The 112705-nt window shown below is 42.3% G+C and overlaps 1 protein-coding gene across 1 annotated transcript; it reads left to right on the top strand.

The window, feature by feature from the left end:
• Positions 1–17262: 17262 nt before the first annotated feature.
• On the top strand, positions 17263–111725 carry usp13 (ubiquitin specific peptidase 13). Its single transcript, XM_078207944.1, has 21 exons — positions 17263–17474; positions 24417–24542; positions 38893–38953; positions 50533–50654; positions 53986–54128; positions 59343–59527; positions 62735–62829; positions 63674–63861; positions 67083–67154; positions 70623–70716; positions 75469–75594; positions 77692–77845; positions 79092–79266; positions 83616–83704; positions 84487–84609; positions 87828–87854; positions 88397–88540; positions 98191–98360; positions 100779–100932; positions 105060–105144; positions 106292–111725. The coding sequence occupies exons 1-21, from the start codon at positions 17364–17366 to the stop codon at positions 106383–106385; spliced, it is 2538 nt and encodes an 845-aa protein (XP_078064070.1). The 5' UTR covers positions 17263–17363; the 3' UTR covers positions 106386–111725.
• Positions 111726–112705: the final 980 nt, after the last annotated feature.

Below are 112705 nucleotides of genomic sequence, written 5' to 3'. Positions count from 1 at the left end.
GATTTGCTAAAATGATACCAGAACTGAGCAGTTAACCTAATAGGAAAGATTGAACAGGTTTAAGCATTTTGGAAAAAAGATTAAAAGGGTGACCTAATAGAGTCAACATGAAAGTTTTTCATAAGGTGAATGTGGAGAAGATGTTTCTATTTATTACAAGACTAAAATTTGAGTCTGTAAATATTAGATAATCACTAATGCATCCAATTGAAAATATAGTAGAAACCACGTATATGGAATTCGATATCAGATGGAGTAGTTGAGGCCAATGGTATAGATGCAAACCAGATAGTATGAGACTACAGCAGATTTTGAAGGGAAAAATTGATTGTGATTTCGACTCAATTATCATTCACTGGTCCCTATTTTCTGTGGACATGATCAAACAAGGCAATGTCAAAAGTTTGCCAACTCACTTAATGTCTTCCATCTTCTGCCCTATCATAAACCTTCCCTTTTGTTTTTCTTTTCCCACCCTCCACCACTTGACCCCAAAATGTATTACATTTCTATCATTTCCTGGTTCTGACAAAGGGTCATGACCTGAAACACTAATCCTGTTCCTTTCACAAAAGATGATTCCTGAACTGCTGAGTATTCCCACCATTCCCTATTTTTAATTTCAGATTTTCAGAATCTGCAGTATTTTGCTTTTACAAGTCAAATTTGATTCTTTTGTTGGTAATGGGATTTTATGAACCAGTTCTATTTTGTAAAGAAATGATCAAGATAAAATATAAAGTAATGCAGTTTTTAAAAAAGTTGGAATAGTCGCAGAGTTCATTATTCCTAGTTTAAAAAAAAATGTTTTCACAAATTATTTCACACATTGTCAAAGTTGTATTTTCAGTTGATCAGTTCATATTGTGAGCCCTCCAACATGCATTCTAATAAATTCACAAGTAAGTGGAACTTCATTTTTAAGTTTCTTTGAATGTTTATTTCAAAAGATTAAAGATGTGCAAGTTAGGAGGATTGGCCAAGCTGGATTGCCCCTTCATGTCCCAGGATGTGGGTTAGTGGGATTGGCCATGGTAAATGTGCAAGGTTAGAGGGTGTAAGGGGGGGGGGGGGGGTTGCTCTTTCAGGAGGGTTGTTGGGGGTGTGGGGGGGGGGGGGCAGTAGATGCACACCTGATTGGCTGAATGGCTCCCTTCAGCACTGTAGGGATTCAGTGATTCGATCATGAGTATTTGCTACTTTTCCTATAGATGCCTGTGTTTTATTGCCCTCTACTGTAAAAGTCACTGCACTGCAAATACATTCGATATTTTTTCTTGGTAAGTTTCCAACAGGACAGAAATACAAACATAACGTAACCAGATAATTCTGTAATCATTGAGACAAAATTCTAATAGGGTTGTACCCAGAAATAATACATTGAAATAGATATTCTACTTGCCACAATTTCAGAATTCAGCCTTGTATAACCTCTGTTTCCGATTATGTTTAGCATCATAAATTAAGGAAAAATGCCCAAGGCCCAGCTATAAAAATGCTGACACTTCCATGATAGAAAGCCTCTGTAGCCAATTTGACTGGTGCAGTCATTATTTTTGGAGGGGCCATGTCAGTTGGGAATTTCAGACCAATAACAAACTGTTGCATTAAGATCTTTAGTATGATTTCCAGGACAGATAACAGGTTTTTTTCACCATATCCTAAATAGCAGAACTGTGCTGTGCTTTAATTCATATTGTCCCCAACATCTTTGAAGCATGCATTTTTTTTTTTACAGGCTACCTGTGGATCATATTGATTCTATTTCACATTTCAGTCAGACAATGCACATCATGTACTTTGTCAGAAATAGAAGGGTTTTTCTTGGCCTGTTTATTTGGCATTATGATTTTCATTGAATTCACTATCATTGCTGTCACCCCTGTTAAATTCAACGTGATCATCATCATTTTCAAAATGGGGCCTTTTGGGCAACTTAGGAGATGAGCATGGCCAATGTTTCTCTCATTGTACTTTATACCCAGCACTGCACCTTAGAAAGTGTGCTGTGCGCACGTCATCCTATTTTGATTTTAATTTTCAGTTTTTACCATCAGACTAAGTGTAATGGCGTCAGTTGTGATGTACACAATTTAATTCAACCCAAGACACCCCAAATTATCTGACCAAGGGGATGGTAGCTTGGCAGTAATTTTTTTTAGACTAGTAAACAAGATGCCTGGTGGAAGGGAGAGCGAAACTTGGTGAAATTACAATTACTCGGGAACTGGTACTGAGTAAACTGATGGAGCTATGAGCTGACAAGTATTTGGGTTCCTGATGGACTTCATCCTAGAGTCTTAAAAAAGATGGTTAATGAGGTGGTAGGTGCATTAGTGTTAATTTTACAAAATTCATTAGATTCTGGGAAGGTTCCATCTGACTGGAAAGTGGGAAATATAACCTCTCTATTCGAGAAGGGAGGGAGGTAGAAAACAGGAAACTATAGACTAGTTAGATTGATGTTTGTCGTGGGGAAGGTGTTAGAATCGATCATTAAGGAGGTTATAACTGGGCACCTAGAAAAACCCAAAGTAATCAAGAAGAGTCAGCATGGTTTTGTGAAAGGGAAATCATGTTTATTGATTTATTGGAGCTCCTTGAAGGAATAATATGCACAGTGGATAGAAGAGAGTCTGTAGAGAAAACATCCTCTCCACATCCACTTTGTCAAGTACCCTTCAGGATCTTTTATCTTTCAGTCAAATTGCCATTTACTCCTTTAAACTCCAGTGGATACAGGCCTAGCCTGCCCAACCTTTCTTTGGAAGACAACACCCCCATTCCGGGTATCAGTCTGGTAAACCTTCTCTGAACTGCTTCCAATGCATTTACATTCTTAAGTAAACTGACCAATACTGTGCACAGTACTCCAAATGTGGCCTCACTAGTGTCCTGTACAACTGAAGCATAACCTTCCTACTTTTGTATTCAATTTCCTTCACAATAAACGATAACATTCTATTAACCTTCCTAATTACTTGCTATCCCTGCATACAAGCCTTTTGTGATCTGTGCACTCGGACTCCCAAATCCCGCTGAACTTCAGAGCTCTGCAACCTCTCACCATTTAGATACTATGCTTATTTTTTATTCTTCCTGTCAAAATTGACAATTTCACATTTTCCACATTATACTCCATTTGCCCAATCTTTGCCCACTCATTTAACCTATCTATATCTTTTTGTAGTCCTCTGGGGTGGAATTCTCCTGCCTTTCCCGCTGGTGGGATATTCCGATCCCGCTGGTGGGATAGAAACATAGAAACATAGAAAAATTACAGCACAATACAGGCCCTTCAACCCACAAAGTTGTGCCAAACATGTCCCTACCTTAGAGATTACTAGGCTTACCTATAACCCTCTATCTTACTAAGTTCCATGTACTTATCTAAAAATCTCTTAAAAGAACCTATCGAATCCACCTCTACCACCACCGTTGCTGGCAGCCCATTCCACGCACCCACCACCCTCTGAGTGAAAAACTTACCCCTGACGTCTCCTCTGTACCTACTCCCCAGCACTTTAAACGTGTCCTCTTGTGGCAACCATTTCAGCCCTGGGAAAAGCCTCTGACCATCCACTCGATCAATACCTCTCAACATCTTATACACCTATCAGGTCACCCCTCATCCTTCGCCTCTCCAAGGAGAAAAGGCCGAGCTCACTCAAACTATCCTCATAAGGCATGCTCCCCAATCCAGGCAACATCCTTGTAAATCTCCTCTGCACCCTTTCTATGGCTTCCACATCCTTCCTGTAATGAGGCGACCAGAATTGAGCACAGTACTCCAAGTGGGGTCTGACCAGGGTCCTATATAACTGCAACATTATCTCTCGACTCCTAAACGCAATTCCTCGATTGATGAAGGCCAGTACACCATACGTCTTCTTAACCACAGCTTCAACCTGCGTAGCTGCTTTGAGCGTCCTATGAACTCATATCCCAAGATCCTTCTGATCTTCCACACTGCCAAGAGTCCTACCATTAATATTATATTCCGCCACCCTAGTTGACCTGCCAAAATGAACCACCTCACACTTACCTGGATTGAACTCCATCTGCCACTTCTCCGCCCAGTCTTGCATCCTATCAATGTCTCGCTGCAACTTCTGACATCCCTCCACACTATCCACAACACCTCCAACCTTTGTGTCATCAGCAAACTTGCCAACCCATCCCTCCACTTCCTCATCCAGGTCATTTATAAAAATCACAAAGAGTAAGGGCCCCAGAACAGATCCCTGGGGCACTCCACTGGTGACCGACCTCCATGCAGAATATGACCCATCTATAACCACTCTTTGCCTTCTGTAGGCAAGCCAGTTCTGGATCCACAAAGCAATGTCCCCTTGGATCCCATGCCCCCTCACTTTCTCAATAAGCCTTGCATGGGGCACCTTATCAAATGCCTTGCTGAAGTCCATATATACTACATCTACTGCTCGTCCTTCTTCATTGTGTTTAGTCACATCCTCAAAAAATTCCAATATTCCGATCCCGCTGATGTCAATCCCTGTTGTGAGTTCTCCCACGGTGGCATAAGCAAGGACTGTAAATCACCATCGACTTTGGCTGGACCGTAAGATCCTACTGGCGGCTGATGGTGAGCTGCTTCTGCCATGAGAAAACCTGCAGCAAGGAGGCTGGCGGCCGCCTCCTATGTCATCTCCACAACTTACTTTCCCATCTTTCTTTGTGTCATCAGCAATTTTGGAAACCATCCCTTCAATCTCTTCATCCAAGTCATTTATACAAGTTGTGAACAATGAGGTCCCAGCACTGATCCCTGTGGCCCACCACTCGTTACATTTTGCCAACCTGACAAAGACCCATTTATGTCAACTCTCTGCTTCCTGTTAGTCAGCCAATCTTCATGCCAATATGTTACCGCCTATAACAAGAGCTTTTCTTTTCCACAATAACCTTTGATATGGCACTTTATTAAATGCCTCCTTAAAATCTAAGTACAGTACATCCACTAGTTTCCCATTATCCACAGCACGTTACTTCCTCAAAGAATTCCAAAAAAATGATTTCCCTTTCACAAAACCATGTCGACTCTGGCTGATTACCTTGAGTTTATCTAAGTGTACAACTATAACTTATTTAATAATAGCTTCTAACATTTCCCCAATGATCTGTCATTCCCATTTTATGTCTCCCTCCCTTTTTGAACAATGGAGTTACACTTGCTATCTTCCAATCTAATGGGACCTTCCCTGAATCTGGGGAGTTTTGGAAAATTAAAACCAATCCATAAACTATCTCACTGGATACTTATTTTAACAGCCTAGGGATGAAGTCCATCAGGACCCTGGCTCTTATCAGCCCACAGCTCCAGCAATTTACTCAGCACCACTTCTCTGGGGACTGCAATTTTCCAGAGTTCCTCCCTCCTTCCCATTTCCATTTCCTCCCTCCTTTCCATTTCCCGCCTTTATGGTTGTTTCTGGGATGTTACTTGTATCCTCTATAATGAGACTAAGGCAAAATGTCTGTTCAATTTATCTGCCTTCTCTTTGTTTTCCATTATCAGTTCTTCAGACATACTGAGTATAGGGTCAACATTCTCTTTGTTAATTCTTTTCATTTTAAAATATTAATAAAGACTCTTACTATCTGTTTTTACATTTCTGGCCATATTTTTCTTGTACTCTAATTTTTCCCTCCTTGTTAACCTTATAGTCATCCTTTGCTCTTCCTTATATTCTGCCCAATCTTCTCACCTGCCAATTGTTTTTGCACAATTATATGTTTTTTCTTTAAGTTTAATATTATCTTTAACCTTTCTAGTTAACCATGGATGATGGGTCTGTCTCTTGGACTTTTTGTTACAAAAGCAGAACCAATGCCAAACCATAACAAACCACTGGTTAGGCTGCAATTAAAATGTTCTTACTGTAGAAAAATGTCAAGCTTGAGGAGAGAGAGAGTAAAAAAGATTCACGCAAGTATGAATGAGGATGGGAGACTTTAATTTTGAGTGGAGACTAGAAAAACTGGATTCCTTTTAGAGCAAAGAAAATTATGATTGGGCCAATTGTTTCTGTGTCGTATATCCAAATAGTCCATGCCAGCATTTGCATTCTACTCAAGACTCCTATCTTTCCTCATCCAAGTCTATCATTGTAACTATTCCATTTCCCTCATATGCTTGCCCAGATTCCCTTTCAATGCATCTATACTATTGGCTTCAACCACTCGCTGTGGTAGCAAGTTGCACATTCTCACCATCCATTGGGTAAATAATTTTCTTTGAATTCCCTATTGGGTTTTTTGGTGACCACTTTATATTGATGGCCTTAGGTTACGTTCTTTTCCACAAGGGAAAATATGTTCTCTGTAGCCAGTCTATTTAAATATTTCATTTTTTTTAAAAGGTCTCTATGAGGTCCTATTTTTGCCAAGTGACCCAGCCTGTTAATTCCTTCCTGAAATTATAGCCACACATTTCTGGTATCATCCTTGTTAATCTTCTCAGCACCCTCTCAAGTGCCTCTATATCCTTTTTATAATACGGCAGCCAGAAATGCATGCAGCACTCTAAGTGTCATCCAAATAAGATTCTATAAAGGTCAGCACATGTTCCCTATTTTTCAATTTCATCCCTCTAGAAGTAAAGCCTAGTGCTTGATTTACTTTATTAAAAGCCTTGCTAACCTGTGGAGCAACTTTTAATGATTGGCGTATTTGTACACCCTTTGTTTCTCTACATTACTTAGACTCACACTTTCTAAGTAATAAGTGACCTACCTATTTTTCCTCCCAAAATGTACCACCTCAAATTTACGTGTCGAACTTTATTTGCCAATTATTTTGCCCATTGTGCAAATTTAATTATGTCCTCCTGTAATTTTAGTACGCAGTCTCAAAACCAGGTTAAAGTCCAACAGGTTTATTTGGTAGCACAAGCTTTTGGAGCGCTGCTCCTTCATCAGCACTCACCTGATGAAGGAGCAGCACTCCGAAAGCTCGTGCTACCAAATAAACCTGTTGGGCTTTAACCTGGTGTTGTAAGACTACTTACTGTGCCTACCCCAGTTCAACGCCGGCAACTCCACTTCATGGCTCCTCCTTAATTTGACAACCTCCTTAATTTGGTGTCACCCCCAAATAGTGTTTTTAATTCCAAAGTCCAGATTATTCATGTAAACTGTGGTGCCAAAACGGATTCTTGTGAAACAGCACTTCCCACCTTCTGCCACTCTGAATATTTACCTTTTACTCCCACTCTGCTTCTGTCTTGAAGTCATCTAGCAAAACCTTTGGCCAGTTGTTCCCTGACTCCACGTTCTCTGACCTTATTCATTAGTCTATAAGGGGGTGTCTTTTGATAAATGATATTTACTGCGTTACTATTGTCTATTCTCTGTGGTATCTTCTCAGAAAAAAATAAATAGGGTTGATCAAGAAAGATTTTCCCTTTTGAAATCTATGCTGCTTACTCATTATTCTTTTTTGATGTACTTCTATTTCTCCCCTTTAATAGGGATTCCATTATTTTTCCTGCCACCAATGTTAAGCTGAATTGTCTATAATTACATGGACATTTTCTGCTCCCTTCATAAATTTAGGAATTACATTAGCTACCTCCAGCCTTTTTATAATAAATTATTAAACATGTGTGGCAATGCCTCGGATATTTCTTCCCTTGGTTCCTTTAGAACACATGGATGCAATCCATTCAAAAGAGCTTTATCCACTTTTGAGTTTGATCAGTTTATTCAGTGAATCCCCTTAATTTTATTTTAGCTGCACTTCTCATTGCTCATCTCAACATTTAATGTCATGTCCACCTGTTCTATCTCCACGTTAAGTACCCCAAAAGAATTATTTAACATTTCTGCCTTTTCTCTATCATTATCTGTGGCACCATCCTGTCTCTTTCTTAAAGGTCCTATTGCCAGTCTTTCATTTTGTTAATGTGCCTGTAAAATAGTTTTTAAAAATATATTTAGTTTTATGTTCTTTGATAATTTAATTTCATAGCTCCTCTTGGTTTCCTAGTCTCTTTGTATTCTCTCTCATGTACCGCTCTGCTGCCTATATACATAATGTTTGCTCTTTCCTAACCCTCTGCCTTTATTCATCTATAGAGTCTCAGTTTAGTTTGTTCTTCCCATTTAATGGAATATATTTTTCTTCACACTGCTGAATATTTCTTTAAATGTTTCCCATTGTTGTTCACCAAATATTGTTTGAGATCTGATAGTGTTATCATCTTGCTAGAGACCAGTAATATTTTTAGTTCTAGAATCCAAATAAAAACAGTATTTACTAAAAAAATGACACAAGATTCACGGTTTAAAACAAAGTCATTTATGACACAAAAATCAAAGAACATGGATACAAATAACTACAGTCTATCCTATGGTGATATTAAGATATTAAAAGTAAAAGGAACACAGTTATTTATTCCCTAGACAAAACTTAACTCAAAATTTATTTTTGCACCCATTTGATTTATGCCCCCCCAAAAAAACTCAAGTCAGATACTTAACAGAAATTGGAAGATCAGCCAGTTATTCTGAATCCTGTTTCAAAGATTTGTACATGGGCTGAGATTTCTTGGGTCTTCCACTTACTTCCAGCAAGGTTCTCCCTTCAAATCTTCGCCAACTGACCAGTAGACCCCCAGTTCATCACTAGCATCATAAGGGTAACCACCTTGGGTCAGAACTCTTCTGGTTTTAATGTTCTTTAACTTTGAAGTCTTGTATCTATGAATTCTCTCACTCTCTACTCAGCTTGACCATCTGAAAAGTCCAGCCCACTATTAGGAATCCTTCAATTAACAATGTGTTTAAACTATTTTAGCCAACACACGAAGTTTCAACTGAATTCTGCTGGCTCTGCAGCCAGATTGCTCTAAACTAAAACCTGAGCCGTTTGAACACAGAATCATTTCCCCAGAATTTGATGTGGCCATACAATTAACTATTTGTTGGCCTTTATCTCCTGCTGTTTATCACACAGACAGCTTGCTCACATGATCAGTTACTGGAGGCAGGCTGCTTTCTACAAGACACCTTTCAGAGAAACCTAGCTCTTACAGGGACTATCACCCCGACATGAAACATAGGTTTCTCCCCCCCCCCCTAAAAAAAACGCATGGGTCATCAGGAGGTCTTGTGATGCAGTAAGGAGCATCCCTGTCTTTAAGCCAGAAACTTTGGGTTTGAGTCCCACTCTTGGACTTGATGGCCAAGAAAAGTGCATTCTAAATATGGCCAACAGGATGAGTATCAACCTGCAAAATACTCCCAACAGCCCAATGGCAGGTGATAAGAGCGCGAGAGATTCTGGTCAGCCATGCTTGATACAGAGTGGTGTCCCTCAAGCGATATGCCTCTGATGGCCTAATGACCTGTTCCAGGAAAAATCTTGCTATGGGAACAGATGAAAGCCTGCCTTAGGCTCCACTTGATGTGGGAAGAACAACAACAACATGGCTTATCATATTGTGTTCAAAATTATTAATTAGGAAAAGTATAGAATGTTTTGGAATTGCTAACTGTTAGAGAAATTTCAAACAATCAGGGTTTTAAGACACTAATAAATTACTAGCATGAAATGAAATGACTCCAGGTCAGACTTACAGACTAACGGGGTATTGTCTGCATTAAGACACATATACCCACAGTCAGAGATTTAAACAAGAAAGAGATTTGAACAAGTATTTCTGATTTGAACAAGTATTTCTGATTTAAACATGTATTTTGGGTTTTAAAATGTATTTTAGATGTATTTTCAAAACGGTCTGTGCACTTTTAGCCAAACACATTGTCTGTACCTTTAAGACTTGATTACCTGTAAAGACTCGCATTCCAACCATTATTTTGTAAATTGAGTTTGTGTCTTTATATGCCCTGTTTGTGAACTGAAATCCCACTCACCTGATGAAGGAGCAGCACTCCAAAAGCTAGTGGCTTGTGCTACCAAATAAACCTGTTGGACTTTAACCTGGTGTTGGGAGACTTCTTACTGTGTTTACCCCACTTTAGCCAAAAGCAGGCAGCTCCAAATGCAAGATGGAATGAAAACTTAGATGAATCACATTCTTTGGAATAATAAAACCACAGAATGTGTATATTCTTATAAGCATAAGTTACGGACAGTATGGGTTCCCAAAGCCATGGTATGAATAGAGCTGCTCAATTTGTACTGATAAGACAGTGCTTCTCAGACAAAATATCAACTGTCTGGCTCGACCATTGATATAATTGAGAGTTGGTGAGAACAGCACCTTTGAACCCTGTGGCAAATCATCAGGGGTTGCTAAGCAACAGGGGGAAGAAGCATCAGGATTCTACAGGCCAATTAAATCCCATGATGTCAGAGGCTAGAATGAAATTGGCTAAGGTATATGACAACTGTTAACAATGATTGATTTGTACTAATGATGACTGGTTCATAACTAACGGGAAGGCAGGAAAAGCAAACTTGAGAAATGTATCATTGTTCTGACGGATGTATTGTAAGTTCAGAGTGGTATTGGAATGCTCAGGGCCTTCTCATCAGAGAGGTGTAGGACTGCCCAATGCTAATCTCTCCCAGTGATCATTGGTCAAACAAAGATATGTCTTTAACCAGGATATTGACTTCACGAGTCTTTGTATTAGCTGAAGTTTTGACATTACTAAGTCTCTGACAAAAAAAACCCCAAAAACTTTGGCGCTGCAAGCAGGATTGAGTCACAGGAATCTGGTGGCAGGATGCGTCATCGAAGAGGGGATGAATATATTTTATTTTTACTACCCGAGTAGTTAGTGGAGTCACATGTCAGGCCGTCAGAACCGTAAGTTGCTGTGCTACCAGGTTGACTTAAAGAGAAAGGCTCTTTTCAAATTTTCACTGCAAAATAGATCTTAGTTCAGATTTTATTTATGCCAGGTTAGATTACAAAAAGTAGAGACAAATCTGGAATCATTCTAGAGTTTGAGGTGAAATAACTAAGTTTCCATGGAAAGATGAACTATATGAACAAATTAGCCTCCTTCCTAAATCATTTTTTTTTGGTTGGTGCAGAATTGATTAATTCCTAGTCATTTGAAAGATTTCATTTGCAGTCAATGGACTTTTCAGTGTCCCTGATGGTCATTTTGTGATGTTTATACCATTAGTCATATCGGCAAACCCATTGGATAGTTTTTCCCAGTATTATTTTAATGCAAATGTATAGCCTTGTTGGTTTTATTGTCAAACAAGTTCCATATTTTTCCTTTTTGTTGCTGTTACTCCAAGAATGAGGATACAGTGAAATCAACCTACCCTTAAGGAAACTTGATTCTGCAGTGCACAGCACTCAAGCTCAGTGAGTCACACTGGCCTTCACCATATAGTACCAAATTATCCTTTCAATGCAGTGGTTCAAAAAAACAACTGATAATGACTTTCACAGGTGCTGCTCATGATGAGGTAAACAGATTTGTTTTTACACAGCCATATTTTATCTTGTTTATGAGTCGAAGGTTCAGTATTCTTGTAATAGATTGAATGTGCAATTGTGCACTACTTATTGATTTGAATGACAGCTGAGGGGTTTTAACCTCCATTATGTTAGACAAAATCTGATGTCCACATCATCATCAGTGTTAATTAGTGTAGGACGATAACACTGCCACGCGATGAAATTGGAAATGTTTTAGAGCTTTGCTACCACAATAGGAATAATCATAATAATGTCAATTTACTACAGTATCATTTTATCCTATTAATACCCATTGCTCTCTTGTTCTGACTCAGAATGAATGGTCTACACTTTTGATTCAAATGATTAGACAATTCAATTGTCATAGCGCAAAAAAATTACTTTGATCATCAGTAGATTCTATCTAAATGATAATGAATCAGTCAATACATTTCTTGCCTACCTCTTCAGAGACATCATCCAAAATCATGTCAGATTCCACATGTATGCTGACAACCTCCAGTTCTAACATGTATCTCCACTCTCAACTTGTCCACTGTCTCTAAGTTGACTCACTGCTTGTCTGACATCCAATACTGGATGAGCAGGAATTTCTTTCAACTATCAGCAATGTCGAAGCCGTTGCCTTTCTTGTGGCTGCCACAAGCCTTGTTCCTTAGCCACCAAGTCCATCCATCTCACTATGTATGGCTGAACCAGACTGCTCCTTATAACCTCAGTGTCATATACAATCCCACTTCTAACCACATAGCCACTGCATCATCTAGACCACCTACTTCCACCTCTAGAACATCACATAGTTGCTCTGCTACCTCAGCTCATTTGCTGCTGAAACTCTCATGCATTGTTACCTCTAGACTTGACTTTCCAGTGATTTTCTGGCTAGCCTTATCTCCCATTTTCCATAAATTTAAGGTAATCTAAAACTCTTGCTGCCCACATCCTAACTCACACCAAGTCCCATTCAACCAACACACCTGTGCTTATTGACCAATGTCATGATCTGTCAATGCCTCAATTTTAAAATTCTCATCCTCGTTTCCAAATCCCTTTATTGCCTTGCAACTCATTACCTCTATACTTTGCTCCAGCTTTACAACCCTCAGATCTCTTATGCTCTTTCCCGAATTAAATCATTCTACCAATGATGGCTGTGCCTTCAGTTCATAGAATCCCTACAGTGTAGAAGGAGGCCATTCAACCCATCGATTCTGCACTGATAACAATCCCACCCAGGCTAGTCCCCCTGACTCTCAGGGGCAATTTAGCATGGCCAATTAACTTAACTTGCACATCTTTGGACTGTGGGAGGAAACCGGAGCACCTGGCGGAAACTCATACAGACACAGGGATTAAGATGCAAGATCTGAAGTTCCTCCCTAAACCACTTCACTTTCTCCTTTCACATGAACCTAAAAGCTATCTCTTTGACCAAGGTTTTGGTTGTCTATCCTAATATTTTCTTTTGCGGCTCTGTGTCAAATTCTGTTTGATAATCGGTCCTGTAATGCACTTGAGACATTTTACTGAGACAGTAAAATAATTATATTATTTTAAGTTGTTTCTATTGTATATTCAGTGGTTGAACCAGAACTGATTCTGTAGAATTCAATGTTGTATCCTTTGAAAGTATTAAATATATTTAATTATTGATAACATTAAATGTTATTTAATATTTGATAACATTAAATGTATTTAATACTTGATAACACCTTTATAAGAACAATCTGAAAAAATGAGTTACATTTGGCAGTAAAATTACTATTGAATCCCTTTGGAAATCCAGATCTTGTGACAATTGATACACTTTGTAAGATTAAATAATATTCTAAACACATGAATCAATAGAGATATTTGAATAGATTTGACGTGGAAATTACTTGCAGCAAAGATACATTTAGAAGTCCATGAAAACAATTAGATAATTAAATTGGAGGAGGAGGCCCCACATTCTGTACTGAATCTGTGGAGCCTAGCATGCTAGTGGAAAAAAAAACAAGGCTGAAGTGTTTATAATCATCATCTTTCAGAAATGCTGAGTGGTGGTCCATCTCAGCTTCCCCTTGAAGTCCCCAGCAGCCCAGATGTCATTTTGCAGCCAATTCTATTCACTCCATTTGATATCAAGAAATGGTTGCATGCACTGGACACAGCAAAGGTTATGAGCACTAACACCGTCCCAGCTGTAATGCTGAAGACTTGTGCTCCAGAACTAATCACACACCTCGCCAAAGAGCTACAATACTGGTTTCTAACCAACAAAGAGGAAAACCATCCAGACATTTCCTGTCCACAAGAAGCAGGACAAATCCAATCTAATCAATTATTATCCCATCTGTTTACTCTCAATCATCAGCAAAGTCCAATTAAGCATTTGGACAATTAAATAACTACCAGGGGCTGGAGACTGGAACTTCCCAGAAGTTAAACAAACAGGATTTCATACTTACTATTTCTGTATGCACTGGGAATCAACTTGAATTGCTTTGATGTTCAGACCTCTGCGGTGAGATAGGTCGTTTCTCAATGCCTTGGAACCATTGACAAAATAAAAATCAAAGGCTGTACAGCTTAAAATCAGGAGCTAAAAAGGTAAAGATCATTGAAGAATTAGTTCAATACTTGAGGCTCAAGGAAGAAAAGAATGTTTCTGCTGGTACTTAAGCATTGACTACAATTTACCTGCTAATTTATGTTTAATTTATGTTAATTTTGGTTAGATTGTTAAAGTAAAAGTTATTTTAAAAACTGAAAAAAAGAACATCCCCACTCCCAGCACATTATTGATAATGCTATCAAATGGCACTTGCTCAGCAACAGCCTGTTCATCAATATAATAGCAAAATACTGCAGATGCTAGAATCTGAAACAAAAACAGAAAATGCTGGACAATCTCAGCAGGTCTGACAGCATCTGAGGAGAAGGATTAGAGTCAATGATTTGAGTCTGGATGACCTTTCGTCAGAGCTGGACTCTATTGGCTCTATTCTCTCTCCACAGATGCTGCTAGAGCTACTGAGATTTTCCAGCATTTTCTGTTTCTGTGCCTGCTCATCAACATACAGTTTGGGTTCTGTCAGGCCCACTTGGCTCCAGACATCATTACAGTGTTGGCCCAAACATAGACAAAATAACTGAATTCTAGAGATGATATAGAGGGTGACTATTTTTGACATCAAAGCATCATTTGACTAAGTGTGGCATCATCCAGCCCTATCAAAGTTGAAGTCAATGGGAAGGAGGGGGAAATCTCTTCATTTGATGGAGTCACACCAACAAAAGGAAATGGTTGTGGTTATTGAAAGCCAATCATTTCAGCCTCAGGACGTTGCTTTTAGAGCCCAACTATCTGCAGATAGAAGCTTTGAATCCTTACAGTGCAGAAAGAGGCCATTCAGTTGATCAAGCCTGCACCGACCACAGTCCCACCTAGGCTCTATCCCCTGAACCCCACATATTTACCCTGCTAATCCCCCTGACACTAAGAGGCAATTTAACATGGCCAATTAACCTTACCCACACTTTTGGACTGTGGGAGGAAACCGGAGCACCCGGAGGAAACTCATGCAGACACGGGGATAATATGCAAACTCCACACAGTCACCTGAGGCCAGAATTGAACGTGGGTCCTGGCACTGTGAGGCAGCAGTGCTAACCACTGTGCCGCTTCATCAATGGTCTTCTTTCCATTAAATGTAAGAAGTGGGAATATTTGCTGATGATTGCACAATGCTCAGTATCATTCACAACTCTACAGATAATAATAGTGTGTCTGTAGATGCAGGTGAACATTCAGGCTTGGGCTGATAAGTGGGGAGTAACATTCATACCATGCAAGTGGCAGGCAATGACCATCTTCAACATGAGTGAATCCAACCATTTTTTCCTTGGTATTCGGTAACATAACCATTGCTGAATCCCCCACCATCAACATCCTGGAGATTATCATTGATCAGAAACAACTTAACTAATTATGTAAATGCTGCAGCTACAACAGCAGGTCAGAGGCTGAGAATCCTGCAGTAAGTAATTGACCTGACTGCCCGAAACCTGTCCACCATCTACAAGGTGTGATTGAATACTCTCCACTTGCTTGTGTGCAGCTCCACCAACACTCAAGGAGCTTGATACCTGGCCAAAGTGGTCTGTTTGCTTGACGCCCTACCAAACATTCACTCCCTCCACGACTGGCACACAGTGACAGCAATATGTACCATCTACAAATACACTGCATCAACTTGCCAAAACTCCTTTAAGCACCCTCCAAATCTGCAATCTTTCCTAACTAGGAGAGCAAGGGCACCAGGCTCATAGGAAAAGCTCATCCTGCTAATGCCCATGCAAGTCACACTATCTGACTTGGAAATATATCACTGTTCCTTCACCGTCGCTTTGACAAAATCCTGAACACCCTCCCTAACCACTGAGTGTACCTACACGACATGGATTGCAGCAGTTCAAGAAGGGGTCACTTCTCAAGAGCAATTAGGACTGGGCAATAAATGCTGGCCTTGTCAGCAATGTTCACATCCCATGAATGAATTAAAAATGCAATATTTTGGAATAACCACATTTAGTAATACTTAGAATCATCATTTTCATTTCAATTGATGCTAACACCATGCCTTTTCATCAAAAGATCTATAAGTATGTAATACTTAGCAATCTTTTCTGTATGATCCATCAAACAGGTGTTTGACTTTCAGCCCTCCTGATGCCATGGACTACTTCCTTGACAGGACAGCAAACTTCTTCTCAGGCTGCTGTCCATGGAATTCTGAAATTGGATATTAGAAAGTGTGCCAGAATGATCTAGGGTGACTTTCCTTCCACTTTTTATGCCTTATTCATGGGAAATGCAAAACATTTTTGCAAAAAAGTATCCCTTGAACAATACAAAGCAATAGTTCAAGGTATCTCCCATTTCCTAGTTGCCTGATGTCATATTCACGATGGTACATTTTAAAGATATTAAAAGTATTTACTTGGTTTATTGCGGTGCACTTAGAGAAAGTTTTTAATGTTCTCTGGAAGCATAAACTAATTCTCTATTTTCCCTATCTAACCAGTTTTGAAATCTTCATGTCATCTGTATATTTTCCTTCTGTTTACCACTGACACAAAAGATTTAGATTTGAGAACTCCAAATCCCCTTTGTATTACTTTTTCCTGTTTGGGCTCAGATTTCTATTCTGCTTCTTATCCAGAGTATAGATTCACTTTATATTTCTGAGTTGTGCCACTTGTCTATGCTTCGCCCTTCTCAATGTATTCCAGTTTAGAGCCTTCGACTGCTCCCTTATTGTCCCCAAATCCACCTGCCTAAAAATAGTGCCTTCATTGTATTCTCCTGATCCCTGCTGAGTCTGAAAGGGTGGGTCTTGGAGCCAGGAGTTTCTCAGACCTTAATGTCGAAGGGTCACCGACTGTTTCTCTCCACAGATGCTGCCAGACCTGAATATTTCCAGCATTTTCTCTTGTTTATTTCAGGATCTCCAGCATCTGCAGTGTTTTGCTTTTGGTGCTGGTTCAGCGGTGCTACCTTCGAGCAACGGTCTCTCGGATCCCATTTCTTAAGGAAGTTAAATCTCAGCATGAACACTTCCAATATTGGCGTCTTAGTTTAGCCCATAGCCCCTGGATGATGGGATGTCACACTGGGGACACAGACAGATTTGTTGAAACACTGACATTGTTGGTATTTAGGCTTTCACACTCTGATCTGCCTAATCTCTTTCTGCCAACCACCAGCCCCCCACCCCTCCCCTCCAGTGTCTTTCAAGCCAAAGCGTCAGCAGGTCCGATAGCTGGAGGGAGGGCTGCGAGTTTAAAAATAGTCTGCTGTCCCGCAGTCTCTGCTCGTCCACTTTCCAGCTCACTTCACAATCAATGTCTGCCCTGAACAGCATTCTGGGTTAGGAATGTCAACATGGCTGCAGACATCGGAGAACTGCTGGTCCCGTACATGCCAACCATCCGAGTCCCTAGATCAGGGGACAGGGTGTACAAGAGCGAGTGCGCCTTCTCCTTTGACTCCCCAGTAAGTAGGCAGCTCTCCCTTTGGTGGGGAGGGGGCGGCGGGTGTGGAGGCTTTCTCCTTTCGAGAGGGGGAAGTTTTCCATTTGATATGTGAATGACTGCACCAACTTGCGATGCTCATCTGGATTTGGGAACTTGCTGATAGCGACAGGCTCTGCCCTGGACCGTGTTGCTGCTCTCAAACGCTGGCGGAACGAGAGAGAGCGCGGGGCCACCCAACTCAGCAAGCTAAAGGGAGCAGTATATAACAGAAAGGAAACCTGGGGCATGACATTTATACCAGGGCTGGACCTTGATCATTTAAACCGAAATAAGGAGGAAGGCAGTGTGTGTGCCGGCAGGCAACTAGTATTCTAACCCTCAGTTATATTTAGATGAGTAATCTTCAAGTTGAATAGGATCTGAAGGGCAAATATAAAAGCAAGGGAACGCTTAAAGATATTACTTTTGGGAAGAAAGGGAACAACAGGCAAAGATGAAGGAAAATAAGTTTCAGAACTTGTCAACTCTTGTGTAAATTCAAAATGATGGCATGGAAGTAGATAGTACTTGATTTTATTTGGGTAAAATAGTGCTGTTAAAATGTGATAAAAGGTGACTCAGCTGTTTGGCGTTCATCAACAGTGCCTGAGACAAGTTATTTATATACAGAGAGTTTGGGGCTCGGGTGTCGCATCTCTTTTTTGCCCTGAAGATTTTGTGTACACTGAGTAATTTACAGAAACAGGGAAACGAATTGATTTAATTAAGTTATTTATTCTGAAATAATAATAACTTGGTATGTGGTATTTTTAGTTATATCTCGTGTTTCTTTTATTTGAGGTGTAATGTGATCACAGTGAAAGTCTAGAGCGTGTGTTGTACTCCATCAAGTGGCAATAAAGTATATGGAAAGTATGCACATCTCTGCCTATAATCCAACTCAGAACCAGTAATGATTTGACTTATAATACCGATTCAACATTTTCTTTGCTGTTTTTAGTGGGATGGGCACATTTTTCAAAACGCACAGTAAGTCTTTCACTGTTTGCCTGCAAAGAAAGGATGTTTCCACTTGTGGGGAAGACCAAAACTAGGACCTAAAAATAAGATAGTGACTAATAAATTCGACAAGTATTCAGGAGACACTTCTTTATTAGAGAGTGATAAGCCCAGGAGACACTTCTTTATTAGAGAGTGGTTAGCATGTGAAACTTGCTGTTACAAGGAATAGTTTAGACGAATAGTGAAGAAAATTTAGTTAAGGCTCAGGTTGGATGACCAAAAATGGGAGGAGGCTCATTTGGAGCATCAGCAACATTGATATGCATAAATATAGTGCCTTTAACATGGTAAAATGTCTTAACAGAAGTGTTATCAAACAAAATTTGTTATGCTCAGCCACATAAGGAGATGTTGGAATAAATAACTGAAAGCTTAGCCATGGAATTAGGTTTTAAAGAGTCTTTTAACTAAAGTAGAGATAAAGAGGCAGAGAGGTTTGTGGAGGCAATTCTAGATTGGGGTTGAGGCAACTGAGAGCACAGTCAGCAATAGTAGGGCAATGGAAATCAGAGGCTAACATTGAAGGAGCACAGATATCTTGGAGGGTTGTCCATTACAAATCCACTAATTCGCTTTGTGTAAATCACCATACCACTCTCTAGAGAAAAAAAGTTGAACATGTTATTATATTAAAGAACTGAGGGCAAACTGCATGAATTTAATATGTATTCGGGCGGCTTTATGGTGGAAGGTCTTAAAGAATTCAATTGGGTGACTTTTTGTTAAATCTTTGCAGGCACAGATAACATATATTCTCGATAGTTTTATTTTTACAAAATAAATGGAACCTACCTCTTTACAGTTTGACCAGTTTACACAGTTTTGTTATAAATGGAGATGTAGGAACTTATAGTGGAAAAGATTGGCACAAAAAATGTGGCACCAAGGACTAAGGTTTGGAAGATAATATAAAATAAAGCGCTGAAGTCAGCCAAATGCGATTTGGAAACCATTCCTACTTGCCACAGAGGTCATTGCACTGAGCCCAACACACTACAAAAACTCAACAAAGGGACTCGAAAGTAGACATTTTCAGAATCAAACTAAAAGTAAAAAGTGTTATTAAGTAGTACATAAGCCTTAAAATCTTTTTGCTTTGAAGTCCAATAACATTTAGAAAAAAATGTGACGTCTTCATATGCTAAACATATATCTCTGCTGACGTTGCTCACAGCTGAATTATACATTTTATATGGAGAAATAATAATTATTATACTGATGCAAAATGGAAATGAATCTCATGAAGACTGCCTAAATTCAGGAAAAGAGTGATTATGTATGTAGGGTAAACATTGGCTAAGTTGTGGGAACAACAACAACCTTTTATATAGGGGGGCACAGTGGTTAGTACTGTTGCCTCACAGCTCCAGGGACCCGGATTCAATTCCAGCCATGGATAACTGTCTGTTGGACTTTGCACTTTCTGTGTGGGTCTCCTCTGGGTGCTCCAGTTTCCTCCCACAGTCCAAAGGTGTGCAGATTAGGTGGATTGGCCATACTAAATTGTTCCTTAGCATCCCAAGATGTGTAGGTTTGATGGATTGGCCATGGTAAATGTGTGAGCTTACAGGGATAGGGCGGGGAGAGGAACTGGATAAGATGCTGTTTGGAGAGTTGGTGCAGACCGATGGGCTGAATGATCTCTTCTGCACTGTAGGAATTCAATGATTCTATGATATATTTAAATATATATATAGCACTTTGAAGTTAATTAAAAAAAACTCAAGGTGCTTCACAGCAGTGTTAAGCAGGGCTAGAAAAGAAGAGCAGGGATGTACTGCTAAGGCTGTATAAGGCTCTAGTCAGACCCCATTTGGAATATTTTGAACAGTTTTGGGCCCCATTCCTAAGGAAGGATGGGCTGGCCTTGGAGGGAGTCTAAGGGAGGTTCACAGGAATGAAGGGTTTGTCATATGAGGAGCGGTTGAGGAGTCTGGGTCTATATTCGATGGAGTTTAGAAGGATGAGGGGGGATCGAATTGAAACTTACAGAATACTGAGAGGCCTAGATAGAGTGGATGTGGAGAGGATGTTTCCATTAGTGGGAGAGACAAGAACTCAAGGGCACAACCTCAGAGTGAAGGGATGCTCCTTTAAAACTGAGATGAGGAGGAATTTCTTCAGCCAGAGGGTGGTGAATCTGTGGAACTCATTGTCACAGAGGACTGTGGAGGCCAGGTCATTGAGTGTCTTTAAGACAGAGATAGATAGGTTCTTGATCAATAAGGTGATCAAGGGTTCCGTGGAGAAGACAGGAGAATGGGGATGAGAATCAGATCAGCCATGATTGAATGGAGGAGCGGATTTGATGGACCGAATGGCCTAATTCTGTTCCTATATCGTATGGTCTTAATAAAGCCAAATTTGACACCAAGCCACTTAAGGAGATATTGGGGTTGATCACCAAAATTATGACCAGGTGGGTAAGTTTTAAGGAGCATTTTGAAGGAGGAAAGGAGAGGTAGAGAGACAGAGAAATTTGGGGAGGGAATTCTAGAGCTTGGGACCTCAGCAGCTGAAGGTAAAGCCACCAGTGATGGAGCAAATAAAATTGCAGATACTCAAGAGGTCAGAATCAGAGGAAGGCAGATATCTGAAGAGAGTAGTGGGGTTGCAGGTGATGACAGAGATGGGGTGAAAGAGGGAGCAATTTGAAAACCAGGGTGAGAGTTTTAATATCAAGGCATTGGATTCTGGTTAAGCAATGTAGGTCAGGAAGCACAGGATTGATGGGTAAATAGGTGCCACTTAGGCACAGGACACAGAATTTTGAATGAGGGTAGCATGTAGGGGATTGGACAGGAGAATGCTGGAACAGTCTAGATGAGAAGAATAGATGAGTAATAGTAAATGAGCGGAGGCAGGAGAGGACTGTGGTGATATTTTGGAGGTTGAAATAGTGGTCTTGTCATGGAGCAAACATGTGGTCAGAAGCACAACTCCAAGTCAAGTCAAAGTGTGTGAACAGTTTGAACGTGAGAACACAGGAAATAAGAGCAGGAGTAGGCCATATGGCCTCTTGAGCCTGCTCTGTCACTCAATAAGATTGTGGCTGATCTGATCTTGGCCTTATCTCCACTTTCCTTCATGCTCCCTATAACCCTTAACTTCGCCATAGCTTAACAATTTGTTTGTGTCAGCCTTGAGAAATGTAATGACTTAGTCATCGCAACTCTCTAGGGTAGAGAATTTCAAAGATTCTCAACCATTTGAGAGAGTAAATTCCTCCTCATCCCATCTTAAGTTGACAACCCTTCATTCTGAAACTATATTTCCTCATTCTAAAAACCTCCAAAATGGAGGTTCAGCCTTAGACTTTTAACAGGGAGAGAAAAGGACTTGGTGCCTAATGGATGGAATTTGTGGCAAGGATCAAAAACAATGGTTTTGGTCCTCTCAATATCTAATTGGAGAAATTTTGGAGAAAATCTGGTACTGGATATTAGATAAACAATTAAATTCGACAGACTGATTAGGAGCCTGTTGAGTTTGTGACTCGAGTATTATTTGTAATAAGAAGCCTTTTCTCTCCATGCCAAATAGCTGGGTTCTTCTTTTCCATGTTTTAAGAAGCAAAATATCACAAGTAATTTTGAATTATGCAGTTTGTGATTTCTGAAACATGTCAAAAAAGAAACCTGCACTAGATGTATTGTTTTCATATAGCTACATATAGATTCTATATCGGTAACGAGAGAAAGATTTAATTGGAGCCCATAGGTGATTTTCATTATGAGAAACACAGAAAACGTATTGTAGCAATGAACATGCACGTAATTCAGGCAATTCTGGAAGGTGACCCAGTGATATCTAGGAATTCTTTAGCATTCCGGCTACACAAAAGACATACATAGTTACTACTTTTTTGACCTGTAAGCATTTAAATAACCTAACTTGCTGTGTATCAATAGTGAAAGTGTTTTCTGAAGATACAGACTAACTAGGAATATATTTAAAATGAATATTTTATGAAAATTAAATACTGACTGTCAACATTAGCCCCATTATCAGTTTTCTAATAGTGCTATATTTGTTTTTATTATTTTTATTGGAATGTGGCTGTCATTGGCACGGTCAACATTTGTTGCCCATCACTAATTGTCCTTGAAGGTGGTGACATCCCACCTTCTCAAACCACTGCAGCCTATCTAGTGTAAGTAGACCCACTGAGCTGCTAAGAAAGGAATTCTAAGATTTGACCCAGCAACATTGAAGGAACAGTAATACAGTTCCAAGTCAGGATGGTGTGTGGCTTTGAGGTAGTGGTGTTCTCACGCTTCTGCTCCCTTTGTTCTTCTAGGTGGTAGTTTGTGGGTTTAGAATGTGCAGTTGAAGGAGGCTTGGCAAGTTCCTGCAGTGCATCTTGTATCTTGTACACTGTGCTGCCATTGTGCATCAGTGCTGGAGGGAGTGAATGTTTAAGTTGGGGCATGGAGTGTCAATCAAGCAGGCTGTTTAAGTGTTGAATGTTGTTGGGATTGCACTCATTCAGGCCAGTGCACAGTATTCCATCACGCTCCTGATGTGCCTTATAGTTGGTGGGAGATAGAAGGTAAGTTACTCGCTATAGAATTCCCAGCCACAGTATTTATATGGCTAGTCATTCTCAGTTTCTGGTCAATGGTAACCCCCAGGATATTGGTAGTTGGGGATTCAGCAATAGTAACGCCATTGAATGTAAAGGGGCGATGGTTAGGTTCTCTCTTGTTGGACATAGTCATTGCCTTGCACTTATCAGCCCAAGCTTAAATGTTGCCCAGGTCCAACTACAGATGGACATGAACTGCTTCAGTATCTGAGAAGTTGGAAAGGTGCTGAACATTGTACAGTTATCAGCTAACATCCCTACTTCTATGAACGAAAGAGCTGAACTCAAGAGGTAAGATTATAGTCACTGCCTTTGACGTCAAGGTAGCATTTCACCAAATGTGGCATCAAGAAACAGGAGGGAAAGTAATTGGTCATAGATCATAGAATCATAGAGATTTACAGCATGGAAACAGGCCCTTCATCCCAACTTGTCCATGCCGCACTTTTTGTTTAAACCCCTAAGTTAGTCCCAATTGCCCGCATTTGGCCCATATCCCTCTATACCCAACTTACCCATGTAACTGTCTAAACGCTTTTTAAAAGACAAAATTGTCCCTGTCTCTACTACTTTCTCTGGCAGCTTGTTCCAGACACTCACCACCCTCTGTGTGAAGCAGCTGAAGGTGGTTGGGCCCTGCGATGATATTCTGTGACTAGGATGATTGATTTCCAAGTTCCCACAACCCTAATTATTCTCTTTTGCATCAGGTATTTGTGCCAACTGGAGTGGAGTGTTTCCCCCTGATTCCCATTGTTTTATTAGTATTTCTTGATGCCAGACTCGGTGAAATGCTGCCTTGATGTCAAAGGCTAGTTCTTGATCAAGTCTTCAGTACTGCTGCCAGAATGTTGCCAGAGCCCATGACCTTTCTGTATCTAGTACCTTCAGCAGTTTCTAGATACCTCAATGGGTGAGTTAAATTGGTTGAAGACTGGCATTTGTGATGCTGGTGACCTTGGGAGAAGGGTTTTAGAAACATGTGCTGGATTAGCTCAACCTTGCAATACAGACATTGTGCAATAAAACATCTGTCATCAATACACTAAATGACATTGGTTCATATGCTCATAGATAGGTATTACAGGTAGTTATGGAGGGACATATGTTTTTAACCAGCAAGGAAACGGAAAAAGTTTGTGGTTTAATGTAATTTTTACGACAGTTTTGCAAAGTGTTAAATCATTTGAATTGTAACTTCAAGTTTAGCCTGTATGTGATACTGAAGTTGTCTACCTTGCTTTAATTTCCTCATTTATTTTCTGTTGTCTTTTAAGATTAAAGCAATTGTGTCTTTTGTTTAAATTGCAGGAATCTGAAGGTGGCCTTTATGTGTGTATGAGTACTTTTCTTGGGTTTGGAAGGGAACACGTAGAGAGACATTATCGCAAAACTGGACAATGTGTCTACATGCATCTGAAGAGAACCATAAAGGAGGTAAGAATGGTATCAATAACATCCCAGGAAGTTTATTTTTGACATTAATGTACGTTTACAAATCACTGCTCATGGCCATCCTTCACAATCTTTAAACAACCTTGATCCAAAATAAGATGCTTGTATGAAAATGACATTGTAAAGTTAGTGCTGTGACAGAGCTAGTGATGGTCTATATACTTGTGTTTGCATTGCATGTTAGGAATAGGCTGCTTTAGGATCTTTGGTGATCCAAACTTCACAAATTAATGATCTTGTCCCTTAATTTAGGTTGAAAATTTTACTTGAATGTGATACTGTAAACTGTCATTTTAGCTGACGCATAACTTTAAAAATTCTCTGCTTTAAACCAAATAGTTCATCTACATAGAGAGCAAAATGTAATGTTTTCCCTCTTGAATAAAATCTTAATGTGTAAGTAAATGTAATCAGTTTCTTTAACTTAATTCCTAACATATTTTCAAATTCAATACAGGCACCATTTTAACAAGGGAGGGTTTCACTCTATGCATGTTTCAAAAAATTGATCTTTTGATATCTTGTTTAAAGCTCCAAATTAAGGATGTATCATCCAGAAACCAGAAGTTAGGGAATCCCAACAAGATATCTGGGGAGTGAAGTCTTGTCCCATGAACTCAGTTGGATTTTTTTGAAGAGATTATGGCTGGGATTTTCTGGCTGCCTCATGGCAGGTTTTCCTGCATCAGATACGGCGAACCATTGGCTGTCGATGGGATCTTCCAGTCCTGCTGGAGTCTAGGGGCTTTTGTGTGGCTCACCTGCCCTGCTGCTAGGGAACCTGCCGCAAGGGGTCAACTTTGGCGAGACTGGAAGATTCCACCAGAGGGAGGGACTGGAAAACCCTGCCCTATGCAGTTGATGTATGATGGATGTCTGTGGATATTGTGTTTCCTTTTTCTGAAATAGTTTTTTGATAAAATGAAAAAAAAAATAGGCTGCTAAGTAGAAGTGGGTAGTGTGCGATTGGCAGGCAGATCTTTGGCTAAATAATGAATTTATTACATTTATACTGAGAGGGCAATTATTAATGTAGCAGCAGTGTGTGGGGAATGGGGATGAGGTGGATGGGATTGCTCACGGCCCATCGTTTAGCAATCTGTGTTTGGCTTATTGCTTTTCATTCCCTTTGTAAATCATCTCGGTGAAGAGATCAGGCTGTCTGCCAGTTGGCTGATGACATGAAAAACATATGAAAGTTATGATCTTGGATAAAGTGAGCTGACTACTGGAAGATGCTGATGCGCGTCAATTGAACACGAGGCACGAAGCTTCGGTAACAGAAGGCTTTTATTGTCTAACAATGGAACTAATAGAACGTAAACACACTATCCCAGACTGACGAGGTCCCGCCCGAGCAGGGGGTCTTATACCTCTCCCAGGAGGCGGAGCCCGACTGGGATGTGCCACAACAGTAACAACCACAGGTGTATTAATCCCACCCTAGCCCAACAACAACATTAGAACAATCCCACAGTGGGAACACCCTAGCCCAACAACAACATTAGAACAATCCCACAGTGGGAACCAACGATGGTTCACCACATTCACCCCTCCTTTGAGAACAAAGGCCGGCGGGGTACGAAAACAGACTAAAATGTCAACAGATTATAAGTTCAGACGGTCTGGAGGACCGCACCGTCGTTGTGACCTCCTCAATACCGGCGGTGACACCGGAGTAGGTGCTTGCGGTGGCGTTCTCCCCAAAACAGCGTCCAGCTGTTCTCCCACGGACTCACAGGCCGGTTGACCCTGATGAAGCGGTAGTGCAGGGGATCCCGGTACATTCTGCGATGGCGCCGATCTCCGGGGCTCAGGCAAGCTGTGCATTGGAGTAAAACTGTTAAGCACTGGTCCCGGTGCTGTCCGCGCCACGTCCGGGGGAGAAATAAGGGATAAGGGATTTGTCACCGGGGGTATGGGAGCGACAGGAGTTGCTACGTCCCCTGCGGGCGCCAGGTCTCGGATCGAGACTGTGTCCTCTCGCCCGTCAGGATATGCCACATAGGCATACTGAGGGTTGGCGTGGAGGAGGTGGACCTGTTCGACCAAGGGGTCGGACTTGCGGGCCCTTACATGTCGCCACAGAAGGACGGGTCCTGGGTACGTCAACCAGGCTGGTAAAGATATCCCCGAGGACGACTTCCGAGGGAATGAGAACATCCTCTCGTGGGGAGTAGCATTGGTTGCCGTACACAGGAGGGAGCGAATGGAGTGAAGCGCATTAGGGAGGACCTCCTGCCAATGGGAGACTGGAAGGCCTTTGGACTTCAGCGCCAATAGGACAGCCTTCCAGACTGTAGCATTCTCTCTTTCCACCTGTCCATTACCCCTAGGGTTGTAACTCGTGGTCCTACTAGAGGCAATCCCGTATGAGAGCAGGAATTGCCTCAAGTCATTACTCATGAACGACGAGCCCCTGTCGCTATGGATATAGCTGGGGTACCCGAACAGGGTAAAAAGATCACGGAATGCCTTGATCACCGTGGCAGTCGACGTGGCCGCGCAGGGGACAACAAACGGGAACCGGGAGTACTCATCTATTATGTTCAGAAAGTACACGTTCCGATCTGTTGAGGGAAGGGGGCCCTTAAAATTCACACTCAGCCTCTCGAAGGGGCGAGTGGCCTTGACCAAATGTGCCCGGTCAGGTCGGTAAAAGTGCGGTTTGCATTCCGCGCAAATCCGACAGCTCCTTGTCACCGACCTGACGTCCTCCACCGAGTAAGGCAGGTTGCGGGCTTTGATAAAGTGGTAGAGCCGAGTGACCCCAGGATGGCACAGGTCATTATGGAGGGCGTTCAAGCGATCCTCCTGCATAGTAGCGCATGTTCCGTGCGAGAGGGCATCCGAGGGCTCATTGAGTTTCCCTGGACGATACATGATATCGTAGTTATAGGTGGAGAGTTCAATTCTCCACCGCAAGATCTTATCATTCTTGATCTTGCCCCTCTGCGTGTTGTTGAACATGAACGCCACGGACCACTGGTCCGTGATCAGGGTGAACCGCTTCACCGCCAGGTAATGGCGCCAGTGTCTGACGGCCTCCACAATGGCCTGGGCCTCCTTTTCCACCGCTGAATGCCGAATTTTGGGGCCTTGGAGGGTGCGGGAAAAAAACGCGACGGGCCTGCCCGCCTGGTTAAGTGTGGCGGCCAGGGCGAAATCAGATGCATCGCTTTCCACCTGAAAAGGGATGGATTCGTCTACCGCGTGCATTGTGGCTTTCGCGATGTCGTGTTTCAATTCCTTGAAGGCCAATTGGGCCTCTGGCGTGAGTGGAAAGGTCGTGGACTTAATAAGCGGACGGGCTTTGTCCGCGTAGTTGGGGACCCACTGCGCATAATAGGAGAAGAAGCCTAGGCATCTTCTCAGTGCTTTTGCGCTAGCGGGCAAGGGAAGTTCAGCAAGGGGGCGCATACGGTCGGGATCAGGGCCAATGACCCCGTTTTCCACCACGTATCCCAGGATGGCTAACCGGCGCGTACGGAATACACACTTCTCCCTGTTGTAGGTCAAATTCAGGCGAGATGCAGTGCGTAAAAAGTTCTGGAGATTTGTGTCATGGTCCTGCTGATCACGGCCGCAGATGGTGACATTATCCAGGTACGGGAAGGTAGCCCGCAGCCTGTTCTGGTCCACCATTCGGTCCATAGCACGCTGGAAGACCGAGACCCCATTGGTGACACCAAATGGAACCCTAAGAAACTGATACAGACGACCATCCGCCTCAAAGGCCGTGTAGTGTCGGTCCTCTGGGCGAATGGGGAGTTGGTGGTAGGCGGACTTAAGGTCTATGGTGGAGAACACCCGGTACTGCGCAATCTGATTGACCATATCAGATATGCGCGGGAGGGGATACGCATCCAGCTGCGTATATCGATTAATGGTCTGACTGTAATCAATGACCATCCGGGGTTTGTTCCCGCTCTTGACTACCACAACCTGTGCTCTCCACGGACTAACACTGGGCTGTATGATCCCTTCTTTGAGAAGTCGCTGAACCTCAGATCTGATGAAGATCCGATCTTCAGTGCTGTAACGCCTACTTTTAGTAGCGATGGGCTTGCAGCCTGGTACCAGATTCTTGAATAAAGAGGGTGCGGTGATCTTTAATGTAGAAAGATTGCATGCGGGGCGCTTTGGACAATTTGGAGACTGCAGCTGTTCCCCTACTGTCAGCGAAGGGAGTGGCCCACCGTACTGTAGGATCACACTCTTCATGTGGACCATAAAGTTTAGTCCGAGGAGAATTGGTGCGCAAAGATGCGGCAACACAAGGAGCCTGAATCGCTCGTAAATTGTGCCTTGCACTTTCAAGGTTACCACACAACGTCCTAGCACAGGGACAGACCGGGACCTTGATGCCATAGAGATTGTCTGTTTGGCAGGTTGAATCTGGAGTCCACACCTCTTTACAGTGTCAGGGTGAATAAAGCTCTCAGTGCTCCCGCTGTCAAACAGACAATAAATTGCACGACCATTTACCAGTATATCCATCATTGAACAGTCAAGCCTGTGGTGCTTAGCCTGGTTCAGGGTGATCGACGCCACCGTTGGTCCGTGAACGTCACTGCAGGCAGCTGAGGTCGATGCTGAGGACCCCTGCTGGTCGCTCATGGTCATCGTCGACCAAAATGGCCGCCCCCATGAATCGCACATGGTTGAGGGCGCCAAACGTAGCGACTCCTGGTGGTCATCCTCCTCCGACTCCGTCGACCACAATGGCATCGTCCTGGACTCGCACGTGGACGAACCCCGTGAGTACTTCGACGTCGATGGTGATGATCCCCGTTCCGAAGGGTCACAGGCTGCACTGCCGTTCTTGGGCTTCGATCTGCACACCTTCGCATAATGCCCCTTTTTACCGCATAGGTTACAGACCACCGCTTTAGCGGGACACTTTTGTCGTGGATGCTTGGCTCCTCCGCAGAAGTAGCACCGCGGGCCGCATGGGGCTGCAGCCGTCGTCGGGTCTACATGGGAGCACGCCATAACACTGCACTTCGAGCCCGTGGGGCGAGGAGGGTTTTGCGACTGCTCCTGCCACATTGTCTCCACGTGGTCCTCCGGATACAGGACCAAGCTCTTCGAAGCCGCCTCAAGCATTTCAGCCAATTCCATAGCTTGGGTCAGGTTGAGATTCCCCTTTTCTAGCAGCTTGAGACGGATGTATGAAGACCCTACCCCTGCCACAAACGCATCTCGGGCGAGGTCATACATGTACTGCTCAGCCGACACAGCTTTGCAGTCACAGCCCCTGGCAAGCTGCAAGAGCTCATTGGCGTAATCCTCCATGGTTTCGCCCGACTGCCGACGTCGTGTAGCGAGGAGGTAACGAGCGTGGATCTCGTTGGGAGGTTTCGTGTAGCGCTTTTTTAAAAGCTCGAGGGCCCTCGGGTAAGTGGTGGCCGCACGGATCGCGAGGTAGACTGTGTCGCTTACCCTCGCATGGAGGACCCGGAGTCTGTCATCATCTGTGGTGACCGCTGCGGAGGCTGCCAGGTAGTCTTCAAAACACTTCAGCCAGTGGTCGAAGGTGTTAGAAGCGCCCACCGCACGTGGATCTAGCGTCAGACGTTCTGGCTTTAGGATTTGCTCCATACTCTCCTTTCTTTTTCCCTTCCGTCGAGAGCTTAATGTTAGACAATAAAATTGATGCGCGTCAATTGAACACGAGGCACGAAGCTTCGGTAACAGAAGGCTTTTATTGTCTAACAATGGAACTAATAGAACGTAAACACACTATCCCAGACTGACGAGGTTCCGCCCGAGCAGGAGGTCTTATACCTCTCCCAGGAGGCGGAGCCCGACTGGGATGTGCCACAACAGTAACAACCACAGGTGTATTAATCCCACCCTAGCCCAACAACAACATTAGAACAATCCCACAGTGGGAACACCCTAGCCCAACAACAACATTAGAACAATCCCACAGTGGGAACCAACGATGGTTCACCACAGATGCATTTTGGCAATGGTCTTCCAATGTAGATAAGCATAGCATTTGTGTTGGAGTAATTGTAGGCAGAAATACACCATGTAGGGTGCTCAAAGCTATTAGAGAGGGTGAATCTCTTGGGGTGGAGGCAAAAAGGGTGGCACAGTGGCTAGCACTGCAGCCTCACAACGCTAGTGACTTGGGTTCGATTCCTGGCTTGGGTCACTGTCTGTGCGGAATTTGCACGTTCTCCCCTTGTCTGCATGGGTTTTCTCCTGGTGCTCTGGTTTCCTCCCACAGTCCACAAGACGCGCTGGTTAGGTGCATTGACCATCCTAAATTCTCCCTCAGCGTTCCTGAACAGGCGGCGGCGGGTGGAGTGTTGCGACGGGGGGATTTTCACAGTAACGTCATTGCAATGTTAATGTAAGCCTACTTGTGACTAATAAATAAACTTTTAAAAACTTTACTTTAAGATCTAAGAGGTACTTTTGAATTTGACATTACACTGGTTAAATTATTGGGATATAATTGACAGCTTATATAATACAGCTGAAGTACCCTTGTTAAATTGCTTATAATTTTGTTCCAGCAACTTTCTGCGCACTAATTGCAACAGTTGCCCATGACTTGCTGTTTAAACAAAATCTTGAAAGCACTCAACATCATTTAAACAAAATAGTTAGCAATAATTATTTTTCATTGGAAACGTTTTAGAAAGGTTCATCATTGAGTTGGTTCATTTGATTGAAGCTGGTAATATTTCCATTTCTATTCCTTATTACTAATTTCTACACTTGTTAATGTAGAATCATAGAATCCCTACAGTACATAAGGAGGCCTTTCAGCCCATCGAGCCTGCACCGACAAGAATCCCACCCATGCTCTATCCCTGTAACCCCACGTATTTACCTTTCTAATCTCCCTGACACTAAGAGGCAATTAGCTTATCCAATCAACCTAACCTGCACATGTTTGGACTTGTATGATTGTGCTTATTTAAATAGTTTTCCTTTAATCTTTGATCAGTGGCTTCATTCAAACTTAATATTTTGTAGCTCTGACACTTTGATTTTTGCTGTGTAACACAATAGCGTTTCTTTTTAAATGAGCATCTAACATAAGATATAAAAAATATGATGGGGCAGTAAGAAAGGAAACTGATAGAATCATGAATTTTGACTTTCAGAATGCTGGGCATTCTATTAAAAGCTAACATACTGCAGATAATAATCTAACGTCATGAAGTGTTCAGATTACATCATGTTGCGAAACAAATGCACTCAGCTTGGGTGAAAGAAAAGAGTTTATGAGGTGTTTCCAGAACTTGGAGTTGCTTGAAGGGCTATGGTTATTAACAGGATGGTTGAAGGCATGGCAAAGCACAAGGAAGATTGAAGATAAGGACAGAAGCAAAGTGACATGGCAAAATAAGACAAAGTCTGTCAAAGGCTTGATAACTTAATACCGAAGAGAGTGGTAGAAAGGAGAAACCTGGAGAAAAGAACTAGAAAGCATTGGGGAAAATGAAGAGCAATCCCAGGAAGAGGGAAGAATTATAGCCCTTTTGGAACACAATCTGCGAAAGACAGAGATTAACACGGGGAGACTGGGTAAACTAATTAGAAAGACTGAAGTCAACAGTAAGAAAATATTGATTTATTCATGGATAGAAACCAGCAAAAGCTGAGATTGAAAAATGGAGAAACAACTGAAGAAAGTGGCACAGTACTGAGAAGTCAATTGGCAAAATACACATCCAGTGCCAGCTACCAGGGATGTATGTGAGGGCATTATTCGGCAACAGAAATTATGAACAGGAAGTTTATCGGTGTGATGATGAATTGATGTTGTTGCAAACAATGTAGAGAAGAATATTTTTTTAAAAGAGATCTTAATTCCCAATTATTAACTTAAAAGACCACATTTTCAGAGATTTCACATTTTCAGCAAAAACCTTTACTGTAACACAACCAAGAGCAAGAGTGAGCACTATTAATTAAACAAAATGGCTTTTAATCTTAGAGCTGCATAGCTTGAGTCGGGAAATTTCCCAGCTCGACGCACCCATGCCGGGGGAAAAGGTGCATTGAGCAGCATAATTCTGTGGTGGGGGAAGGAGGGGAGGTGCAGGTAGGTGTGGGATAGAGTTGTGACTGCTGCCTCTGGATGCAGATCAGAGGTGGCTACCGAGGTTAGTGAGTGCTGAGGCAGGTTGGTTAAAAGGGCTGTCTTGGTTCGCTAGGACTTTGTCCCAGTTGTGTTAAATATTCGGTTCTCTAGCCCTCACCCCTCCACGCATGACAACTCATGCCAAGTAAGAAGTTTAACAACACCAGGTTAAAGTCCAACAGGTTTATTTGGTAGCAAATGCCACTAGCTTTCGGAGCGCTGTCCCTTCGTCAGGTGGAGTGGAGAAATGCATTTCTCCACTCCACCTGACGAAGGGGCAGCGCTCCGAAAGCTAGTGGCATTTGCTACCAAATAAACCTGTTGGACTTTAACCTGGTGTTGTTAAACTTCTTACTGCGTTTACCCCAGTCCAACGCCGGCATCTCCACATCATAACTCATGCCAACCCATACTCACCACCCACCCCCAATGTCCCCCTCATTCCCCATGGCTCAAAATAGCCCTACGTAAATACCAACTCATTTCCCGCCGCCACTCATCTCCATGGCCCCTCTACTAATAGTTGGAACTCATGCCAACATACACCCCCCAACCATCAAACTTTGCTTTTGCACCCTCAATGCCAACTGACCCAGCATCCTGTATAGGCAGACCTCACAAAATTAAATCACAGGAAATAAAATAAAGTTTGAGGCATCAATCACAAACTTCACTATACAAAAATAAAACTTACTTATTAAAATCCATTCATTAGATTTAAATCTCCTCAAGTACTTAATTCCTTAAAAAACAAACATCTGTGTTCATAACTCCACATCAAAGACAGTTTTTTAAATAACCAACTGTCAAGTTACAGCTCCTCACTTTGATAATGCCAGGTTGTCAAAGCAACCAGCAATAATAAACCCATAATGATAGGACATGGAGTTATGTCAACAAACATTGATTGAAACTGCGAGAACAGACTTCTTTCACTTTCAAATACAGGGTGCCATTTTGTTCAAAATTCAAAGAGCAGGGGATTAAAATAAATTGACATCTTAAAAATTCTACACACCTTATTCAACTTTCATGAGCATTTACATCTTCATCATGAAGTCGTGGAACACACATTGCGGGTTGAAGCTATTCCTGGATCCAGAATGAGATCTGTTTGTTCTGTGCATTGCAATTAAATGGCCCAGCCAATTCATAATTTGCATTTGTGTACTTCATGCCCCAGCCTTTTCCCCTACTGGTGAAAATGTGATCTGCTGGAAATGAAGGCAGGGCTTCTAGATCAGGCTGTTAACTCTTGCGTATAAATTAAAGGGGTGATCTTATCAGAAAGTGTCAGTTCTGGTGAGAAAACTGGTGTGAAGCTCTCCAACTCCACTGACCAATTTTCTCTTCTGATTTTGAGCCTCTTAGTCTGAAACAAAAGAGTGAACGTGGTTTACACCATCACTCTGGTGGGGAGGGGATTCTTAGAGCTGTTATGACCAGCTGCAAAGATGGCACCTGGTTTGGCAAACAAAGTTCACTCTTCCTCCACCCCCACCCCCTCTGCCCCCATTGAAGCCATTGATTCCTTGTGTAATGATCCCAGCTGATGTTGCTACTGGACAAGTCAAATCCCAGGTTGGAACCTGGCTTGATAGATCTTAACTTTCATTTCTTGTTTAGATATGTGGAAGGCAGCTACTGAACAGAGTCACAGGAGTCAGCTGATGAACTTTTAACAAAAGAATAAAGCAGTCATTAAACAATAAAATATGAACTATTTTACACGACTCCTTCACCCCACTATACCTTTACAGTTATATACAGATTCGTAAGGCTAACACCAGTGACAAAATCTATCTTATGCTCACATGTTCTCTGAAAGTGCACAGTCCATGTAAACCAATAGGCAAACTGTGGTTGGACCCCTACATTCTGAAAGCAGGTGACACATCTCACCCAAAACAAGTCTGACAGGTTTCTCACTAATTCCACCCCCCCACCCCCCCTCCCACCCCCCAGGCCAGACACTTGTCACACTATGGGCCAACTGCTCTCACTGAAACTCTGTCTTTCACGTAAGGTTTTTCAATTTCCACTCTTAAAGAACTCGCCTTGGAATCCTCTCTCAAACAAGGAGGTCATCACTAAGGATCCACCTCCAGGGGTTCAACCTCTCCTTCCAGTATTCCTCTGCCCTGGATTACCACATGCCTTCAAATTTCATCTTCTACACACTCTCTCAGACACCAAGCCATGCCAACGGAACACCACTCTTAAGAGGCCCGGAGTAAGGAGTCATCAACCTTTTGGTCACCTTGTATCTCTAGCTTCTCCCAAGTCAATGTTATCCCAGTCTGCATTTTGCAACCTTGTCTTTTAATTTGGAGCCTCTCTGCTCCTCACTCTCAACTTCATTGAACAGGACCTGTTTTTCAGATTCCTGTTTCCTGACTTCACAGTCTTCCTGGAACTTTATTTTGTTCATTCCCTGGTTTCTAGGTCTTTTCTGTTCTATAGTTTGGGATTTGCTTTCTGCCCCTTTTCATTGTCTTGCCTGTACAAGCCGTGTCTGTGGAATCTTGCTTCCAATTGCACTGACCCTCTCTCAACTGTACTAATTGCTTTTGCCATGTCTTTGGGTCCCTGGTTGCTAAGCAACAGCCCAGACTTTTATTACCCTGTGGTTGTTTTAAAGTCGTAATAACCTCATTAAAAATGCAGGGAGCTAAATAAACCCAGACTTACAGGCAACTTTTAAAAATGAAACTACAACTTAAAACTATAGTTAATGCCCAACGCACATAAATACAAATAGAACTTACTTAAAACTATATCTATTTCTGACACTTGTTAGGATACATATCTGTATGTGTTGGCCATACTGTTTTATCTTATGCAAGTAATAATTCTTATTGTAGGAACTGAGACAGAGCTCATTGACAGCTCTTCAAGAGTAGCAATTTTCAGAGCTAATACCCCAAGATAATACTTCTTCCCTTTTGTCCAAAAATGTTTAGCTCAGTTATTGATAGCTAATACAACACAGTCTGGAACTGATAGCTAGGACCTCTTAGCCCATAACATTTAGCTCTAAAGCTGATCTTTCCTTTACCACTAGACCACCGGGGCAGCTTGACTACCAATTGAAATTTGTCATTGTTAGTTCAGTGTGGAGTGAAGCCTATCTTTAGAGTTTGGAGTATCAAATTTATGAAAAGAACATTCATTTTCTAGTGGCGAAAGAAGATTTGTTGACCTAACATAATATGATTAGATAATGTTGTGTTGTTATGGAGAGGATTATTTAACAGACGTGAAGTTAATGGTAATGACATTTATTAACTAGGTTTAGGAGACTCCTCTGGTGGTGGGAGAAACTGCAGTGATGACTCTGAAAATTATGCTTTTATAAATTGTGAAATGAGAGTCTTTATGAAAACATAGAAAATAGGAGCAGGAGGAGGCCTATTCATTATTATCATGGCTGAACATCCAACTCAATAGCCTGATCCTGCCTTCCTCCCATATCCTTTGATCCCCTTCACCCCAAGTGTGATATCGAACTGCTTATTGAAAACTTACAATGTTTTGGCTTCACCTACTTTGTGTGGCAGCAAATTCCACAGACTGACCACTCTCTGGGCGAAGAAAGTGCTCCTCATCTGTGTCCCAAATGATCTACCCTTTATCCTCAGACTGTGACCCCCGATTCTGGACTCCCCCACCATCGGGAACATCCTTCTTGCATCTACCCTGACTAGTCCTGTTAGAATTGTATAGATTTCTATGAGATCCCCTCCTCATTCTTCTGAACTCCAGTGAATACAGGGTTAGGTTACGGCAGATGATGCAAAGATATAGAGAATTGAGAAGCTGAAGGGGAAAAGTGTTGGTGGGGCAGAGTTGTTACAGATCAGAAAGAATAAGAATTACCTTTCTTTTTCCTGTTTGCTCATTAAATTTAGTTCTGGAGATAAAAGGCATATTCTAGGCTCACAGTGATGGTTTGAGGGAGTGCAGATCAAACAATCCAGGTGGAATAAAGCCTTGACACTAACGAAAGTATCTTTTGAGCATGGTTTCGCACTGGAGACATTTCTCCACTAGAATACTGCTGCAGTAAATTCTGTTTCTCAGCAAGAGCTTATTTTTATACTTTTACCTAAAATTTACTGGGTATACTAATCAACCTCTCGTGACATCACAAGAGGAGTTAACATCAGTTAAGTCATGAGGTAAAATGACAATCAATTTTTACGATGATAAGGTCCTACAAACAAAGATAAAATAAATTAATGAATGTGATTTTGGTGGTGTTGGCTAGGACCTTGGGAAAACTGTCCTGAACTTTGTCTCAGTCATCTAATGTTAAAATTGGGCAAATACCAAACTTTCCAGCTGTTCACGCTGGTGAGATTTTCTGGTCCCACTGACAGCGCACCCCCGCCGTGGGTTTAGAACATAAGAACTAGGAGCAGGAGTAGGCCATCTGGCCCTTCGAGCCTGCTCCGTCATTCAATAAGATCATGGCTGATCTTTCCTTGGACACAGCTCCACTTATCTGCCTGCTCACCATAACCTTTAATTCCTTTACTGTTCAAAAATTTATCTATCCTTGCCTTAAAAACATTCAATGAAGTGCCCTCAACTGCTTCACTGGGCAGGGAATTCCACAGATTCGCAACCCTTTGGGTGAAGAAGTTCCTCCTCAACACAGTCCTAAACCTGCTCCCCCTTATTTTGAGGCCATGCCCCCTAGTTCTAGTTTCACCTGCCAGTGGAAACAACTTCCCAGCTTTTATCTTATCTATTCCCTTCATGATCTTATATGTTTCTATAAGATCTCCCCTCATTCTTCTGCATTCCAATGTGTATAGTCCTAGTCTACTCAGTCTCTCTTCATAAACCAACCCTCTCAACTCCGGAATCAACCTCATGAATCTCCTCTGTACCCCCTCCAGTGCCAGTATATCCTTTCTCAAGTAAGGAGAGCAAAACTATACACAGTACTCCAGGTGTGGCCTCACCAGCACCTTATACAGCTGCAACATAACCTCGCTGTTTTTAAACTCCATCCCTCTAGCAATGAGGGATTTCATTGCCTTCCATTCCATTTGCCTTCTTTATTACCTGCTGCACTTGCAAACCAACTTTTTGTGATTCATGCACAAGGACACCCAGGTCCCTCTGCAATTTTTTACCATTTAAATAATAGTCCGTTTTGCTGTTATTCCTACCAAAATGGATGACCTCACATTCACCAACATTGTACTCCATCTGCCAGACCTTTGCCCACTCACTTAAACTATTTATATCCCTTTGCAGACTTTCAGCATCCTCTGCACACTTTGCTCTGCCACTCATCTTCGTGTCATCTGCGAACTTTGACACACTACATTTTTCCCCAACTCCAAATCATCTATGTAAATCGTAAATAATTGTGATCCCAACACTGATCCCTGAGGCACACCACTAGCCACTGATCGCCAACCAGAAAAACACCCATTTACCCCCACTCTTTGCTTTCTGTTCGTTAACCAATCCTCTATCCATGCTAATACATTATCCGTAACACCGTGCACCTTTATGTTATGTAGCAGTCTTTGGTGCGGCACCTTGTCAAATGCCTTCTGGAAATCCAGATAGACCACATCCACAGGTTCCCCATTGTCCGCTGTGCTTGTAATGTTCTCAAAGAATTCCACTAAATTAGTAAAACATGACCTACCCTTCATGAATCCATGCTGCGTCTTCCCAATGGGACAATTGATATCCAGATGTCTCGCTATTTCTTCCTTGATGTTAGTTTCAAGCATTTTCCCTACTACAGAAGTTAAACTAACCATTCTATAGTTGCCCACCTTTTTTTAAACAGTGACATCACATTTGCTGTTTTCCAATCTATGGAAACCACCCCAGAGTCCTGCAAAGTTTTCTGGTAACGTGAGGTAGAGTCAGTGAGATATCCCATTGACAGCGGCAGGACCAGAAGATCCCGCCACCAGCGAATGGTACATCGCCTCCCGCCATGAGAAAGACACCATGGGGAGGCCAGTGAATCCTGGGGCTGTGAGGCATCAGTGCTAACCACTGTGCCCCATGCCAACTACTGTGCCACCGTGTCACCCATAAATACTTAAACTAACCATGTTTGGCTTTAGCTGCCTTTTAGATGTAACTGCAATGTTAAGTACTGAAAAGGGAAAAAAATGCAAAACTTTCTGTGAAAGTTGAGTTAAATCTCTCAAACTTTTTTTTATTTCAAAATTACAGAAGGCCACTGGAGCGTCTGGTGGAGGGCTACCCAAGAAGAAATCTCCCCGGGTTATGTTTGGTAAGCTGCAACTGTAGATAACTCCATTGATTGATACAGAATATTTCAGGTTATTAATCTGAATAACAATTTAACAAAAGCAGGTTTTGCAATTTTTGTAAAATAAAAGGTCAACAGATAGCTAGATCTGATGATGATGTACTGCTGATATATGTGTAATACTCTATCTCTCTCTGAGGTTGGAATCACACCAAAAAGCAACATGCCTACTCTAACAAAAACAGAACATGCTGTAAAATCTCAACAGGTCTGTCAGCATCTGTGGAGAGGGAACAGAGCCAATGTTTTGTGTCTGGATGACTCTTTGTTAAAGCCTACTCACTAACCTGTTTAGATGGAATATTATTAAGCAAATGTTAAGCAGATACCAGAGTCTGTCTACAGACCAAGTCCCATACCTAGAGTCCCAGGTAGAACAATGCATCTCACAACATGGTGGCAGCAATGGGCACATCGGTGTAAAGTAAAATAAAGTTTATTTATTAGTCACAAGTAGGCTTACATTAACACTGCAATGAAGTTACGATGAAAATCCCCTAATCGCTACACTCTGGCGCCTGTTCGGGTACACTAAGGGAGAATTTAGCATGGCCAACGTACCTAAACAGCACATCTTTTGGGCTGTGGGAGGAAACCGGAGCACCCAGAGGAAACCCACACAGATTTGGGGGGAATGTGCAGACTCTGCACAGACGGCGGTCCAAACCGGGATTCGAACTCGGGTCCCCGGCGCTGTGAGGCAGCAGTGCTAACCACTGTGCCACCATGCCGCCCATGCAATGTTATTGAAGGAAACACAAGTGAAGAAACCTTTGAAAGCAGCCTGAATGAAATTGGCAGATGAACAAAGCAAACTGGAGAGAGGTATTGATGTCTGTACCTGGTGAGCAGTCCTTACCCATTTGACTGCCTCAAGAGCCCACAGAGAGGCCAGTTGTGGAAGTTAGGAAACACCATTTTCTCTGGTATCAAGCAGCATCAGGCCTTCGTGAAAAGGAGCAAAAGCCTCATGTTAGTTCTGTTCGATATGCAGTAGGTCCAGTAGCAGATGATGTTTTCCTAAGGCAAGCAGTGCTGGAGTCCACCATGGACTTTGAGTCCATTCTTAAAGCCTTTGACACTTATTTTAGCCTGATTCAAAACTTATTAATTGAATGAGCATGTTTAATCAGTGTTGCCAACCGCCTGAGGAATTGATTGAATTATTTCTAACTGAGCTATTCGCCGAGCTAATTCTTGCAGAAATGAGGCACTGAAGGATGAACTAATCCACGATCCATATAGCCCTGGGTGTCCAGAATGGAAAACTCTTCAACTTTCTGCAGACCAAATCTGATCTTAGTTCGGATCCAGCATTCCAGAATGTGGTGCAGGCGAAATTTAGAGCTTTTAATTGGGCTATAATTCGGTGTGACTCTGAGGCTTCACATGAATCTGTAGATTGAGTAGGCTCACAGGGTGGCCCCACTCAGAAGAAAGCCTACCAAACGGAGCCAAAAGGCTGGAAAATTCACACCAGCAGCCATTTGAGATGCTTGTGGTGTGGGGACTAATGCCAGGACTGTCCAACAGGGATGTGGAATGCTTCCAGAGTGGCAAAACTGGACATTTCAAGTGATTCTGCAAATCCAACAATTTTAATCCAAGTCGAAGACCAGAAATTACTTCTGAAATACATCTCATATAAGAAATGGGAAGTCAACAAAAAAACAAAGTACAAATCCCTCAGGGAAACAGAGAGTCTTAATCCAGACTGTTGGTCACTTACACTCTATAAGTTCAAGGCTTTGATATTGCTTTTCAAATTAATACTGCTGCTGCTGTTAACATGTTGACACATGACCATGGCTGGTTTTGGCCAATGACATTTTATCCATCAGACATCAAAGTCAAATACAAAGTCCAAGCAGCACAGACAGACCTTCCAATCCAAGGCAGGATTATTGTGCTTCTTAGCTTCAATCAATGTGCATTCTTATTGAATGGAGATGTTGGCATACGTCTAGGGATCCGAGAGAAAACAGATGATACTCATCATTTGAAAAACTCACTGTCTTTATGCAACAATCTTCAACCTTTCATTTAGAAGCAGTGGAAGCTGCAGAAGCTGAGGATGTTTATACAGATAGCAGTAAACACCTATCTTTCACAGAGAGACAACCACCAGGCCCCAGGCAAAGACTGGCTGAAGTAACGAACCTCTGATTTCTTCACAAAGTAAGGCCAGTCATGGCGGATGCAGAAGGGATTGCAGCAGAGACCTACATGAAGACTTGTTGGACCTGAGTTGGCTCTCCCTAGAAAGTGATGAAGAAGAACCCCTTGCAATACTGAGTAACCTGGAGGTTGAGGTCCTAACAGGAAGCAGCGAATAGCGATAAGGGGGTCTTTTCAGGTTGGAGGGCAGTAATCAGTGGAGTGCCACAGGGATCAGTGCTGGGATCACAGCTCACCACAATATGTATTAATGATTTGGAGGAAAGGCAGGTTGTAAGGAAGACATAAATAGTTTACAGAGAGAAAATGAAAGGTTTAGTGAATGGGCAGAGAAGAGGCAAATGGAATTCAGTGTGGGAAAATGTGAGATTGGTCTTTTTGGAAGAAATAATGAGAAGGCCGATTGTTATTTAAATGAAGAGACTGCAGAAAGCTGTATCACAAAGGGGGTCCTTGTTCATGAAACTGAGAAAGCGATACAGGTGCAGAAGGTAATAGGGAAGGCAAATGGAATGCTGGCTTTAACTTCAAGGGAGCTGGAGTATAAAAGCAAAGAGGTGTTGCTGCAACTGTTCAAGGTGCTAGTGGGGCCACAATTCTACAGTTTTGGTCCCCTTATTTAAGGAAATATATATTATCATTGGAAGCAGTACAGAGGAGGTTTACTGGGATAATCCCTGGTATGGAGGGACTGCCATATCAGGCAAGATTGGACAGGTTGGGCCTGTTGGAGCTCAGAAGAATGAGGTTGCTGCATCCTTTGGATGCTTTGGAATTGGAAAAGAAGAATGCAGGACACTGAGGAATTTGTTCTGCCCTTGAAGCACCCAAAGAAAGACTTGGAGTTCAGAAGAATGAGAGGCGATATAACTGAAGCATATAAGATTCTTAGGAGGGGGGTTAGACAGGGTAAATGTTAGGAGGATGGTTTCACCCACGGGAGAGTATAGGACCAGAGGGTACAGTCACAGAATAAGAGGATACTCGTTTAAAACAGATTTGAGGAAGAATTTCTTCTCTCCAAGAGTGGTGAATCTTTGGAATTTTTTACCTCAGGAAGCTGTGGAGGCTGAGTCTTTGCACATTTTCAAGGCTGAGATTGATTGGTTTTTAATCAGTAGGGGAATTAAGGGTTACAAAGATAAGGCAAGAAAGCGGACTTCGTGAGTGTTAGATCAACCATGATCTTATTAAATAGTGGAGCAGGCTTGAAGGGCTGAATGGCCTACTCCTGTTCCTATTTCTTATGGTCTTGTTCATCTTTCTAGTTGATGGATGCACCATATGAAGTCTCTATTGTCTTTTCACAGGTATCAGTTGTGTTTTAGTGGCTGAGCAGCATTCCGATATTAGTTCCCCTGAACCTGCCAATGTATTATCAATTTCATATCCTGTTGTCCGTGAAGAATCTTCCACCGAGGATGCCTTGCCTGAGTCCAGGTCAGAGTCCATAGAGGATCACACTGCTAAAGAGCTGGTACCTTCCAAGGGTGAAAGACAATTGGCACCCATACTTCAATCCCAGCTGCAAGTCTTCCAACTAGAGCTACAGGTCTGCACAGAAGCTGTGGCAGATCCTTTTGGACTTTTGAAGCTGCAGAACCTTCCCATTGCCCATAATGGAGCAACCTCATACAGAGAGAAGTGTGGCTATCTCATCACTGCCTAGAGAAAGGCATCCTCCGTGGAAGATTCTTCAGTCAGTCTTCAATACAACACTGGAGGATACAGCTATGACTGCCACTCCAGAAGTTGAAGATCATTCTTCTTCCAAAGCTATTTCCTTGAGTGCTTCAGGGGTGGAACAAATTCCTCAGTGCCCTGTGTTCTTTTCTTCCAATTCCAAAGGGTCCAAAGGTTGATTGTCTTCAGTTTTCTCTCTTGGATTAGTCTTTTGTTGGAAAGTCTTCGTTATCCTTGCAGTTCAGTCATCCTGCAACCTACACTCTGCTTCCCAGCAATGCTGCTAAAGTATTGTCCTATTCTGCAGTTGGTGATGTCCTACCAGATGCAGGAGAGAACCCTCATGTCTTCCCTAAGAGCCAAGAACACTGAGGGAGATTGAATCCCCTAGGACTGTGACTTGGGAAGAGGAAGGGTAGGAGTTGGAGTTGACTAGAATCTGCAGTTGTAAAAGGGAAGTTACAAAAATGCAATGTAGATAGTTAAAGCTATAGGCCGGGATTTACCACGCAACCCACTGTGTGTTTCACCGTGGCAGGAGGTGGCCTGCCATTGGCTGGGGGCAGAATCTTCTGGGTGTCAGTCGTTGCTAATGGGATTTCCTTTTGAATGCACCCCTCGCCACCATGAAACCTACGGCCGGGGTGTGCCATTGGTGGGACTGGAAGATTTTGCCAGTGTGGATGGCCGGAGAATTGCGACCATAGTTTCATGTTGTTTTGAAGTTTTACTTTCACTGAACACTGACCTTTGTTCACCTATTAACACATTTTTGCTATCTTACCTTAATGCCACTATCAGTACCTTCTTTTAGTCCTTAATACTACCATTGACATTTCTGCTATCTTGTGCTCCAAAGATTTTTGTTACAATCTCTCCTAGCTCCCACCTTATCACATAGCTCCACCCCCTCTTTTTATTTATTTGTGGGACATGGGTGTTTCTGGCTGTCCAGCATTTATTGCCCATGCCTAGTTGCCTTTCGAGGGCAGTTGAGATTCACCACATATAAGTGGCTCTGGAGTCATATGTAGGCCAGACCAGGTAAGGACAGCAGATTTCCTTCCCTAAAGGATATTAGTGAATCAGATGGGTTTTTCCGACAATCGACAATGGTCATCAGTAGATTCCTAATTCCAGATTTTTTTTATTGAATTCAAATTCCACTATCTGCCATGGCAGGATTCGAACCCGGGTCCCCAGAACGTTTAACTGAGTTTCTGGGTTCATAGTCTAGTAATAATACCACTAGGCCATCGCCTCCCCAAACATTACACCAGTCACTACACTTCAAAAACAGTATATAATCCAGAACGTTTCTCTCTTTGGCTTTGAAAGAGAGTGATACAGACTCGTAGGGCAGGATTTTCCAGCCATGCTCGCCCCATGACCGGAAAATCCCTGCCCAAGCTCATTGGATCTTTGCATGGTCTTGCCCCTCCCGCTATGATTCCCATGACGGGTGGGACGGGAAAATTCTGCCCAAAATGTTTAACTCTGTTTCTCTCTCTATTAAAGGGAAAAATATTTACTTAGCTTGGGGGCAAAGAGTCATCAATATTGGGTTGCCATAGCCAAGGAGATGATGGGCAGAAATTTCTGGCCGCGCTCGCCCCAGCACTGGAAAATCCCATCTGAGGTCAATAGACCTTTGGAATGGTCTGCCCCCCCACTCGCTATGATTCCCGTGGCAGATGGGACAGGAGAATTCTCCCTGATATGTTGGGGCAAGATTTATGCAATTCTGCCACAAACAAAAAAATCATGTGTAAATCAACTTTGTCCCTCATTAAGGAAATTTCTAAGAAAACAGGCAAAAACATATGAATACATCTATCATTGATCCATCCTTTCCATTACTTTCTCATCCCAGGCAAAGCTTTTTCTTTCACTACTATCTTGACTTCCTCAAGCCCAAGGAGCGCAGACTAAGTATATCTGGTATAAAATTGGACTAGCCATCCAGCACCAGATCTGTCTGGACCACAGCATCAGGTGTTTTCAGGCACTTATCTTCCAAAATTGCCTGCTCCCCAAAATCATCCCAGAGAGCATTACCAACCATCTCCTTAAGCCCCTCTCTACTTTCCCCCACTGCCCTCTTCTCCATCAACAAATGTGAGGAGTTCATAGATTCCTTTGTCATTAAGATTGACATAATCGACTATGTTGCTTCTCCAGTTTTCCTTTCTCAGGAAACCCAACCTGGCCCTGGGCTCCCCCTTGTCCTAGCCCCGAACCATCCTCTTTCCCTCATCTCTTTCAAGGCTCACCTCTCACTTTCTTTACTCCATTCCCAGTAAACTGCTGACCATGCAACTTCTGCCCTTGCAAACTGTCACCCTGTCTTTCCTTGCCAAAGTTTTTGAATGTGTTGTTGCCTCCCCGGTCCATGCTTATCTATCCTGCAATCCTATGTTTGAAGATCTCCAATCAGGTTTCTGTCCCTGTCACAGGACTGTAACAGATCAAATCTTAGTCGCAAATAATATCCCGTGATAGTTAATGCGATGCATTTACTGTCGTCATCCTCCTTGATGGGCGGTAGAATGGCGCAGTGGTTAGCACTGCTGCCTCATAGCGCCAGGGGACTGAGTTCAATTCCGGCCTCAGGTTGCTGTTTGTGCGGAGTTTGCATGTTCTCCTCGTGTCTGCGTGGGTTTCCTCTGGGTGCTTTGGTTTCCTCCCACAGTCCACAGATGTGCAGGGTAGGGTGATTGACCATGCTAAATTTTCCCTTAGTGTCAGGGGGACTAACAGATTAAATGGTGGGGTCTAGGTGGGATTGTTGTTGGTGCAGGCTCGATGGGCCCAATGACCACCTCCTGAACTGTAGGAATTCTATGATTCTATTCTATGAATCTATTGGCAGCACACTTTTCTCATCCCAATGCCTTTCCTCCATTCTTTCCTTCAGTGGGAATGCCGTTCTCTATCCAATTGTAGCCAGAGTATTTTTTTTACATTCTTTTGAGGGAAGTGAATGTTGCTGACAAGGCCAGCATTTATTGCTCATCACTAATTGCCCTTGAGAAGGCGGTAGTGAGCTGCCGCCTTGATCCGCTGCAGCCCATCTGTTGTAGGTACACACACACTGCGATTAGAAAGGGTGCTCCAGGATTTTGACGCAGTTACAGTGAAGAATTAGTGATATTCCAAGTCAGGATAGTGTGACTTGCAGGTGGTGGTGTTCCAATGCATCCTTCTAGAGGGTGGAGATCAGGGGTTTGGAAGGTGCTGTCGAAAGAGCCTTGGGCAAGTTGCTGCAGTGCATTTTATATATTGTACACGCTATTGCCTCTGTGTCGATGGAGAAAGGGTAAATGTTTAAGGAAGTGGATGAAGTGCTGATCAAGTTGGCTGCTTTGTCCTGCATGCTGTCAAGATCCTTGAGTGTTGTTAGAGCTGCACTCATCCAGGCCAATGGAGAATACGCCATCATGTTCCTGGTATGTGCTGTGTAGATGGTGGAAAGACTTGGGGAGTCAAGAGGTGAGTTAGTCACCACAGAATCCCCAGCCTCTGACTTGCTCTTGTAGTCACAGTATTTATATGGCTGGTCTAGTTCAGTTTCTGGTCAATGATGATCCGTAGGATCTTGATGGTGCAGTAAACAAAAAGCAAAATACTGTGGAGGCTTGAAATCTGAACTAAAAATCGAAAGTGCTGGAAAAACTCAGCAGGTCTGGCAGCAGAACGGAGAGAGAGAAACAGACATTTCGAGTCCAATATGACCCTTCTTTGTAAACATCCGCTTGCCTCTAAGTAGGTCGACACTGAATATGCAAGGACATGCTCTGGTGCTTAGCTGCAGTGCTTAGAATCACCTTGTTTGTATACAAATTCAAGTTTTCAAAACCATACACAGGTATGATTTGACATTTTGAAGATTGACCAAAGCAGTGAAGTGAGCTCCTGTCTGTTATACTTAAAGTAGGTTGTGTATGTTTTGCACTCGAAGGCTTTTGTCCTCCCCTATACATAACTCTCTGAAACCTCCCCATAACCTCACGCACCATGGCTAATTCACCCAACCCACACATCCCGAGATACTAAGGTGCAATTTAGCATGATCAATCCACCTAACTTGCACATCTTTGGACTGTGGGAAGAAACCGGAGCACCCGGAGGAAACCCACATGGACACGGGGAGAATGTGCAAACTCCACACAGACAGTCACTCAAGGCTCGAATCGAACCTGGGTTCCTGATGTTGTGAGGCAGCAATGCTAACCACTGTGCCAGTGTGCTGCCCACTAACCACTGTGCCACTGTGCTGCCCACTAACCACTGTGCCACTGTGCTGCCCACTAACCACTGTGCCAGTGTGCTGCCCACTAACCACTGTGCCACTAAGCTGCCCACTAACCACTGTGCCACTAAGCTGCCCACTAACCACTGTGCCAGTGTGCTGCCCACTAACCACTGTGCCACTAAGCTGCCCACTAACCACTGTGCCACTAAGCTGCCCACTAACCACTGTGCCAGTGTGCTGCCCACTAACCACTGTGCCACTAAGCTGCCCACTAACCACTGTGCCAGTGTGCTACCCCATTATGACAGACAGGAGGTGCAAAGCTTTGATAATATAGATTTTGAGGTGTGCGCAATAAACATTCACGGGTATAGAGGAACAAATAGCTTCCCGCTTAAAATAATCTGATCCTCCTAGGCTCCTGTAAGAGTATGGAAGTGCATCTTTTCCAAAAAATTCAACAAATTTGTTTAAAAGACTTTAATTTTTAATGAAGGAATTCTAACCTCAACTTTCACAAAATCTCACTCATGTTGTCTGCATCAGATCTAAATGAACAGTTACCAAACATTTTAAAAAAATCCACTGGGTCATGTTTTTGGCATAGGAGAAGGTTTAAAGTAGACGATTTATTGCAATGGTCCTTCAGACCTTTAGGGGAATTACTATTTTGTAGTAAATTTTTGTCATATCTAGTAGCACATATTTAAAGAAAAACAAGCGTTCAGCCCAGGCTGACTTGTCATCTATAAGCCTTAGAGTTTTCCACAGCTGATTCCGAATTAATATTTGATCCCTTTTATGGGTCCAGCATTCTTATGAACACGTCATTTCCATAAAAATAGGATGTTGTCATTTAGTAACTGTCTGTTGCTTGCCATTTCACATCTAGGGGCTGGGCTGCAAAGGATCTTCCTTTTGAAATGAAGAAGGGATGGCTCATGATTCCAATGTGCCGTCAGCAGGCTAATTTGGCTTAATTACCATCCACTCAAACATATATACGTCATCGTATGACAGCAAAAGTCTATTTGTTGGCTGAGTCAGACAAAAAAGCTGCAGCTGTTTAGTTGAACGAGCATTGTGTTGTAAACAAGTCCACTGCGGGCACACAAAATAAAAAGGCCAAGCCTGGTATAGATTTAGATTTGTTACAAATTGACTGCAGGAATAATTATGACCAAAATAGTCTCAGTCGATGGCTTGAGGCCAGTTTTCAGGCTTCCGATTGGCTGGAATGAGATTCCTGAAGCGCTTTGAGGAGTCCCGAGGTATCTTAGCATATTGCATATGATCTGAAGATGCTTCAGCAAGTGTGGTTGCAAAGGGGATGAATTGTAATGTCAAGCAGAGGAAAGTTCACCTCAGCGTCCATTCGTGATTTGATTTGTGACGCTGGATGTGGAGTGAGAAGGATTGATCATCCTGGGCCCAAAGTATGGTGGTGCAGGGCAATGCAAAGAATAAGTTGTGAAAGAGAGCCTTACCTTGTCAGTCCTGGTGAACTCATTTAGGGTTTTCCTGCAGCTATCTGAAGATGCTTCAGCAAGGAAGCAGCGCAGGAAAAATGCTGATGTTCTGGATGAAGTTGTGCTGTCTGCTGCTTCAGAAAATTGGATTTCACCAAACAGTACTGCTAAATGCACCTCACTTTTCAGTAGTGCCATGTCCACTGTAGTTCCTGCCTTCTCAATGGGCTGCCTATAGGAACGTGATTAGTGCTGGTTGGTTGGCAATAATGTGTAAGTTAATTTGATAGTGAAATCAAATCGGGCGTCAGGCCAGCTGCATTGTCAGGGGTGGGATGGGATGCAAAACAAATGCTTTGTCCATCTGCTGTATACTTATATAAATAACAAATCCAATTAATTTAATACTGAATTGTGAGCGGTTTTCTGCTGTGTGACTCAAGAGTAGAATGGGGTTTCCTGACTCATTCCATTGCCAAACCCATCCTTGATTTGGACTGGTTCTGATCCAAGGGCCTAATGTTGAGGTAGCGTGCTAACCCACTGTCCCATTCAGTCCTTTATTACTTTGCTTTGTATGTTTGAAAGTGACAGAAGGAAAGGAAAATGGGAAGATACTCCAGCTTTCATTATATCTGCAGTAATTCAGGTTGGGGCACTGTTCAATTGAGGTATATCTTAATAATTTGTCAAAACAGTCTAAAAAACATTCCCTGTGTAAATAATGCACATAATTACAGATTAGAAGACGTTGAATATTAATGTTTTTAAGTCATTGCGGACAGAAGTAAATGCCAATTTTCACCCCACCTGTGGATTTGTCACCACCCTGTGAAAAACTAATTGTTGTAATTTGAAAAATAGGGAAGAATTGTGTAGATTGAACTGGTGCAGGTTTTTAATTACAAATTAAAATCAGAATAGTAGGGGCCATGGTTTCTGGTGCTATCTTTTGATATGATTTGCCATCTAGGGCATACCTAAAGGCAAATCTGTAACTAATATTTAATAATCATTTACTTTAAAATGGCATCGTGTAATTGAGTGTATAGACCATAAGATGTGGGAACAGAATTAGGCCATTCGGCCCATCGGGTTTGCTCCGCTATTCTGATAAGTTTCTCAACCCCATTCTCCCACTTTTTCCCTGTAACCTTCGATCTCCTTACCAATTAAGAACATATCTATCTCTGTCTTAATTACACTCAATCATCTGGCCTTCTGTGGCAATGAATTCCATAGATTCACCACCCTCTGGCTGAAAAGATTCCTCATCATCTTGGTTCTAACATTAAGGCTGTGCCCTCGGATCCTAATCTTGCCTACCAGTGGAAACATCTGCCCCATGTCCACTCTATCCAGGCCTTTCAGTATTGTGTAAGTTTCGATGAGATCCCCCTTCATCGTTCTAAACGCCATCGAGTACAGATCCAGAATCCTCAAACACTCCTCATTTGAACCTTCTCCTATGACCATTCATTCAACTTTTATTCCATATATAGAGCAGCTGTGATGCTAGTCAGAGATGGCGGCTGGCCCTGTCAGCGAGAATGGAGAATTTGGCGCTCAACTAAATCTCCATTCACTGTAGTGGGACCAGAGAATCCCAGCTGTGTGCGAGGCCGGAGAATCCAGCTGAAATATCTTTGGTAACAGAAGCTGATGAGATAAATTACCTTATTTCCTTCCTATGCTGTTATTTCCTGAAGTGACATCCACTTTTAATTTAAATTAAAACCATAATTGAATATTGCAGCAGCTTCTGACCGACATCTAAATTGCATGTCTACATTGCACATTTTAGTTCCTAATGTAGCTTGTATATATTGGTTGAAGTGTGGAGAGAGGGGGAAACCTCCTCTCAAAAATTTGGGTTTGAACAAGTTAATCCTCAGGTAAACATCTGCAGCAGTGATCTATTTTTTAATTTCATTCCTCTTTTTTTTCTCTCTTAGAACTGGAAAAGAATGAAAACTTCAACAGTGAAGATTATGAGTATGAAGACGAAGCTAAACTCGTTATTTTTCCTGACCATTATGAAATTCCTTTGCCAAACATAGAAGAATTGCCAGCACTGGTCAGTGAGTGTGTTCAGCAGCATATATTGTTATCTCAGCTATGTTCAAGATCCTTTGTATTTGGGGTGGAGAGAGAAGGTTGAGGGAAGAAGTACACTCCTTTTAAGCTGAGCATGCTCACCCTATTCTAAATGAGATAGGAAAAATGTTTCTTTTTATTTATTGGTATCACAAACTAGGCTTACATGAACACTGCAATCAAGTTACTGTGAAAATCCCCTAGTCACCACCTGTTCGGGTACAGTGAGGAAGAATTTAGCATGGCCAATACACGTAACCATCACATCTTCCAGATTGTGGGAGGAAACTGGAGCACCCGGAGGAAACCCACGCAGACACAGGGAGAATGTGCAAACTCCACACAGACAGTGACCCAAGCCGGGATTGAACCCAGGTCCCTGCTGCTGTGAGGCAGCAGTGCTAACCACCATGATGTATGATTTAAGAAAACAGTTTTTAAGACACAAATCAAAGTTATCCTTGTTTCTATTTCTGTTCTGAATATAGTTTTAATCAAGTACCTAAAGAAGTCTTGATTGTGAAGTAGTTTTAAATTATGTCAGTCGGTGTGAGATCTCTTTATTCTGGGAAGTTTGTAACGGATTCAGAACAAGTAGTTAAATCAGAAATTACATATGGCTTAGATTTGAAATGAAAATGAGATCACCCATTAGAAAAATGGGGACATGGGGCATCTGTAACCTTTAAATAAATGTTATAAGTCTATGATGCCCAACTGCATATCCTGCATGTTAATGCAAAGCACTGGGGAAGTGCTCAGAATGCTGTCATTTTCTATCATTCCAACATTGATGGCTTTTGATTCGATTTGATTATTATTGTCACATGTATTGGGATACAGTGAAAAGTATTGTTTCTTATGCACTGTACAGACAAAACTTACTGTTCATAGAGTAGAGGGGGAGAATCATAGAATCCCTACAGTGCAGAAGGAGGCCATTCAGCTCATTGAGTCTGCACCGACCACCATCCCACCCAGGCCCTATTCCCGTAACCCCTCATATTTACCCTGCTAATCCCCTGACACTGGTTAATTTAGCACGGCCAATCAACCTAACCCACACATCTTTGAGGGTGCAGAATATAGTGTAACAGTTATAGCTAGGGTGTAGAGAAAGATCAGCTTACCCAGTACAAAAGAACAAGGAGGTTGATGGATTGTAGGGGACAAAACTTTCGCATTGCTGATGACACCCTTCCGCATCACTGCTTCCCACATCGCAGCCAGCAGGAAAGGTTGAACCGTGTACATATGTGTATACGGCAAGTCATGGGGAGAACACTTGTGCTCAAATAATGCTTCTGGTGCCTGGGTAGATTATGGGAAGAGGTGGTGAGGGGTATTTTACTGTATTTGTCGACCAAAGCGGTGAAGGTTGTGGAGGCCTGCTGTGGACTGCACAGTTTTTCCCTGCAGGAAGAGTTGTCTTTAGCCTGGCAGATGAGATGGAGGATCCAGATGTGGATGTTAACAGGTCACCCTGAAAAGGGTAGCTGGAAAGCTGGTAACAGCTCATGTATTTGGATGCTGAAAACTGCCAGAACCCCTAAAAAGATCATTAATAAACTTTTAAAGTTAATTTAAGGCTTTTCAGGGGTTATAGGGCTATTGTTTCTCAGTGTTACACAGCGATCTGAGGTGCTTATTATCATGCCATTTTGTTTGTGGGGACATAAAGCATTGGGCATGATCTTCACAAGACCCTTACTGCATCATTGTTATCACTGTGTAGTTATAGGATCAAGGTTCCGGCAATTAGCAGCCCACCATTGTGCAATGTCAGTTGTGAGTATAAAAAGCCAATTAACATCATTCTTCATCAAACCTGCCTTTGCCATAATTTCTGACACATTGGCATTTGAAAAGTCACCAGAGTACAGAAAAAATAATAATCGTACCACTCCTAGATAATAATACTAAGTGAAACACATTGCTCTTTAAAGTGTACTGCACTAATGTACTACTGATACTGTCCAGTCATGTTTAGAAATTCAGATTATGCTGAGTTCCAGAGACAGGGTGTTTCTCTGATTCTGTAGTTCTAACATGGATGATCTTGCTGGCTCAGAAAATCTCTGACATTGTCACATAGCTCATGGGTCATTTGATACCATTTGCTGCTATTTATAACAATCAGCTCCTCACAAAAAAAACCAGGAACAGTAAAGGAATGTATGTAAGACTTAAATGCTCAATGAAATAAAGCCTTGTGCTAATTCCTCCAATATGTTAGGAACTGAGGCTGGGGTTTTCCGCCCCTGCCTGCCGCCAGGATCTTCTGGTCCTGCCAAACGTTAACGGACTTTTGACTGATCCACGGTAGGTCCCACTATGGCAGGGCTGGAAAATCTCGGCCTGAGAATCGGCAGGCTTTTTGACTATACAGAGCATAAAAGCTGAGTGCAATTTTGTCCAAATGTACATCCTTTCGGCATGTTGGCACTGGTGGTTAGCACTGCTGCTTCACAATGCCAGGGAGCCAGGTTCAATTCCGGCCTCTGTCACTGTCCGTGTGGAGTTTGCACATTCTCCCCATGTCTGCGTGAGTGTCCTCCAGGTGCTCCGGTTTCCTCCCACAGTCCAACGATGTGTGGGTTAAGTGGATTAGCTATGTTAAATCGACCCTAGTGTCAGGGGTATTAGCAGGGTAAATGTGTGGGGTAATGGGAATAGGCCTGGGTGGGATTGTGGTTGGTACAGATCCACTGGGCTGCATGGCCTCCTGTGTGTACTGTATGGGTGCTATGATTCTAAGAAATGTTGCTGTATAATGATGAAAAGTAGGAGACCAAAGCTACGATGGTCTGAGGTCTGTTTCTAAGCACCATTTGGCAGTTCGAGCAACCAGTAACTAATTCCCCCATAACAGTTTCCCAAAATGATATCAAGGCTCCTGTAAAGTGGGAGCGTTGATTTAAAAAAAAAAAAATCTGTTCCTAAGGAAGGCTAAAGCTTATTGCGGCAAGCCACTTAGTTCAGCAAACGCAGCACAGACCTGAGACCATCCTGTATATATGGCATCATTTTAACTAGTATCAGTATTTGTATACCAGAAGATGCTGAACACCGCGGTATGTTGTCTCAGTGGACATGAAGGCTCAGCATTGTTAAGGTGGTGATTGTGTATGGGTACGCTCTGTTTAAAAAGAAACTGTCCTTTGTGAAGTTACCTTGCAGAGCAGTCTCTCGTAGAATTCCAAACAACTCTTGATTTAAGTTGCCCATGAAAGGCCACTGATATTATTTTGAGAAACTCCTATTGAGCCATTATTTTAACTTTATTCTCTTTCTCACCCTCATCCCAAAAGGTGACAATAGCATGTGATGCTGTCCTTGCTGCGAGGTCTCCGTACAGAAGACAGGATTCTGATTCTTGGGAAGAGGAACTCAAGGACTCAAAGCATGAAAACAATCTGCAGCAACTGGACAATGGAGTCCGAATTCCACCCAGGTCAACAACCTTCCCTACACTGAGTGTGTTGCTGTGATTCACTCAGTCTTCATTTTGATTTGTTTTGAATATTGGTAACTTACCTTCTCCCTGGCTTGTCAAAATCCTTTAGAATTGGTTGGACGTTCAAACTTAACCTGATTTATGGCAGCTATTGCTGTAAAATTAGGGGTGTGGCTTACTTACCTGCAACTGAACTGCCTGTGATGGTAGCCTCATTTATAAGGACCCTTCAATGAAATGATGGGGTAAAATAAGATGCCATTTAAAATGGTAATACTTTCCTGCTGTTTCAGTAGAGTTTTCCTTGCACTGTTTTATAACTGAATTGCCTGAAATAGGAACTTGTGTTAATATAGTGGCTTTATGGGGTGGCGGGGTGGCACAGTGGCACAGTGGTTAGCACTGCTGCCTCAGAGCTTAAGGGACCCGAGTTCAATTCCCGGTTTGGGTCACTGTCTGTGTGGAGTTTGCACGTTCCTCCCATGTCTGTGTGGGTTTCCTCCGGGTGCTCCAATTTCCTCCCACCGTCCAAAGATGTGCGGGTTAGGTGCATTGGTCATGCTAAATTCCCTCTTAGTGTCCCAGGATGTGTAGGTTAGAGGAATTGGCGGGGTAAATACGAGGGGTTATGGCCTAAGGGCCAAGTGGCTTCCTTCTGCACTGTAGGGTTTCTAAGTCAAAACCCTTGACACCCTTTTTATGACCAAAAAGTATCCCAAAGTGCTTCACCAATCAAATCAAGTACTTTTGAAATATAGTCACTATTGTAATACAAAATGCAAAAGCCAATTTGAGCACAGCAAGGTTCACTAAATGGCAGTAAGATAAGGCCTGTTAATCTATTTAAATGAAGTTGGTTGAGGAATAAAGATTGACCCTTCTCTTATCCAAAAAATATCAAAGGTTCTTTTTCGTCCACCTGAGAGGGTACAGGGGGCCTTTGTTTAATGTCTCATCCAGACGAAGGCATCGCTGACAGTGCTGTGCATCCTAAGTTTTGTGCTCAAGTCTCTGGAGTGCAGCTTGAGCCTTGAATTTTTGATGCCAGACTATTTATTGTCTGCCAAATAATGTTATTATATTCCGTCACTGTCTAACTATAACTTTGCACAACCTTGATGAGTTGTGGTACTACCAATCTACCATTTCATCAGTCGCTTTTCCTTGAGACTTGACAGTGCTGCACTTTCGCTGCTGAACTGTGTGAGGTAGGGATTGATATATGTGAAGTAATTGATTTTTTTTATGATTGTGAAAGAGGATAATGGGCCATAACTTCCGATGGAGGGGCAATTGAGTCAGGCTACCACTCTGCTTAAAATGAGTTACCTAAAAATCCAGGTGATCCTATCTCGCCCTACCTTCCAACTCAGGCTAGGCAAGATCAGTGCAGTGCAGCATGTTCAGGCGGATTACCATCACGGGCAGCTCAGTTGCAGATAAGTAAGCCATGCCCCCATCTTTACAGCAATAGCTGCCATAAACCTGGTAAGTTTGAACGTCCAACCAAGCCTAAAGGACTTTGACAAACCAGGGTGAGGTTAAATGGATAGGATTTGCAGAGGGGGGAGGTGGGATTGGTTGGATCGGGCAAGAGGGGCTGGTGGTTGAGAGTCAAATTGGGCAAGGGGGCATGGTGGTTGAGAGTTGGGCTTGGGGGAGTGTAGGGCAGTCGGGAGTCAGACATGGGGGGTTGAGTTGGGCCTGGTGGCGGGGAGGCAGGAGCTGGGACTGGTGGCAGGGGGTGGGGGGTTTGGGAGTCTGAGCCTGAAGGGGGGTAGGGGGTAGTGGGGGAGGTATTGGGAGGGGGTATGGGAGACCTGTGTGGGGTCATAGAACATAGAACATAGAACATTACAGCGTAGTACAGGCCCTTCAGCCCTCGATGTTGCGCCGACCTGTGAAACCAATCTAAAGCCCATCTAACCTACACTATTCCAATATCATCCATATGTTTATCCAATGACGATTTAAATGCCCTTAATGTTGTTGAGTCCACTACTGTTGCAGGCAGGGCATTCCACGCCCTTACTACTCTCTGAGTAAAGAACCTACCTCTAACATCTGTCCTATATCTATCACCCCTCAATTTAAAGCTATGTCCCCTCGTGCTAGCCATCACCATCCAAGGAAAAAGGCTCTCACTATCCACCCTATCTAATCCTCTGATCATCTTGTATGCCTCTATTAAGTCACCTCTTAACCTTCTTCTCTCTAGTGAAAACAGCCTCAAGCCCCTCAGCCTTTCCTCATAAAACCTTTCCACCATACCAGGCAACATCCTGGTAAATCTCCTCTGCACCCTTTCCAATGCTTCCACATCCTTCCTATAATGCGGTGACCAGAACTGTACGCAATACTCCAAGTGCGGCCGCACCAGAGTTTTGTACAGTTGAAACATGACCTCACGGCACCGAAACCCAATCCCTCTACCAATAAAAGCTAACACACCGTACGCCTTCTTAACAACCCTATCAACCTGGGTGCCAACTTTCAGGGATCTATGCACATGGAGACCTCTCTGCTCATCCACACTACCAAGTATCTTACCATTAGCCCAATACTCTGTATTCCTGTTACTCCTTCCAAAGTGAATCACCTCGCACTTTTACGCATTAAACTCCATTTACCACCTCTCAGCCCAGCTCTGCAGCTTATCTATGCCCCTCTGTAACCTGCAACATCCTTCCGCACTGTCCACAACTCCACCGACTTTAGTGTCATCCGTAAATTTACTAACCCATCCTTCTACGCCCTCATCCAGGTCATTTATAAAAATGACAAACAGCAGTGGCCCCAAAACAGATCCTTGCGCTACACTACTAGTAACTGAACTCCAGGATGAACATTTCCCATCAACCACCACCCTCTGTCTTCTTACAGCTAGCCAATTTCTGATCTAAAGCGTTAAATCACCCTCAATATTTTCTGCAATAGCTTACCATGGGGAACCTTAACAAACGCTTTACTGAAATCCATATACACCACATCAATTGCTTTACCCTCATCCACCTCTTTGGTCACCTTCTCAAAGAACTCAATAAGGTTTGTGAGGCACGACCTACCCTTCACAAAACCGTGCTGACTATCCCTAATCAAATTATTCCTTTCCAGATGATTATAAATCCTATCTCTTATAATCCTTTCCAAAACTTTGCCCACAACAGAAGTAAGGCTCACTGGTCTATAATTACCAGGGTTGTCTCTACTCCCCTTCTTGAACAAGGGGACAACATTTGCTATCCTCCAGTCTTTTAGCACTATTCCTGTAGACAATGACGACATAAAGATCAAAGCCAAAGGCTCTGCAATCTCCTCCCTAGCCTCCCAGAGAATCCTAGGATAAATCCCATCCGGCCCAGGAGACATCTATTTTCACACTTTCCAGAATTGCTAACACCTCCTCCTTATGAACCTCAATCTCGTCTAGTCTAATAGTCTGTATCTCAGTGTTCTCCTCGACAACATTGTCTTTTTCCTGTGTGAATACTGACGAAAAATATTCATTTAATGCCTCTCCTATCTCTTCGGACTCCACGCACAACTTCCCACTGCTGTCCTTGACTTACCCAAGTCATTCTTTTATTCCTGACATACCTATAGAAAGCTTTAGGGTTTTCCTTGATCCTACCTGCCAAAGACTTCTCATGTCCCCTCCTGGCTCTTCTTAGCTCTCTCTTTAGGTCCTTCCTGGCTAACTTGTAATTCTCAAGCGCCTTAACTGAGCCTTCACGTCTCATCTTTACACAAGTCTCCTTCCTCTTCACAAGAGATTCAACTTCTTTAGTAAACCACGGTTCCCTCGCTCGACCACTTCCTCCCTGTCTGACAGGTACATACTTATCAAGGACACACAGTAGCTGTTCCTTGAACAAGCTCCACATTTCAATTGTGCCCATCCCCTGCAGTTTCCTTCCCCAACCTATGCATCCTAAATCTCGCCTAATCGCGTCTTAATTTCCTTTCCCCCAGCTATAACTCTTGCCCTGCGGTATATACCTATCCTTTTCCATCGCCAAAGTAAATGTAACCGAATTGTGGTCACTATCACCAAAGTGCTCACCTACCTCCAAATCTAACACCTGGCCTGGTTCATTACCCAGTACCAAATCCAATGTGGCGTCACCTCTTGTTGGCCTATCTACATACTGTGTCAGGAAACCCTCCTGCACACATTGGACAAAAACTGACCCCTCTAAATTACTCGAACTATAACGTTTCCAGTCAATATTTGTAAAGTTAAAGTCCCCCATAACAACTACCCTGTTACTTTCGCTCCTATCCAGAATCATCTTTGCAATCCTTTCCTCTACATCCCTGGAACTTTTCGGAGGCCTATAGAAAACTCCCAACAGGGTGACTTCTCCTTTCCTGTTTCTAACCTCAGCCCATACTACCTCAGTAGACGAGTCCTCATCAAACGTCCTTTCTGCCACCGTAATACTGTCCTTGACTAACAATGCCACACCTCCCCCTCTTTTATCACCTTCCCTGATCTTACTGAAACATCTAAACCCTGGAACCTGCAACAACCATTCGTGTCCCTGCTCTATCCATGTCTCCGAAATGGCCACAACATCGAAGTCCCAGGTACCAACCCATGCTGCAAGTTCACCCATCTTATTCCGGATGCTCCTGGCGTTGAAGTAGACACTTCAAACCACCTTCCTGCCTGCCGGTACACTCCTGCGACCTTGATTCATTGCTACAGTTACTTAGTAGCTAATTCTTCTAACTGTTTCTGGGTAAGTATTGCTGTAACACTGTCAGTGAAGTTTGAGATTTAAATTGCATTTTTCGATGGTTCCTGGTGCAGGGCAGTTGCCCATTGGAAGTCTGAATTGCCCGGGCATTTGCCATGCAGTCCTTCCCTGGGTATGTCCAGTGGTAGGGGAGGGGGGTCCCCAGCGTCTTTGGGTACTCCCAGATACACTACCCTGGAACTCAGAAGTTAGGGTATCACTTTTATAATTTTCTTATTCATGGGTGATATCGTTACGGCATTTATCAACTTTGTATGTTTTACATTTTCATTAAGTGATTCCAGAAGTGATTGATAGACTTAGATTTTGCATAGATACTGCACTGACAGATTGTTGAACATACTTCAATGATTTTTTTTGTAAATATTGAGTCAATTTATGAAGCATGAAAACTCTGTGTTACGACAGTGTTTTGTCATCTCTTGTCCTTCCACACAATTTCTCACAGTGGCTGGAAGTGTGCCTGGTGTGACCTGAGAGAGAATCTTTGGCTGAACCTGACTGATGGCTCCATATTGTGTGGGAAATGGTTCTTTGATGGAAGTGGTGGAAATGGGCATGCTCTGGAACATTACCGCGAGACTCGTTACCCTTTGGCAGTGAAATTGGGAACCATTACTCCAGATGGCGCAGGTTAGTTAGTTCATCCTCTTAAATAATAAGATGTGATTTGATAACCTGGTTTATTGCAGGATTGCCTCGTACCTCCTGGCACTGATTCTAAAACGGGCATTTCTGAGCTCTCTGAAATGAAGATCTTGAAAATGCAAATTGTGATTTTCATTCTTTTTTTTTACTGAATGGAAAATTGAAATTGCACAAACTGACCATTCAAGAATGCAGCACAATGGAGGAGCAGTGGGTACGGATGTTTGTGGGTGTGGGGTGGCGGGGGGTATGGGGGGGGGGGGCTCCTGACGCCCATGGGGGGGGGGGGTCCCGATGTCACCTCACATGAAGAGGTTTTCAATGGGATTGTACTCTCAGTTAGACGTACAGCACTGAATTCTCTCTCTTTCATGCTGCTACTCATAAAGGAGCACTCTGCACTCATCTCCAGCACACAACATACAGACCAGCAGCAGGCCATTTGGCCCCTTGAGCCTGCTGTACCATTTGATAAGATCATGGCTGATCTGCTTCTGGCCTTTCCAGTCTATGCCCTTTAACCTTTGACCCCCTTGTCAATCGAGAATCTATCTACTGCGACCATAAAGGTGTTCAATGACCCAACCTCCATTGCTCTCTGGGGAATAGAATTCCACAGATTAACTACTCTCTGAAAGAAAAACCTTCTCCTCATCTCCATCTTAAATGGGAGAGCCCCTTTTTAAAAAAATGTGTCCCATCTCTCTCAGCATTCACCCTGTTCCCTCAGGATCTTATTTGTTTCAATAAGGTCATCTCTCTAAACTCCAATGGCTACAGGTGCAACCTGTCTAACCTTTCCTCATGAGACGCGCATGTTGATATACTGATGATGATTTAGCAACTTATCTGAATAAAAGTCTCTGTCATTTAGGTGATTGCAGGTGATGTAAATGCTTGTGGAGATGCCGGCGTTGGACTGGGGTAAATACAGTAAGAGTTTTAACAACACCAGGTTAAAGTCCAACAGGTTTATTTGGTAGCAAATGCCATTAGCTTTCGGAGCCCTGCTCCTTCGTCAGATGTGTGGGAGCAGATATCCACTCTATCTGACGAAGGAGCAGGGCTCCGAAAGCTAATGGCATTTGCTACCAAATAAAACTGTTGGACTTTAACCTGGTGTTGTTAAAACTCTTAGGATGTAAATGCTTTATAGCCCTGGCAAGTCTTCATTTAAGCACCTTGAATTAAAATTGTGAACTTCTTGAGTGTGCACACTTCTGGTGCGAGGCAGGTGAGTGTTTGTTTGTGATAAAACATCTCAGAGTCAGCCTTGATTGAACAAACTCAATCAACTCTGGTCTCGTTGTTGGTGAAAATGTCCTCCTAGTCAGATGAAAGACTTTAATCAGATGCACATTAGGACCCTGCTTTGACCCATTCGATTGAGAAGACAGTTCCAGACACACTTTGACAGTGGCAAAAATTAATAGAAAATTTCTATTTTCCCCTCCTTTTCTGGGGTTGTAGTCTTCAGGCATAATCATAGAATCCAACAGTGCAGAAGGAGGCCATTTGGCCCATTGAGTCTGCTCCAACCACAATCCCACCCAGGCCCAATCCCCACAATCCCATGCATTTACCCTAGCTAGTCCCCCTGACACTATGGGGTAATTTAGCATGGCCAATCCACCTATCCTGCACATTTTTGGACTGTGTGAGGAAACCGGAGAACCCGGAGGAAACCCACACAGACACGGGGAGAATATGCAAACTCCACACAGACAGGCTGGGAATCAAACCTGGGTCATGACGCTGTGAATCAGCGGTGCTAACCACTGTGCCACCGTGCTGCCCCAGAATGCTGGATCATCGCTGGCCAGTACGGGGATTGAACCCACGACCATGGCGTTATCAGCACCATGCTGTAACCATCTGAGCTGACCTTGTACTGCCTGATTTTTGGTGAGGCGAGATGGTGCGATTGGGTGAGAAGCAAAAAATGAGAAATGTGCCTGGTTTCTCGCCGCTCCTAATCGTACCAGCAATGTTTGGGGCATGAGGCCAATTTCAATATTAATGACATGATTTACATATCATCAATGCCAGGTGGGCACTGCCCGGCCCTGCTCTTGACCACCTGGGGGCTACAATGAGATGCAGATGGGGGTGATTGGTGTGGGGAAGGGGGGAACTCTGCAGACGGGGTCAAGAGGTGGGGTGGGGGGGAAACTCTGCTGATGGGGTGATCGACGGCTGGGTGGGGTCCAAGGCATCCCCCCCACCCCCGCCGGCAAGAATTGCATCCTGGCACTTTTTTTGCACTAAGCGCTGTAAGATTGTGCCTTGCAGCTCCACCCTAAAAACAGTGCGATTTCCCTTGTTTTCTCACTCGTTGGGCACTTGGAAATTTTTTTGTAAGATCACGCCCCTTGTCCTGGATTCCAGTTCCAAGAGATTAGTGATAGGGACCGAGTCTAGTCTTCTCCAAACAGCCTTGTGGGAGCATGACCGTGTGATGCACCACCGAATCTGGCTGAAATCTCCGCCATCCCAGCAGGCAGGTCACTGAGAGCTGGTGGACTCTATCTACCGTGGTCCCAGCTGCTGATATTTGTGGACTTTCCATACCATTGACAAAATTTATTATGTATTGAGTAGCATGGACAAAGAAGATAGACACTAAAAATGGCGAGTGCACTTGTTGTTATGACGCCATTGCACACTGTGCAAGTTCATAATCAGGAATATGTTGCAATAATCACCAGAGAAGCAAGAGGGAGAATGTCCTTTTTAGGTGCTATTTTCCACCCTTTAGTGCATTTTTATTTTCGTAATCTGCACAAGTGTAATTTAAAAGAAAATCTAGAAATCATAGAAACCCTACAGTGCTGAAGGAGGCCATTCGGCCCATCGAGTCTGCACCGACCACAATCCCACCCAGGCTCTACCCCCACATATTTTATCCGCTAATCCCTCTAACCTACGCATCTCAGGACTCTAAGGGGCAATTTTTAACCTGGCCAATCAACCTAACCTGCACATCTTTGGACTGTGGGAGGAAACTGGAGCACCCGGAGGAAACCCACGCAGACACGAGGAGAATGTGCAAACTCCACACAGACAGTGACCCGAGCCGGGAATCGAACCCAGGACCCTGGAGCTGTGAAGCAGCAGTGCTAACCACTGTGCTACCGTGCCGCCCCAGAATGCTTGTCTTGTATCATATTTTTATTTTTGTTTACAATGCAGATGTTTACTCATTTGATGAGGAGGAAGCGGTACTCGACGCAAATATTGCAGAACACTTGATGCACTTTGGTATCAACATGTTGAAAATGCAAAAGGTGTGTAAAAAATATTACCACTCTCTTGATAAGGAGATAAAATGAGATGCTTCTTATCAGGCTCAAAATAATGGACCTGTCATCATCTTATTTACGACAATGAATAGAAGCTGAGTCAGTGAAATCAAATCTGATAAATCAGTTCTTATAAACTGGAATAAACATACTGTCACAAAGAAAATCGCACAGAATGAAAGTCACTTGTTGGTGAACGTTGAAAGGATTGAGGCGCAACAGAGCCTTATTCCCACCACCTTTAATGGAGTCAAAATGAAGGTTGAGATGACAAAAATGTGTGATAGTCACCAAACCAGCTGTGCCCTTTCACCTTTCAACCTGATTACAGTAAAAGTGACCTTCTTGGCACTGGTGTCTGCTTGCTAAGCAGAACCACAGGCTAGATTTGTTGCTTTTTGATTAACATCTTTTTAAAAACTGCATTTGAACAGATTTGCAGATGAGCACAACATGTCGGCACAGAAGTATTTTAAACTTGTATATTGTAAATGTTTATTTACATGGATTATAAAGCTGCTTTGTTGAATTAGAAAAAGGGTGTAAGGTTGGTGGCACTTATATTGTTCTTGTAGGCACAGACCATTTTCTTCCTTTATGCATGTTAGTGAAAGCACTGATCATTATAGGTACAGTGGATTCATTGGAAATTTAAAGCAGATATAATTGCTTCTTAAGACAGCTGCGTAGGACAGACAAGTTGTAATCATTCATTGTAAAAAAATGCATCTGTATAATATCAGCTGAGTAATGGTTAATGTTAAGTGGATTGGATAAGGATTTGTCAAAGTGTATTATCAGGTGACTCTTTATTACATCTGTTTGATAGTCAGAAAATGTTAATCCTGTCGATGATATCAAGCCACGGATTAGTGAGTGGGAGATGGTCCAAGAATCTGGTATGAAATTGAAGCCAATATATGGTTCTGGATACACCGGCATCAAGAATCTTGGAAACAGCTGCTACCTCAGCTCTGTCATGCAAATAATCTTCAGCATCCCAGACTTTCAGAGAAGGTGGGTTTTATGTCGAAGTTTGTGTTCTCTGTAAGATAATGCTGTTTCGAGAAACATGTTTTTGAGTTTTCATTTTCTGTAGTTTATTCATTGTAAGATATTCACTGTTTTTCTGACCCCAACCTCCCTTTTCTCTGCCAATATTCTTGAACATGCTGTAGTCTTCCAGATCCATGCCGATCTTTTCCAGAACTCCATATTTGAATCCCTCCAATCAAGGTTCTGCCCTACACAGTCCTGAAAAACCTCTTATCAAAAGGGCGGCACGGTAGCACAATGGTTAGCACTGCTGTTTCACAGCTCCAGGGTCCCGGGTTCGATTCCCGGCTCGGGTCACTGTCTGTGTGGAGTTTGCACATTCTCCTCGTGTTTGCGTGGGTTTCCTCCGGGTGCTCCGGTTTCCTCCCACAGTCCAAAGATGTGCGGGTTAGGTTGATTGGCCAGGTTAAAATTGCCCCTGAGATGCGTAGGTTAGAGGGATTAGCGGGTAAATATGTCGGGGTAGGGCCTGGGTGGGATTGTGGTCGGTGCAGACTCGATGGGCCGAATGGCCTCCTTCTGCACTGTAGGGTTTCTATGATTGATTTCTATGATCTATGAAAATTGCAAATGGCAACGGATGTGACTGATAAACTCTCTGTTTTCGACCCTTTGATACAGTTGGCCACATCATCCTCCGCCATTGCCCTTCCTTTCTCATCTGCCTGGACGGGACTGTATTCAGTGGGTTATCTATCCAGTTGTAGCCAGGCAATCACCTACAATGGCTTCTATTCCTGTTCCCGTACCATTATCTCTTGAGTCTCCCAAGGATCTATTGTCGGCCCCCTCCTAGTTCTCATCTACCTACTGCCCCTCAACCACCGCATCCAAAAACAGTGTCAGGTTCTACATGTAGGCTGACAACACCAGCTCTACCTCAGTCCCTCCTTTCTTAACCCACCAGTTTTTCTGATTTGTCACACTGCTTGTCTCACGTGTTGTGAAGTTAAGTTTGTAAAGATGTAAAGAATGTAAAATACGAGAAGGAAAACAACAGTGTGTGGTCCCTTTAAAAGCTGGTTTTGTATTCATGGCTTGAATGTTTAAAATACAGGGTACATAGGTTGCGACAATTATAACTAGGACCAAGCATCAGGGTTGCCTTGGTAACAGGCTCTGCAGGTTTTTGCATTTTGTTAGCCTATGAGTTTAAAGAAAACACTCAGCTAAAGGGAACCTATCAGATTTGAATTTGCTGTTGTTGTCAACAACAACCACCAATCCTGACGTTGAAAATGCATAGGTCATCAGGAATATAAATGTAGGAATTCAACTGCCTGTCTTCAGTGACTCCAGTTCTGTTAGTGAGTTCAGTCGAGTTCAACTGAGAAGGCCATCTCTGGAGCGGTTCTCCATCCTGCCAGCTAAAAGAACTATCTTTGAAGAGAATTCTCCATCTAACACCAGGATATCAAATCAGAAAGACCTTACAGACAGAGAAATCACCAGAATAAAACTCCAAATCTTTTCCAAGCCATCAGACCTGGTTGTATATAGCTATTTTGAGAGTGACCAAGATTCTGTTATTACTGTTTTAGTACTGAACCATCCTTGTCTTTATTTGAACAGCATTTCAGTCGAACCTTCCTTTAACTAAACCAGTAACATTTTTAATTAAAGTTCCTGGTTGGTTGAATAAAATAACTTGTTAATTATTCCCTTAAAGCAAATGTCAGGTCTTTATATTATTGAACCTCTAAATGTTAATGTAAAACAGTTAACACCTTCCCAAATACTTTTACCAGATTACGAAGTGAGGTAAAGGGGATTAACCTCTGCGTCGTAACAGATGGGCCAAAATGAGAAGATTGAAGCCATTGTCCTCAGTCCCCATTACAAATCCTGATCCCTATTTATTAACTTTCATTATGCCTTCTAAACGTCATCATTCAAGCACTTTCCTGGTCAGCCTCCCAGCTTCTACCATTCATAAGCTTGAACTCATCCATAATTCTGCTGGCTGTATATTTGAATTCATACCAAGTCCTATTCACCCATCATCCCTGAGCTCACAGACTTACTGGTATCCTGATATGACAATGCCTCCATTTTAAAGTTCTTATCTTTGTTTTCAAATCTTTCCATGACCTTACCGCTCCTTAATTCTGTAAACTCCTCCAGACCTATAAGCCCCATGAGATCTCTGCATTCCTTCATTTCCGGCCTCTTGTGGAACCTTTATTTTAATTGCAATTCACCTCGCTAACAGCTGCCCGCAAGAGTTTTCTCTGACTTTTTGTGTGGAAACTTGCTCTGATCCAGTGCAGTGACCTCTACAGGACATCTGTGCTTTGAGTAAGAAGGTTATGAAAAAACAAGGCTTTTCAACCAATCGCAGTGAAGAATCCTCACCAAGTCTAAAGCAGAAATTGTAAATCAGATTTAAATCATGTGTCGAACACAAAATAAAAATTGAGAAAAAGAATAGGATGAAGAAAAAGGAAAAAACAGACAAAGAAGAAATAAAAATTTTACATTTTTAAATCTCCAACACAAATGAACCTCTGAAGGAATGCAACTCCATATTTATAAAATTACATTTTCAAGGCCGGAGAGGTTGTTTAGAAGTCACAGTCACTTATCATGCAGTTAAAACTTCACCCACTCCTGAATGCACCAATCCTAACTTTCTGATGCCTTTAGTGGAGATCTAGTGAATAAGTACCCCAAAGGGGGAGGGTGAAGAAGAAAATAGAATGCCTGGAACAGGGTAGAGGACAGGAGAAATTAAGTGATGAAGATGTTATGTTAATGCGTGTTAAGATTTCCACCTTTTACAAAGATTTTGCTGATTGATAGCCAGTTCAGTTTGCACTCTGAACTTCCGAGATTTTATTTTTTTCTTTAAATGGCAACTGCTACCACGTTAATGTTCTTGCCATGACCTGACATTGGACATTGCTTTTGAGATAACGGGTGACTCAAATTGCCCTGTTAGAATATCACAGTTTAATAGCATCCTTGGCTAGAAATGTTACTCTATCGATGAGGACAGTTACAGCACAGCCTATGGGGAAGTGATGTATTTCTGACACCAAACTCTGGATTTCCCCATTTGCAGTTGCCCAAGTTGCTGCCAGATTGCCTCTATTATAATGGTGAGTGCAGTTAGTCTCACCCCTATCATCTCAACAAAATCCAAGCGATTAGAATGTAAATACTGTGTACCTGTTTTACAGATATGTTGGAAACCTCCAAAGAATATTCGATTATTCCCCTCTAGATCCAACTCAAGATTTTGATACACAGATGTAAGTATTAGATTTTGTAACAACACTGTACTTGTCTAGCTGTGCCTAAGTATATTTGTTAATTATCAGTAATGAATTTAAAACCAGACTTTGCATCTTTGTTTTCTGAGAACAACATTGCTCACATAAAATAGGCAAAAAAACAAGAATTTTTATGCACATAAATCAGCAGAAATGTTTTTAAATTATTTGTGTTAAGATTTCCACCTTTTACAAAGATTTTGCTGATTGACAGCCAGTTCAGTTTGCACTCTGAACTTCTGAGATTTTATCTTTTTCTGTACAGCACGGTAGCACAGTGGTTAGCACTGCTGCTTCACGGCTCCAGGGACCTGGGTTCGATTCCCGGCTCCACACTGTCTGTGTGGAGTTTGCACATTTTCCTCGTGTCTGCGTGGGTTTCCTCTGGGTGCTCTGGTTTCCTCCCACAGTCCAAAGATGTGCGGGTTAGGTTGATTGGCCATGCTAAAAATTGCCCCTTAGTGTCCTGAGATGCATCAGTTAGAGGAATTAGTGGGTAAATATGTAGGGATATGGGAGTAGGGCCTGGGTGGGATTGTGGTCGGTGCAGACTCGATGGGCCGAATGGCCTCTTTCTGTACTGTAGGGTTTCTATGATTTCTATGTAAATGGCAACTGCTACCACATTAATGTTCTTGCCATGACCTGATGTTGGACATTGCTTTTGAGATGATGGGTGAATCAAATTGCTCTATTAGAATATCACGGTTTTATAGCATTCTTGGCTACATATGTTACTGAATGAATAACTGTGAAGTTATAACTGAAACAAACTACCTCAAATGCTAGTAATTTGAAATAAAAACAGGAAGTGTTGGGAATACTCAGCCGGTTTGTTATTTTCTGTGGAGATGAATATGACTCTTCTTCAGAACTGAAGGAAGATAGAAATGAGATTTTCTTTGCTATTGAAAGGAGAGGGTGAAGAAGAAAATAAAATGTCTGGGACAGGGTAGAGGACAGGAGAAATTAAGTGATTAAGATGTTAGGCAAAGGAAATGGTTATAGTTGTAGTAAGAGCCCTCTCTGAAAGTAGAAACATGAGAACAAGATAGAGGAAGGTGATGGCCTAGTGGTATTATCGCTAGACTATTCATCCAGAAACTCAGCTAATGCTCTGTGGACCCGGGTTTGAATCCCACCAAGGCAGATGGTCAAATTTGCATGCAATAAAAAAAATCTGGAATTAAGAATCCACTGATGAAACCATTGTCAATTGTCAGAAAAATCCATCTGGTTCACTAATGTCCTTTAGGGAAGGAAATCTGCCATCTTTACCTGGTCTGGCCTGCATGTGACTCTAGAGCCACAACAATGTGGTTGACTCTCAACTGCCCTCCAAGGGCAACTAGGGATTGGCAATAAATGCTGGCCAACTGGCGACACCCATGTCCCATGAATGGATGAAAAGAAAAACCATCACAGGGCATCAGAAAAACAGAATCAAAATTGGGGGCAGAATTCATGGCCTGAAATTGTTGAACTCAATGTTGACCCCAGAAGCATGTAATGTGCCTAGTCAGAAGATGAGGTGATGTTCCTGAAACTTGCATTGAACTTCATCGGAAAGCTGCAGCATGCCAAACACAGAAATATGAGCATACAAGAGCAAAGTGGTGAATTTAAGTGACAAGCAACCATGAGAAGCTTATGTAACAGACTGAGTGTTCTGCAAAACAAACACCCAATCTGTGTATTGTCTCCCGAGTGGAGACAACTCCGCATTGTGAGCAGGGAATACAGTAACTTGAAAGAAATGCAAGTAAATTACTTCTTCAACTGGAAGGAGTACTTGGGCCCTTGGATGGAGAGGAGAGCGGAGGTTAAAGGGCAGATGTTACACTTCCTGGGATGACAGGGGAAGGTATTGTGGGAAGGGGATGAGTTGTTGGGGTGATTGAGTAGGGGGCCTGGGTGTCATGGAGGGAATGGTCCCTTCAGAATGCTAATTGGGAGGGGCAGATGTGTTTGGTGATGGCATCATGTTGGCATTGGCAGAAATGGTGGAGGATAATCCTTTGAATGTGGAGGTTTCTGGGGGCAAATTGACGACAAGGGGGAACCTAACCTAGTTCCGGGAGGGCAATTACAATATTGAAGTTATAATATTGAACAAGCATGAGGTGAAGTGGTGATTTATTGTGTTATTGAAAGAGAAGAGCCTGGAGATTAATTAATCGACTTACTAAGAGCGTTAAGTCACAGTCTGAGAATTGAGCATTAGGTGAGAGGGCAAAAGAATTATCACTAGGGATGGAAATCAGTGACTGTAAATGGTTACATTAGGATCATACCCGTCAGGGTCCTCCAGTGCTAGAATTTGTGTAGCCAGAGGGAAGGTTCCTCGTTATTGTAGGACAGACGGGGGGTGGGGGGGGGGGGGGGGGGGGGGGCGGGTTGGTGACGGAAAATCCCAGCCTGTGTTTCCGGATCTACATGATTGTGTAATGTACTCATTTGTTTGTTTCTTATTTTGTCTATTCACAATCACTCCACTAGATGGAGCACCTCTCAGAGCAGATATAGACCATGATTTAATGGCATCTCCTTCAGTCACAGAAGGTCATTGATATTGTCATCTTGTTCCACACTTTCATTCTCTTGTTACCCTGTTGTACTGTGACCTATTTGTTCCACGAGCACCTGACCTACTCCTTCCCTGCACCAGAATTTGTTCCACACTTTTTCTTCCACTCTCACAGCCTGAAGTCGGCACAGAACTTGTTTTGCTCTTTAGGAATCTGAAATGTGACCTACCAACGGTTGATGCATTCTGGTGATGCGCTACATTAGTTGTTGTCTCACAATATTGGAACAAGAATGCATTCACCTGGAATAAAAATTGTGTAAAATAATTTTGCATTCAAAGCAGTATTTGAAAACAGCACTAGGGCGGCATGGTGATACAGTGGTTAGCACTGTAGCCTTACAGCACCAGGGAATCTAGTTTGATTCCCGGCTTGGGTCAGTGTCTCTGCGGCGTCTGCACGTTCTCCTCATGTCTGCGTGGGTTTCCTCCGGGTGCTCCGGTTTTCCTCCCAGAGTCCGAAAGATGTGCTGATTAGGGGCATTGGGCATGCTAAATTTTCACAGTAACCTCATTGCAGCGTTAATGTAAGCCTACTTGTGACACTAATAAATAAACTTAAAAACTTTAAACTTAACTGTGCATAACCCAGCAAGCTATGAAAACGTGCCGGCCAGAATTTTCCAGCATTTCCCACCGGCGGAATCTTCTGGTCCTGCCAACGGCAAACCCACGCCCCCGGAGCGGTGGGGGGGTACATAAAACAGGAAACCCCATTGACAGCGGCAGGACCAGAAGATCTTGTCACTGGCCTGTGGCGGGCTGCCTTGCTGCTGTGAAACATGCGGCAGGCAGCGTGAAAAATCCCACTGGTTGTGTTTCTTGTAGATAATTGAAGTGAGCGTTTTGATTTTGCACAGGACCAAGCTGGGACATGGACTTCTCTCAGGCCAGTACTCCAAACCTCCAATGAAATCCGAGGTTATTGAACAGGTGATGAAAGAAGAATACAAGGTATTTGATTGTCTGTGTGCTAACCTGATACCTAGGTATGTCACAGAGGGTGTGCAAAGAACAATAACTAATTTCACACCATGTAGTATTATCATGTAGTATCTTAAGAGGGGAGCATTGTGTGGCATTGATGCCGTTCTGGGCATATCAAGGCATGCTAAACTTGATGCAAGCAATTCTACTTTTAGTACTCCAAATAGTCCTGGCATCCTATCCCAAAGAGTCTCTGAAATTTATTTCAAAATTACTGTAAGTACCTTGTGAGCAACCTCGTAGCCAATAATGTTCCATCCTTCCACCACATATTTGCCAGAGCTCCAGTAGAAGGACTGGAAAATAGGCCAACGCTCACGTGCACTGAGTCTCAGACTGACATTGGGGATTCTGCTAGGTTTTCTAAGGAGAAAAGGCTACATTTGCCCTTACCAAGCCAGTCAGACCGAAACAGCATTGGCAGCTTGAATGCCGAGAGAGAATATAAATACCATATTGTGAAGAATGCATATAAGATTCATCTGAGGGTTCAGGCCAGTATCGTTGGATCCTGGAACGGAATCCCAATTTTTTTTAAAGTTAACGCATTTCACTGAATCATAAATCATCGAATCCCTACAGTTCAGAAGGAGGCCATTCAGCCACAATCTCACCCAGACCCTATCCCTGTAACCCCACATGTTTATCTACTAGATATCTATCTTTGACAGTAAGGGATAATTCAGCAAGGCCAATCCACCTAACCCACACATCTTTGGACTGTGGGAGGAAACCGGAGCACCTGGAGGAAACCCACGCAGATGTGGGGAGAACGTGCACACTCCACACAGACAGTCACAAGAGGCCAGAATAGAACCCGGGTCCATGATGCTGTGAGACAGCAGTGCTAACCACTGTGCCATTATGCCGTCCATTTGTGCAAATGGTTCCCTAGTTAAGGGGGTTAATGGGGGAGACGATGGCCTAGTGGCATTATTGCTAGACTATTAATCCAGAAACTCAGCTAATGTTCTGGGGACCCAGGTTCGAATCCCGCCGCAGCAGTTGGTGAAATTTGAATTCAATAAAAAATATCTGGAATTAAGAATCGACTGATGACCATGAAACTATTGTTGATTATCGGGAAAATCCATCTGGTTCACTAATGTCTTTTAGAGAAGGAAATCTGCCATCCTTACCTGGTCTGGCCTACATGTGACTCCAGAGCCACAGCAATGTGGTTGACTCTCAACTGCCCTCTGAACAAGCAACTAGGGATGGGCAATAAATGCTGGCCAGCTAGCGACACCCATGTCTCTCGAGTGAATAAAAAAAACTCTCCTTCACGAGTGTTGAGGATGTAGGGCGTGATTACTGCTCTTAAAATCACGTTGCACACTTTATATTATAGTTCTGGGGGCAGGTGTGTACCCAAGATGCACCCTGAATGTGCAGGCATATGTCTTTGGTATGTGAATTCCGCTGAATCCAAAAAGCCCACTGGGATGAGTGACGCAGACTATCTGAGAGGGATACCGGCATAATTACTGGGATCACTTTCTGACAGATTTTTAAGGGCCTTTAGCCCTTATGGAGGTTAAAAATAGTTTGATATCTGGCAGAATTCTCACTCTAATGCTTCTCTTAATTACAAACAGATCACTTCCACAAATATTTTAATTGGAAAGCTTTAAGTCACGATGCCATTTGAGTTCTTATTGTTCTGTATATATTTCCACACTGAACACGCTGAGATATCATGTTTGCCGTGAACCAGACTATTTGTTTGGAGGTTTTGGATTGATTGAAATGACACTTTCTCCCTTGTGCAGGGATGTAGAATTTAATTGATGGTTGTTGCTGCCAGTTTTATAGTTCTGTTTTTGTTGATTTTTGATTGTCTTAACCTATCTGAACTGAACTAATGAAGATTTATAGAAATGTAAAGAAACACTGAACGCTGTGAGTGATAATTTAGCAACGGACGTTTGTAAAGTTTCTGGGAATAAAACATTTGTGATGAACAGTAGTTGTCGGGAGAAACTGGCAATGTATAATGAATCGCAAAGGAAATATTGGTGCCAAGCATAGTGAATGAAAATACTTTTTTGACCATGGGCATTGTAACTTTAAGCTGCTTTAACTCGGTGTACCAAGTTTTGTTTAATATAACTGCACATTTAATAAGAAACTTAAGTTTGTGCTTATTGCCAAGCTTGAGTTGAATAAAACTGTAATTTAATCGCTGTATGTTGGAGTCCTGAGGAGGTAATTTCGCTCTGCTACACTTTGGAATTAATTCAGGCCTTGACACTTGATTTATATTCATAGTTTATCATCGATGCCAGATGATTTATGCTTCAAATCGATGCTAAATCTGTGGAGTGCGATTGCACACTGAATTTAATCTTTTGACATTAACAGTTATATGAACATGAGCATGGCCACTCCACCCTCTACAAAGGGTTGGGTGCTTGTTTCGATTCCCATTTCCCTTTTCTCTGACAACATAGCCTGGGTTTTAACCCCGAGGCGAGTTATGTGCACTGGGGTTGTTGTGAGGTTGGGAACCCTAGAAGCATGGATTTCCTGACTGTCTTTCAGAGTTGAGCCGCCTGATAACTTTAAATGGGATTGCCAGGCTGGGGGTGCTTTTGGTCGGGAAGCCTGCTTTACTGGGGCCTAGAGTAGGTAAGTGAGAGAGATTGTGGGACAGCAAGAGGATCATAGGGGAAGGGGAGTAAGATCGTGGGAAGGCCTAGATGGAGGATTGGAAAGGGGATTGATGGTGTTTTGTGAGTGGGTGGAGTGGGGTGGGATGGAGTGGGGAGTGACGGTGGTCAGGAGGGTCTCTGATGGTTTGGGGAAACATACAGATTGAAAAGGTTGGGTTACTATCTTGCTTGTTGCACTTGAAGAAACTCTTCTGCTCCTCCTGGCCCAAAGATAGTCCTGGAAAGGGACTTAGCTCATGGATTCCACCTTTCTCTATCTCCTTTCAGCTGCTGAGTTCCCTGAGGCCCAGGAACCCCTGTCACTGTGGTTAAAAATAGAGCGACTGTCAAAATGAAGGCACGCAGCCTCATTATAATATTTTAAATGACCAATCCACTTCCCATGAGCAGGTTGGTCAGATAACCCTTGTCCTATCTCTATTACAATCAAGAGAGATTTAAGTGGATTGAATTTCCAATTCAGTTTTCTTGTGTTTTAACCTCTGACACAACACCAAGTCATTTTCTTTGGGGAGTTTAGATTCAGTGTACTGATTGCTGCACTCATCCAAAACGTTAACCAATGTTTCTGAATATCTACATTGATGGGTTTGTCTCCTGGATGAAATCCCTGTTCTGGAGTTCTAAATTGAACACCAAAAATGTTTTTTAAGTTTATTTATTAGTGTCACAAGTAGGCTTACATTAACACTGCAATGAAGTTACTGTAACAATCCCCTAGTCGCCACACTCTGGCACCTGTTCAGGCACACTGAGGGAAAATTTAGCTTGGTCAATGCACCTAACCAGCACAGCTTTCAGACTGGAAGGAAACCAGAGCACCCGGAGGAAACCCACGCAGATATGGGGAGAACTTGTAGACACCGCACAGACAGTGACCCAAACTGGGAATCAAACCCGGGTCCCTGGCGCTGTGAGGCAACAGTGCTGACCACTGTGCTAGCATAAATGTGCAACAAATGCTGAGGTTATTTTCCCAATACAGCATAGGCACCAATAAAGAATGGTTTATTTATGTAAATGAGACATAGCAAATGTGTACGCAGTAACAGTTAAGGTAGCCAGATGGTTCCAATTTGAATTAATTTGACTTGCAAATAATTTGTAAATTTTAACACTCCACACATGTCTACTCAAACTGGATGGTTAATTACTTCATAATTTCTCCTGACCTTTTAATTTTTGATTTTGTTTTGCATATTTTATTTAGGCTCAATTCTCTTTAGTCTTAAGTCCCATTGTTTTAATCTCTGCCCGCCTCAGGGAGCAGAGCATGTGGGCATTTAAAATCGCCTTTGGTTATTTAACGCAGCAATCCTCAACCTGCTGGTCCACTTGGAATAAGGTATATATTTTTTCTTTTATTCATTATTGGGATGTGGACATCACTGACAGGTTCAGCATTTGTTGTCCTTCCGTTATTTCCCCTGAACTGAATGGCTTGTTCGGCCATTTCAGGGGGGGCAGTTAAGAGTCCAGCATCGTGGATCTGGAGTCACATGTAGGCCAGACCAGGTAAGGATGGCAGAAAGACACCAGTGAACCAGATGGGTTTTTACAACAGTCAATGATAGTTTTGTGGTCACCTTTTACTGAGATTAGCTTTATATTCCAAATGAATTAATTTAATTCAAGTTCTGCAGCTGCCATAGTGGGATATGAACCCATGTCCCCATAAAATGATGAAACCTTTGCATTGAAGGAGAAAGTCAAAAATAATGTTTGTGTACCTTTTTTTGCATTTCTCATGTGGAGGTAACTTTTAAAGTCCATTCTTAATATGCAAATTACTAAGGTTTAGCTAGACAAAAGGTTTAGCTAGACAAAGGTCAACCAGTGGGCAAGGCAGTTCAGGTGTGTAAGTCTCAATTTACTGCACTGAAATATCTCTGAGCCGTAGGAACAGGTGTAACCACTTGAGCCTGTTCCACCATTCAGTTAGACCATTGCTGATCTATATCTCTGCTTCATTTGCCTTCCTTTATTTCATACTGCTAAGATTTGACAAAGTGACCAGTTTTTGACCCTGTTTTGTCACTTGCAGCCTCACCCACAAGGGATGATGCCCAGAATGTTTAAAGCTTTAGTTGGAAAAGGACATCCAGAATTTTCATCAAATCGACAGCAAGACGCACTAGAATTCTTCTTGCACTTGATCAACCTTGTAACTGTAAGTCATTAACCGGCAACAGTAACTTGTCCTTTCTCAAACATTGATCTAGTAGATTTGGTGTGGTTGCTCCCGGCCCTATTCCTGATGGATAGCTCTACTAAACAAATAGAGGATAGAATCTGTTACTGAGCAACATACAGGGTGGTATTTTACGGTCTCGCTCGTCCCGAACCATTGAATCCCACCCAAGGTCAACGGATCTTTCCTTGATCCGCCCCTCACCCGCTCCGATTCCCGTAGTGAGCAGGGCGGTAAAATTCCGGGCATAATGCCAATGATACAAAAGCAAAATGCTGTGGATGCTGGAAATCTGGAATAGAAACAGAAAATGCTGGAAAAGCTCAGCAGTTCTGGCAGCATCTGTGGAGACAGAAACAGAGTTAAAGTTTCGAGTCCATATGACTTCTTCAGAAAAAATGTCAACTTTATCTGTAAGACTGTTTTTAGTTTAGTTACCATACAATAATTCAATCTTGAATGTTTATTCCATTAGCCCTTCGAGAAACTGGAGCTAGAACAAACTTCCAATCTCGTAGAAAGTGTGGTTTATCAGTTTCATGTTGTCTTCATAGGGCTTTCTGTTCCTTATTGAGATCTTCAAGATTTCTTGGAAAAAACATTGAAATGGAAAACATTTTGATTTAAAATTAACTTTCAAAGTATGCCCCTTGATTTTGGACACAACATGTAATTGAAAAGGAACACACTACTTAGATGAAGTGTCAACTATTTTGAAGAGTGACAGCATTATTTTCTTGAAAAAGAAAGAACAATTGTACTAATGTTTTAATCAAGCCCGTGTTAACTGTGCCAGGGGGTCATCAATGTGGGCGCAAAATCCAGAGAGAATTCGAAAACATGAATCTCACCGCCCTCGCCAGTGGAGTAACTCCTGGATGGTGTGGAGCGGAGCCGGGATCTCCTATACCCGCGTTCCCACAGACATCCATCCACTGAGATCACCACCCCACCTGGGAAGCAGTGACTCACATAGCGAATGCCAGCTCGCTGCAGAAGAGGTCAGGGCAACAGGGCCACAAAAAGATGAATGACCTTCTTCGCGCAGCCTGATATTCCCTTTGGAGGTGAGGTTGCCAGGTTCATGTTTATGTCAAGCTGTTGTAAATACTGGAACCTGCTGAAAAACGCTGTGGGAGCCCGGGAACCTCATTTTAATACGTTAGCACATCATTAGAGAGCACTCACTCTGGGTCTTCCCCCTCACTGTTTATTCAGCAGGTGCCGGTATTTACAACAGCTTGACATAAACATAGAACTGGCAACCTCACCTCCAAAGGGAATATCGGGCTGTGCAAAGAAGGTCATTCACCTTCTTGCGGCCCTATTGCCCTGTCCTTTTCTGCAGCGAGCTGGCATCCGCTATATGGGTCACTGCTTCCCAGGTGAAGTAGTGACCTCAGTGGATGGACGTCTGCTGGAATGCAGGTATAGGACATCCTGGCTCTGCTCCACACCACACAGGAGTTTTGTCAGGGCTCCCTCGGAGAATTTTGGCACTGGCTTCCTGGCAGCCATTCCCCTGACTGGATAATGGAGGAAACACTTGCGTTATATGGAGAAATCAGAGAAGCTGGGATTGTTCTCCTTTATAGCAGAGGAGGTTTAGTGGAGGCCAGGTATTCCAAATTGAGCGTTTTCATAGAGCAAATAGGGAGGAATTGTTTTCTAAGTGGGTTAGTAACCAGCAGCCATGTATTTAAAGTAACTAGCAAAAGAATTAGAGGAGAAATTAGGATTTATTTTTCTGGAGTGGGTTGTTAAGATCTGGAGTGGTGATGGAAACAGATTCCGTAGGAACGTTCAAAAGGCAGTTTAACATGCACTTGAAAAGAACTAATTTGCAGGGCCATAGGGAGAAAACCTGAGATGTAGGACTAACTTGGACAGTCTTTTCAAAGCTGGTACAACATGATGGACCAAATGGCCTCCTGTGCTGTGAGGTTCAATGATTCTAATTTAAAAGAAAATCTGTAATGCTTGGATTAGGAATTTCCCTCCACTTAGATGTGCTGCTGACTCTTTTGAAAATAGTCTGTTTAATTCAATGCTCTTATGAACCCCTGTGTATCCCAGAGAAACAACAATGGCTCAGATGATCCCAGTGAAGTCTTTCGTTTTATGGTAGAAGACCGGGTCCAGTGTTGCCAGTCCAGGAAAGTAAAGTACAAACAGAGAGTTGACTATATCATGCAACTTCCCGTTGTCCGCGAGGCTGCTAGTAACAAAGGTATGTATATCCTGGTGCTTCTAACAAACATAGGGGAATGTAAAGGTAAACTCGAGGGGCTGTAAATGACTGAAGGATTCTCTATTCCCTAAACTCATAAGGTGCCAAATAATTTACTAAGTATTGCATTTTGTTATTGAAAAGATCTGGGACAAAATTGATTCTGATTTTGTTTTTAGAAAGACATTTAACAATTTAAAACTGGAAAAAATTTGAATTTTATGTGAATTTTTGTTTAACATGGATCTAATTTCTGAGCATGTTAGAAAATAAGAAGGATGTCTGTGCAAAAGCATCTGTCAGCCAGTTTAAACTGCAGAATACTGTGCGTGTTATGTAATACAGCCATCCTGTTGTGCTAATGGTGGTGTAGGGTGCTGATGGGATTAATAATGTCCAGTTGCTCCATAACCTGAATTTACACTAATCCATAACTGACCACTGAAAGAAGTGCACAAACCACACAAAGGACTGTCATATATGCAGGTACATTTTCCCTGTGGGCAGTACTGGGTTCCCCCTCTGACTCTCCAATGACATCTAAAACCCACAGTGGAGGAACAAGAACATGACAATTGTTGTACCCTTCTGTAATTTAAAACAACAAAGCAGGCCATCCCTGGTCGTAATTTCATACAATAAAAATACGGGAAAATTCATACAATAGTGCGGTAGCACAGTGGTTAGCACTGCTGCCTCACAGCGCCAGGGACCCGGGTTCAATTCCCAGTTTGGGTCACTGTCTGTGCGGAGTCTGCACATTCTCCCCATCTCTGCATGGGTTTCCCCGGATGCCCCAGTTTCGTCCCACAGCCCAGAAGATGAGCTAGTTAGATGCATTGACCATGCTAAATTCTCCCTCAGTGTACCCGAACAGGTGCTGGAGTGTGGCAACTCGGGGATTTTCACAGTGACTTCATTGCAGTGTTAATGTAAGTCTACTTGTGACAATAAATAAATAAACTTAATTTTAAAAAAGTCACTGTATTTCATGCGTGCATGAAGAATGTTGCAATAGTTTATCACAATAATTGAAAATGCATAACTTTACTTTGAGAGAGCTTGTCTTGAAAAACATTTGCACTTGTGAAACTGAATGGTATTAGGAGTTCTTCTGGTTATGTTCTTAATCCTAAGGAGAATATCTCTAATTACTATATAAGCAATAAATAACATTATTTGTGAATGTTTTATGGAATGTAATTCTTCAGTACCAGTTTTAAAAAGCTGTAATGTTGTTCTCCAGAGGAACTCTTAGCGTATGAAATGAGGAGGAGAGAGGCTGAGATAGCAAAGAGGCCTTTACGAGAGGTTGTCCGTGCCAAGGTCCCTTTCAGTGCCTGTCTCCAAGCTTTTCAAGAGCCAGAAAATGTCACTGACTTCTGGAGCAGTGCACTCCAAGCAAAGTCAGCAGCAGTAAAGTAAGTGGGAAGTTGGTTGTATTATTCTTGGTACTCGTTTATGAAGTAAATTATCTTCCTATGCCAGAGGAAAGAAAAGTTCCCTGATCATACTTGTATGCGAACAATGTAAATTTGTTTTCCAGTTCTCGGCTGGAGTTTTCCAGCCCTTCACACCGGCAGGATCTTCCGGTCCCGCCATTGTGAATGGACTTTTCAATGGCTCACCACCGGCCCTGCCGCTGCGGGGCTGGAAACCTCCGGCCCTTATCCAATAGCCAATTACTTTAACAAACACTTTTCCCAGGCTGGTTTGATTGTAACACAGTATTGCTAAAGATCACAGGTACTATTACTCTTAACTGTGTAATTACCAGCAAATGAAAAATGGGCCTGAGCATTGTTTGCTCAGAAGAAATGGTTCTTCCAGAAAACTAGAACTAAGGGGGGAATGTTACCAAAAAACGGCAGAGTGTTGATTCGGGTGAGAAAACCTGCATGTTTCTCAAGTCAATTTTCTCTCCAAATTCTAACACACTCAGTCAAAAAAGTGTTTCATTCTGTCATGCGGGAGGGAGGGGCCCTCAACATGTCGGCAACGCCCGGTTGCACCGAGATCGGAGTGCCATATTTAAAGGGCTCCTCGATCAGAACATGAATAAATTTCCCCCACAGTCCACCATGGAAGTCTCAGAGGCTCCCGCCCCACCCCCGATCAGAGGTGGCACTTCTCCCCCCCTCTCCCCCAACCCCCTCAAATTATGCCCCTCTTCCACCCTTACATCCACACCCCTCCCTTCCCCCAATGGCCATTGTCGACATCCCCTGCTCCTCCGTCGACTTCTGGCCCACAACCAATACATGGGAATCTGAGGGGAAATTCGGAGAGGAGAAAATCTGGCAGTGGGAAGTAGAGAAGTATTAACTGATAAGGAAGATATATCAAGGGAGTAATATCGAGGTAAATAGAATACTTGACGAGTTTGATAGAACTAGAGGGGATTATAGCCAGCCATTAGTTGGGGTCAGAGTAAGGGGGAAAGTAAAAAAACCTAAATCAAGATTAACATTCATGTATGTAAATGCATGGACTGTGGTTAATAAGATTGGTGATCTACAGAGACAGGTTGACAAATGGGACAATGATTTTATGATGGAGATCTGGCTCAAAGAAGGGTAGGACTGGGAGTTAAATTCTCCTGGGTCCAAGATGTTTAGGAGAGACAAGAAAGGAAGAAAAGGTAGGGGAAGGGGTGTGGAGTGGTATTAAAAATGGTATTTAAGTGATTGATCGGTGTAGTATATAGACCATCAACTCATGAAAGGGATGTAGGGAAACAAAATGGCAAAGAAATTACAGAGAGGCGCAATAGTGGAGCAAGTTGATCTTCTGCAGCAGTATGTTTCTGGTCCAACAAGGGGGCAGGCATTGTTTGACCTGATTCTGGGGAATGAGTTGGCCCAAGAAGATCTAATATCAGTGAGAGAACATTTAGTGGACGGTGACAATTGTATTAGGTTTAGGTTGGCCGTGGAAAAATACAAGATGCAATCCAGAGTGGGGATAATTAATTAGGGGAAAGCCGGCTTTGATGGAATGAGAATGCATCTGAATGAAGTGAGTTGGAATCAAATGTTGGTGGAAAAGACAGTGGCTGAACAATGGGCCACCTTCAAAGGGATAACATAGCAGGCAATGTCAAGATATATTCCCTTGAAGGGGAAAAATAGCACAAACAAATTTGGAACACTCTGGATGGTGAGAAAGATAGAGGTGAAGATGAAAAGGAAGAAGTATGAATATGACAGATGTCAGGTAGAAAATGCAAAGGAAATCAGGCTGAATATAGAGGGCCAGAGGGGAAGTGAAAAAGCTAATCAGAAAAACAAGGAGAGAGCATGAAAAGCGACTAGCAGCTAACATAAAAGGGAATCCCAAGGTTTTCTATAAGCATGTAAATAATGAATGGATGGTATACGAACAGGTAAGGCCGATTAGGGATAAAAAAGGAGACTAGTAAGTGGAGGCAAAAGTAGCAGCTATATTAAACGCGTCACCTGTATCTGCATTTACAAAGGAAGAGGATGCTATCCAGGCCAAGGTGAGAGAGTACATTCTGGTGCACTGGAGGAATTTACAATTGAGAAGAAGGTGTTAGAAAGGCTATCTTTACTTAAAATTGATAAGGCACCAGGACCGGATGAGATGCATTCACAGATACAGAGGGAAGTGAGAGTGGAAATTTCAAAGGCACTGGTGATAATCTTCCAGTCTTCCTTAGACACAGGGCTGATGCCAGAGGCATGGAGAATTGTGGATGTTATACCCTTGTTCAAAAAGGGGGTCTAAGGATAATGCTGGCAACTATAGACCAAACAGTCTGACTTTAGTGGTAAGGAAACTTCTGGAAACTATAGATCAGGGCAAAATCAATAGTCATTTAGATAGGTGCAGGATAATTAAGGAAAGCCAGCGTGGATTCATTCAAGGAAAACCATGTTTAACTAGCTGTTGTTTGTTGAGATTGTAACAGGGAAGGTTCATAAGGGTAATACTGTTGATGTGGTGTATATGGATTTTCAGAAGGCATTTGATACAGTGTTGCACAACAAACTTGTGAGCAAAATTCTAACTCCTGGATAAAATGGAAAGTAGGCATTTGGATAAGGAATTGGCTGAGTGACAGGAGACAGAGTGCAGTGATAAATGGTTGTTTTCAGATTGGAGGAAGGTTTGTTGTGGAGTTCCCTAGGGGTTATTGTTGGGACCTTTGCTCTTCCTGATTTATATTAATGACCTAGATGGTAGTGTGCAAGGCATGATTTCAAAATTTGCAAATGATAGGACGATTGGAAACATTGTCAACTGTGATGAGGATAGTCTTGAATTCCAAAAGGATTTAGACACATTGGGCAGACAAGTGGCAGATGAAGGTCAAGTGTGTGATGATTCATTTTATCAGGAAGAATATGGTGAGACAGTATAAAACAAAGGGACAAACTCTTAAAGAGGTGCAAGAACAAATGGACTTTGGTGTATATGTATATAAGTCATTGAAGGTGGCAGGGCATGTTGAGAGAGTAGTCAATCAAGCATACAGTATCCTAGGTGTTATTTTAGGTGCATTGAGAACATGAGTAAGGAGGTCATGTTGAACTTGTAAAAAGTACTAGTTAGACTTCATCTGAAATGCTGCATCCAGTCCTGGGAACCATACTTGAGGAAATATGTGAGACATTGAAGAGAGTGAAGATGAGATTCAGAAGAATGATTTCATGGATAAACAAGTATAGATTTGAGGATGGATTGAACAGGTTGGGCCTGTTTTCCTTGCAGAAAAGGAGGATTAGAGGAAACTTGATAGAAATATTCAAGATCCTGAGACATAGGCACAGAGTAAATAGTGAGAAATTGTTCCTTCTCAAGAGTACATCAAGAACTAAAGGACACAGATTTAAAGTAATGGGCAGAAGGAGTAGAAGTGATGTGAGGAATTTTGTTTTCACCCAGAGGGTGGTTGGAGTCTGGAACAAACTTCATGAAAGGGTGGATTGGGGAATTCAAAAGGGAATTGGATTGCTATCTGAAAAGAAAGAATGTGCAAGGTTATGGGGATACGGCATGGGACTGGGATTAGTAGCATGCCCTTTCAGCAAGCCAATGCAGACTCAGTCTCCTTCTGCACCATAAAGTTTCTGTGATTCTGTGAAACTCAGCCCAAGTTTTCATAATAAAATTCCATTGCACAGCTGTTTGAATAAACCCTACAGAGCTGAAAACAAGAGACTTTGAAGTTGACTAAACAGATGCTTAGCCAACTGTTCAGATTTTTCAAACCCTCAACAGATGTCCGAACTTTAATGTAAAAATTAAAGCACAGGGTCCAGATGACAATATCTCATTCTCGATACTGTTGAATGCATAAAAGTTCTTTAGCCAGTGGAGAAAGTAGTCAAATGCATCTGAATACCAAAACAATGCTGGTTAATTTAATTGTTGCTTACATTTTAAGTACATAGCCCTATGATTAATTACTGCATTCAAGACATATTTATCATGCAGCAGTAATTCTAACATGTGAAGTTGGTCACATCTTTTAAACTTACCTGTTGAAAGGTTCCCAACTCCACAACAGGCTTCCCCCAAGGTTCACAAACCGACTAACCTGACATGTTTCACATAGGGTTTAGAAACACCCCACTTTGCTGACTCCAGGATATTCAAAATTGAGTTAGACATTTAAATTACTGAACTCTACGTCACTTTGAGTACACGTAAGGTCCTGACCACCATGTTTCCTGCATCAGTCAAAATGTCGGCCAGCGGGAATAAGCTAGGAAATTTAAATCTTTATTTTTTTAATTTACAGAACAATCCACTTTGCTTCATTTCCTGAATATTTGGTTATTCAAGTAAAGAAATTTACCTTTGGTATAGACTGGGTACCAAAGAAACTAGGTAAGCACAATTATATTTTTATCAAGGTACTCATTTTGTACTCAAAATAATGTCACGGTGAGCTGCCCTGGTGGCTAAATGGATGAACACACTGTAAGTTGTAGTACTGGAAGGTCTCAGTTTTAGTCTTGGTTTGTACTAAGTTAGGTGATTTCTGTCATAAGAAAATAAAACCACTGCAATTGCTTTCACTATCTCCCTACCATGGAGTTGAGTGGCTTGCTGGGCCATTTCAGAGGACATTTAAGAGTCAACCACGATGCTGTGGGTCTGGAGTCACATGTAGGCCAGATCAGGTAAGGACAACAATTTTCCTTCCCTAAAGGACATTATATTGGATGTTTCTTTATGGCAATCTGGTAGTCTCATGGTGGCCATTATTAACACTAACTTAAAGCACAGTTAGTTAAAATTGTAGAATTTAATCTCTGCTGCGTTCACCTGTGATCACATTTATATAGATGTGTTAGGTGACTCTAGCACCTATATATAAAATGCATATCAAATGATGTAAAGAATCTGGAAAATAGTCCTTTTTACATCTATTTAGAATATCATTTAACAACAGTGATAACCCGTCATGACTGTGCTGTCTTTCATGTGTTGCTACCAGGAATTGATTAATAAAGTCAAAAAGCAAAATACTCTAGTTTTAACCACCAACTATTGTTAGTTGTTGCTGTTCAGTTCTCTTGAACTTGAAAAAATGACTGCTTCTTTCAAATCATGTATCCTGTAATACATACTGCACTTCTACAGTAGCTCTCTGCATTGTGCTTCAGATGTCTCCATAGATATGCCAGATCTTCTCGATATCTCCCATCTAAGAGCAACGGGTTTACAGTCTGGAGAGGAGGAACTTCCTGATATTTCCCCACCCATTATGATGCCTGATCGACCCAAAGGTGATTCATTCTCTAATAATTTATCTAATCCTTCTAATTGCAAATATTGTCTCCTTTTTTTATAATTTGCTTATACTTTTGAGAAAGAGATTTATATGCATTTTTGCAGCAAAGATTAATATCATCTAGGACAAAGTGCAGTATTGACTATTGCAACCTGATGTAAGGTTTTTCTTTACTCTTATAAGATAGAAAAGGCTTGGCAGTCAATGTTTGAGTTCAATTCCATCGCATTAAAAACTGTAATAAATTCTTATTCCAAGGGCAGTTTTTACAGGTTTGGGTTTTATAAGATAAAACTATGTTTGAAGCTGCATGTTAGAAAATGGATCAACACTAAATGTATCATGAAACTCCCCACGGACACAAGTTCAGTTTTTTAAAAAGGGTCTACAAATGAATACATAAAAGGCAACAGAAGATCCAAAACCAGATATGGAACTATACTAAAGGAATGAATACAAAGTATAATAATCTTGATCATTTTGGGCTAAGAAAGCTGATACTGATATGAAAGAAGGGCGGCACAGTGGCTTAGTGGTTAGCACTGCTGCCTGATAGGGACCCGGGTTCAATTCTGGCCTTGGGTCATTGTCTGGGTGGAGTTTTCACATTCTCCCCGTGTCTGCATGGGTTTCCTCCGGGTGCACCAATTTTCTCCCACAGTCCAAAGATGTGCGGATTAGGTTGATTCTTTCGGGGCATTAGCAGGGTAAATACATGGGGTTACAGGGATAGGGCCTAGGTGGGATTGTTGTCTGTGCAGGCTTGATGGGCTTAATGGCCTCCTTCTGCACTTAGTGATCCTATGATTCTAAATTTGTTCTAACTCGTGTCATGTTCCCATATATTATGATACTTCCGTCAATACTTTATAGTTCTAAAATCCAAAAAAACCTACAATAAAATGACTGCTCAAGGATCACCTGCCTTCTCTTGTGGATTGAAACACTTCCCCGTCTCAAGAAAGAATAGAAGGAACTTTCCAGACTGATGTTGACTCAATGGCCGGAATTCTCCGGCTGTTCACGCCAGTGGGATTCTCTGGTCCCGCGGCAGCGCATCCCTGCCTGTGGGTTTCCCGCCGGCATGAGGTGATGTCAGTGGGGATTCCCATTGACAGCGACGGGGCCAGAGAATCCCACCACTCACAAATGCGTCACCTCCCGCCGGCAGGAAACACGCGGCTGGGAGGCTGGAGAATCTCACCCCATGCCTTTTCCTGAAACTAATTCAAAGGGATAATTTCAAATTGAATGGGTCATTCAGATACAGACATGAGCTGTCTCAAACTCTCAAAGAATGTAAATCACCACACAGCGTGTATAATCAAGCTTGCCACCCACCTTATTTGGAAAAGGACTTTGGACTCGTAACAGGTCACATACTGAGACAGCCATGTTTATTGCCTACTTTTAAAACAGCAAGTTCTGGGGACAGCCATCAAACCAGCTGCATGTTAAATAAGTAGCCAAGATAATAAAGAAATCTACCTTGAAAGTGGGAGAGAGACTTTTCCCTCCAACCTGTTTCAACTTCAAGTTCACCTGAGAAACAACCTCCTGCAAAGTTAACCAGAAGAGGCTTACTGAAAATCCACTGCTTTACTAGACTTTCACTTCAAACAAAGCACCAACTCCTCTAAGAAACTACAGGCCTGCGGCAAAAGAGATTGAGATGATCATAAATTGTAATTGTATTATTTTATTCCTTCATCTTTATCTAATCTTTGCGTGAGTGATTATGTGGGTGAGTCAAGTGAGTGGGACCTGTTTTTTTTTCAAACCTCCAGGGTGTGTGTATGACAATAAATAATAACCTTCCTAATTTTTAAATTCACTTTTAAACTTACTGTGGGAATGATTTAAATTGGGACGATCACTCGGAGGGTAAGAAAACACACCTCTCACATATAAAACACAATGATCCCAGCCAGTCAAAAAAACCATAAAATCAGTCCCTGACATCATTATTAAAACTCATTCTACAGACACTTTTTTATTTTACCAAGATTTTTGCAGTTGCAACACTTAGAGCAAAGAAATATACCTGATATCAAGAGGTGATGTAAATTTTTTGAAATACAATGAAACTTGGTTTCAGTGACCACTAATTATTTGAGGAACAGTACTGCTGGTCACTTTGTATTTAAAGTATCTTCTAATGGAAACATTGCAGTTGCATGTTGCCTGAATCTTGTGCATGGCTTTCCTCATCTTCTTACCTGCCAAAGTCCTGGCTGCCTGCGTGAAAAATACACCAATTTCTGGAGAACTGAGCTTGTGCAACAGTGGGTATGGAGTTCCTGCTTTGGTTCCTGACAAGAATCTGGACATGTGTTACAGCCAAAATCGTGCCTGTTTTGAGGAATATTTTCTTTCTCGAGGTTCCGTTCACTTTTATTTTCATATTGCAAATGTAAACTCTCCCATGAACCCGCACTTTGAAACATAATTCTGAAAAATAATTTGCTTTAAAGGACTGTTTATGCTCAGTTGCTGAATATATTCGGTACAGAGATCAATAGATTTCTGGACACTAAGGGAATCAAGTGAATCAAAGGATATGAAGATAGGGTGGGAAAGTGGAGTTGGAAGTGCGGGATCAGTCATGATCTTATTGAACAGTGGAGCAGCTCATGTCCTGTGTGGCCTAATCCTGCTGTTTTCTTGTCTACATAATTCAGCATTTTAAAATATCATTCCACTACCTTTGGCTAACACAATTTTAAATTGTTGAATATTGCTTTACAAAAGATATACAGAGTTGTTTGCTAGTTATATTCAGGTACAATGTCATTTTCTAAGTAAATTAAGAAAATCACATTCAAAAGATTTTAAATGGTCCCATAGCATCATTGAGCCGGAAAAAACAGTTTATTTATTAGTCACAAGAAGGCTTACATTAACACTGCAATGAAGTTACTGTGAAATTACCCTAGTCGCCACACTCCGGCACCTGTTCGGGTCAATGCACCTGACCAGCACATCTTTCAGACTGTGGGAGGAAACCGGAGCACCCAGAGGAAAACATGCAGATTCCACACAGACAGTGACCCAAGCCGGGAATCGAACCTGGGTCCCTGGCGCTGTGAGGCGGCAGTGCTAACCACTGTGCCACCGTGCCGCCCCTGAAAGTGTTTTTGAGGGAATTGAACGGGAGGAGATCAAAGCGACTGGGAAATGGAAGTAAAATAATGATTTGTTTTTATCTTCCAGGCAGTCTGCTGAACCATTTCATGGAGTGTACGTATCAATTTTATTCTCCTGTTTTAGAAAATGTACTTGTGATTTTATTTTAGCCAATTAGAGGAGTGCTTTCTGCTTTAACCCCCACATTTCAATTTTCACACAAACTGCCCTCGTGTTTCTATTTAAAAATACTTTCTATAAATATGTGGTATGTATTATGCATCAAATCTTAAAGCGTACTATTACTTCAAGTTAGTTTGCAAAGCTCTGCTGCCAGTTTGATTAATCCTTTCCTTACAATAATAGTGAGGAATGTGTATAAGCCAACCATTCTTCCCGTGAATGTAATTCTAGTCCAGGTATAATTTGTATATTATTTGATCTTAATTGTGGACATTGCCTAGTTTGTAATATTCTACAAATGATCAGCACAAATCTTTCAATCGTTGAACATCAAACACTGGCACTATTTGGAGCATTTCTTATTTGCATGTGCAGACATTGGGCTTTCCTGTGTATTGCTACATTGATGGCACCCCTGAAAACACCGGGTTTGCCATTATAGCCATTGTCCGTTTTTGTTCCCTTTTCTACAGCTCCTGACATTGATGAATCAGCAGTGATGCAGCTGGCTGAGATGGGTTTTCCACTAGAGGCGTGTCGGAAAGCCGTGTACTACACAGGAAACCTGGGGGCTGAGTTAGCCTTTAACTGGATCATAGCACACATGGAAGAACCTGGTAAGCTTAGAAGCCAGCTTTGACAAAGGGTCATCTGGACTCGAAACGTCAGCTCTTTTCTCTCCTTACAGATGCTGCCAGACCTGCTGAGATTTTCCAGCATTTTCTCTTAAGCTTCAAAGTCAGGTAGCCAATATGTGAGAGCAAATGCTTTCAGGTTTTCTGATGAACCGTGTAATGGTAAATTCAGTTTAAGTGTTTCAGTGAGATGCTTAGTAATACTGATGGACCAGCTTATTCAGGAAGTATTCATAGCTGCCAAGAATAAAACTAAAACGGGCTGGTGTGAAATATCTTAACATCTTCTCGGAATGAGGCAATGTTCATATAAATATCTGCTTTGCTGGTTGTAGGGAAAAGCAGCTGCCACAGTTAAGTCATGTAATTGATCACTCCTCCAGAAGTTTGTACTCTTTGGAATCTTGCTCCAAATTTTAAATTATAGTTGTATATTTTCTGAAACGACTTTTATTAAAACAGCATTAGGGTGCAACATGAGAATCAAAATGCCAGAGGGTGGCTCAGTGGTTTGTATCTGTTGCAAATCTAACATATTGGCTTGGAAGTTGGACTATTAAAATTGTGGATCTCAAGTGCGGATAGGTTCTTTAATCAATAAATTGTTTCTTTATAAAAGGAGGAGGTATTGGGCATCTTAAAAAGTATTAAAGTAGAAAAATCCCCAGGATCTGATGGCATCTACCCCAGAATACTGAGGAAGGCAGGGCGGAAATTGCTGGGGCCTTGACGAAAATCTTTGTATTCTCATTGGCTACAGATGAAGTTCCAGAGGACTGGAGGATAGCCAATGTTTAAGAAGGGCAGCAGGGATAATCCAGGAAATTATAGGCCAGTGAGCCTTACGTCAGTGGTAGGGAAATTATTGGAAAAGATTCTTAGGGACAGGATTTACTCACATTTGGAAACAAATGGACTTATTAGTGACAGACAGCATGGTTTTGTAAAGGGTAGCCTCACTAACTTGATCGAGTTTTTTGAGGAAGTGATGAAGATGATAGATGAGGGAAAGACAGTGGATGTTGTGTACATGGGCTTCAGCAAAGCCTTTGACAAGGTACCTCATGGTAGACTGGTACGAAAGGTGAAGTCACACAGGATCAGAGGAGAACTGGCAAGATGGTACAGAACTGGCTTGGCCATAGAAGACAGAGGGTAGCAGTAGAGGGGTGCTTTTCTGAAAGGAAACTGGCGGTGTTCCACAGGGATCAGTTCTGGGACCTTTGTTGTTCGTAGTATATATGAATGATTTGGAGGAAAATGTAGCTAGTCTGATTAGTAAGTTTGCAGACGACACAAAAACTGATGGAGTTGCAGATAGTGAAGAGGATTGTCAGAGGATACAGCAAGATATAGACCGGTTAGCGACTTGGGCGGAGAAATGGCAAATGGAGTTTAATCCGGACAAGCGTGAGATAATGCATTTTGGAAGGTCCAATGCATGTAGGAATTATACAGTAAATGGTAGAACCCTCAGGAGTATTGACAGGAAAGAGATCTGGGCATACATGTCCACCGATCACTGAAAGTGGCAACGCAGATGGATAAGGTAGTCAAGAAAGCATATGGCAAGCTTGCCTTCATTGGTCGGGGCATTGAGTATAAGAATTGGCGGGTCATGCTGCAGCTGTACAGAACCTTAGTTAGGCCTCATTTAGAATATTATGTACAATTCTGGTCGCCACACTACCAGAAGGATGTGAATCCTTTGGAGAGGGTACAGAAGAGGTTTACCAGGATGTTGCCAGGTCTGAAGGATATTAGCTATGAGGAGAGGTTGGATGAACTCGGTTTGTTCTCACTGGAACGACGGAGGTTGAAGGATGACCTGATAGAGGTTTACAAGATTATGAGTGGCATGGACAGAGTAGATAGTCAGATAAAAGCAAATTACTGCAGATGCTGGAATCTGAAACCAAAAGAGAAAATGCTGGAAAATCTCAGCAGGTCTGGCAGCATCTGTAAGGAGAGAAAAGAGCTGACTTTTTGAGTCCAGATGACCCTTTGTCAAAGCTGGACAAAGGGTCATCTGGACTCGAAACATCAGCTCTTTTCTCTCCTTACAGATGCTGCCAGACCTGCTGAGATTTTCCAGTGTTTTCTCTTGTGGATAGTCAGATGCTCTTTCCTAAGGTAGCAAAGTCAAGGTATAGAATGCGGGCAGCCAGATATCAGTCTGAAGAACAATGCCTCTCTGAAGGAAATTATAGATTACCAAAATCATATTGCCTACCTTTCCGGTGAGCATTATCCAGTAAACATCAATACAAACCAGTCAATAATCATCCTGTCATTAACTCTTCTGTTGCCCAGCAATATGGGATGCTAGACAGTGAAATGGGAGAATGATTCCTACCGAATTGAACCCATGTGGCTCTCATCTGACCCTGAGAAATTCTTCATGTCTGCTCGCCACCTGCATATCTCTCGGAATTGTATGACCCGATTCACAAGGCTAGCATTGGTAGCCATCTTGTTTTCAACCACTGCTGATAGCATTACTGCTTTCAGTGAATCCATTGTTCCTTCCCTGTCCCTGTATTTGGTCACTGACTGAAGTTTCACAAAATGTAACCAAAAACAAAACACATCCATCTTGTAAATTCAAAATACATGTTTTAAATGAGAAATATTTGTTAATTATGCAGAGCTGTCTTCTATGGCAACAGCCCTGGTTGGTTTATGTTCCCATAATCCAAGATCATTCATTCTAAAGTTAGTGTTGTGTTAGTGTTATTAAATCTATGGTTATGTGTCTATTAGCCTAATTAGCCCTGCTACATCAGTCTCCCCCTTTTGGCTGTTGGCCAAGGACCAACTAAAGCCACGAAATTGATGTGCCTAAGTAACTAATCTTAGTCCTTACTAAGTATTTCGACTTTCAGATTCCCTTCTTCTTTACCCTACCTGCTGTCACTGATGCTGTTCCTCCTGTGGACTTAGAAAGTTGTGCACTTCCATATTTGCTCAGGTATATAATTACTACTAACACTAGAATCACAATGAAAATAATATAATCCCTTCCAAGGTCAATGTTCCTGGAGAGCCTATCCAGCCTGTGAGCCAACCACCCAAGGTAAATGGTTCAGGGTTTTTGAGTTTCTCCATCTCCTCCTTGATGTGTACAACCAGATTAGTTATGTTTACCTTACTGTCTGGTATGTAGTGCAACACGCTGATCCAATTACTGCGCATGTTCCTCCCCTTGCTGCCAAGACGCAATCCAATGCCATTATAATCCCTCTGTATCCATGGCAACCATCTCACCACTGATCTTCGTGAGAGCAGCTTCAGTGTTGGCAACTTGTTCCCAATGGAGCGCACAATTATCTCCCTCATTGTTCTAACCACTCCATATTGGGTAAATATAATGCCGAAAACTGTTCTCCTTCTGTCATAGCTCACCGACATCTTGGCAGGTGAGGGAGTTTATACAAGTACGGAAGTTTCTTTAGGGTAAAAGATCCCTTCCCATCCAACAGGGAGCTAAGCGTAGGCTCTGTCTCCACGAATCCAATGTACCATTTTTAAGTTGGATATTATGGTTCACTGAAGCAATACAATGTATTACATGATTGGTCATTACTGGGTGGGTTCAGGCATAACATACTCCTTGGGCTTACTGTATAATCGCTTTTGCTTACCCCAAAGTTTTTCCCAGAACTTTCCAACTTCTCTGTGCAATAGATTTCACTCGGTGTAGGTGCTGCTTTAAATCTAGACTAGGAACTGATCCTATTAAATTATAAACAAGTGTGTACCTCTACGTACAGTTAGCCTTCTTGCACAGGCCTCACTGTTGTGAAACTACTTTCTTATCTCCTAACTTAAAAATCCTAATATGTAATGTCCTCGTGTGTGCCAAATATAAGTATTAACCTGTGTTTCCTGAGGAAGATGCTGAATGATCTTAGATGCTGGTCCTGTTTGAGCCAATATCTGCATCATCAGTACTAGAAAAAAATGGAAACACATACATTCATTATAAAAATTGCCATGATTCTCCCTTTACACAAGTTTTGACTGCTGGTCAAGGTTAAACAAGCAAAATTCAATTATATCTCGCATTACATCATGGTACACTTGATGTGGTCTTCTTGTCATCAATGTTGGGTGTAGTCCTGTTGTCCGGCCACTGGGATGTGGACTTGGGCTTGGTTTGTCTTCTTTTTTCAAGAGCTCTCACAACTCTATAAAACACAAGTCTGATGCCTCGCAGCATTAAGTTAGCTCCTTATCAATTCAATCATTCCTATCTCTTTCCCTCTAATACTACCCTGATTATTTTGCACTATTATCTGACTTAACCTAATTGCTAATCTACAAATTCAAATTACTCCAGTGAAGTTCTCAAGCTACTACAAGAGCCATTATTACCCCCTGTTCAGTAGGATTATAAATCCACTTGGGTGACCTACTGATATTTACCCCTTCAGGATTACTTATTGAGATACGGTTTTAACTGAGTCCAGTGTCGCCACTGCGGCCTGGGTTTCTCAATGAGAGCACATGTTTGCCCTGCAATTATTACATTATGAGGGCCTCCACACCTGACCCCAAACCCTTTTCTGTCTGTCATGAATTTCACCTTTACCTTATCCCTTGGTGTAAGTAACTTAGGAGTATTCTCCTCTGCTAGTTTCATCCAGTCTCTGTGCTGCACTGAAGGGTAACCACCTGTATTTTAAGCGAATGTAAACAATCAATTAATTCTCTCATGTGCTGAAACACTGCACTTCAGCTAATTTCAAGTTCTCCCCCACCCAATATCTCATCCTCTGGGAGGCCCATTGCTCTTCCCGTCATCAGTTCAAAAAGGGTTAACCCCGTTCCTCGAGATGGAGTAGCTCTTTGTTGTAACAATATTGCAGGCAAAGACTGCACCCAATTGTTTCCTTCCTGTAAAATAGCCTTGGCTAGACTGTTCTTTAACATCCTGTTCATCTGTTCTACCATTCCTGAATTCTAGGGAATGTATGGTATGTGAAATCTTTGCTTTATTCCCAATATTCTACAGGCATCTGTAAAATGGGTTCCCTGGTCTCAGTCTAACTGAAGAGGAATACCCACCTGGGTATTACCTCATTTACCAATATCAAAGCCACTGTTTTGGCTGCAGCATCTTTGCATGGGAATGTTTCTACCCACCGGGTAAACTGATCAATAATTACCAGGCAGTTAGTCTTTCCTTGCACTCTGGGTAAGGACCCTGTAAAATCATCTGTAACTCTGCTCATGGTCCTTTAGGCTGTGGTTGATTATCCATCTTGAACTTGCAGGGACAACATGATTCCACTAGGGTGCACTACAGGCACCTTTGACAAGATTGTACATGTGGTCTTCGGCCCATGTGTGCTAATCCATGATATGCCTCCAATAAGGTTTGATGTATTCTACCTTCCCTTCTCCATACGCCGTCTCGACCTCTCTGTCCTCCATGTTATTCCCATTCCTGTTTCTCTTCCTCTGACGCCTGTTCCTGTATCTGTTTCACATCAATGTCTGTCACTTCCCTGGCTTGTGCTGCTGCCACACTTGCTATTTGGATTCCTCCCAAATTCTGTTGTAACAGGTTTTTAGCTGCCTTATCTGCTCGACTGTTTTCTTCTTGGGCCTGGGTAGAAATCATCTGATGAGCCTGTATTTTTATTACTGCAGCTTCTAAGGAACTGTGAGTTGCCTGAAATAAATTCCTGATTAGATGTTCATGCTGGATATGTCCTCGCTAAATGTTACAAATCCCCTTCTTCCCTAAGCTGTCATATAGTCATGGACTACGCCAAAAGCGTATCAGCTGTCTGTGAACACATTTACTTGTTTTCCTTTACCCCATTCTAAAGCATTGGTCAAAGTTAACAACTCTGCTACTTGTGCTGAATTGCTCCCTGGGATTTGTTCTCCTACAATCACTGTTCCTTCGTCATTCACCACCGCCCATGCCGTGCGGGGTTGGCCATTGACATACTTCCTGGCTCCATCTACTAACAGATTAATCACTCCCTCCCCAGTGAGTGGTTCTTTTGCTAACCCCCTTTGCTCGCTCCTTCTGTCACTTCCGCTATACATTCATGCTCTATCCCTTGCACTGTAAACCCTCCTGCAGGATTTTCTCTTACATCTCTGCTGATCTCTACATGTTTGTCTCCTGGCAAAAGATATGCTTCCCACTTTAAACCTCTTCCATCAGAAACTCTTTTTAACCTCCCGGCTTCTAAAAGCTGAACAATTGTGTGTGGGCTGTAGAGAATTATTTTTCCCATCAAGGTGAGTGGCTTGGACACTCTCACGGCCCAGGAGACACATGCTAAAGCCCTTACTAATCGATGCATTCCTCTGGCTACTGAATCTATCTATCCCCATGCCGTTGGGTTACTACTGCAACTTGCACTCGGTCCCTCTCCTGACAAAAAATGTGAAATAGCTTTGTAAGATTCAGTCGACTTAGGGCTGGGGCTCTTGCCATGGCTTGTTTTAAATCTGAAAAGGCTTGTGCTCCCGTGTCTCCCCATACTACATCCTCACTACTAGCCTTTCCTCCCATAATCAGGTTCTGTAAAGGTTTGGCACATACAGCATAATCCTCCACAAAATTCCTGCAATAGTTAAAAGGCTCCAATGTTTGTCTTACTCCTTCCTGATGAGAAGTCTTTGCACATAAAATATAACCTTCTTGCGTCCTCTGGAATTCCTCTTTTCCTTACCGACTTCCACAACATAGTGTAACATCTTTAAAACAGAAATCAAACCTTCCAGTTTGATTCTGGGCAGTAACTTATTTTGGTTGCTCGTTCATCTTCTTAAATAACAACATCATTTGTTAAGAATTAATCCAAGCTCAGAAAAGAGTGTTGTGAGCTTTCAACTGTCCATTAGTGTCTATTTTATCTCTTTTTAAAAAAAACTAGTTCCTTCACCCATGGCTATCACCTAAACTGTGTTTTACTTCCTAGAATCTCTCTAAATATCTCCTTTTATACCATTATTGTTCTCTGTATTCACCAAATGAATCCCACTTTTAATCCTGTCCTACTCTGTCTATTATCATCTCTTCCATAATGTCTCTTTGATTACCCTGTTCACTTCCCACATCTCATCTGTACCTCACTTACCTGTTCCTTTCCTTTAAGTGTTTATTTATTCCACTGGATCATTTCTCTCGCCTCTTTCTTGTCTCCAATCTCATTGAACTCACACTCCCATTCTATCTTATGTAACTCTTCACTAAATGGCTGAATGCACTCTCTCCCCTCTGCTATGTTTTGATTTAAGCTAATGATTTTACTATTTGAAAGCTACCACAAAATCTTAAGACACAAAGATCCTTTCTGTCTGGGACAGTTTGGGTTAACTCTCGACTTGTTTTAAAAAGGGGACTGAACGTCATCAAAACCCCCAACTCCTGAAACAAAGATGAATCCCTATCTTTCCATTGTGAAGATTAATTCAAAACAAGATTCATCATCACTTTTAAATATTCCGATTCTCAACCATATCCGCTAAAGACTATCACACTCCCTTCATCTACTTACAACTTTTCAGACGCAACATTTTGCCTTTTTTAGACCAATGCAGACACAGAAAGCCCAAATCTCTGTCAAATTCTTATCCTCTTTTTTAAAGACTGATCTTAGCCATTGATCAGCCCCCAAAATGAGAAATTCAAGACTTTGATATCTTACTTTGATTTTTAAAGTGTCTGCATTAGTCTTAATTCCGCTGTCACCTGCAATTCCCAAGCATCCACACAAGGATGCTCTCGCTCTTACCCACAGCCTGTCTACCGCTCTCTCTCTCTCTCTCCAAACCAGATCCCTCTCTGCTCTTATTTCTTAACCTCTTACTTCCCTCTCTGAGAATTTCTCACTGGATTTTTTCTCTAAGTCTAGCTCTCTCTCCTCTGTCCTCTCTACAGGCTGCTGGATCACAGCCTGTTTGACTCTCTCTCTCTGTCTCTGTCTCTTTCTCTCTCTCTCTCTCTGTGTCTCTCTCTGTCTGTGTCTCTCTCTCTGTCTGTCTCTCTCTCTCTGTCTGTCTCTCTCTCTCTGTCTGTCTCTCTCTCTCTGTCTGTCTCTCTCTCTCTGTCTGTCTCCCTCTCTCTGTCTGTCTCTCTCTGACTGTCTGTCTCTCTCTGACTGTCTGTCTCTCTCTCTCTGTCTCTCTTTCTCTCTGTCTGTCTCTCTCTCTGTTAACCCCTTGAGTCCTGGTCAAAGCCCACCCGGGACTCTCGCTACTCTCTTGCCCTCCTCCCCCCCCTTCCCTTGGGAACTTCTCGCTTTCTTTTTTATTTTTAATACCCCTTAGCACAACCTCACTGTTGCACCAACTTTTTGTTGGAGTCTCGTCACCTGATGGTGCGGCTCCCCGTGGGCACGACTTTCTCTCTCTGACTCTCTGTCTCTCTCTGGCTCTGCTCCCGGCCTGATCCGCGGTCTTTTTCGTCCTTGGTGCTCTGTGTTAAGCGACCCCAAACTCCTCACATCTTCTCTGGCCCTCAGTAACACTGTGCCCCACAACCCCTCGCAGTGATTCAGGTGAGTCAACTTACGGTCCTGATGGCCTTACTCCTCTAACTAATTGGGTGGTCAATATAAAAACATACTCATCCCCACTTAGGAGTCCTGTCCTGCCGTCAGAAGCCAGTGACATCACCCTGATCGAAGCACCAAATTGTAAACGGGGCTTCCTCTCAAGGCTATGTATAGCTAGTAAAGCTAATACAAAGACTCAAAAATGCAGTGCATTGAAGACGTGACTTTATTTAACTAAACGATTGAATGGAAGAATGATATGAGGAAGCCCTGCACTCAAGGTATAGAATGCGGGCAGCTGGATATCAGTCTGAAGAACAATGCTCCTGCGAAAGCAATTATACATTCCCAAAATCTATTGCCTATCTTTCCGGTGGGCATTATCCAGTAAACATCAATACAAACCAGTCAATAATCATCCTGTCATTAACTCCAGCCAATAACAATACACATCATGACCTAATGGGATTTCATTTGTTATTAAATTATGGACGTTACCTCCCTTCTGTTGCCCAGCAATATGGGACGCTGGACAGTGAAATGGGAGAATGATTCCCACTGAAATGAGCACATGTGACTTTCATCCGACCCTGAGAAATTCTTCATGTCTGCTCCCCACCTGCTTATCTCTCGGAATTGTATGACCCGATTCACAAGGCTAGCATTGGTAGCCATCTTGTTCCCCACCACTGCTGATAGCATTACTGCTTTCAGTGAATCTATTGTTCCTTCCCTTTCCCTCTATTTTGTCACTGAAGTTTCACAAAATGTAACCAAAAGCAAAACACATCCATCTTGTAAATTCAAAATACATGTTTTAAATGAGAAATATTTGTTAATTATGCAGAGCTGTCTTCTATGGCAACAGCCCTGGCTGGTTTAAGTTCCCATAATCCAAGGTCATTCATTTGAAAGTTAGTGTCATGTTAGTGTTCTTAAATCTATGGTTATGTGTTTATTAGCCTAATTCGCCCCCTACATCAGGCAGGCATCATGATCGGCATGGGCTTGGAGGGCCAAAGGGCCTGTTCCTGTGCTGCACTTTTCTTTGTTCTTTGTTCTATACTTAAAATCACCAATGAAACTTTCTTGTTCCCCCATTAGATTTTGCTGAACCACTATCACTATCAGGATATAATGAAGTTAGCCATAATGAGGTGGGCCTAGCTGGAGGGGCTTCTTCAGTGGAAAACCAGCCACCAGAAGAGATTGTTGCCATCATTACATCAATGGGATTTCCCAGGAACCAGACCATCCACGCATTGAAAGCAACTGTAAGTCTGAATTCCCATCGTATTTTCACAGCAAACCATTGAACACAAATGGTGTCACCCCTTCTATCAATGTGTAATCTGAGATTACTTATGTGGCTAAACTGTTAAATATTCAGTAATCTTTTCAAACAAAGTCTTTCATAAAAAATGGCGATTTGTTAAAGTTTCAGTTCCTATTCATGTGTAAGCATCTGTTTTAAGTAGATGGCTCGGTCAGTAAATGGAAGTTGTGTGATATTTAGCCACGTCGACCATGAAGATCTCTGCTTCCATCAATGACTTGTGTTGAATTAGGTAACTCATTCCTTCTACTGTGTTATGTGCAGTGCTGTCTGCTGGGAAGTTGTTTTCATTTGTTCCTGGGATGTGAGCATTGCTGGCAAGGCTAGCATTTGTTGCCAATTCCTAGTTGCCCTTGAGAAGGCAGTGTTGAACTGGCGTCTTCAACCGCTGCAGTCCATCTAGAGTAGGCACACCACAGTGTTGTCCAGAAGGGAGTTCCAGATTTTTGGCCCAGTGACAGTGAAGCAACAGAACATAGTTCAAAATCAGGATGGGTGGTGATGAGGGGGATTTGCAGAGTGTGGTGTTACCATGTGTTTGCTGCCCTTGTCCTTTTTAAGTGGTAGAGGTCACAAATGTGGACTGTGCAGTCAAAGCAGGTTTGGTGGGTTGCTGCATTGCACCTTGTACATGGAACACACTGCTGACACTGTATGCTGATGGTTAAAGGGAATGAATGTTTAAGCTGGTGGTTGGGGTGCCAATCAAGTTGGCTGCTTTGCCCTGGAAGGTACCAAGCTTCTTCAGTGTTGTTGGAGCTGCACTGAGGGAAGTAGAGGGTATTCCATTACACTCCTGACTTGTGCATTGTAGATGGTGGACAGGCTTTGGTGAGTTACCCTCCACAGAATCCCCAGCCTCTGAGCTGCTCTTGAAACCACAGTGTTTGGATGCTTTTACATGTATATTTGTAAAGAGATGTTTGGGTTTGACTGTTGCCTGGGTTTTTCACAAATAACCATCTGACCTCCTGTTTAGGCTTGCAAATTGTTACAATCCTGTAAAGACTGATAACTTGTAAAAAGAGATGAGTTTTCCAGTGAAGGTGTAGAGAAACAAAGGACAAGATTCCAAGTTTTTAAGACTTTTACTGTAATAAACAAACCAAAATCAACTTCGATCAAACATTAGTTTGATCTATTGGTTGCTAGTTAACTAATGAAAAGATAATTTCACATTAAGTAACTAATGCAACTGAAATACAGTAGGTCTTTGCTAATGTCAATTCACTTAACCTTCTTTCACTTTAGCGTCTTTAATAACAAAGTAAAAAGTAAAGTGAAGTTTATTTATTAGTCACAAATAAGACTTGCATTAACACTGCAATGAAGTTACTGTGAAACAATGTTATACATCTGTTTATCATTGCTAGTTTCACATAATGTAATTTGCCATAGATATCCCTTTTTGCCACCGTGCCTTCACCTTTGCTCTTAATCCCTCTACCTCCTTATTGGGGCTTTGCATCTCCTGGCATTGCTAACTCGCCCTCTCCTCCCTCTTGTCTCTTGACCCCACTGACTCCCATCCTCACCTCCTGGCCTCTGCTCTTACCTTAGTCCTCGGGATCTGCTCTCAGCTGCTGGCTCTGCTCCTGGTTTCCCTTCTGAATGCTCACTAAGTCCTGGGCTCCATCTAGTGGTGGAAGTTTGGTCGTGCCATTTGTTCAATATAGGTGGCAAAGCATGAATCTTCTGATCCCGCCAGAGTCAGTGGCCATTTGCTTTGCTCATTGTCCGAGCTGCCAGGGAACCCACGGCAGGGGTGGGGAGGGAGGGGATTGCCTTTGGCGGGACTCGAAGATCCTGTCGCTGGGACGGGACGGAAAATCCCATCCAGTATCTTCATTAATACTTTAGTGCCTTTTTGCTCCACTGATGTAACACAGATGCTTTTTAGTGGGACTCATAGTCATAGAGATTTACAGCATGGAAACAGGCCACTTTGGCCCAACTTGTCCATGCTGCCCTTTTTTTTTAAACCCCTAAGCTAGTCCCAGTTGCCCACATATGGCCCATATCCCTCTATACCCATCTTACCCATGGAACTGTCTAAATGCTTTTTAAAAGACAAAATTGTACCCGCCTCTACTACTACCTCTGGCAGCTTGTTCCAGGCACTCACCACCCAAATTGCCCCTCTGGACCCTTTTGTATCTCTCCCCTCTCACTTTAAACCTATGCCCTCTAGTTTTAGACTCCCCTACCTTTGGGAAAAGATTTTGACTATCTAGCTGATCTATGTCCCTCATTATTTTATAGACCTCTATAAGATCACCCCTCAGCCTCCTACGCTCCGGACTCATTAGATTTAACAATTAAAGTAAATTTCATCATTGTACGGCTGTTTTTGTAGAATAACAACCTGGAGAGAGCACTGGACTGGATCTTCACCCATGCAGACAATGAAGATGAGAATGAAACAGAATCGGATGTTGATACAGAATCACAGATTACTACAAATGCGGAAGCAGAACCAGCAGGGCCCAGAATCAAGGATGGACCTGGAAGTAAGTCCACTGGAATGTGTTAACACATGCTGCCAATTAGCAAACCTAAGTTTACAAAATGAAGCAAGAGAAGTAATTAAAAAGAATGAATTCAGCTCTAAATCAGTTACGAGTAAACTTTTGTCATATTTATTGAAAAAAGATCATGCTGATTTCTTGTGTTAATTATCTGTTTGACTATTGAAACTTTCTCTCACTGTAGCGTTTGTCTAATGTGAAATACAACTGTTTGCATATTGTTGTGAGGTGAGTTTCCCACTGAACAGAAAGAACCTTTTTGTTTGTTGGTTTCCTTTTGTGACAAAGAACATGCGATTGCACTGAAAAGTGAGGGATGATCAACCAATCACAGTTTAGTTTTTCCTGCGTTTTATGGAATTTTTGAAGGAGGAATTGAATGTGATGAAAATGACACCAAGTCAGTTCCATTGAAACTGGGACCTTCACATTATCGTGTGAGGAATTAATGGCCAGCACTCTACCACCTCGCCCGCCACAGAATCAGAGCGGGCGAGGGTCCGACAACGGGAATTTCCGGTCTCTCCCGAGCGAGGCCGTAAAATCCCGTCCAATGTCTTCGTTTGAAATGTTTTTTTCTCCTATTTTTACAGAGGAATTAACACATCTACAGTAAGCAATCTTCTTGTTTCTGTATTTTACACGCACCACCTAATTCTATTGGTCCTGGGATTATCTGATTGACATGTAAACTTCAATTTTTTTCTATTCCTTTATGGGATTTGAGGGTCACTGGCAAGGCCAGCATTTATCACGCAGCCCCAGTTTTCCTTAAGAAGGTGACCGCTGTAGTCTAAGTGCTCCTACAGTGCCGTTAGGGCTAAACCTGACATTTAACCTTCTTGTTTTCAATGTCATTACGCATTCAGACTCATAAGAACATAAGAACATAAGGAATAGGAGCAGGAGTAGGCCATCTAGCCCCTCGAGCCTGCCCCGCCATTCAATAAGATCATGGCTGATCTGACGTGGATCAGTACCACTTACCCGCCTGATCCCCATAACCCTTAATTCCCTTACCGCTCAGGAATCCATCCATCCGCGCTTTAAACATATTCAGCGAGGTAGCCTCCACCACCTCAGTGGGCAGAGAATTCCAGAGATTCACCACCCTCTGGGAGAAGAAGTTCCTCCTCAACTCTGTCTTAAACCGACCCCCCTTTATTTTGAGGCTGTGTCCTCTAGTTTTAACTTCCTTACTAAGTGGAAAGAATCTCTCCGCCTCCACCCTATCCAGCCCCCGCATTATCTTATAAGTCTCCATAAGATCCCCCCTCATCCTTCTAAACTCCAACGAGTACAAACCCAATCTCCTCAGCCTCTCCTCATAATCCAAACCCCTCATCTCCGGTATCAACCTGGTGAACCTTCTCTGCACTCCCTCCAATGCCAATATATCCTTCCTCATATAAGGGGACCAATACTGCACACAGTATTCCAGCTGCGGCCTCACCAATGCCCTGTACAGGTGCATCAAGACATCCCTGCTTTTATATTCTATCCCCCTCGCAATATAGGCCAACATCCCATTTGCCTTCTTGATCACCTGTTGTACCTGCAGACTGGGCTTTTGCGTCTCATGCACAAGGACCCCCAGGTCCCTTTGCACGGTAGCATGTTTTAATTTGTTTCCATTGAGATAGTAATCCCATTTGTTATTATTTCCTCCAAAGTGTATAACCTCGCATTTCTCAACGTTATACTCCATTTGCCATATCCTCGCCCACTCACTCAGCCTGTCCAAATCTCTCTGCAGATCTTCTCCGTCCTCCACACGATTCACTTTTCCACTTATCTTTGTGTCGTCTGCAAACTTCGTTACCCTACACTCCGTCCCCTCCTCCAGATCATCTATATAAATGGTAAACAGTTGCGGCCCGAGTACCGATCCCTGCGGCACGCCACTAGTTACCTTCCTCCAACCGGAAAAACACCCATTTATTCCGAGACTCCCTAAGTATCAGTTAATCTTTTCTCAGGCCAGATCTTTTATTTGAGTCATTTTTCACTGGCTTTACTTGTTAATGTATCAGTAACAATCTTAAAGTGATCAAGAGCCATATCTCTCTGATCCTGACAGTACAGCCTACTGTATTCATAGAGCCTGTCTCTTTCAGATGTAGGCCCTTGTAATCTATAAATTGATGTAATGCCCAAGAACATTTACCTGAGCACAACTGCAATACTGGCAATGACCCAAAGTTGGATTTCTTTTCACCAGTGGGTTCCTCACTCTTTATGGGCAATACTGAAATGTGACCTGAGGCCAAATCTGGAGACCTCCAGGCATGGAGGGGGGATCGAGCTAAGCACAGCCACTCCCGCACCCTCAAGCTCTCCCAAAAATAGATGAGGCCCAATTTCTGAGCAATGGTATATCCAATGATGATGGTTCACTGTTCAACATCTGGGATCGTTGCAATTTCCTAGAGATTGGGTAAGCAAAGACACATTTTAGATGTTGAGAATACAGGTTATTTTATGGGATGTTCTATGATATTGAAACCCCTGAATAATACCTGGGTAGAAAACCTAAAAAACGTAGCACACCTTTAAAGCCCCCTGAAACCAAAGGGTAGAGCTTCAGATTTTCCATGAGTTTCAAGGTATATTTCCTGAATTTATACTATCGTCCTCTCAGGCATAATCAACAACATCTGGGTGAAGTGCCAATTGTCCATGTTAAAGTACAAGTTGACCACAAGATAATTGCGCATTAGGATAAACTATTCAGCCTATTTTAATCCATGCAGCCTGGAAAATCTTAAAATACACCCATTTTAGAATTGTTTCAGAAATGATATCAGGCTTTTTGCATGTACTACTTACTCTGTTATGTTTCCATGTGTTGATTACTCTGTCATTGAAGAATGATTTACAAATCTCAGTCCTAAATTTGCTGTTCACTTGTTTTAACCATGTCCTCTTGGTTCTACTTTTGTTGTACAATATAAAATAATTTTCCTAATTCATTGGGAGGGATTTTGTGTCCACATCCCCCGCGATGTGTTTTGCGGTGGCAGACTTGACCCGCCATTGGCTAGTAGTGGGATCTTCAGGTCCTGCCGAAGTCAATGGCTTTTTTCGATGCTCTCACTCTCCATCACTGGGGAACCCAGCACAGGGGGTAACTGGCGGTGGAACCGGAAGACCTAGCCAGCAGGAAGGGCCAAAGTATCTCCCATGGTGGGAGTGGGGACGGAAGTGTTTCCCACTGCAGAGGCAGAAGGAAAACCATGCCACATCTTCCTACCCCAACCTCATTAATTATGCATCTGTGGTTTAGCGCAGTATTCTGTGGTGGGCTGGGCTTGATTGCGCATGTCCTGCCGTCATACCTGAGTGCCATATTGAAAAGGCACCCAATGTCATTCATCCACCATTGAAGAAAAGAAATGGATCTCTTGAGACTATAAAATGGATTTCCTTACTGACATGGAAGCTGCAAGATCCACTCGATAGATGCTCCCCCCAACCCACAGCTGTGGTGTCCCAGGGTTGCTGGCAGTCTCCATCCCGAACTCTAGAGGCAGTCCCAGGCGTTCTTCGGATAAGTTCAGACTCCTACACGTTCCGGCGTGTTTTCCTGTTGGCGTCGCAGATTCATACATGGGGGGAAGATTCCAGTCAGGATTCATCTGCTTCCCATTAGCGGGATGCAAATCAGTTTCCCAATCTGCCATGGCGGGCAGCAGTGGAAGATCCCAGGGGAAGTTCACTGGCATAAAACTGATTTTTGGACTTTGCGCAGAATTCTCTCCCCTGCCTGCCTGCAGAGGCATTGGAAAATCTGCAAATGGCGCACGACTGACTACATTTCTTTACTTACCAGAATCAGTTCTCTGTCTCGGTAATGTTGAATTTAATTATTTTATACAACCCAGAATCTCTCAATTGTCATAGTGCAGAGAGAGGCCATCATGTCTCTACCATCTCTCGGACTGAATAATTCACTTAGCGCCATTCTCCCATTTTCTCCCGATAACTCTGCATGTTTTTCCTTTTCAGATGACAAGGTAACAAAGATAACAGCTGGATAAAGACATTTTCTGTATTTTATACTGCTCTAAGATGTAATTTAATGATCTGCGGTTTGATTTAATCTGCAGGATATGAGCTGTTTGCTTTTATTAGCCATATGGGACCATCCACAATGTCTGGCCATTATGTCTGCCATATCAAAAAGGAGGGAAGGTAGGTACTAGTTTCTTTGGAAAGGATGTTCAAACTGCTAAATGTATTTGAGCTTTTATAACTTTATTCTACATTAACATCAATTCAACTCTGAACAGAGAATTAGGGTAGATCCAATTTGTTTCTGTTGCTGGATCTGTAGTATAAATACTTGGTGTTAATGGGTCAATATGTTTTACTCATTAGATGGTTGAAAAACCATGGAAAAATGTTTTGAGAAAAAAAATTGAAAGGTGTAACAAAATCATATGGTATGTATGTTCTATGAGTACGCCAAAATATTTGAGTGTTTTATACTATTTTAATTAATTGCTGTGAACCAAGAGTGTGTTTTATGTACTTATTACCTCTAGACTTCACTATTGCAAAGCACACTTGGCTAGTGTTACACATTCTACCCTCTGCAAACTTGAGGTCATCCAAAACTCTGCTGCCCATGTCTTAATTTGCACCTATTCCTGTTCCACATTCATCCCTGTGCTCAGTGACCTACATTAGTCCCCAGTCAAGTAACATCTTGATTTTAAAATTTTCATCCTTGTTTCAAATCTATCCATAGCCTTGCCTGCCTCCCTTCTCCCTTTGCTATTATCTCTTCCAACCTCACAACCCTCTGAGATATCTGCACTTCTCGAATTCTGACTTCCAAATCTGATTTTAATTGCTGAACCATTTTTGGCTGTGCCCTCAACCGCTCCAAGGCCCCAAGCGCTGGAATACCCTTCCTACCTCTCTCCGCCTCTCTACCTCACCTACCTCCTTTAAGACCTCTTCTTAAAACCTACTTCTCGGTCATCTATCCTAATTTTTTATTGCCTAATTTTTTTAAAAAAATTGATTCGTGGGACATGGGCATCACCGACTGTCCAGCATTTATTGCCCATCCCTAGTTGCCCGAGGGCAGATGAGAATCAACCACATTGCTGTGTGTCTGGAGTCACATGTAGGCCAGACCAGGTAAGGACGGCAGATTTCCTTCCCTAAAGGACATTAGTGAACCAGATATAATGGCTCAGTGTCGTGCTTGGTTTTATAATGCTCTTGCGAAGCATCTTGGGATCTTTTATTATGTGAAAGGTGCTATATAAATATAAATTGTTATTTTATTCTTGCATTAGTTAATTGCATCTCCATTTCTTCTATTCAGGTGGGTAATCTACAATGACCATAAAGTCTGTGCTTCAGAGAAACCCCCTAAAGACCTGGGATACATTTACTTTTATCAGCGGATGTGCTACTAAGCTTGAGACCTATGTATGGAAACCCATAACCTTCTTTCCAAAGATCCAAAAATTATAAACCGTCAAAGGTTTGGGGGGGGAAACTGTGGATTCTGTCATTACTGTGCAACTACTTTATTTATAGAAAACACAATTATAATGCAATAGTATGTTTGATATAAGAGGGAAAATTTTTATTGTTTAATATATTGACAGTTTTTTTTGTTCTTATTTTAAAACTGCATCTGGAGAAGCTGAAGAAGCGTATCAGAGGTGTGTGCAATCAGTTTACTTTTAACTGACTTTAGCAAGTTTTTTTTAACGTATCAGAACATCTTCATCATTTCTTCCATTGCCTTCTTTCCCTCTTATTCTAGTTCATTTGTCAGAATGATTGTTCCTTTTGTTTGTTCTTTTTTGAATGGGCGCTCCATAAAAACATAGCGATCTCATTGAAAGCATTCATCCTCCGCAGAAAGCACTGATTTTAGGGTTTTCCTTTCTAAATAGCTGTTTAAAAGGGAGAGCTTTTGTATTTAGCACTAACCAAATATTTAAAAGTACAGATGTGCCTCACTGTTACTGATTAGTTTAAAAGTTCAAACAAACCCATGGATTCATATTGAAACCAACATTCACAAAGTCATATATGTAGCATACGATGTATTCAATCACAAAATCTCGACCCTTAAAATATTTAGTTGGTCTTGATACAAGTATATATGACCTTCAATATGACCAATCTTGCCCAAGCCATGTAAAAAGCCTAACCAAAAGCTAAATTTCTCGAATCTCACTCAGCCATTCATTTAGCATAATTTTATTTCTTGTTGCACGTAGAATCAGGCTGTTATTCTATTTAACAATAGTGTTTGCAAACATTGGATGGACTCTTACTGGCCTCCTGAAGAGGCTTCGATGATGAGGGCGGGATGAAGGTATTTTGTCAATTGGTTCCCGCCTCTGGATGATTCTGTCAGAGGTGAAGTGGAGGTAGCAATGGCTACCTGCCTAGCAGCTAGTCACTTTGCATAATTAATTGTTCAATTGTGGTAAGGTTGGGAACACTGAGGAATCTTCCTGGCAGCAACTGGGCTCCCTGCTGAGGCCAAAGCTTGGCAGGTCCCTGCAGAAAGGTTACTCGTGGGCCACAAGATCTCTTTCAGATTCCCCCACCCTCCCAAATCCTCTTACTGAAGCTGAATGGATCTGTGAATCCTTGCTGTGGCCGCAGACAACAATGCAGGGGGAGTTAAAGCTACAGACATCTCCAAAAGGTACCACAAAATGGAGATGTCCTGGCAGTCATCCTCCTACAGCAGATATGCTGATGTTTTCCTTCCACCACTGCCATCCATCCAGGGTTGCAGCCCCCCTGATTAGGCCTGCAGCCTCAGGAATTGCTAATTGGACAGTGGCACAGCCAAATAGGAGGCCGACTCCAAGAAGATGGTGCTAGCAGGTGCATGCTGGCATGTGTGGACCTGGACTAGGTCCTGCCCTGCAAGTATTCTTAAAGGGGACAAGATTCTACCTAATGATTCTAACAACTATCAGAAAAATTGTGTCAATACCTTAATTTTAGTCTTATAAGTTGTAGTGATATGATTTACAACATTGCTTCCATTTAAGTAGAGTAATAGCTCATTGCAATCTTGTGTCCCTAAAAGATACCTTTCTTTGGCAAACTTCCTCAAATGAAAGTAAACTCAACTTTCATATGATAAGCTCAACTATTTAACTGAGAAAACAAAAGAGGCCTGTCTCAAGAATCTTTGATTCACACCATGTAATCAATCCTCCATCCATTACTGGAACCAAAGACTAAGCTATTGTCTTAGTCATTTGTTGTCAGATAAGACTGTTGACTTATAGTAAGATTTCTCAAAATGAATTTTCTACTGCTAGTTGTCTGCTGCGGAATAAATTGAACAGTAGTGAAAAATGGGCTAGAAGTTTGTCTTGTTGAAGATCCACCTAACTTCCGCCCCAAAATAGCTTCTAGATGGGTTCATTTGCAATGCATGTAACAATAAGGATGCTGTTTCATTCTAAATTATATCTGTTCTGCTGCACAGCTGTAAAATGTCAGATCTAAATCATGCTCCTGTGAAATAGGCACTGATTGTCGCTAGGGAGGGGTAAATATACACAAGGTCATGACAGGGACATATAATGTTAGACTAGGTGTAGTTAAGGGATCTTTGACAATTCTATTTTCTTTCCTGCTGACAAATAGGTTCTTTTGGAGCTCCGTGCCAATTTTAGTACGTTTTGTTTATTATCACCTATGAAGAGTGTTGTGATATCACAGAGCCATAGATTAAACGATAATTTGTAGTTCTGTTACTGACACCACTGAACCCTGGAATTATTCTAGACGCCTTTTGTTGCAGTAAATTACATGCTGTCTAAGTCTGGAGAGCTAAGTAATTATCACCAAGGCTTGAGAACAGACACAACAATCCTTTTGTGTTATTGAACAACTCCCCAGTTACTAGACTTGAGACCCATGCATCAGGTTGGATGGAAAAGAGTCACATGAAGGTGAAAGAGTAGCTGGCATATCTGACAAATGCAAAGGTGTTTCCATCTGGAGCCAATTTGGAAGATAACCGGGAAAGAATTACATGACTTGCCAATCATGGGTGCTTTAAAGTCTAAGGGTGTGCGTACTGCAAGAAATGTTTGACCGGACAGCATCAGATAAAAGGAGAAAGCAAAATAGTTTTTTGTGAGCAGAATGGTTCTTTTATCTTGTGACGTTTTTAATATTTTGTTTGCCCATCAAGGAGAAAGGTGTCAGTGCTGGGGAATACGGGAAAAATTGCAAAACTCAAGACCTTGGTTTCTTGCCTTCTAGATTTTGTAGTGGGTGACTCCTTCCTTAAATCACTCCTGCAACTGATGGTTACAAAGTGCGGTGTAGACTTGATTGGTTGACACGAGCTAAAATTATGGGGAAGAATCATGGCTCTCTTAAATGTGGCAGAACTTAAAATAGGGTTAGATATGCTAAAATACATTACACTGAAGGAAACAACTCTGCCCTTAGCAATTCATGATTGTAACATTGATGGAATCTCTAAGACTTCTCATTTGTTGACTGGAACAGATTACAGTAATTGTTGCCATAATTTGGAGAAAAGAGATGGTGTTAACCATGACAGGATGGTGGGAGGACCTCAAGAAAGTAGGCAGTTGTTTGAAGTGTTGGATGGCTTTCCTTAAAATGAATTGTGTAGAGTCTAATTAAATAGTCATGTAAATTCTAGGGTCTAATCATGTTGCCACTCATAACTTTACAAACCATTGCATTGTTATTTTTTCACTTGCCATGGTATCAGTAAAACTTGGGTAAATTACTTTTTTCAGCTCTATTCATGTTACTTCATGTCAAGTTTAAAATTAAAGGAACATTGAGGATTTCTAAAGTGAACCTTAAAAATTACACTGCAGTATTACATTGAGGTACGTAGGGTTGCTGGAGCACTCCCAATGCTGTGACCAGCTTTGGTGCACCACACTTTTGCTCATGTCTTATATAATTAAGACCAACTTTATTTTGATAGGAACCTATTATGTCAAGTCTAAATCAAAAATCAGCAATGCTATTTGGATGACTAAAAATTCTAAAACATGGGATTGTGTTCACACTTTAATTAAATCAATACATCAAGTCAATGGAAAATCTTAAAATGTTGATTGCAAATAGACTAATTGTAATCTCAAAGCCAAGTTCAGTTTTGGGCCTCTGATACCACAACACCAAATAAACCTCAAATTCTATCAGTGCATGACTTTTAATTGGCTTTTGTAAGATGAGTTCCTGCTCACAAGTAGATTTAAGATTTAGCGATAGTATATTACAATATGTTTTAATGGTTTGTGAACATATTATGCAGTACCTCTCAAACTGAGAAGCCACTTTATTTGCATTAGAATTATCAGCCTTTCTGTGTATGTACCAAAATTTAAATAAGTTCTTTTAATGTTTATCAAATCCATCAGTGGACATTATTTCCTGGGCATCCCTGTGTGATCAATTAAGTTCAAAAATAACCTATTATTGAAGCAGTTCTAATTTATAATATAATGCTGTACTTGACGGTGAGTTAGCAGTGAAGGTATTTTATATAATCTCTATTTGCTGAGAGATCCAATTAAAAGAAAAAGTATCCACATCCATGTTTGTTGCATAACAGAAACATTCTGAAGGGTGGCTTGTGGGTCAGTATGTAGGAAATGTTGTTAAGAACTTGGCACATTTGACAAACTTGCACTTGTTTTAATTTATGTGCTTAAACAACTATTAGACCAAAGTAACCCTCATTAATCCCTCAAGCAGTAGATTCAGATGGTTTAGTTAACTTTCATGGTGTCATTTTCTTAGCAATTGGAGATGAAACTCTTTTATCTTGTCTTGTGCTTCACTTATTACCGGCACGATGGCGAAAAAAGATTCACAGTATGAACAGAGGAAATGTTTTGCATATTTGGAACTCCCATTTTTGTGAATTTGGATATTTCAATTACATTCAAAAAATAAATTTGAACTCTTTCCTAAGCATCAAAATAAACCTGATCCCTATATCACCTTCCCATTTCACCCCTTCCTCATCCATCTGCTCTTTCCACTCCACTCATTCAGTCCTGCTTCGCCTCATCCACTGTATACTCTCAGTCCTTGGGCTTTGCCCCATCCCTTTCATTGCCTTCCCCAAACTGATAAAACTCTAACTTGTTCCTCACCTCCATCAGTTTGACTCTAAAGATGACTGTCAGCCAACAAGAAGGGGAGGCAATGTTGTGGGGCGGACATGGCCTAGTGGGGAAAAGTCACTGGTGAAAGTAACAGGAATTCATATTTCTTATTAGCAAGATGGTTTTACATATTTGGGAGTGCCAGCATTCAAATGAAATTACTTTTGAAACATTTTCTATGAATGTAGTAACCTTTGCCTTCCTATATTCTTTCTCTAATCCATTGCGGCTGCCTTTTTACAGCTTTGGTGAGAGTTACAGGTCTATGCTGTTTGACTGATGTGAACACTGAAGCCATTGTCTTCTCCTGTTCTAGCTTTCTCTTGTTACATCCACATCTATTTTTAAATTTTATTAATACGGTACTGGTGTTTTACACCGTTGTATAACAATAACATCATTGAGGTTTTTAGAAGTAACTTATTTGAAGCAGAGTGTCTCTGGATGTTTGGATCTCATCCTTAACTGCTGCAGTTGCAGAAACCACTCTGTCATCAGTATTAATGTAACTGGAAAATGTTGGACAACATTGGCGCACAATCTTCATTGTTTCAGTTACAACATTGGAGTAATTCAATAAAATTTTGTTGAAACCTTTTTAGCTGAGTTTTCATTTAAATGTATTAATTATTGACTACGTAATGGGAATTATAAAATGGTCACCTTTCCCTGGGGTTATAGAAGAATATAAAAAATGAAGCCTGAGGCATTATTACACACAGCACAAAGTGCAATAGACCAGAGGATAGGAAAGCTGAACAATGAAGCATATTATGTTCAACTCTAGTTCTGCTAATAAGCACATAACTCTGTTAAATGCAGTATGTTGTGCTGAAATATTAGAAATATTTATAATTGTTAATTAAAAATAATTTAGTAGCAATTTCAAGAATATGCTAACATACTCTTCAGAACTATGTTCTCAGACTGCTATTCTTTAGGTTTTCCTCTACACAATCCAGAACAAAGCAGCTTGCTTGATCAGCAGCACCCCATCTACCAGCTTACTATTCATACACTCCACCTCCAACACACAGTAGCAGCAGTGCATCCCCCAAGGGTGACATGGTGGCACAGTGGTAGCACTGCTGCCTGGGACCCGGGTTCGATTCTCGATTTGGGTCACTGACTGTGTGGAGTTTGCATGTTCTCTCTATGTCTGCATGGGTTTCCTCTGGGTGCTCCGATTTCCCCCCACAGTCTGAAAGACATGCTGGTTAAGTGCATTGGCCGTGCTAAATTCTCCCTCAGTGTACCCGAACAGACGCCGGAGTGTGGTGTCTCGGGGATTTTCACAGTAACTTCATTGCAGTGTTAATGTACTTGAGACATCAATAATAATTTTTTAAAAACACATACAAGACAACATCTTCCAAATTGGAGACCTCAACCACCTTGAAAGACAAGGTTAGCATAGATATGGGAACACCACCGAGTTCCCACCAAGCCACAAACCTTCTTGAATTATATCACTGTTCCTTCACTGTCATTGGGTCAAAATCCTGGAAATCCTTTTCTAACAGCATTGTGGTGTATCTAGTTTAAAATTTTCAAGTTTAATTATTAGTGTCACAAGT

The sequence above is a fragment of the Mustelus asterias genome, chromosome 3 (genome assembly GCF_964213995.1).
Source record: "Mustelus asterias chromosome 3, sMusAst1.hap1.1, whole genome shotgun sequence".
NCBI lineage: Eukaryota > Metazoa > Chordata > Chondrichthyes > Carcharhiniformes > Triakidae > Mustelus > Mustelus asterias.
The sequence above is the reverse complement of the archived record's forward strand: the minus strand, read 5'-3'. Positions and strand labels throughout refer to the sequence as shown.

Excerpts from the sequence above, each read along its gene's own strand:
- usp13 (XM_078207944.1), top strand. The coding sequence starts at position 17,364 with ATGGCTGCAGACATCGGAGAACTGCTGGTCCCGTACATGCCAACCATC. Across the intron at positions 70,717-75,468 it reads TGATGAAAGAAGAATACAAG|CCTCACCCACAAGGGATGAT; the intron begins GTATTTGATTGT and ends TGTCACTTGCAG. Across the intron at positions 83,705-84,486 it reads CTGGGTACCAAAGAAACTAG|ATGTCTCCATAGATATGCCA; the intron begins GTAAGCACAATT and ends ATTGTGCTTCAG.